Source organism: Anarhichas minor, unplaced genomic scaffold (assembly GCF_050575085.1).
Source record: "Anarhichas minor isolate MPS153535 unplaced genomic scaffold, ASM5057508v1 ptg000013l, whole genome shotgun sequence".
NCBI classification, from domain to species: domain Eukaryota; kingdom Metazoa; phylum Chordata; class Actinopteri; order Perciformes; family Anarhichadidae; genus Anarhichas; species Anarhichas minor.
Genome location: NW_027466459.1, coordinates 1121847 through 1266025, shown reverse-complemented (window position 1 = coordinate 1266025; position 144179 = coordinate 1121847). Strand labels below are relative to the sequence as shown.

General features: G+C 42.8%; 5 protein-coding genes across 14 annotated transcripts; 1 reads left to right on the top strand and 4 right to left on the bottom strand.

Annotated features, from left to right (window-relative positions):
- The first annotated feature begins 25721 nt into the window (after positions 1-25721).
- vps35 (VPS35 retromer complex component) lies at positions 25722-44119 on the top strand. The gene is made up of 17 exons (XM_076090873.1): positions 25722-25821; positions 26876-26974; positions 27914-28010; positions 29223-29346; positions 30140-30322; positions 33009-33228; positions 34494-34577; positions 34999-35108; positions 35347-35443; positions 36383-36531; positions 37216-37423; positions 38721-38876; positions 39248-39370; positions 39462-39641; positions 41461-41700; positions 41829-41972; positions 42731-44119. Exons 1-17 carry the CDS (start codon positions 25819-25821, stop codon positions 42908-42910), a joined length of 2397 nt encoding a protein of 798 aa, XP_075946988.1. The 5' UTR covers positions 25722-25818; the 3' UTR covers positions 42911-44119.
- Positions 44120-46324: 2205 nt separating this feature from the next.
- cunh16orf87 (chromosome unknown C16orf87 homolog) lies at positions 46325-52848 on the bottom strand. Of its 2 annotated transcripts, XM_076090882.1 has the most exons (5): positions 52588-52848; positions 51783-51891; positions 51446-51545; positions 48997-49176; positions 46325-47247 (listed from the first exon to the last, which is right to left on the bottom strand). In XM_076090882.1, the coding sequence occupies exons 2-5, from the start codon at positions 51783-51785 to the stop codon at positions 47129-47131; spliced, it is 402 nt and encodes a 133-aa protein (XP_075946997.1). In that variant the 5' UTR covers positions 51786-51891; positions 52588-52848; the 3' UTR covers positions 46325-47128. The 2 variants fall into 2 exon arrangements, with proteins under 2 accessions (XP_075946997.1, XP_075946995.1); XM_076090880.1 differs by lacking the exon at positions 51783-51891.
- On the bottom strand, positions 49038-98005 carry celf1 (cugbp, Elav-like family member 1). 6 transcript variants are annotated; one of them, XM_076090878.1, is made up of 15 exons: positions 97822-98005; positions 93338-93460; positions 76517-76704; positions 76011-76093; positions 72904-72952; positions 71448-71582; positions 66122-66201; positions 65733-65894; positions 65529-65598; positions 65177-65290; positions 64772-64885; positions 64221-64406; positions 61414-61557; positions 59903-60075; positions 49038-49176 (listed from the first exon to the last, which is right to left on the bottom strand). In XM_076090878.1, exons 2-14 carry the CDS (start codon positions 93439-93441, stop codon positions 59948-59950), a joined length of 1557 nt encoding a protein of 518 aa, XP_075946993.1. In that variant the 5' UTR covers positions 93442-93460; positions 97822-98005; the 3' UTR covers positions 49038-49176; positions 59903-59947. The 6 variants fall into 6 exon arrangements, with proteins under 6 accessions (XP_075946993.1, XP_075946991.1, XP_075946992.1 ...); XM_076090876.1 differs by lacking the exon at positions 49038-49176 and adding an exon at positions 54202-57299; XM_076090877.1 differs by lacking the exon at positions 49038-49176 and adding an exon at positions 54202-59843 and having other exon boundaries at positions 59946-60075.
- A 4431-nt stretch (positions 98006-102436) lies between these two features.
- mtfmt (mitochondrial methionyl-tRNA formyltransferase) lies at positions 102437-111189 on the bottom strand. 4 transcript variants are annotated; one of them, XM_076090869.1, is made up of 9 exons: positions 110755-111138; positions 109463-109660; positions 108086-108211; positions 107658-107760; positions 107487-107562; positions 107309-107400; positions 107157-107235; positions 105783-105856; positions 102437-103278 (listed from the first exon to the last, which is right to left on the bottom strand). In XM_076090869.1, the coding sequence occupies exons 1-9, from the start codon at positions 110931-110933 to the stop codon at positions 103096-103098; spliced, it is 1110 nt and encodes a 369-aa protein (XP_075946984.1). In that variant the 5' UTR covers positions 110934-111138; the 3' UTR covers positions 102437-103095. The 4 variants fall into 4 exon arrangements, with proteins under 4 accessions (XP_075946984.1, XP_075946985.1, XP_075946987.1 ...); XM_076090870.1 differs by having other exon boundaries at positions 108086-108208; positions 110755-111120; XM_076090871.1 differs by having other exon boundaries at positions 103139-103278; positions 105788-105856; positions 110755-111186.
- Positions 111190-115271: 4082 nt separating this feature from the next.
- Positions 115272-131593, bottom strand: gpt2 (glutamic pyruvate transaminase (alanine aminotransferase) 2). Its single transcript, XM_076090868.1, is given in 12 exon segments — positions 115272-115829; positions 115831-115926; positions 116663-116775; positions 117223-117378; positions 118019-118193; positions 118854-118990; positions 122013-122092; positions 127688-127931; positions 128238-128371; positions 128725-128833; positions 129310-129399; positions 131195-131593. Coding segments are annotated over 12 exon segments (1698 nt in total). The 5' UTR covers positions 131489-131593; the 3' UTR covers positions 115272-115759.
- Positions 131594-144179: the final 12586 nt, after the last annotated feature.

Here is a 144179-nt window from a genome sequence, read left to right as displayed (position 1 = left end):
CAGCCCTAACTATAAACCTGAACCAGCCCTAACTATAAACCTGAGCCAGTCCTAACTATAAACCTGAGCCAGTCCTAACTATAGACCTGATCCAGCCCTAACTATAGACCTGAGCCAGCCCTAACTATAAACCTGAACCAGCCCTAACTATAAACCTGAGTCAGCCCTAACTATAAACCTGATCCAGCCCTAACTATAAACCTGATCCAGCCCTAACTATAAACCTGAACCAGCCCTAACTATAAACCTGAGCCAGCCCTAACTATAGACCTGAGCCAGCTCTAACTATAAACCTGAGTCAGTCCTAACTATAGACCTGATCCAGCCCTAACTATAGACCTGAGTCAGCCCTAACTATGAACCTGATCCAGCCCTAACTATAAACCTGAGCCAGTCCTAACTATAAACCTGATCCAGTCCTAACTATAAACCTGAGCCAGCTCTAACTATAAACCTGAGCCAGCCCTGACTATAAACCTGATCCAGTCCTAACTATTAACCTGAGCCAGTCCTAACTATAAACCTGATCCAGCCCTAACTATAGACCTGAGCCAGCCCTAACTATAAACCTGAACCAGCCCAAACTATAAACCTGAGCCAGTCCTAACTATAAACCTGAGCCAGTCCTAACTATAGACCTGATCCAGCCCTAACTATAGACCTGAGCCAGCCCTAACTATAAACCTGAACCAGCCCTAACTATAAACCTAAGTCAGCCCTAACTATAAACCTGATCCAGCCCTAACTATAAACCTGATCCAGCCCTAACTATAAACCTGAACCAGCCCTAACTATAAACCTGAGCCAGCCCTAACTATAGACCTGAGCCAGCTCTAACTATAAACCTGAGCCAGCCCTAACTATAGACCTGAGCCAGCTCTAACTATAAACCTGATCCAGTCCTAACTATTAACCTGAGCCAGTCCTAACTATAGACCTGATCCAGCCCTAACTATAGACCTGAGCCAGCCCTAACTATAAACCTGAACCAGCCCTAACTATAAACCTGAGCCAGTCCTAACTATAAACCTGAGCCAGTCCTAACTATAGACCTGATCCAGCCCTAACTATAGACCTGAGCCAGCCCTAACTATAAACCTGAACCAGCCCTAACTATAAACCTGAGTCAGCCCTAACTATAAACCTGATCCAGCCCTAACTATAAACCTGATCCAGCCCTAACTATAAACCTGAACCAGCCCTAACTATAAACCTGAGCCAGCCCTAACTATAGACCTGAGCCAGCTCTAACTATAAACCTGAGTCAGCCCTAACTATAAACCTGAGCCAGTCCTAACTATAAACCTGATCCAGCCCTAACTATAAACCTGATCCAGCCCTAACTATAAACCTGAACCAGCCCTAACTATAAACCTGAGCCAGCCCTAACTATAAACCTGATCCAGCCCTAACTATAAACCTGAGCCAGTCCTAACTATAAACCTGATCCAGTCCTAACTATAAACCTGAGCCAGCTCTAACTATAAACCTGAGCCAGCCCTGACTATAAACCTGATCCAGTCCTAACTATAAACCTGATCCAGCCCTAACTATAAACCTGAGCCAGTCCTAACTATAGACCTGATCCAGCCCTAACTATAGACCTGAGCCAGCCCTAACTATAAACCTGAACCAGCCCTAACTATAAACCTGAGCCAGTCCTAACTATAAACCTGATCCAGTCCTAACTATAAACCTGAGCCAGCTCTAACTATAAACCTGAGCCAGCCCTGACTATAAACCTGATCCAGTCCTAACTATTAACCTGAGCCAGTCCTAACTATAGACCTGATCCAGCCCTAACTATAGACCTGAGCCAGCCCTAACTATAAACCTGAGCCAGTCCTAACTATAGACCTGATCCAGCCCTAACTATAGACCTGAGCCAGCCCTAACTATAAACCTGAACCAGCCCTAACTATAAACCTAAGTCAGCCCTAACTATAAACCTGATCCAGCCCTAACTATAAACCTGATCCAGCCCTAACTATAAACCTGAACCAGCCCTAACTATAAACCTGAGCCAGCCCTAACTATAGACCTGAGCCAGCTCTAACTACAAACCTGAGCCAGCCCTAACTATAGACCTGAGCCAGCTCTAACTATAAACCTGATCCAGTCCTAACTATTAACCTGAGCCAGTCCTAACTATAGACCTGATCCAGCCCTAACTATAGACCTGAGCCAGCCCTAACTATAAACCTGAACCAGCCCTAACTATAAACCTGAGCCAGTCCTAACTATAAACCTGAGCCAGTCCTAACTATAGACCTGATCCAGCCCTAACTATAGACCTGAGCCAGCCCTAACTATAAACCTGAACCAGCCCTAACTATAAACCTGAGTCAGCCCTAACTATAAACCTGATCCAGCCCTAACTATAAACCTGATCCAGCCCTAACTATAAACCTGAACCAGCCCTAACTATAAACCTGAGCCAGCCCTAACTATAGACCTGAGCCAGCTCTAACTATAAACCTGAGTCAGTCCTAACTATAGACCTGATCCAGCCCTAACTATAGACCTGAGTCAGCCCTAACTATAAACCTGATCCAGCCCTAACTATAAACCTGAGCCAGTCCTAACTATAAACCTGATCCAGTCCTAACTATAAACCTGAGCCAGCTCTAACTATAAACCTGAGCCAGCCCTGACTATAAACCTGATCCAGTCCTAACTATAAACCTGATCCAGCCCTAACTATAAACCTGAGCCAGTCCTAACTATAGACCTGATCCAGCCCTAACTATAGACCTGAGCCAGCCCTAACTATAAACCTGAACCAGCCCTAACTATAAACCTGAGCCAGTCCTAACTATAAACCTGATCCAGTCCTAACTATAAACCTGAGCCAGCTCTAACTATAAACCTGAGCCAGCCCTGACTATAAACCTGATCCAGTCCTAACTATTAACCTGAGCCAGTCCTAACTATAAACCTGATCCAGCCCTAACTATAGACCTGAGCCAGCCCTAACTATAAACCTGAACCAGCCCAAACTATAAACCTGAGCCAGTCCTAACTATAAACCTGAGCCAGTCCTAACTATAGACCTGATCCAGTCCTAACTATAGACCTGATCCAGCCCTAACTATAGACCTGAGCCAGCCCTAACTATAAACCTGAGCCAGTCCTAACTATAGACCTGATCCAGCCCTAACTATAGACCTGAGCCAGCCCTAACTATAAACCTGAACCAGCCCTAACTATAAACCTAAGTCAGCCCTAACTATAAACCTGATCCAGCCCTAACTATAAACCTGATCCAGCCCTAACTATAAACCTGAACCAGCCCTAACTATAAACCTGAGCCAGCCCTAACTATAGACCTGAGCCAGCTCTAACTACAAACCTGAGCCAGCCCTAACTATAGACCTGAGCCAGCTCTAACTATAAACCTGATCCAGTCCTAACTATTAACCTGAGCCAGTCCTAACTATAGACCTGATCCAGCCCTAACTATAGACCTGAGCCAGCCCTAACTATAAACCTGAACCAGCCCTAACTATAAACCTGAGCCAGTCCTAACTATAAACCTGAGCCAGTCCTAACTATAGACCTGATCCAGCCCTAACTATAGACCTGAGCCAGCCCTAACTATAAACCTGAACCAGCCCTAACTATAAACCTGAGTCAGCCCTAACTATAAACCTGATCCAGCCCTAACTATAAACCTGATCCAGCCCTAACTATAAACCTGAACCAGCCCTAACTATAAACCTGAGCCAGCCCTAACTATAGACCTGAGCCAGCTCTAACTATAAACCTGAGTCAGTCCTAACTATAGACCTGATCCAGCCCTAACTATAGACCTGAGTCAGCCCTAACTATAAACCTGATCCAGCCCTAACTATAAACCTGAGCCAGTCCTAACTATAAACCTGATCCAGTCCTAACTATAAACCTGAGCCAGCTCTAACTATAAACCTGAGCCAGCCCTGACTATAAACCTGATCCAGTCCTAACTATAAACCTGATCCAGCCCTAACTATAAACCTGAGCCAGTCCTAACTATAGACCTGATCCAGCCCTAACTATAGACCTGAGCCAGCCCTAACTATAAACCTGAACCAGCCCTAACTATAAACCTGAGCCAGTCCTAACTATAAACCTGATCCAGTCCTAACTATAAACCTGAGCCAGCTCTAACTATAAACCTGAGCCAGCCCTGACTATAAACCTGATCCAGTCCTAACTATTAACCTGAGCCAGTCCTAACTATAAACCTGATCCAGCCCTAACTATAGACCTGAGCCAGCCCTAACTATAAACCTGAACCAGCCCAAACTATAAACCTGAGCCAGTCCTAACTATAAACCTGAGCCAGTCCTAACTATAGACCTGATCCAGCCCTAACTATAGACCTGAGCCAGCCCTAACTATAAACCTGAACCAGCCCTAACTATAAACCTAAGTCAGCCCTAACTATAAACCTGATCCAGCCCTAACTATAAACCTGATCCAGCCCTAACTATAAACCTGAACCAGCCCTAACTATAAACCTGAGCCAGCCCTAACTATAGACCTGAGCCAGCTCTAACTATAAACCTGAGCCAGCCCTAACTATAGACCTGAGCCAGCTCTAACTATAAACCTGATCCAGTCCTAACTATTAACCTGAGCCAGTCCTAACTATAGACCTGATCCAGCCCTAACTATAGACCTGAGCCAGCCCTAACTATAAACCTGAACCAGCCCTAACTATAAACCTGAGCCAGTCCTAACTATAAACCTGAGCCAGTCCTAACTATAGACCTGATCCAGCCCTAACTATAGACCTGAGCCAGCCCTAACTATAAACCTGAACCAGCCCTAACTATAAACCTGAGTCAGCCCTAACTATAAACCTGATCCAGCCCTAACTATAAACCTGATCCAGCCCTAACTATAAACCTGAACCAGCCCTAACTATAAACCTGAGCCAGCCCTAACTATAGACCTGAGCCAGCTCTAACTATAAACCTGAGTCAGCCCTAACTATAAACCTGAGCCAGTCCTAACTATAAACCTGATCCAGCCCTAACTATAAACCTGAGCCAGTCCTAACTATAGACCTGATCCAGCCCTAACTATAGACCTGAGTCAGCCCTAACTATAAACCTGATCCAGCCCTAACTATAAACCTGAGCCAGTCCTAACTATAGACCTGATCCAGCCCTAACTATAAACCTGAGCCAGCCCTAACTATAAACTTGAGCCAGCCCAAACTATAGACCTGAGCCAGCTCTAACTATAAACCTGAGTCAGCCCTAACTATAAACCTGAGCCAGTCCTAACTATAAACCTGATCCAGCCCTAACTATAAACCTGAGCCAGTCCTAACTATAGACCTGATCCAGCCCTAACTATAGACCTGAGCCAGCCCTAACTATAAACCTGAACCAGCCCTAACTATAAACCTGAGCCAGTCCTATCTATAAACCTGATCCAGTCCTAACTATAAACCTGAGCCAGCTCTAACTATAAACCTGAGCCAGCCCTGACTATAAACCTGATCCAGTCCTAACTATAAACCTGATCCAGCCCTAACTATAAACCTGAGCCAGTCCTAACTATAGACCTGATCCAGCCCTAACTATAGACCTGAGTCAGCCCTAACTATAAACCTGATCCAGCCCTAACTATAAACCTGAGTCAGCCCTAACTATAAACCTGATCCAGCCCTAACTATAAACCTGATCCAGCCCTAACTATAAACCTGAACCAGCCCTAACTATAAACCTGAGCCAGCCCTAACTATAGACCTGAGCCAGCTCTAACTATAAACCTGATCCAGCCCTAACTATAAACCTGAACCAGCCCTAACTATAAACCTGAGCCAGCCCTAACTATAGACCTGAGCCAGCTCTAACTATAAACCTGAGTCAGCCCTAACTATAAACCTGAGCCAGTCCTAACTATAAACCTGATCCAGCCCAAACTATAAACCTGAGCCAGTCCTAACTATAGACCTGATCCAGCCCTAACTATAGACCTGAGTCAGCCCTAACTATAAACCTGATCCAGCCCTAACTATAAACCTGAGCCACTCCTAACTATAGACCTGATCCAGCCCTAACTATAAACCTGAGCCAGCCCTAACTATAAACTTGAGCCAGCCCAAACTATAGACCTGAGCCAGCTCTAACTATAAACCTGAGTCAGCCCTAACTATAAACCTGAGCCAGTCCTAACTATAAACCCGATCCAGCCCTAACTATAAACCTGAGCCAGTCCTAACTATAGACCTGATCCAGCCCTAACTATAGACCTGAGCCAGCCCTAACTATAAACCTGAACCAGCCCTAACTATAAACCTGAGCCAGTCCTAACTATAAACCTGATCCAGTCCTAACTATAAACCTGAGCCAGCTCTAACTATAAACCTGAGCCAGCCCTGACTATACACCTGATCCAGTCCTAACTATAAACCTGATCCAGCCCTAACTATAAACCTGAGCCAGTCCTAACTATAGACCTGATCCAGCCCTAACTATAGACCTGATCCAGCCCTAACTATAGACCTGAGTCAGCCCTAACTATAAACCTGATCCAGCCCTAACTATAAACCTGAGCCAGTCCTAACTATAGACCTGATCCAGCCCTAACTATAAACCTGAGCCAGCCCTAACTATAAACTTGAGCCAGCCCAAACTATAGACCTGAGCCAGCTCTAACTATAAACCTGAGTCAGCCCTAACTATAAACCTGAGCCAGTCCTAACTATAAACCTGATCCAGCCCTAACTATAAACCTGAGCCAGTCCTAACTATAGACCTGATCCAGCCCTAACTATAGACCTGAGCCAGCCCTAACTATAAACCTGAACCAGCCCTAACTATAAACCTGAGCCAGTCCTAACTATAAACCTGATCCAGTCCTAACTATAAACCTGAGCCAGCTCTAACTATAAACCTGAGCCAGCCCTGACTATAAACCTGATCCAGTCCTAACTATAAACCTGATCCAGTCCTAACTATAAACCTGAGCCAGCTCTAACTATAAACCTGAGCCAGCCCTGACTATAAACCGGATCCAGTCCTAACTATAAACCTGATCCAGCCCTAACTATAAACCTGAGCCAGTCCTAACTATAGACCTGATCCAGCCCTAACTATAGACCTGAGTCAGCCCTAACTATAAACCTGATCCAGCCCTAACTATAAACCTGAGTCAGCCCTAACTATAAACCTGATCCAGCCCTAACTATAAACCTGATCCAGCCCTAACTATAAACCTGAACCAGCCCTAACTATAAACCTGAGCCAGCCCTAACTATAGACCTGAGCCAGCTCTAACTATAAACCTGAGTCAGCCCTAACTATAAACCTGAGCCAGTCCTAACTATAAACCTGATCCAGCCCTAACTATAAACCTGAGCCAGTCCTAACTATAGACCTGATCCAGCCCTAACTATAGACCTGAGTCAGCCCTAACTATAAACCTGATCCAGCCCTAACTATAAACCTGAGCCAGTCCTAACTATAGACCTGATCCAGCCCTAACTATAAACCTGAGCCAGCCCTAACTATAAACTTGAGCCAGCCCAAACTATAGACCTGAGCCAGCTCTAACTATAAACCTGAGTCAGCCCTAACTATAAACCTGAGCCAGTCCTAACTATAAACCTGATCCAGCCCTAACTATAAACCTGAGCCAGTCCTAACTATAGACCTGATCCAGCCCTAACTATAGACCTGAGCCAGCCCTAACTATGAACCTGAACCAGCCCTAACTATAAACCTGAGCCAGTCCTAACTATAAACCTGATCCAGTCCTAACTATAAACCTGAGCCAGCTCTAACTATAAACCTGAGCCAGCCCTGACTATAAACCTGATCCAGTCCTAACTATAAACCTGATCCAGCCCTAACTATAAACCTGAGCCAGTCCTAACTATAGACCTGATCCAGCCCTAACTATAGACCTGAGTCAGCCCTAACTATAAACCTGATCCAGCCCTAACTATAAACCTGAGCCAGTCCTAACTATAGACCTGATCCAGCCCTAACTATAGACCTGAGCCAGTCCTAACTATAGACCTGATCCAGCCCTAACTATAGACCTGAGCCAGCCCTAACTATAAACCTGAACCAGCCCTAACTATAAACCTGAGCCAGTCCTAACTATAAACCTGATCCAGTCCTAACTATAAACCTGAGCCAGCTCTAACTATAAACCTGAGCCAGCCCTGACTATAAACCTGATCCAGTCCTAACTATAAACCTGAACCAGCCCTAACTATAAACCTGAGCCAGTCCTAACTATAAACCTGATCCAGTCCTAACTATAAACCTGAGCCAGCTCTAACTATAAACCTGAGCCAGCCCTGACTATAAACCTGATCCAGTCCTAACTATAAACCTGATCCAGTCCTAACTATAAACCGGATCCAGTCCTAACTATAAACCTGATCCAGCCCTAACTATAAACCTGAGCCAGTCCTAACTATAGACCTGATCCAGCCCTAACTATAGACCTGAGTCAGCCCTAACTATAAACCTGATCCAGCCCTAACTATAAACCTGAGTCAGCCCTAACTATAAACCTGATCCAGCCCTAACTATAAACCTGATCCAGCCCTAACTATAAACCTGAACCAGCCCTAACTATAAACCTGAGCCAGCCCTAACTATAGACCTGAGCCAGCTCTAACTATAAACCTGAGTCAGCCCTAACTATAAACCTGAGCCAGTCCTAACTATAAACCTGATCCAGCCCTAACTATAAACCTGAGCCAGTCCTAACTATAGACCTGATCCAGCCCTAACTATAGACCTGAGTCAGCCCTAACTATAAACCTGAGCCAGTCCTAACTATAGACCTGATCCAGCCCTAACTATAGACCTGAGTCAGCCCTAACTATAAACCTGATCCAGCCCTAACTATAAACCTGAGCCAGTCCTAACTATAGACCTGATCCAGCCCTAACTATAAACCTGAGCCAGCCCTAACTATAAACTTGAGCCAGCCCAAACTATAGACCTGAGCCAGCTCTAACTATAAACCTGAGTCAGCCCTAACTATAAACCTGAGCCAGTCCTAACTATAAACCTGATCCAGCCCTAACTATAAACCTGAGCCAGTCCTAACTATAGACCTGATCCAGCCCTAACTATAGACCTGAGCCAGCCCTAACTATAAACCTGAACCAGCCCTAACTATAAACCTGAGCCAGTCCTAACTATAAACCTGATCCAGTCCTAACTATAAACCTGAGCCAGCTCTAACTATAAACCTGAGCCAGCCCTGACTATAAACCTGATCCAGTCCTAACTATAAACCTGATCCAGCCCTAACTATAAACCTGAGCCAGTCCTAACTATAGACCTGATCCAGCCCTAACTATAGACCTGAGTCAGCCCTAACTATAAACCTGATCCAGCCCTAACTATAAACCTGAGCCAGTCCTAACTATAGACCTGATCCAGCCCTAACTATAGACCTGAGCCAGTCCTAACTATAGACCTGATCCAGCCTAACTATAGACCTGAGCCAGCCCTAACTATAAACCTGAACCAGCCCTAACTATAAACCTGAGCCAGTCCTAACTATAAACCTGATCCAGTCCTAACTATAAACCTGAGCCAGCTCTAACTATAAACCTGAGCCAGCCCTGACTATAAACCTGATCCAGTCCTAACTATAAACCTGAACCAGCCCTAACTATAAACCTGAGCCAGTCCTAACTATAAACCTGATCCAGTCCTAACTATAAACCTGAGCCAGCTCTAACTATAAACCTGAGCCAGCCCTGACTATAAACCTGATCCAGTCCTAACTATAAACCTGATCCAGTCCTAACTATAAACCGGATCCAGTCCTAACTATAAACCTGAGCCAGTCCTAACTATAAACCTGATCCAGTCCTAACTATAAACCTGAGCCAGCTCTAACTATAAACCTGAGCCAGCCCTGACTATAAACCTGATCCAGTCCTAACTATAAACCTGAACCAGCCCTAACTATAAACCTGAGCCAGTCCTAACTATAAACCTGATCCAGTCCTAACTATAAACCTGAGCCAGCTCTAACTATAAACCTGAGCCAGCCCTGACTATAAACCTGATCCAGTCCTAACTATAAACCTGATCCAGTCCTAACTATAAACCGGATCCAGTCCTAACTATAAACCTGATCCAGCCCTAACTATAAACCTGAGCCAGCCCTAACTATAAACCTGATCCAGCCCTAACTATAAACCTGATCCAGCCCTAACTATAAACCTGAACCAGCCCTAACTATAGACCTGAGTCAGCCCTAACTATAAACCTGATCCAGCCCTAACTATAAACCTGAGTCAGCCCTAACTATAAACCTGATCCAGCCCTAACTATAAACCTGATCCAGCCCTAACTATAAACCTGAACCAGCCCTAACTATAAACCTGAGCCAGCCCTAACTATAGACCTGAGCCAGCTCTAACTATAAACCTGAGTCAGCCCTAACTATAAACCTGAGCCAGTCCTAACTATAAACCTGATCCAGCCCTAACTATAAACCTGAGCCAGTCCTAACTATAGACCTGATCCAGCCCTAACTATAGACCTGAGTCAGCCCTAACTATAAACCTGAGCCAGTCCTAACTATAGACCTGATCCAGCCCTAACTATAGACCTGAGTCAGCCCTAACTATAAACCTGATCCAGCCCTAACTATAAACCTGAGCCAGTCCTAACTATAGACCTGATCCAGCCCTAACTATAAACCTGAGCCAGCCCTAACTATAAACTTGAGCCAGCCCAAACTATAGACCTGAGCCAGCTCTAACTATAAACCTGAGTCAGCCCTAACTATAAACTTGAGCCAGCCCAAACTATAGACCTGAGCCAGCTCTAACTATAGACCTGAGCCAGCTCTAACTATAAACCTGAGTCAGCCCTAACTATAGACCTGAGTCAGCCCTAACTATAAACCTGATCCAGCCCTAACTATAAACCTGAGTCAGCCCTAACTATAAACCTGATCCAGCCCTAACTATAAACCTGATCCAGCCCTAACTATAAACCTGAACCAGCCCTAACTATAAACCTGAGCCAGCCCTAACTATAGACCTGAGCCAGCTCTAACTATAAACCTGAGTCAGCCCTAACTATAAACCTGAGCCAGTCCTAACTATAAACCTGATCCAGCCCTAACTATAAACCTGAGCCAGTCCTAACTATAGACCTGATCCAGCCCTAACTATAGACCTGAGTCAGCCCTAACTATAAACCTGAGCCAGTCCTAACTATAGACCTGATCCAGCCCTAACTATAGACCTGAGTCAGCCCTAACTATAAACCTGATCCAGCCCTAACTATAAACCTGAGCCAGTCCTAACTATAGACCTGATCCAGCCCTAACTATAAACCTGAGCCAGCCCTAACTATAAACTTGAGCCAGCCCAAACTATAGACCTGAGCCAGCTCTAACTATAAACCTGAGTCAGCCCTAACTATAAACCTGAGCCAGTCCTAACTATAAACCTGATCCAGCCCTAACTATAAACCTGAGCCAGTCCTAACTATAGACCTGATCCAGCCCTAACTATAGACCTGAGCCAGCCCTAACTATAAACCTGAACCAGCCCTAACTATAAACCTGAGCCAGTCCTAACTATAAACCTGATCCAGTCCTAACTATAAACCTGAGCCAGCTCTAACTATAAACCTGAGCCAGCCCTGACTATAAACCTGATCCAGTCCTAACTATAAACCTGATCCAGCCCTAACTATAAACCTGAGCCAGTCCTAACTATAGACCTGATCCAGCCCTAACTATAGACCTGAGTCAGCCCTAACTATAAACCTGATCCAGCCCTAACTATAAACCTGAGCCAGTCCTAACTATAGACCTGATCCAGCCCTAACTATAGACCTGAGCCAGTCCTAACTATAGACCTGATCCAGCCCTAACTATAGACCTGAGCCAGCCCTAACTATAAACCTGAACCAGCCCTAACTATAAACCTGAGCCAGTCCTAACTATAAACCTGATCCAGTCCTAACTATAAACCTGAGCCAGCTCTAACTATAAACCTGAGCCAGCCCTGACTATAAACCTGATCCAGTCCTAACTATAAACCTGAACCAGCCCTAACTATAAACCTGAGCCAGTCCTAACTATAAACCTGATCCAGTCCTAACTATAAACCTGAGCCAGCTCTAACTATAAACCTGAGCCAGCCCTGACTATAAACCTGATCCAGTCCTAACTATAAACCTGATCCAGTCCTAACTATAAACCGGATCCAGTCCTAACTATAAACCTGATCCAGCCCTAACTATAAACCTGAGCCAGTCCTAACTATAGACCTGATCCAGCCCTAACTATAGACCTGAGTCAGCCCTAACTATAAACCTGATCCAGCCCTAACTATAAACCTGAGTCAGCCCTAACTATAAACCTGATCCAGCCCTAACTATAAACCTGATCCAGCCCTAACTATAAACCTGAACCAGCCCTAACTATAAACCTGAGCCAGCCCTAACTATAGACCTGAGCCAGCTCTAACTATAAACCTGAGTCAGCCCTAACTATAAACCTGAGCCAGTCCTAACTATAAACCTGATCCAGCCCTAACTATAAACCTGAGCCAGTCCTAACTATAGACCTGATCCAGCCCTAACTATAGACCTGAGTCAGCCCTAACTATAAACCTGATCCAGCCCTAACTATAAACCTGAGCCAGTCCTAACTATAGACCTGATCCAGCCCTAACTATAAACCTGAGCCAGCCCTAACTATAAACTTGAGCCAGCCCAAACTATAGACCTGAGCCAGCTCTAACTATAAACCTGAGTCAGCCCTAACTATAAACCTGAGCCAGTCCTAACTATAAACCTGATCCAGCCCTAACTATAAACCTGAGCCAGTCCTAACTATAAACCTGATCCAGTCCTAACTATAAACCTGAGCCAGCTCTAACTATAAACCTGAGTCAGCCCTAACTATAAACCTGAGTCAGCCCTAACTATAAACCTGATCCAGCCCTAACTATAAACCTGAGCCAGTCCTGACTATAAACCTGATCCAGTCCTAACTATAAACCTGATCCAGCCCTAACTATAAACCTGAGCCAGTCCTAACTATAGACCTGATCCAGCCCTAACTATAGACCTGAGTCAGCCCTAACTATAAACCTGATCCAGCCCTAACTATAAACCTGAGCCAGTCCTAACTATAGACCTGATCCAGCCCTAACTATAAACCTGAGCCAGCCCTAACTATAAACTTGAGCCAGCCCAAACTATAGACCTGAGCCAGCTCTAACTATAAACCTGAGTCAGCCCTAACTATAAACCTGAGCCAGTCCTAACTATAAACCTGATCCAGCCCTAACTATAAACCTGAGCCAGTCCTAACTATAGACCTGATCCAGCCCTAACTATAGACCTGAGCCAGCCCTAACTATAAACCTGAACCAGCCCTAACTATAAACCTGAGCCAGTCCTAACTATAAACCTGATCCAGTCCTAACTATAAACCTGAGCCAGCTCTAACTATAAACCTGAGCCAGCCCTGACTATAAACCTGATCCAGTCCTAACTATAAACCTGATCCAGCCCTAACTATAAACCTGAGCCAGTCCTAACTATAGACCTGATCCAGCCCTAACTATAGACCTGAGCCAGCCCTAACTATAAACCTGAACCAGCCCTAACTATAAACCTGAGCCAGTCCTAACTATAAACCTGATCCAGTCCTAACTATAAACCTGAGCCAGCTCTAACTATAAACCTGAGCCAGCCCTGACTATAAAGCTGATCCAGTCCTAACTATTAACCTGAGCCAGTCCTAACTATAGACCTGATCCAGCCCTAACTATAGACCTGAGCCAGCCCTAACTATAAACCTGAACCAGCCCTAACTATAAACCTGAGCCAGTCCTAACTATAAACCTGATCCAGTCCTAACTATAAACCTGATCCAGCCCTAACTATAAACCTGAGCCAGTCCTAACTATAAACCTGATCCAGTCCTAACTATAAACCTGAGCCAGCTCTAACTATAAACCTGAGTCAGCCCTAACTATAAACCTGAGTCAGCCCTAACTATAAACCTGATCCAGCCCTAACTATAAACCTGAGCCAGTCCTGACTATAAACCTGATCCAGTCCTAACTATAAACCTGATCCAGCCCTAACTATAAACCTGAGCCAGTCCTAACTATAGACCTGATCCAGCCCTAACTATAGACCTGAGTCAGCCCTAACTATAAACCTGATCCAGCCCTAACTATAAACCTGAGCCAGTCCTAACTATAGACCTGATCCAGCCCTAACTATAAACCTGAGCCAGCCCTAACTATAAACTTGAGCCAGCCCAAACTATAGACCTGAGCCAGCTCTAACTATAAACCTGAGTCAGCCCTAACTATAAACCTGAGCCAGTCCTAACTATAAACCTGATCCAGCCCTAACTATAAACCTGAGCCAGTCCTAACTATAGACCTGATCCAGCCCTAACTATAGACCTGAGCCAGCCCTAACTATAAACCTGAACCAGCCCTAACTATAAACCTGAGCCAGTCCTAACTATAAACCTGATCCAGTCCTAACTATAAACCTGAGCCAGCTCTAACTATAAACCTGAGCCAGCCCTGACTATAAACCTGATCCAGTCCTAACTATAAACCTGATCCAGCCCTAACTATAAACCTGAGCCAGTCCTAACTATAGACCTGATCCAGCCCTAACTATAGACCTGAGCCAGCCCTAACTATAAACCTGAACCAGCCCTAACTATAAACCTGAGCCAGTCCTAACTATAAACCTGATCCAGTCCTAACTATAAACCTGAGCCAGCTCTAACTATAAACCTGAGCCAGCCCTGACTATAAAGCTGATCCAGTCCTAACTATTAACCTGAGCCAGTCCTAACTATAGACCTGATCCAGCCCTAACTATAGACCTGAGCCAGCCCTAACTATAAACCTGAGCCAGCCCTAACTATAAACTTGAGCCAGCCCAAACTATAGACCTGAGCCAGCTCTAACTATAAACCTGAGTCAGCCCTAACTATAAACCTGAGCCAGTCCTAACTATAAACCTGATCCAGCCCTAACTATAAACCTGAGCCAGTCCTAACTATAGACCTGATCCAGCCCTAACTATAGACCTGAGCCAGCCCTAACTATGAACCTGAACCAGCCCTAACTATAAACCTGAGCCAGTCCTAACTATAAACCTGATCCAGTCCTAACTATAAACCTGAGCCAGCTCTAACTATAAACCTGAGCCAGCCCTGACTATAAACCTGATCCAGTCCTAACTATAAACCTGATCCAGCCCTAACTATAAACCTGAGCCAGTCCTAACTATAGACCTGATCCAGCCCTAACTATAGACCTGAGTCAGCCCTAACTATAAACCTGATCCAGCCCTAACTATAAACCTGAGCCAGTCCTAACTATAGACCTGATCCAGCCCTAACTATAGACCTGAGCCAGTCCTAACTATAGACCTGATCCAGCCCTAACTATAGACCTGAGCCAGCCCTAACTATAAACCTGAACCAGCCCTAACTATAAACCTGAGCCAGTCCTAACTATAAACCTGATCCAGTCCTAACTATAAACCTGAGCCAGCTCTAACTATAAACCTGAGCCAGCCCTGACTATAAACCTGATCCAGTCCTAACTATAAACCTGAACCAGCCCTAACTATAAACCTGAGCCAGTCCTAACTATAAACCTGATCCAGTCCTAACTATAAACCTGAGCCAGCTCTAACTATAAACCTGAGCCAGCCCTGACTATAAACCTGATCCAGTCCTAACTATAAACCTGATCCAGTCCTAACTATAAACCGGATCCAGTCCTAACTATAAACCTGATCCAGCCCTAACTATAAACCTGAGCCAGTCCTAACTATAGACCTGATCCAGCCCTAACTATAGACCTGAGTCAGCCCTAACTATAAACCTGATCCAGCCCTAACTATAAACCTGAGTCAGCCCTAACTATAAACCTGATCCAGCCCTAACTATAAACCTGATCCAGCCCTAACTATAAACCTGAACCAGCCCTAACTATAAACCTGAGCCAGCCCTAACTATAGACCTGAGCCAGCTCTAACTATAAACCTGAGTCAGCCCTAACTATAAACCTGAGCCAGTCCTAACTATAAACCTGATCCAGCCCTAACTATAAACCTGAGCCAGTCCTAACTATAGACCTGATCCAGCCCTAACTATAGACCTGAGTCAGCCCTAACTATAAACCTGAGCCAGTCCTAACTATAGACCTGATCCAGCCCTAACTATAGACCTGAGTCAGCCCTAACTATAAACCTGATCCAGCCCTAACTATAAACCTGAGCCAGTCCTAACTATAGACCTGATCCAGCCCTAACTATAAACCTGAGCCAGCCCTAACTATAAACTTGAGCCAGCCCAAACTATAGACCTGAGCCAGCTCTAACTATAAACCTGAGTCAGCCCTAACTATAAACCTGAGCCAGTCCTAACTATAAACCTGATCCAGCCCTAACTATAAACCTGAGCCAGTCCTAACTATAGACCTGATCCAGCCCTAACTATAGACCTGAGCCAGCCCTAACTATAAACCTGAACCAGCCCTAACTATAAACCTGAGCCAGTCCTAACTATAAACCTGATCCAGTCCTAACTATAAACCTGAGCCAGCTCTAACTATAAACCTGAGCCAGCCCTGACTATAAACCTGATCCAGTCCTAACTATAAACCTGATCCAGCCCTAACTATAAACCTGAGCCAGTCCTAACTATAGACCTGATCCAGCCCTAACTATAGACCTGAGTCAGCCCTAACTATAAACCTGATCCAGCCCTAACTATAAACCTGAGCCAGTCCTAACTATAGACCTGATCCAGCCCTAACTATAGACCTGAGCCAGTCCTAACTATAGACCTGATCCAGCCTAACTATAGACCTGAGCCAGCCCTAACTATAAACCTGAACCAGCCCTAACTATAAACCTGAGCCAGTCCTAACTATAAACCTGATCCAGTCCTAACTATAAACCTGAGCCAGCTCTAACTATAAACCTGAGCCAGCCCTGACTATAAACCTGATCCAGTCCTAACTATAAACCTGAACCAGCCCTAACTATAAACCTGAGCCAGTCCTAACTATAAACCTGATCCAGTCCTAACTATAAACCTGAGCCAGCTCTAACTATAAACCTGAGCCAGCCCTGACTATAAACCTGATCCAGTCCTAACTATAAACCTGATCCAGTCCTAACTATAAACCGGATCCAGTCCTAACTATAAACCTGAGCCAGTCCTAACTATAAACCTGATCCAGTCCTAACTATAAACCTGAGCCAGCTCTAACTATAAACCTGAGCCAGCCCTGACTATAAACCTGATCCAGTCCTAACTATAAACCTGAACCAGCCCTAACTATAAACCTGAGCCAGTCCTAACTATAAACCTGATCCAGTCCTAACTATAAACCTGAGCCAGCTCTAACTATAAACCTGAGCCAGCCCTGACTATAAACCTGATCCAGTCCTAACTATAAACCTGATCCAGTCCTAACTATAAACCGGATCCAGTCCTAACTATAAACCTGATCCAGCCCTAACTATAAACCTGAGCCAGCCCTAACTATAAACCTGATCCAGCCCTAACTATAAACCTGATCCAGCCCTAACTATAAACCTGAACCAGCCCTAACTATAGACCTGAGTCAGCCCTAACTATAAACCTGATCCAGCCCTAACTATAAACCTGAGTCAGCCCTAACTATAAACCTGATCCAGCCCTAACTATAAACCTGATCCAGCCCTAACTATAAACCTGAACCAGCCCTAACTATAAACCTGAGCCAGCCCTAACTATAGACCTGAGCCAGCTCTAACTATAAACCTGAGTCAGCCCTAACTATAAACCTGAGCCAGTCCTAACTATAAACCTGATCCAGCCCTAACTATAAACCTGAGCCAGTCCTAACTATAGACCTGATCCAGCCCTAACTATAGACCTGAGTCAGCCCTAACTATAAACCTGAGCCAGTCCTAACTATAGACCTGATCCAGCCCTAACTATAGACCTGAGTCAGCCCTAACTATAAACCTGATCCAGCCCTAACTATAAACCTGAGCCAGTCCTAACTATAGACCTGATCCAGCCCTAACTATAAACCTGAGCCAGCCCTAACTATAAACTTGAGCCAGCCCAAACTATAGACCTGAGCCAGCTCTAACTATAAACCTGAGTCAGCCCTAACTATAAACTTGAGCCAGCCCAAACTATAGACCTGAGCCAGCTCTAACTATAGACCTGAGCCAGCTCTAACTATAAACCTGAGTCAGCCCTAACTATAGACCTGAGTCAGCCCTAACTATAAACCTGATCCAGCCCTAACTATAAACCTGAGTCAGCCCTAACTATAAACCTGATCCAGCCCTAACTATAAACCTGATCCAGCCCTAACTATAAACCTGAACCAGCCCTAACTATAAACCTGAGCCAGCCCTAACTATAGACCTGAGCCAGCTCTAACTATAAACCTGAGTCAGCCCTAACTATAAACCTGAGCCAGTCCTAACTATAAACCTGATCCAGCCCTAACTATAAACCTGAGCCAGTCCTAACTATAGACCTGATCCAGCCCTAACTATAGACCTGAGTCAGCCCTAACTATAAACCTGAGCCAGTCCTAACTATAGACCTGATCCAGCCCTAACTATAGACCTGAGTCAGCCCTAACTATAAACCTGATCCAGCCCTAACTATAAACCTGAGCCAGTCCTAACTATAGACCTGATCCAGCCCTAACTATAAACCTGAGCCAGCCCTAACTATAAACTTGAGCCAGCCCAAACTATAGACCTGAGCCAGCTCTAACTATAAACCTGAGTCAGCCCTAACTATAAACCTGAGCCAGTCCTAACTATAAACCTGATCCAGCCCTAACTATAAACCTGAGCCAGTCCTAACTATAGACCTGATCCAGCCCTAACTATAGACCTGAGCCAGCCCTAACTATAAACCTGAACCAGCCCTAACTATAAACCTGAGCCAGTCCTAACTATAAACCTGATCCAGTCCTAACTATAAACCTGAGCCAGCTCTAACTATAAACCTGAGCCAGCCCTGACTATAAACCTGATCCAGTCCTAACTATAAACCTGATCCAGCCCTAACTATAAACCTGAGCCAGTCCTAACTATAGACCTGATCCAGCCCTAACTATAGACCTGAGTCAGCCCTAACTATAAACCTGATCCAGCCCTAACTATAAACCTGAGCCAGTCCTAACTATAGACCTGATCCAGCCCTAACTATAGACCTGAGCCAGTCCTAACTATAGACCTGATCCAGCCCTAACTATAGACCTGAGCCAGCCCTAACTATAAACCTGAACCAGCCCTAACTATAAACCTGAGCCAGTCCTAACTATAAACCTGATCCAGTCCTAACTATAAACCTGAGCCAGCTCTAACTATAAACCTGAGCCAGCCCTGACTATAAACCTGATCCAGTCCTAACTATAAACCTGAACCAGCCCTAACTATAAACCTGAGCCAGTCCTAACTATAAACCTGATCCAGTCCTAACTATAAACCTGAGCCAGCTCTAACTATAAACCTGAGCCAGCCCTGACTATAAACCTGATCCAGTCCTAACTATAAACCTGATCCAGTCCTAACTATAAACCGGATCCAGTCCTAACTATAAACCTGATCCAGCCCTAACTATAAACCTGAGCCAGTCCTAACTATAGACCTGATCCAGCCCTAACTATAGACCTGAGTCAGCCCTAACTATAAACCTGATCCAGCCCTAACTATAAACCTGAGTCAGCCCTAACTATAAACCTGATCCAGCCCTAACTATAAACCTGATCCAGCCCTAACTATAAACCTGAACCAGCCCTAACTATAAACCTGAGCCAGCCCTAACTATAGACCTGAGCCAGCTCTAACTATAAACCTGAGTCAGCCCTAACTATAAACCTGAGCCAGTCCTAACTATAAACCTGATCCAGCCCTAACTATAAACCTGAGCCAGTCCTAACTATAGACCTGATCCAGCCCTAACTATAGACCTGAGTCAGCCCTAACTATAAACCTGATCCAGCCCTAACTATAAACCTGAGCCAGTCCTAACTATAGACCTGATCCAGCCCTAACTATAAACCTGAGCCAGCCCTAACTATAAACTTGAGCCAGCCCAAACTATAGACCTGAGCCAGCTCTAACTATAAACCTGAGTCAGCCCTAACTATAAACCTGAGCCAGTCCTAACTATAAACCTGATCCAGCCCTAACTATAAACCTGAGCCAGTCCTAACTATAAACCTGATCCAGTCCTAACTATAAACCTGAGCCAGCTCTAACTATAAACCTGAGTCAGCCCTAACTATAAACCTGAGTCAGCCCTAACTATAAACCTGATCCAGCCCTAACTATAAACCTGAGCCAGTCCTGACTATAAACCTGATCCAGTCCTAACTATAAACCTGATCCAGCCCTAACTATAAACCTGAGCCAGTCCTAACTATAGACCTGATCCAGCCCTAACTATAGACCTGAGTCAGCCCTAACTATAAACCTGATCCAGCCCTAACTATAAACCTGAGCCAGTCCTAACTATAGACCTGATCCAGCCCTAACTATAAACCTGAGCCAGCCCTAACTATAAACTTGAGCCAGCCCAAACTATAGACCTGAGCCAGCTCTAACTATAAACCTGAGTCAGCCCTAACTATAAACCTGAGCCAGTCCTAACTATAAACCTGATCCAGCCCTAACTATAAACCTGAGCCAGTCCTAACTATAGACCTGATCCAGCCCTAACTATAGACCTGAGCCAGCCCTAACTATAAACCTGAACCAGCCCTAACTATAAACCTGAGCCAGTCCTAACTATAAACCTGATCCAGTCCTAACTATAAACCTGAGCCAGCTCTAACTATAAACCTGAGCCAGCCCTGACTATAAACCTGATCCAGTCCTAACTATAAACCTGATCCAGCCCTAACTATAAACCTGAGCCAGTCCTAACTATAGACCTGATCCAGCCCTAACTATAGACCTGAGCCAGCCCTAACTATAAACCTGAACCAGCCCTAACTATAAACCTGAGCCAGTCCTAACTATAAACCTGATCCAGTCCTAACTATAAACCTGAGCCAGCTCTAACTATAAACCTGAGCCAGCCCTGACTATAAAGCTGATCCAGTCCTAACTATTAACCTGAGCCAGTCCTAACTATAGACCTGATCCAGCCCTAACTATAGACCTGAGCCAGCCCTAACTATAAACCTGAACCAGCCCTAACTATAAACCTGAGCCAGTCCTAACTATAAACCTGATCCAGTCCTAACTATAAACCTGATCCAGCCCTAACTATAAACCTGAGCCAGTCCTAACTATAAACCTGATCCAGTCCTAACTATAAACCTGAGCCAGCTCTAACTATAAACCTGAGTCAGCCCTAACTATAAACCTGAGTCAGCCCTAACTATAAACCTGATCCAGCCCTAACTATAAACCTGAGCCAGTCCTGACTATAAACCTGATCCAGTCCTAACTATAAACCTGATCCAGCCCTAACTATAAACCTGAGCCAGTCCTAACTATAGACCTGATCCAGCCCTAACTATAGACCTGAGTCAGCCCTAACTATAAACCTGATCCAGCCCTAACTATAAACCTGAGCCAGTCCTAACTATAGACCTGATCCAGCCCTAACTATAAACCTGAGCCAGCCCTAACTATAAACTTGAGCCAGCCCAAACTATAGACCTGAGCCAGCTCTAACTATAAACCTGAGTCAGCCCTAACTATAAACCTGAGCCAGTCCTAACTATAAACCTGATCCAGCCCTAACTATAAACCTGAGCCAGTCCTAACTATAGACCTGATCCAGCCCTAACTATAGACCTGAGCCAGCCCTAACTATAAACCTGAACCAGCCCTAACTATAAACCTGAGCCAGTCCTAACTATAAACCTGATCCAGTCCTAACTATAAACCTGAGCCAGCTCTAACTATAAACCTGAGCCAGCCCTGACTATAAACCTGATCCAGTCCTAACTATAAACCTGATCCAGCCCTAACTATAAACCTGAGCCAGTCCTAACTATAGACCTGATCCAGCCCTAACTATAGACCTGAGCCAGCCCTAACTATAAACCTGAACCAGCCCTAACTATAAACCTGAGCCAGTCCTAACTATAAACCTGATCCAGTCCTAACTATAAACCTGAGCCAGCTCTAACTATAAACCTGAGCCAGCCCTGACTATAAAGCTGATCCAGTCCTAACTATTAACCTGAGCCAGTCCTAACTATAGACCTGATCCAGCCCTAACTATAGACCTGAGCCAGCCCTAACTATAAACCTGAACCAGCCCTAACTATAAACCTGAGCCAGTCCTAACTATAAACCTGATCCAGTCCTAACTATAAACCTGAGCCAGCTCTAACTATAAACCTGAGTCAGCCCTAACTATAAACCTGAGTCAGCCCTAACTATAAACCTGATCCAGCCCTAACTATAAACCTGAGCCAGTCCTAACTATAGACCTGATCCAGCCCTAACTATAGACCTGATCCAGCCCTAACTATAGACCTGAGCCAGCCCTAACTATAAACCTGAACCAGCCCTAACTATAAACCTGAGCCAGTCCTAACTATAAACCTGATCCAGTCCTAACTATAAACCTGAGCCAGCTCTAACTATAAACCTGAGTCAGCCCTAACTATAAACCTGAGTCAGCCCTAACTATAAACCTGATCCAGCCCTAACTATAAACCTGAGCCAGTCCTAACTATAGACCTGATCCAGCCCTAACTATAGACCTGAGCCAGCCCTAACTATAGACCTGATCCAGCCCTAACTATAAACTTAAGCCAGCCCAAACTATAGACCTGAGCCAGCCCTAACTATAAACCTGAGCCAGTCCTAACTATAGACCTGATCCAGCCCTAACTATAGACCTGAGCCAGCCCTAACTATAAACCTGAACCAGCCCTAACTATAAACCTGAGCCAGTCCTAACTATAAACCTGAGTCAGCCCTAACTATAAACCTGAGTCAGCCCTAACTATAAACCTGATCCAGCCCTAACTATAGACCTGAGCCAGCCCTAACTATAGACCTGAGCCAGCCCTAACTATAAACCTGAACCAGCCCTAACTATAAACCTGAGCCAGTCCTAACTATAAACCTGATCCAGTCCTAACTATAAACCTGAGCCAGCTCTAACTATAAACCTGAGTCAGCCCTAACTATAAACCTGAGTCAGCCCTAACTATAAACCTGATCCAGCCCTAACTATAAACCTGAGCCAGTCCTAACTATAGACCTGATCCAGCCCTAACTATAGACCTGAGCCAGCCCTAACTATAGACCTGATCCAGCCCTAACTATAAACTTAAGCCAGCCCAAACTATAGACCTGAGCCAGCCCTAACTATAAACCTGAGCCAGTCCTAACTATAGACCTGATCCAGCCCTAACTATAGACCTGAGCCAGCCCTAACTATAAACCTGAACCAGCCCTAACTATAAACCTGAGCCAGTCCTAACTATAAACCTGAGTCAGCCCTAACTATAAACCTGAGTCAGCCCTAACTATAAACCTGATCCAGCCCTAACTATAGACCTGAGCCAGCCCTAACTATAGACCTGATCCAGCCCTAACTATAAACTTAAGCCAGCCCAAACTATAGACCTGAGCCAGCCCTAACTATAAACCTGAGCCAGTCCTAACTATAGACCTGATCCAGCCCTAACTATAGACCTGAGCCAGCCCTAACTATAGACCTGATCCAGCCCTAACTATAAACTTAAGCCAGCCCAAACTATAGACCTGAGCCAGCCCTAACTATAAACCTGAACAAAAGGTAAACGAAGAGGACGGATCAGCCTGGAGTATTAAATGTACTCAGAAACATTAAGGGTTGAAGATGGAACAAAAAATAAACTTGAAATCAGAAGATATTTATTTATTTATTCATCAAATATTTGATTTTGTCATCGAAGCCGTTTTGACAAAAACGAGTAAATAGATTATATGAGTTACCTCTCATCCTGTGCGGAAAGAGCCTGAAGACGTTCAAATCAGGGAGTACAGAGTATGAAATAAATACACACAATTATACATCATATTTTTTGTTGTTTTCATGGTAACGTGATATGTTGCAGCAAAGGGCTGTCCCATTCATATTTACACCATCTCAAGCCCTCACAGTCTCTCACACTCATCCACTTACCAGGTGACGTCAGTAAGTCCCTGAGGGTTCAGGGCTTAGGGTTTAGGGGGGACATTGGGAGGATCTTTAAAGCATCCACCCATCCACCCATCCTTCCATTATCTGTAACCGCTTATCCTATTCAGAGTCTAGGGTTTGTCTTTGGAATGTGGAAGAAAGCGGGAGAACCCAGAGAAAACCCACTCTGACAACGGGAGTACATGTAAACTCCACACAGAAGGGCCAGCCACCTCGGGATCAAACCAATTCTGCCAAGTCCTTTCCACTAGACGCAGCTAAATTCTACACTCCAAACTTTTGAATTTGCTGGTGTCATTTTGAAGACATTTGCAAAAGTATGCATCTCATGTGTAAGTATGATCTTAATTATTGATAAAAAAAACAAACTAATGCTCATTGTAGTTGGTGCTAGCTAGAGTAGATATATCATTGCCTTTCTTGTGTTTGCACACCAACTGAGTCAAGAAATCTGAACTAAAACAGTAACATTCAAGAAATCACGCGACATCGAAGTTCATGTTATCAAAATGCTAAACATCCATTTTATTTATACAGCCCAATATTACAAATCCCAAATTTGGCTTCGAGGGCTTTACAATCTTTACAGCATACATAGGACATACAGACATCCTCTGTTCTTGCATGTGAAAAAAGGACTGCATGGAAAGTGTCCTCACCAATGCTGTGGAGAAGGTGAAGGCACTGCTGAAACACTGGAAGAACAGATTGTATGCAAACTGTACGACCTAAAATCCACCAGCAACTCAATCCCCGGATTTGAACCAAGGTACCTGTACATGCCTGATGGTTGCAGCTGACAATCTGTGGATGGAAGGAAAGTGATAATCTTTGTATTGCAGTAGGGCATGTGGATGTGCCCATGCAGCTCGGTGCAAGAACTCATTTGATGATAAAGAAATTGACAATGAAGAAAATAGACGTTGATCAGGATTTCTTAGTGATTACATATGTTTCAATTATAATACTCAAGTAGCTACAGTTAGCCGTATTTAGTGTTGTCATGTTGTATCCATTTAGCATGACAATGTGTATGAATGGTCTTCAGTATGTTGTCTCTTTTGGTGTGATGCATGGCTTGCATTGTGTAAGATAATGCATGCTCAAAACAAAACACAGAAAACTATATTTATGTCAAAAACGCACCCAAATGAGTTGTTTCAAATGCATCTTTAACCAAAATGTTTACAAAATGTTTGCAATAACATTGTATCTTTACAAATATAACCATCGAGCAACCTTCAGGCAACGTTCCCTGGAGGTTACTAAACATAACATCTGACAACAGTGTAGTGGTTATCGTGTGTTGGTAGTTTATTCAGTTGAGAGCAATAAATAACATTGCAGTTCTCGTATCAACTGTGATTAAGTTTTTAAATGTTTTAACGTTTTCAAGCACTCGTATTTTGCTGTTATAATGTGTTGTGCTGCTCGTGGTGGTATTTGATTCTCTGAGCAGATGAATGATGACTTTGTCCAACTCACTCATATCTTGTAAGATGTGGATCACTGGCCACGCCTGTTCTCTCATGTGGTAGCTGAGTGCAGACATTGAAGGCAGCATTAATGTGAGTCACATGACAGGCCAACCTCTCCGACTGATCTGACACACATCTAATAATCATGGTAAGCAGTTTTCCAAATACAGAACTATTCTATGCCTTTGCATGTTTGTTCTGGCTACTCGCCTGTGTTCACTTTCGGTCAATGGAACAGCTCGTTTCAAGTGTGTACCTTAACCTATCTTAAATAAGACGTGTTAGTGAGCGGCACTATGGCCTAACGCTTCTGAGGCAACGTCAGACAGCGGCTAGCTAGGCTAACAACCTGCAGCTGACTGCAAGCTAGAAGCTAACGTCAGTTTTACTGAAACGTATTTTATTCACGTTATCTATAATACAGTCATCATATCCTTAAAGTCCGTGTTATGTGTTGGATCAAACGAGCCAGTAAGTGTAACGTTAGCCTCTGGTTTTCGGGACAACACAAGTGACAGTGTGACAACTAGCGCTAGCTGTTGTTAGCGCAGCGCTACTCTTCCGCTTGGTGTGTCATGTTTCACTGAAGCTAGCTACATGTTATGGCCTGAGCTCGTTTCAGCGTAAAATAAACAGAAGTTGTGTCAGCTGGTTAGCAGCAGTGCGATGCCGTGCTATGCCCAAACTGCAAAAGGGCCTGAGCATGCATGCTATACTTCATACATTATTCCGTACATGTACTACTGTAGGAATATTTGTCTTGCGGACATGCCTGCGCCACTCGCGAGCATTTAGGTAACGTAAACTAATGTTACATTAGATACATTAGATTACATTGATTGCGCATTAATGCGAATTGGGATTAAGAAGAGAAATGAATTTATTTTGGGTAGCCAGGGTTTTACATACTGCACAGCGACTGTCGGTACGAACACCTGAATGCTTTGAATTGGATGACAGGAACACAACGTGATGAGGTGATGTTGAGGTCCTCCATTTTTCTATGTTTTGTAATTCAGTCCAGTTCTATGGAGCAAAGTCAACTGCTCAGTACCCTAAGCTAGCTAGATGCTGTAATGTCTAATACAAAGGTGGCATAGCATGACAGCATTCTTGATTATTCAGCACTGTGTAAAGAAAAAAAAGTTGTTTGTAAATGAAGCTAATATTGAAATAAGTGTTTCTGTTCTTCGGTATTACAGCCAACCACACAGCAGTCTCCCCAGGATGAACAGGAGAAGCTTCTTGATGAAGCTGTGCAGGCTGTCAAGGTCCAGTCGTTCCAGATGAAGCGATGCCTGGTAGGCTGCTTTCAGTGTGTTATAGATATCATTATGGTTGTGATAATTGTTTAAACCATTGATTCACAGCCCTGTGCGTAGCCCACATACCAATTTTCTTGCAAATCAATATTCAAGTCATTCAGCTCGCTAATGCATTTTAGACAGCAGCATTTGTTCATACTGTCAGTGTAGTAATAACTCTCGGTGCTCACCACCTGCTCCCTTTTTTTAAACAACCAAAAATTTTAGGGGTCTGGATTTATAAAGTTTACCACTCTAAATTTCTCCTTCAAAACAATGTGTAATATTGGGTTCAGATTTCTTTTAGAAGACTAAACCTGCCTTACAAATACATGCTGAAAAGATTGGAGAGCAATAATCTGCTATTTAGTTTGAATGGGGCCTGACGTTACAGCCCGACACCACTCGCAGACGTGCAGAGATTGAAAGGGTGCTCAGCGGCACTACAGAGGACAATAAAGGAGGCCTCAACATTATGCAAATATGCTTTGACACACTGCAAGCAACAACCATATGCGAGCCAATGTAGCTGGTTTGGGTTCCTTCAGAAACGGAAGCACGAATTCCTTCACCACAGGAGGAGTGGCGAACACTTCCAGCACAGATCCAGAGCTCAGTCATGCGCGCTCAGCCCTGTGTCTGTGCTGGAAGTGTTTGTGTCATTGAATTCTGTTCTTAGGGAAACAAATTGCGCAATTGTGCAGCAAACAATGTAGAATGAGGACTTCCTTGTCTAGTCAGAGCAGAGTATGTAAATCACATGTTCAACGCAACACGCCCACAAAGCTATAGATTATGAAAGGCCAGCTACCGCCTACTACTCTGTATGAGTGAATGCTGCATTTTGGGATTCAGCTGAATGTCCAACATTGGAGGTCATATCTCGTTGTGATTATTTTGCATATTCATAGCTTAATTCTGTTGTGCGGTCTGCAGGACAAGAACAAGCTGATGGATGCTCTGAAGCACGCCTCTAACATGCTGGGTGAGCTGAGGACCTCCATGCTTTCTCCAAAGAGCTACTATGAGCTATGTATCCTTTACAGTTCTACAGTTCTTTTAGTGCATGTTGACGCATGTGAGCGTGCCCACTGGTTAGCTCGCTTCTGCCGCTCTGCACTGCGCTCATACGGCGGTTACAGCTGATAACTCCGTCTCGACAGACGGCATCGTCGTGGAAGTGTAACCCCCCCACTACCGGTTACCCCCTGTTAGCACTGCCAGGACGTTTGCCGTAGTTTGCACTGTTAGCACCGTTAGCTACAAGCTGCCGTCTCAGGCGTCGCCATGCTGAGAACCATTTAGAGGTAATTGAAATGCTCCCAATCTCGTATTATGCACCTTTTGAGATATCATTTTGGCGTATTATTTGTTTAAGAAGGCAGACTAGAACACTAATTTAATATGTCTCCACTTCTAATTAACCTCTCAGCTATGTAGAAGAGTTCAAGAAATGTTCATTGATCAGGTCTTTTATGATATCTGTCCTGACAGTTTTGGAGTGGTGAATTGAGAGCTCATTCAAATGTAAAGCCAATATGTCAAATCAGTTTTCTAGTGTAACTTCAGTTAGTTGTGTTGTGTATTGGGTGACCTATGCAGTACTGTGCCTGAAAACATCCTTGATGGAGGACTGAAGCGGAAGTTGCTGCAAGAAATTCTTATCTCCCCCAGCTGTAGAGAGGCTATGTGTTGGGTCGTGTTTGTGCGTCCGGCGTTCTTGACTGAGTGAGTGTGCCCCTCTGTTTTTCTCCGCGGCTAGTTTTGCATTCTGCTGCAGAAAACTGCACAACAGTTTGGGTGCCCAGTTATGGCTGCATGCTCAAGGACCTCTCTTGGTTGAGGGGACTCTTACTTTCTCAAAGCCCTTTTAGAGCCTAAATCCTCACTCACCAGCCCTTAACCGGCCCCCGACTCTGATATTGTTTTAGAAGCTATGTTTGGCTTACAGCTAACAGGACTACCAGTGCTCAGTTTGCCTTTATGTTTTGGTACAATTGTATGAAATGTATTATACAACGACTTCGAGCCCATTGTTTGTATAATGTTACATCGTCGCTTCTTTTTGAGATTGAATGAAGTCTGTTTGACACTGCTTATGTTATATTCATTCCATCACACAAAACAGCAGCGGTTGTTGCAGACGCACCTGACGGAGCGCTGCACTCTACTGAGAGCACCTTTCTAGTGTTTGTGTGTGGGTGAGTCATGGTGGGTTTGCACTGGTCCCTAACAGTCTTTTCAGATATGGCCATCTCTGATGAACTCCACTACCTAGAAGTTTATCTGACTGATGAGTTTGCCAAAGGACGCAAGGTGGCAGATCTCTATGAGCTGGTCCAGTATGCAGGCAACATCATCCCCAGACTGTGAGTATCACATTAAAAGAGAAATTTGTCCAATCAGTGTTGGTGGTAAATGTTGTCGATTGAATCAATAAATTCCTCAGTTCGGCTATATTGAGTGTAAAAGGTGAGTTCCCCTCTCCACTACTTCAGCTTATCTCTCTGGGTAGCCAGCATGCTCAAGATTACGCTCTAAAATGGAACTCCCTGAACCTGTTGTAAGTTCCATTGTGTAAATAAAGTCACCAAATAACAACAGCTTCCTTCTCCGTTTTTTCTTATTTTTTTTACCTGCCAAAGTATCGGCGCACCTCTGCATGACAATGATGACACACTGTACACAGGATAAGGGGGGGAAGGACTAATGTAAATCAATGTGTGTGAGAGAGAGAGACAACAGCATGAAACAGACTTAATACAGAACAGACAAAAAATCTATTCAAACAACTTAAGAGATTTCAGATAAAAGAAACGAGCACATTACATCAACCTATGAAACAGCAGTGTTGTGTTCATCCAGTGGTCAAATAGTCCTTCTTGCTTTTGACAAAATTTCAAAACACATTTGTACACTTTGTCATTATGGGATATCGACTGTAGACTGACAGGTAAAAATGGCAATTTTATCTGTTTGCTGCAACTACAACACAAAATAGTGTCAAAAAGTGAAGGGGTCTGCATCCATTGTGAAGCCACTGTAGTAGTCGTGCTTCATACACACTTTCTCTTGTGTTTTGTTGGAGTTTATACTTTAAAGTATTGGCAATGATGAACTTCTTACCATCAACCCTCCTTGCTTGCCCCCCTCTCTCCCCAGCTATCTGCTGATCACAGTGGGTGTGGTGTACGTCCGCTCCTTCCCCCAGTCTCGTAAGGACATTCTGAAGGACCTGGTCGAGATGTGTCGCGGAGTCCAGCACCCACTCAGGGGCCTCTTCCTCAGAAACTACCTGTTGCAGTGCACCCGCAACATACTGCCAGATGATGGGGAGCAGCCAGAGTAAGACAGCCTTTTGTCCTCGTGTCTCTAATCCACATAGCATGCTCTTCTGAGACGCCACCATCACAATTCACTCTGTAATTAAGTAGCTTCAGGTTTGAATACGGACTGGGAGTGAGATCACAGGAAGTCGAGGAGATGGGGAACGACTAGAATAAGCTTTTCACTGAAAAGCCAAAACATCCAAAGTATATAAAAATGTATGTCGTGAAAAATATTTCCCAAAATTTCAAATTTATAGATGGAAATCTGGAGAGAAAAAATTGTGATTTTGATAAACACCGAAATAATATCCAATATCTTTATCAAACATTTATTTAAAGATTTTTAAAATAAGAAAAAACTCTGTACATCACAGCGACGATTAACTGAAAAATAAACAATAAAGAAATCATAGGACTATAATATTATTCTACTAGTAAAGTCAAATACATATACCCAGCTATAGAGGGTATTCAATGATACCGTCAGCCCACTACCCTTAAGGTACTCGAGTACAGTTCCTTGTTCTTATTAGTGAACCTAACCTAACTCTTAAGTTTACCACATCCACCAACTCTCTGATCCACACATCATGTTGGTGCACAGCCACATGATGTGTGCCTGAAGGCCCTCTGGTACTGCTACAGCAGCGCCAGTGTGCGTCTGATTACACCGGGGAAATGTAAGGAAATACAGTATTCTTTTCTATTTATTGCTTCTATTTAATCAGCTTTTGTCCAACCTTATGGAATACTGAAGTACATCTAGAACATAATAAGAGCTACGTTACAAGACATCTGAGAACATGATTGCCACAGAAAGGCCTACTAAAGCATATAGTTACTATAAGCTAATAATATCAATTTGGAAGTATTCTAATCAAAATAATTCATATAAAGGATAGGCTACCTAAGGGTGTCTTGTAAAGGTGTGTAAGAGATAATTACTTTAAATACAATTCTTTCTTTTTTAAATTCTTCATAAACAGGAGATCTACCTTTTTGTGTAAAAAAATATTTTGGCAACAGAATCAAATTCATATTTAGTGTGTCAGTATTTATCATAATTGTCTGTCTCAAACATAGTTTAACCATGTCACATGATGTGCTACTTCAGTACACCTTTAGAACCAGTATTACTGGGAGCGCCACAGAAGATGATCATTCAATATCCAGGGATCCAAGTCATGGAAACTACCAGCGTCTGTCAATGTAACAATTTGGCCACATTTATCACACTGACGATACACGGTCCAGGATGGTATGTGCACATTATCGGTAAGGTACAACCTTCCCCGGAATGAACAGTCGTCAGTCGCAAATAAGTTCAGACTTTGGCCTCTGTGGCCGCTAGATCCAGATGAATGAGCTACCCTGGAGAAAGCTGTGTGACACACACCTCATGGAGCCACTTCTGCTACTTTAGAACAGAAACGTTGGACTCCTTCTTGGATTGATAGCTCCAGTGTGAACACAGACACTGTACACATACTTCTGGATTCAATAGTCAACACTTTCTGAGCGTTATCTCCAATGTTTATCATCCATAAACTCCACAACTTGCCTGAAAATCATGACGTGTTTACGTTTTCTTTAGTATCGAAGTAAGATGGTGATAGTTGCAAACTGAACTGCTGGTACCTTATTCAGCATGCAAAATATAAATGAATATATTCTAAAAAGCAAACAAGTCTCAAGCTGTAGCCAACAGCTCACTCACTGCATCATAGGGTGAAGTGCTGATTCCAGCTCTCTAAACGGGCCAAAGACTCACAACTCATCATTCAATCTGAGTTTAAGGTCACGCTTCCATTCAAGTTTCCGTTTAGTTTTTTACCACTGACAGCTATGTCATCTTTAGACAGTTGGCCAATTTAAATATAATGATATACTGTATTTCACCAGTCAAGTGGGAACAAACTGGGTCCACTGGATGGCAGCAGGGTACCTTACAGCAGCAGCTCTGGTTTGTCAGAGTTTGGGTGTTTAGGGCTAGTGCAGGTGTTGAGGTGGGGCTGTCTAGGCTCTATCCATAGTCATCGTCTTTAGTCGGGGTATTACGTACAGTAGATGGTGATCAGAAACCGATAGGGGTACCGACACGGGAACAAAGCAATGTACCACTGTGGACCGGGGCAGCAACAAAACGTATATTAGCCACCTAAAATAATGTTTATCAGTAAATCATACTTTCACCAATTTATCTTGCTGTCAGATACGATTTGTGACAGGGACGTGAACTGAAAGTGAGATGTACCTATGCTCCCTTCAAAGCCACACAACTCCTTTAAAAACCCAGTATAAATAAGTTTCAGTTTCCCGTTGGAATATATCTTTTTGTGTTTTAGGTGGGCCTTTCTTTGCGGTGGCTGAAATCTGTTTTGCTTCTGCCCCCTGTCCAGAGTAATACATAACTTTGTTTCTGTGTCCGACCTGTCTGCCTCTTCAGGGTGCCGACTGCTGTCTACTGTAGCTGAGTAGTACCTCATTCAACCCAACTGCAAAACACTAGTTGGGTTCATATCTAGCTTCTCATTTCACTTTGTGGTGAAAACATCACATGATGTAATCATTGTGTCACAGTTTGTCAACGATATCTACAGTTTAGATGCCCTGTCTGGCCCACGTACGTGCCACAATGTATCCCAGGCTTTGAATATTTAGACGTGCGTCCCGGTTCTAAACTTGTTGCGTTTACTCCACAGGGGAACAGAGGAGATGACCGGTGATATCAATGACTCAATCGACTTCATCCTCCTGAACTTTGCAGAAATGAACAAGTTATGGGTCCGAATGCAGCATCAGGGTCACAGCCGAGACCGGGAGAAGAGAGAAAAGGAACGACAGGAACTCAGGATTCTGGTGGGAACCAACCTAGTTCGCCTCAGCCAGCTGGAGGGTGTCAACGTGGAAAAGTACAAACAGGTGTGTTTGTGTATGTCTGTTGTTTCCAATAAGATTAGTAAAGTAAGGTCATAATTTCAGTTTATAGTGATTTTATTTGGGTCTATAGCTAATTCTAATAAATATATGAATCAATGTCAGGAGAAGGCCTGAAGTTAGCTGAGTATGAAGTTTAGTTGGAGGCACTATACATCACCTAAAGATATCTACAGATGCGCCTTCTAGGCCACCGTCCACTGGATGCTGTTCTACCTGCATATCATCAGTACATTGGCTGTTCTGCAAGAGGTACTGGACACATGTAATGGATGTGTTCCCCCTGTCCATCCTTGATACCACAGCTCTGTTGTGCTTGCTGTTGCATCCCAACCAGTTATTCAGAGAGAGAAAGGTGTAGTGAGTAGTGAGACAGGCAGGATTAGGCTAGAGGAATCAAACTGCAGATAACTTGAATGATGGTGTCATGCGTTCAGCCTGGAGAGGAATCAAAACAATGTCGGGGACACCAATACAAGCTCTAAATCATCCATAAAGAGATGAGGCAGAACCACCACAGGAGGATGTTTGCTTCTATTCCACACATGTAGACCGCCACAGTACAAGTAGTGGTCAGTATACGTTGTGTGTAGAATAATAAGTACACTTTCACTTTTCAGCTTTGTGATCGATAGATGTTACTTATTCCTGTGTATGCATGTTTAACACATTTGTCAGATATGTATTTTAAGATTTGATTAATGTTTTGTTGACCTTGAATTGTCCTTTGTGGGACAAATAAAGTATTTTAAGTATAATTGAATTCTTTAAGACAAACTGTCCACTAGGAAGGGTGTCTGCCCGAAACCTAGAACACAGTTTAAGTTGAGTGCTGTCCTCCTCCTGACCGTCTGTACATGCTGGGCTCAGTGCATTGACTCATCAGAAGGTAAACCATCTGCAGCTTATAACAGTCTGCTGGTGACCCTTTTCCTTTCACTTACTTTGTTACTGTATATAACTTAAACACCTCCCAGGCTTCGTGTGCTTTGTAGAACAACATTCCTCTGAATCTACTCAAATAGCTGCTTGTAAAAATAGTGATGTCGTCGAGAGTCTGTCAGAATTCTTTGTTTCAGCTTTCAAGTCAAAGAATTTAGTTTCAATTGATTCTGGGTTGTCTCTGCTTTTCCCTCTTAAGTCTTTTATTTGCTGCATTTGACATGTACACTGAAATACTGTACAATAATTTAGCTATTTGGCATCTGGCTGGTAAAACTGGTTTCCTCTTTGTTTCTCTCTCTCCACAGATTGTTCTTGCTGGAGTGCTGGAACAGGTTGTGAACTGCAGAGACTCGTTGGCTCAGGAGTATCTAATGGAGTGCATCATTCAGGTAGACATCGAGGACTCCAGCTTTCATTACTGTCATTGTGCAACACAGGTTTGCACAATGCAAACGGATATTCAAAATATTAGAATGGATGAGACATAATATAAACTATGAAATAGGCATCGGCATTGTGTGTGTGTGTGTGTGTGTGTGTGTGTGTGTGTGTGTGTGTGTGTGTGTGTGTGTGTGTGTGTGTGTGTGTGTGTGTGTGTGTGTGTGTGTGTGTGTGTGTGTGGGACTGGGTGGAAAAGAAAATCAGATTTTTATTAGATGTCATTCAATGCAGTCCTCTGGTCACCAATGAAGTTTGTCGTACTACAATAAATGGGCTGGATATTGATCCTTGTGATGAGGCTGATGGCTAAAGAGTATACTAGATTAATAAGTAAAGCTGCTGAACTGAAATAGTCTCGTCTCTTGGAAGGTTTTCCCAGACGAGTTCCACCTTCAGACCCTGAACCCTTTCCTGCGTTCCTGTGCTGACCTGCATCAACACGTCAATGTGAAGAACATCATCATTGCCCTCATTGACAGGTATGCTGTGATTCACTGTAAATGACCAGAGCTAGTGGAAATAGAAACTCACTCCTTTTGTTCCCAGGTGTAGCATACCTGGATCTTCTGTGATGATCCAGGTCAAATGTGATGAGGATCAGCAGTATAATAAAGTGACTGTACATTTAATGAACTAACTCAAACAGTGGATTTGAACAAGACTACTTATGTGTGTGAATGTATTCAGATTTTCTCTAATTTCAGTTTTGTTTTTCAGACTTGCTCTCTTTGCTCATCGAGAAGACGGCCCTGGCATTCCAGCTGAGATTAAACTGTTTGACATCTTCTCTCAGCAAGTGGCCACTGTCATTCAAGTAGGTTAATGAAGTGTACCCAGTCAGCAGGATCATGTCATCAGTCTGTACGCACTACAAATGTTCTATTTCTCAAGTTCTCTTCATATGACATCAGCCATTTGAATCAGGAGTGTATATCTGTATTTAGATTTGCTCACTCACTTTTTTGTAAAAGTCACAGCAGCAATCTGACTAGACCTCACATCATTGCCATACCACTTCTTACATGGCTTCTCTGTGGATCCAATGCAGTTGCTTTATTTAGAATCAGCTTTATTGGTCAAGTATGTTTGACCACACAAGGAATGTGACTGTTTCTCGTGGCTCTGGTGTACTCTCACAGGGGGGCTCAGTGGAGCAGTATGAAGTGGAGTGGGGCAGTGGGGAAAAAATGAGCAACCTGAGTGATGTTGCTGTGTGGCCAGACTTTGGCCTGTGATAGCCTCCACCATTGAGCACCACTTCAGTTGTGTGATAGAGGGTCACACAGCTCCAGGGATGGCTTGATGTTCTGTGTAAAGACAGGAACACAATGAAATATCCAGATGGATTTCAAATGAACATCTTGCTCTGTCTTTTTAGGACTGAACACTGTAGCTATTTCTCTTTTAATTAGTATTAGTATTTTTCTGCACAAAAAATGTAAATTAATGAAAAACCATTCAATATTTTTAGTGAGCCGATTTTAAGGTGTAGAGGAGAGTTCAAGAGATTCATGTCAGATGAACCTAAAACGTTTTATTTCTGCCCCTACAGGAATAAAAGAGAAAAACAAAATCCTCCATAAATTAGACAAAAACATCCAATTCTAGGTCTACTTAAACTTTCAATTCTCATTCATGTCAACTGACAGACTGATAATCCAGTAGAACAGTCTTCTCCCTCCCAAGCTATGTGGACTCTACGTTTACGTTAGAAACAAACTGACGCTTTCTTTTTCTGTGATTCCTCCTTCAGTCTCGCCAGGACATGCCATCAGAGGACGTGGTCTCTCTTCAGGTCTCTCTCATTAACTTAGCCATGAAATGCTACCCAGACCGTGTTGACTATGTAGATAAAGTCCTGGAGAGCACTGTGGAGATATTCAACAAGCTCAACTTGGAACAGTAAGTCCTCAAAGTCCTGAAATGGAATGAATGTCTCTGTAACAGTGACAGTGACTGCTACGTGTAGGAAAGATTCACTGTTCGCTATGCACCACGGCAGGGGAAAATAAGCCTAATATCTTCATTTATTTAAGAAAATGTAAATATTAAATAGTTGCTCGATGGCCATAATTCTTACTTTGACAGTCAAGTCACTCAAATGCTGGCATATTATCAATAAGAATAAAGTAAGCTCCTTCCCTGTGGACAGTAAAGCCAAGGCTTAACTCGCGCTCTAGAATTTCTGTTCAGCGTGTGCGAGTTAAAGACAAAGGGTGCTTTCACATCAGGGACACGGGCCCAGATCTGAGTACACTTGACCCCCTTGACGAACACACAAACCGATCCACCCCAAGGTAACGGTAGGTGAGACCCAGAAAAAAGACTTGTGCGTGTTCACACCAGAGAGAATTTAAAAAACGGAAATGAGAAAAACCGAGTGGAAGCCATTTGAGTTGGAGAGATATCTGACAGTGATCAGAAACCTGGATACCGTCATACTCCAAATACACTGTTTAGTCACAAGCATGGTCACACGAAGGATAGCATGCGTATAGTGATTGACAATTGAAATACTCTTTGCCTCGCTTGCTGTCACACTTGTGTGTCTCACTCTTGCCCTCTCCGTTCCTCTCCCTCCCCCAGCATAGCCACCAGCAGTGCAGTGTCAAAGGAACTGACCCGACTGCTGAAGATCCCGGTGGATACCTACAACAACATCCTGACTGTGCTGCAGCTCAAGCACTTCCCGCCACTCTTCGAGTACTTTGACTACGAGTCGCGCAAGAGCATGAGCTGCTATGTGCTGAGCAACACGCTGGACTACAACACCACCATTCTGGCACAGGAACAGGTCTGATTCTTAACTACTACTAAGGACATTAATTGTTGGTTTGTGACTGGATGGGCAGTCATGAAACCTGACCCCTACACTGGCACAGAATGTTGCTTGTGGACGTAAATTACTGCTGTACAATTGTCCAATCTTAACTCAATTCCAGAGAGAATGGATTGGCTTGCAACTTGAAGATCGTTCGGAAAGACCTTAAGCCAAAATAATAGTTGACGCAATAGTTATTGGGAAACCAAGCTCAGATAATTATGGTGTAGGTTTAGACTAGTGTCTAAACACTAGTTCTCCCTTTGACAACACACTAGATGGGGTATCATCAATGATCAGGCTGATCAGATGTCCTGCTTTTTCCCTTCACTTTGTGATTTAGAGGGACGGTAGGCTAGGCACACAATGATGGAACTGGAGCTACATTGTGGCAACATTTTAGTCCAGTAGATGCTGAGGACTCTCGTTGGCACAAATTATAATACAAGTAAAGGAAGAAACCAATTTATCAAAACCTTTGGCGAACAAGCAGAACATCAATCTGCAGAAATACACAATTTTCAACCGATCTAGCAGCCGTCCCTAACGTTAGTGATGCCATACGGACTTTGCTAATAAGAATAGTTTAATATATGAAAGCTAATTGTTTAGCTGTGAATGTGTTTTAAAGATTTTGGAACTTTTTGTATTGTTCCTCAAGAAAGACTATTTGTTTACACAAGAATAAGACACCAAAAGTCTTTTCTTTTTTTTTCTCACAAAATAATCCAAAAGAAGCGATAAGGAAGTGAAGAGATGAGCAGTATGGATAAGCGTTGTAGTAAAACGATGCCCATCCCTAGCAGCCGATGCAGTGGAGACGGTTCATTATTAGCAAGATGTATGTCCCTGAAAAGGAGAGGACTGTTGAATCTCTCTTCAACTCCCTTATACTATCTTCACTATCCACAACCTCTACAGGCATAAGAAACAAGTGACCAATCACAGTTTCCCTTGATCCAAATGGGTAGTTTCAGTTTTGAAGAGGTGCATGTCTTTATCGGAGTAGGGGCCCTAGTTATGCTGTAACCCCTTAACATAAAGCTATGAATCAAGTATCAGCAATGTATTCTAGATTAATGTATACAAGGAAACATGTGTAGCGCTGCCCAATCAAAAGCTGTCGATGTAAACAGTAAGTCACTGGAGCCTCACAAGTTGTTGTACCACCAGTCTCTGACGCATTACCTCAGCAGAGTGCTTGATCAGCCAAAGGCTGTAGAAAAGTATATCAAATGTAAACTCCTCTCTCCCTCCCTGGTTTCTCTAGGTGGACTCCATCTTGAACTTGGTATCCACACTGATACAGGACCAGCCAGACCAACCAGCTGACGATCCTGACCCTGAGGACTTTGCTGAGGAGCAGAGCCTTGTGGGTCGTTTCATCCATCTGCTCCACTCTGATGATCCTGATCAACAATATCTTGTGGGTTCTTTCCTCAACATCAAATGAGCATGCCGTTGAATAAACTAGATGTATACACTCCTAACTGTTACTGCTGTACCATATCTCTGCAGACAATTTTGAAATCATGCTGTAGTGTTTGTCTTTTGATCAATTCAGACTTGATGTGGACTGTAATTTAGGGCTGGGTATCAATACTCTATACCTTTTTAAGGTATCGTACCAAGTAGTATCCAAACGTGTCCAGTCAAACGATCCTTTTTGTGTCCAGATAGAGAAAAGACTTCGCCAGAGCATTTCAAACTCATGTTTCTATAACTTTCTCATCCCAAACTGTGACTTTTTGATTGACCTGTTTGCTGTTGTTAAAGTTAACTCTGATTTGTGGTCAGATTCTGAACACAGCCCGGAAACACTTTGGGGCGGGTGGAAACCTAAGGATTCGCTACACACTCCCTCCCCTGGTGTTCGCTGCCTACCAACTGGCCTTCAGATACAAAGAGAACTCTTCATCGGTGTGCAAATGTCCTTTTTTACTACATCACACCTGCTGTATTTCTAGTTTTGTCCATCCTTTTCAATTGGCCCAAATTTGTCTCCCATCAGGATGACAAGTGGGAGAAGAAGTGTCAGAAGATCTTCTCCTTCGCCCATCAGACCATCAGTGCTCTCATCAAAGCTGAGCTTGCTGAGCTGCCTCTTCGACTCTTCCTGCAGGGGGCGCTGGCTGCAGGCGAGGTTGGCTTTGAGAACCACGAGACTGTAGCTTACGAGTTCATGTCACAGGTACAATGTTTAATACAACATTCAGGCTTACACCATGTCTACACAGGCTACATCGTGAAAGCAGCACGTCTTTGGTCCTGACAAAGTTAACCGAAGTACAGGTCTGAAAGAGAGACGAGTTAAGATGGTAAACCCTCTCGGCCTCTGCCTAGACCAGGGGTGTCAAAATCATTTTCACTCCGGGCCACATCAGCATCATGGTTTCCCTCAAAGGGCCGGTTGTAACTGTAAGACTGTATAACTGTAACTACTCCTAACATATTGTTAAATAACTCTCTCTGCATTTGATTATTGTTTATTCAAGTGTAAAAATATTGTACATGCAGTTATATAAATGTAAAATGATATTTAAGCACATTTCTGTTATTATAACATAAATCATTTTAATTTAGGGTTAAGAAACCCACATTACTCTATCAAAGATCAAACTATTAAAGAAAATAACAAAGACAAATATCATCAAACACAAGTTATTACATTAACTTTGTTCAAAGCTATTTTTGTCACCTCTCTGCATCACTAATGTCCCGCCCTGCCGTCGTCCCGTGCATGGCAGCTACATCCAAGAGCTCCTCACTGAGAGTCAGGTCTGCCTTGAGCCTCTTACAAACACTGATAGATGATGTATCTCGTCTCTTAGCTAGCTGTGTTGTTAGATTGCTGCTAGTTCCTGAACTCGGTCTGCGATGGTGTTTCTTCACAAACTGACATTTTGTAAAAGTCTGTATCTGGTCGGAGCTCACCTGCTCACATACCTTTAGCATGCACTGGGCTGTAGCTTCTGTAAATATATTCTGCTGTGATTGCAGTCTGCCTTTTAATTCTTGGACAATTTGATGTTTTTCTTGGAGGCTAAATTTAGCTCCGTGTTTGGTGTCAAAATGCCGACGTGAATAGTATCCTTCATCACCGACACGCATCATAACACAGAAGACAGACCCGTTTTTCTCCTTGAAACACAGACATGTATTCGCTTTCCCATCTTAAATGACATTTTCTTCCCTCTGCATCAATTTTTCTCTTCGTGGCCATTTTGGGATTATTTGTCGATCTTTTTCAACTCAATCACTTGTTGGAAAACCTCTTTACGGGCTGTTCCCTCTCCTGTCCACCTGTTGAGATAGTTTTAATGTCGGTACACAGACAACATGCTATCTCAGAATTTCAACTTTCTATCTCATAATTTCGACCATGGGGATACTTTTATTAAGTCCAACTTAAAAAAAAAAATCCAAAATTTTTTTGCTGGTGGATTCGCAGGCCACATAAAATGACACGTGTGGCCTAAAGAATGTGATTCTTCGGCTCTATGGTTATACATTTGTTCCAGCTGGCCTCATAGATTCATGTGCAAGTCAAGAGTTAAAAGTGATTGGTTGGAAAGCTACAGCTGGTGTCAACCCCACAACCACATGATAAACCAAACACTGAAGGTTTCACACAGTTTTTATTTATTTACTCTACAAATCTAAAAGATTGTGACAAAAGTCGGGAAACAGGGAAATATCTTTGAACCAATAATTAGTTGGCTTCAGCCAATACTGTGTTTTGTGTTCAAGTAGATTTGCTAAAGCTCAAACTTGGGCTTTTTAAATTCAAACACTTGGAGTTTTTTATTTTTTTTTAGAGCAAAAATGTTTGTTCCTAAAAAGGAAGCACTGACCAATTACAGTGCAGTAATATTACAAACTAGGCAACTAACCAAGACCAAAAAGCAATTCAAGAAATTCCAGAGACAATGGTGGTGAAAGTTGTAAACATTAAACCTCGAGCTCACTTTTGTCTCATTGGCATTCTTCTCTCCCTCCTTGCCCCCCAGGCCTTCTCTCTGTATGAGGATGAGATCAGTGACTCTAAAGCCCAGCTGGCAGCCATCACACTGATCATCGGTACCTTTGAGCGAATGCGATGTTTCAGCGAGGAAAACCACGAGCCGCTGAGGACTCAGTGTGCGCTGGCGGCCTCCAAGCTGCTGAAGAAGCCTGACCAGTGCCGAGCTGTCAGTATCTGTGCCCATCTCTTCTGGTCAGGTCACAGCACTGACAAAAGTGGGGAAGAGGTGTGTTCCAACAATCTTCTGTCATTAATATATATAATACTTGCCCAGTAAGTTCATTGTTCCGACACATTTGAACTCCAATCTGTTTCCTCAGCTGTCGTTGTTAAATACTCGTGTTGCATTGTTAGATTCGTGATGGCAAGCGGGTGATGGAGTGTTTAAAGAAAGCCCTGAAGATTGCCAACCAGTGTATGGACTCATCGCTGCAAGTCCAGCTCTTCATTGAAATCCTCAACAGATACGTGTGCTTCTATGAGAGGGAGAACGATGCGGTAGGACACCTCAAATGTCTCCATGGTTAAGACCCCTGGTCCTACCTCTTTGTGTGCTCTTAGGGAACCTGGTTACTGTCGTCACTGCAGTAACCTGACTTCTGAGATGTGAATGAGAAACCTGCTTCCTGTATTGGTGGTTTCTCCTGGCCAGAGCTGATATCTTGCCAAGTGTACATGACTGGGTTTCACATGTTTTGCAGGTGATCATGTGCAGGACAAAGATATCAGACAGGGAAAGTATTGCTGTGACCATTACACGTAGACATACATCCTCGTCTTCACAATGATTACATTTAAAGTTAGATTAAAACTACAATTGACATTAAAAGTGCCAAATGGAGTTTTCTAAGCCAAGTCCATGCTGCTGCAGGTCTATATATCAGTCATTCATCGTGGTGGGTGACAGGCGGATGCTTTATGCGTACACACAGATTGGGACAACGTCGGAGCCCAACACTATTACCATTGTGCAGTGTTTACACCCGTGTGCTAGCTTGCATTCTTCTTCACTGTCTAACCAACTATCAGGGAAAGTCCACTGCCTCCAACAGTCTAAATCTGTTGATTTTGACTGTTGACTAATTGTAACATTGAGTTTTGTTATTCCGATGACTTCAGATCAGTATGGGCACATAAGTCTTCCAGCAGCAACATTTAGAATCTTCACAACACGTAGACGTGATGTGAATGCAGTCAGTTAATGTCTCACTACAAACAGGAACTCTTACACTGTCCCTCACCCTCCACCCCTCCAGGTGACTGTCCAGGTATTAAACCAACTTATCCAGAAGATCAGGGAAGATCTTCCTAACCTGGAGGCCAGTGAGGAAACGGAGCAGATCAACAAACACTTCCGCAACACACTGGAGCATCTTCGCCTGCAGAGAGAATCCCCCGAGTCGGAGGGGCCCGCCTATGAGGGCCTGGTCCTTTAAAACGATTGGAGGTTGGAAGGGAGTCCATCCATAGATGTTTCACTAGATGATAAATATACAACAGCACACACAACATCCCATCCTGTAGGCCAGAGATAAAAAATAAATGTCAAGAAGAGCTCAAAGAACTCGCTCCTTCCTTTTATTATTATAATTATTGTTAATGTTAATGCATCATTTCTTCTTCACGGTCCCTCACTAGCAGAACTGTATTCTGCAGCAGGTTGGAGATGTTCCATTTTAAGAATCGTGTGCCAGCAACACTGCACCAGGTTTCAGTGTGCACTTGTGGCAAGTCATGGGCATTCATATTCCTTTGAGTTCCTACTCGACTACTTTCTCTTTAACCTATATCATTTTATTGTCACATTAGGCTTATTAGCTGACAGAGGTGTGTCACCTCACTTGTTCACATCTGTCCATATGGAGAAGTGAGTGTATCACGGCTACAGAAGCTAGTAGTGGTGTTCCAGCTGTGCGAGCTAGCTTAATAATCTGTAGCTCTGCTGTTCTTTAGGACGGCTTTGTTGCACCTTTTGAAGAGCAGACAAATCGAAGCATAAGCAAACTTTGGCCCAACAGAAAAAGTGCAAACTATGTTCTGTCATCTGATCTGTCAATGCAGTTTATAATGTGTAGAATTTAGCATGGTCCTTAACTCCTCTGCCATTCCAACTGGACTGCAGAGAAATTACAAATTATTACCAAAACAAACTCACAAATTGTCATATTGTTCCTCATACTTCAGCAGATAATAAAAATAAAATCAGATTTGTCTCTCCATCCCACTATGGACTCCATAGTTCATGCATTTGTTTTTTTTTCTAGACTTCTCTCCAATGGATTGACACCTTAAGAAGTGCAGCATGTGTTTGCATGCGTTGGTGTGCTTCTACTAACAGGCCTGGTTTTCAGTTTACTCTGTGGACCACCAACTACAATGTCTGACTTTTCATCATTTTGTTGATCAATGAAATCCCGTTGCTTGGTGACACTGTCGTTTCGGATTGCTCTGTGGTTGGGGGGGGGGGGGGGGTGCAGTGATTCCTCAGGATTGTATGCGAGTTGCCATACCGAGTACCTTATGATGTACATGTCTGCTGATTTCTCTTACTTCGCTATTATTGTTGATCTGTTATTGAACAATTTCTTTCCCCTTTTTAAATCTGTGTAAACCTACTTGTAAATCAAATAAAGATTAAATAGCAATTATCATTGTCATTTGCTGAAACAAAATTGATATTAACAATAGATTTTTGCATTTTGCTAATGTCACACACAGATGCACACTCGTGCATGCATCCACGCTCACAAACACTTGACCGCCGTGGAAAAATGAAACGGGAACTCTTGCTTAGTGCAATGATACCTCAAACGGTTCATAGTCAGAATATCTGTTAAGTGATGCTTCTTGTTATTATAGGCCACTCTCACTGCCAAACCCCCTTTTTGCCATTTGGCATGAACACAAAAACACCTTCGCACCCGCACAGTTGACCTCATTGCCAAATATCGGACTCATTGAGCGAAACGTGGCCTAAGAGTGCAGACAGACAGACTGACTGAGCTTTAGAGCTGCTGATCACAGTTGAAACATAAATTCCTGTCTCTGAACTTTTTGTCCACCGACTTGTGACAGCATCAATGTAAGCTTTAAATGAGCTTTACCAGTCCATAAATAAGAGCCAGTCACGTAGGAACTAGGTGGCCCATCATGCAAATGGTTGAGTAATGTTTTATCCAGTGTTAGAGGCATGATGACCAAAAACAAAAAGAAACACCTGAAAAGATATAGGTCACTAAGTGTTAAAATACCTTTTTTTGTCCAACTGCGGAAAGTAGCATCAGGTTTTTACCTGAATTTGACCCAAATCTTGATTGTGTTGTTGACCACTGGGTTCTTTGAACCGTTCTGAGCCGCTGCGGGAAGCTGAGAGTAGATCTCGATATCTCGTTAGTTCTTGACATCGTAAATAGTAAACTAGATTAAGAGTCGATATGCTAGCTGAGCTAAATGCTAACATGTTGATCATCTTCTTATAGTTTAGATAATAAATTAAACACTATATGTAAAGTGTTTGAAATGTTATACATAAATAGTGAAACACGTCTACACCCTTAGAATATATACGACAGAACAGCTGAAAGTAAAGATGGAGACTTTTCTAGAGTTGGCCTCTGAGAGACTGATAAAAGATGATATAAATATCATATATATTACCAATAAGGCCATTACATCTACAATGACACTGATCTTTAGCTCCTTGTATTCAAAATACATGATGTAATCTTTAACAGCCATCAATCCATTATCCACATGGCGTCTGCTCAGTGTAGTGTATCCCAGTCCACATAGGTGAGAGGTGGCGAACACCTGGACAGGCTGTCACAAGGCTGTCTCACACAGTCCAGTCACTCACTTATGGAGTTCACATCTCACTCACATCCACACCAGTCATTATTTTAACAACCCGCATGTCTGTGCCACCCATGGATGGACTGCATGAAACAGTCACAGGGAGAGCATGCAAATCCACTCAGACAGGCCAGAGCCAGACAGTGCTAACCACGAGCTTTTACAGACACAAACTATGAAAGAAGAGTGAAGAGAGTAATGCCGAGTCATTGTTACGAAAAACATCAGAGGTCAGTGACAATGACACCGACACACTGACAGAAAAAACCAGCAGAATGCATGTGGCCAACTGGTCTAACTTTACTGATATCTGAGTTTATTATTTAATTTATTGGGTAGATAATATATATGGTAAGGATACATTTCTTACATGGAGGTTGTCTTTAGTGAGAATTTGAAACAATCCATTTTGTCTCAAAACACATCAGTTTTCTATATCATCTGCTTAAAATGAGAGGACTAAAGGCATTTAAAAAAAAAAAATGATACAGTCCAGAAAAGAGTAGAATAGCATAAGATTTCTGACCCATGTGATACATTCAGGGACTACATTAAACAATTTTATTTTGGATTATTAAAATCCAAAAATCATCCACAACTTGCTTTCAGTGAAGGGTTTGTTTTAGCATCATAGTTCCTCATGTCCCGAACGGATTCAATCCACAGAAGTGGACTGTGGTATTTATCTTGTATCTGTAACTAAACCTAAAACACTAAAAAGTGTTTTTCATTGTTTTTAATATTCTGAAGTAATAGAACTGAATTTCATGACTCTTGGGACATGACAATTAAGAAATAAAAAATCTGCAAAGAAGGATGTTTTTGTGCCTTGACAGTCTATTTTGGGTGTATGGTGTCTTTTCATTTATGTGGAAAATATAATTATTGATATAATATATATATATATACACACACACACACACACACACATGCATGGCCCATCAAACAGAACATGAATTAATTAACCAACAAAAATTGCTGATTGAATCAAAGTTGGATAGATTGATGAAATTCATTTATTTTAAAAGAAGGTATTCACTGCATCAGCACGACCTCACAATCGGAGAAAGATTTTTCTGACTTCCTTTATGAATCTAGGAAAGCTGGACACCGTCTTTAGTCGATTGCAATTTTTGTTATCTAGTTTAATTCAAAGCAAGGTGAAATTCATCTTCAATAAGAACATTTGACATAGTCTATAAAAGTAACTAATAAATATATGGTGTGTACTGTGCATAGGATGCACTACGTTACTTATATACTCAACATTACTTATAGGTCACTTAACAATGGAAATTTAAAAAAATATTTATTGCATCTTCAGTTTATAAGAAAGCACGCAGCTACCACAATATCTTGGTCCCTCCCATTAACGTGAGCTGCTGTCAATTGAGGATGTTCACTTGATAACAGTCTTTATTTCAGATGAATGTAGTATTTCTTTAGCAAAATGTCATATTTGTATCTGCAGAAAAGTTTGGAAATATCATCTATGCCTCTTTTCCTGGTTCTACATATGTCGTTACAACACAATCCATACTCTAGAAACATATATTTGCATGTCTGTGGTGGGTGTATAATACAAGGTGCTGAAGAGCTGTGATCCCCCAACGACAACACCCTCTACTTCAGTCTGAAGCTTCCGCAGGTTTCTCAATCTCATCCCATCATCCAAGTGAAAGACATCCAGATCAAAGTTCAGCTCCAGACAGTTCTGCCCTCTTTGGTTATCCCCTTGCTGTTTGATAGTTTTTATATGGTAGGTTCTCTGTGCCAGGATTCTCATGTAGTCAGGCCTTAATCTATAAGATGAGTCTTTGACCCAATATCTTGCGGTTGATCTCAGCCAAGGCCACAGAAAACACAAAGGCCTTCTCATCTGAAAGACTGGCATACATATCCACCTCCTTCTCTTGTTTCTCTGTGAACACAATAGAACACAGTCAATCACAGAAAACTCATTTTGGCAATACAATATTCATCTATGGTCATGCTAAATGAGAGTACAAATTGCAAGATAAATAATAAATAATGTCAAATTCAATCTGAGGCAGAGGTTTCACACTGTGATGCCTGCCTCCCCATGCGCAAGCGGGAGAGTTGAAGAGAGGTGAGGAGCGAGATACATGAGGCAATGACAGTGTGGCAAAGCTGGCTCCACATACTCCACCTGGCTCCAGATCAACCAATACCAAAATGAAGTTGCAATACCCTGGTTACACCAGAGGGCAGTCACTATTATAATGATACATTAGACTATACTATTGTAAAACATATTTGTAGAATTTAAATACTTTGCACTAAAATGTCAAGATTTGGACCAGAAACCATCAACAACACCACTAAATACCCATTTACATTAGCTTTCAGCTGAAAGGGTGGTTTGGGTTTTGGAGCACCAAACTTCAGGAATGACACAACCAAACACTTCACGAGATCATGTTGAAAGAGAAGACGGTTGCGACTGGACCAATACACCGAATTGAAATCTTATGGCAAAGCAAACCATGCAAAATGTCAGCACGGTTGAGTGGAGTTAGTCACACATGGAGGAACCTGCATAAGGGCCTCGATCACAACTCGTTAGTAAGACGTCTTGACCAACCAGGTGGGAAATCAGTGTTTATAGTTCTGAACGGCCACACTAAAGGCAGAGTAAAAAGTCATAGAGATATTCATAGAGAGGGGGGAGATGCATTGTCGTTTATATCTGGTGATAACGGTGCACATTTTCAGACATTCTATTCTGGAAAGCAGTCATAGTGTAGCACATGACAAGTGACAGAATCAGCTGTGTAATAATGAAAAAAGAGCTTTAGAGAGAAGTTCAGAAAGTTATGAATGGAAATGACCGTGATAATTTTTACGTAACAGACTTATCGTCAAGATGTAGACATTACCTTGACATGTCGATTTTTCTTACGATAAATGGACACGACCTCGACCAGTTTTACTTTATCGACTCATCGTACGATAAATGGACACGACCTCGACCAGTTTTACGTTATCAACTCATCGTACGATAAATGGACACGACCTCGACCAGTTTTACGTTATCGACTCATCGTATGTTAAATGGACATGACCTCGACCAGTTTTACTTTATCGACTCATCTCACGATAAATGGACACGACCCCGACCAGTTTTACGTTATCGACTCATCGTACGATAAATGGACACGACCTCAACCAGTTTTACGTTATCGATTCATCGTACGATAAATGGACACGACCTCGACCAGTTTTACGTTATCGACTCATCGTAAGATAAATGGACACGACCTCGACCAGTTTTACGTTATCGACTCATCGTACGATAAATGGACACGACCTCGACCAGTTTTCCGTTATCGATTCATCGTACGATAAATGGACATGACCTCGACCAGTTTTATTTTATCGACTTATCTTATGATATATGGACTTTATTTGTCTTTTTTTCATACTGTCTGAATATTCTCAAGAATTCAAAGTTCATTGCTCTTTGAAATGGTGAACTTACATTATTATGCTATAATACTATCATCCGTGGCATAAAATAATCTTGAATTATAATACGTTTATCACAATTATTTCTGTGACAATGCATCTCCCAAGTATTGTAGTTATCATGACAGACCTAATCACAAGAGACTTGTAATAAGAAACTGTGACTAATCACTCCTTTTACCTTTCTCCTCTTCCTGTTTCTTCAGACCCACTGTCTTTGGTCTGCCCCGTCCCCTCCGAATGGGATCCGATTGGCTGTTGGCTCGGGATCTTCTCCTGTTCTCCATGTCACTGGTTAAAGAAGAGTCTATCCTTTCTCTGCGAATGCGTTCTGTCCTCCTCCGCTTAAAGTCCAGCTTGTCTGAAGCAGAACGTTGATAGTAAAAAAAGGTAACAACATAAGTGTGGGTTAGACTGGTTCCAGGCAGACATCTCTGATTTGTTTATTGAAAAAAAATGGTGATTACAGTGAGTATATGGCCAAATACGGTAATTATAATAGTTATGAGGAAGAAAATGAAATACATATTAATAGCATATAGCCGCAATCGGCCATTTTGGGTTGAGGCCCTTTTTGGCTGAACAAAAGGAAGCAGCCATTTGCCTAAATCAAAGCTGCAGGCAGCAGCGACTGGGTTTCGGGCATCTAAAAGCTGAGCAGAGTCACTTGAGAAGGTTCAATTCTGTCTAAAGAAGTGAGAGCAATACAAACACTTGTATCATCTTCATAATGTATGCAACCTTTAAGTGATTACTGAGTCAAAGTCCTGCCAGACATATTTTATGGCATTTGGGGACATGTTTCAACAGTTCAAGTTAAGAATATCCAACACGTTTGGTGATGTTTCATCATTATCATTAATCATTTCATGCTTTGCTAATTTCAGCTTGTTCCGAGGTGATCTCTTCATTATCCATTCAGATTTTCATAATACGATTGCCTTTCACACCCATCAACTGATTGTCCAGCAACTTGCCTGACTTATCCCCATATTCATAAAACATATACTCTTATTTGTCATGATTAATGATTTCTATGTGATGGGTTGACGTGCCATACTTGCCATCCCGTTGTTAAGTGGAATATGTTAGTCTAGTAGAGTCATAAGTCCTTTATCTGACCGAGGTTTGTGCAAGTTAGTAGCGTCCACCGGGCACAGCTGTGCCGTGTTGTGAGGACGCAGTCGGAGCTAATGGTGGCCACTAGACAATGCTTGTGATCATGGCCACAGCCAGCTATGAGGTCACAGAGGGCCCCACCTCAGTAACCCTTTTCTTTCAAAAAAACACTGCCAGAAGCTGATGGTTATCGATAACACGGCTATCTGTGGTGTAAGATGTCCAGGGTGGGGAGACTGGAGAAGGCAGTCCAGTGCTCTGCACACATGACAACAACTTAACACACAAAAACTAAAGTCACACTTGGTGATATATGCACAGTAGATAATATCTGCTTGTCTAAACATTGTCTCATCCAGAGAGAATCCCAAGTCTCAAGGGGATGGCACTATATCAGCAGAGCAATAACATAAGGGCAGATTATAGGGCAGGTCGACTCTCAAAATATTAATATTAATATTAACAACATAGGTTTGTTCCCCAAACAGAAGAGGAAGAGTAAATCATGCCTACATGTTTGTTGACTCAGCAGAGATAACATTAAATGAAAAAAGTCGATCCACCGGAAATATTTAAAAGCAATACAGAGTGCCTCTCATCAGGATTTTGTTTTTCTTCACATAAATAAAGACATTTCCACCATGAAAAGTCACCAGAATGCAGAAAATCCAAGGATCATTTATTGTAATTATGCAACACAGGGATGCACAACGAAATTCAGTTGTAGCACATTTACAGCACAACAAACAAAACAGGAGTACCTTCCTGTAGTGCATTTTTTGAATTTGCATGATAAGGAACGTAAACAGCAGCAACAAAAACATTTATCTGGTCAGAAAACATGGCCGACATCTTCGCATTAAAAACTCAACATGAAGAAAACAAGCATCATGATGTGAACACAGAGTCCACCAGAGTCCTGCTCTCTGTCCTGCTGTCCACCCCTCAAGTGCTGCTTGATCCTGGACCACGATAGATCCAGGTCTCTGTGAAGATGTGGGCTCAACAGTCACCGACCTCCCGCTGGGTAGTGGAGTAGCCTCAGGTCCTAGCTGGGTTAGCTTAGCTTCCATCTCGGCTCTCCTCTCTTCCTTGGGGCAGTTTGGTGGCGTTTGGTCCAGCGGGTGTGGCTGGTCGGTCGGCGGTGATCGTCTCAAAGTCTGCTGCACTAAATCTAATCCCCACTCTTCCTTTTCAGATGTTGATGGGTTTTCAGTGCTTGATGCTGCAATTGTCCTGGGGGAGGCCCCTCAGAGCCCCTTCTCAATAGTATCCATTTAAAGATCACAGTTGTGATTTTAAAACCCTGGCTACGGCCCTGTCTGTGCTGTCACCAGAGGTCTCTATGCTCAGTCTTCATGAATCCATGGCAGACGGAGAGACTTCACGAAATAAAGAGCAGTACTGAACAATGTCATAGAATTAACATGACTTTGCTCAACACACACGGAGAAGAATCAAACTAACATTTTGAACATTTTCAGGCATAATTTATGCAGGTAGAACCTTACCTGCTATAGCTGGAGAAGAGCGCTCATTTAATTTGGCATTTAGAAGTTTTCTGCTTATAAACACGTAACCACACGGACAGGACTTGCACGCAACTGGAATCTAGAGAGAATCAACCGGGAAACACAGAAGATTAAATTACTGTTACGGTTTTTGGGGGGGGGGGGGTTAAAAGGTTAGCTTTAACCTAAGGATGGCATCAATGTGTTTATCAGGACTATCAGCCAGTTAAATAATGCAATATATTACACACATGTGGAACTGTGTTTTAATCTATAATCATTTGCATTGTGTTTTATGCAAACCAAGACTAGAAAGACCCGATGTAAATACATTTACCATAAAAGCAATATTAAGCGGAGTGATCCCATCGCCTTTATGGCAAACTGTTTAAGAGGTGTTCAGAGGGGACAGCAGGAGAGACTGCACACACGATTGGTCGTTGAAGCTGGCAAGACGTAAGGAAGAGAATCTTTTTTGAGACATTGAAGATATTTCCAGATTCCTGAAATCACCAGGAAGACTTTCCGAGAAGGTCCAGAGGACGTTCTGAATTAAGAGTGTTCCTGAAGCAAGGTTCAAAAACAACGTCCTGAAAACAGCCCTGATTATAAGTTCTTAGCAATGAGTCAATATTAGGATTTACAATTAAATAATATCTGTAACTGTTTTTCAAATGTTAGTCACAGTCACATTGTTCTGTGAACTCTTCTTCTTGTCAGAAAGAAGAGATCTCACGTTGCTTCATTTCACAGCAAACAAAAAGGACGTGGTTGAATTATTTGATTTAGAAGTTGCAAGTGGCTTTATATGGACGTTTACTCTATATTCTTGGGAGAACAACTAATGATACAATATTAACACATAACATTAAAAAACACGCTAACAGACGAAATGAGTGAAAAGGTGTGTAACCAGATGAGCAGATGAGAGAACACGGAGGCTTCCTCTGGTGAACACAAGCACAGCATGTAGCCCGTGAGGCTGTCCTCTCGTTCCCACAACGTGTGCAGCGGGCTGCCGTCTGAAGACACCGCCGACACAGCGCTACGAACACAGCGGGACTGTAGTACACAACGTTACCGACAGTACATACGGTTCACTGTCGACAACGTTCAAAACTGAAAATATTTATTTTCCTCACCTGTTGGTCGCATTCAGGACAAGATTTAGTAGCCATCTTGACTTTCTTTGTTTTATTTGCAGACATAGTCCGTTTGCTCGGCTGTGCGGTAGCTACAGCTTCTCTTTGCGATACATGGACGGACACTGACTCGCTCCAAGGACACTAACATATGCGTGCAACAAAAACACACCGATGTGGCTAAATGACAACACCTTTTAGAAGCACAAACAGACATTAGAGTATACTAGTAATGCTAATACTGGGCGCATGCGCAGGGAGAGTTCCTCTGCTGGTGTGTTGCATTCATGTACCATGGGAAAATGGTACATATCAGACTCCTCACACTGGTTCTCATCAGCCTTAAATTGATAATCGCAAAAGGAAGACAGAAGACTCGACCAAATGGAATGGAATCATTTTGCATAGAGTTTTTTTTGATATGTCTAAAACCCAACGGTGTTGAATGAAACGTATTGTGTTTGTTCTGGGCCCAAGCACCAGCGTTGTTATTATTACTGTTAAAATGGTCGTGTCAACGATGCAAAGGCGAAAATTTAACAGACAGTAACCTTAGCAGCACTTGCAAATATTTTTTAGAAAAAAAACACAACCATCCTCACCATAAGGGGGCTCTATTGTAAAAATAAACGCCTTTTGGTTCATAACTCGCACAATATAACATTTCCACACGTGTTCCTGCGTCTCCTGGTATAGGCCATCTCTATTTTGCTTTTTTGCATATGTTGGAACTCATGGTCCATCAAAAACGAGCAATGGAAGTGGCCAGTGAAAGGATTGACATCTTAAAGCAATTTGTTACTGCTTTATGTTAGTAAGTCAGTAAGAAATTAGCATAGGATATGAGCTTAGTTAGGAAACTAGCTTTGTTAGCTAAGCGGGAATCATATAAACAATTCACCATTAACTTTTGCAATACACTGTTTTCCTCATCAATACATCACTAATTAACAAATCCACTGACAGACAATGCATCTAACAAGTTTTGTTACGATCGATGGCAAATGATTATTGAGGCACCATGGCTACCACGGCTACCACATTGCAATACTGACACTAAAAGCTGCACTACGGCCTCTCTCCTTACATAGAGACATAGGGGCTGAATCTGATTGGATAAAAGCTCTACTTAAAACAAGCTGTGCTGGAAGCAGAGCAACAGAGGAAGACAGGAGCTGTGCAATGAGAAAATAAGATAATGGGAAAAATAATTACAATACATGTAGTGAATTTGTGAAAAATTATTACATTATAAAATAGCTATAACTTTGTGATTCTGTTTAGGCCAGCAGAGAAGGCTTAGCTGGCCCCGACGGCCCACCACTGCGTTAGTTAGTTTCGGGAAATTAATTATTTCATAAATTTTGGGTGTTCATTGGTAGGATAGATTTGTGTCAATCTCATTGCCAGTTTAAGGCCAGTTTAATGCCAGGAAGGAGGAGACACTGGCCAATGCCAACAGTGCTCTCCTGGACACAATCCAAGCACAAATCCCAGTATCTTCTTATGGATTGTGTAGATTGTTGTAGATGGCTAACTTTGGCAGTAGCCTACCTATCTCCCGGAAATACACTGGAATCACACTGTTGTAGTTCTGACAGAAAACACAGGAAATACAAGGGTTTCTCAAACATTTTATTTGTACAGAAAACCAAACAACCAAGCAATAGGATCACACAGTCGTCTCACAGATATTGTAGCTGGATTGCACTGCAGCTTAACGTGGTGCAGAAACATTCAAAGCTTAAAAACAATCCAAGCACGGGACAAACAGATCCCTCTCTAAAAAAACATGCATGTACTCCAATGCAATGGAGCAAAAGGCAACTTCACAGAAATACTTCAAAAGGCTCAGTTTGTGTTTTTACCTTTAAATAGTTTCAGTGTTAATGTGCAGTGATACTGTAATTGTTCACTCAAACTGCACCAGGTAGAAATACTTTACCCAATTCATCCCAAGACAGGAAGATTCCCTTAAATGAACCAGATGTAGAGCATCTGATTGAAACAGATCTACTCCTGTTTGTCATGTCATCACAAAAAAAGAAGGCAACCGTGGATACATTTGCAGTGATGGTTTTTTGTGATGGGACGTCTTGCTGCTGGAGGAACACTGGCCCAATACGTCTGAAGAAAACACCAACGTTCACCAGAGCACACAAATGGTTTTTCAGACTCGGATAACAAAGTGCCTCCATGCTCATTTCCATAGTGTATGGACACAGAGTGAAAAGATCTTCAATAAACTCTTTCCATGCACTGTTGAAAAATATGTAGGATTGAAAGTTGTATCAAATGTCTGCTCAGAATTCATAATTTTGTAATTTTATTTATTTATTAATTATTTATTTTTAAACAGACAGTTCTTGATTTAACATATACTTTTGCCATTTTTAGATATTTCACTTAGTTCTTGTGCTTGTGTTTAGAAAACAGAACTTTGGTTATTTTGCTCTATGAAAGACTGGATTATAGGTGAACATGAATATATTATAAGTAAGGTATGCTAAAAATAATAATTGTGTTAATTGCAACTGAAACACCGTTATGGTCCTTTAATTAAATACGTGTTCCAAGAATATTCTGGTGACGCTGAATTTAAAAAGGGTCTTTCATTTACTCAAATTTAGAATAAAACTTCCTGAAAAGTTTACTAAAGAGATTAAGTTATTTGAATTTGAGTTTGTTGGTAGAGTCATTCATTATCAATAACCTTGGAATGAGAATATTCTATCTGCTAAGGCTCTACAGAAGGCCACCATCTTTAGGAAAGAAGCTGACAGTTTAGTCTTTCTTAGTTGTAGAGATCAAAGGATCAGCAATTAGCTAACTAGACATTAATCTGAGATACCTACATTTAAAATAATAAAAATAACATTAATCCTTGCTAACAAATAGTAGCATGATCTGTGTAATTAACATAGGTGAGCTATCTAGCAGGGTGGCTTAAGCTTGTAGCTAGGTAAAGAAATATTTTATATCATGTCATTTATAAGGTTTTCCATAAAATCCTCAATGTAGAGGTTTCAAAACATGAGATCAAACTATATTTCTTGATTTCTGCAGCTTTTTTAAACCTTCGTCATGGAGTAGTGAGGCGACATGGTAAAGAGGCAGAACCCCATTGCTCCTCCTGTCTACATGTGGGGCACTGATTGGAGCTTTGCAGAAAGACCCTTACATAAGTTAGAGATATGACTAAAACACCTACACAAGCTGATGCTGACACGTCGAGGAATCATTTCAGAAGTAGATAGAACCTTGTAATGGAACAAACAAATGTCCCCGCTGGAGATCAATAAAGGTTTATCTGATCTTAATTGCAAGGTCATCATTTATTATTGGGAATTTTATTCTCAACATGTTCATTTGTATTGTTCACCCAGCTGACCCAGTTTGCTCTAACCAAATTATTTTTTTGAATTACACAAGCAATGAATGGGAATTAATGAATTGACCACGGCAGAGTATCACAGGCCTGACACACAGAGACCCCACTGGTATCAAGTTACAACCCTAACCCAGTCACACTTCAGTCTTTGAATGGGCTGAACTACGGGACTCATAAAATTAAGTATGACCGTATATTCACTCAGGGTGAGATCATGGGTAAATTATTACTCTCAGTATCAGTCCCAGTGTTGGTCCACTGGTCAGGGAGACAGACAGACTGCCCCCTGAATGAGAGTGGGTCTCTGGCTTATATTCAATGAAAACACACAAACAGTATACACACCGCTGTGTATGAGTCGGCCACTTGTGTTTGATATTGGTCTGTCAGCACTCTAGGTCTGCATAGTTCCACAATAGACTGATGTAATGCTGCAGCTAGTCGGTTCGTTAGGAAAGCCTTCTGCACACGATGCCACAGCAACCGACCTCTGCTGCTGCAACCAGTCAGACCAGTAAAGTAAGTCCAATGAAATACTGATTGTGCAAAACATTTGGCACCAGTTTATTCATCATTTAACTTAACATAAATAAGATCACATTTTGCCAAGAATTTCAGTGCAGTTATGTAAAAAAAACAAAAAAACATGCATACCAAATAACCTATGACAAAGGTCTCTCCTCTGTGGATTGTGTCCGACTCTCCACACAAGAAAAGAGCACAACAGCACCATGTGCTTGCAGTGGTCAGTCAATAGGCGAAAAGTCAAACTGATTTTTACACTGACAAATGTGACCTCTTTATAGCATCACTCAAATGATGAACCCGTAGCTAGCCTTGCATTGAATGAATATCTCACAACACATGATCACTAACTTGCTTGATGGGTGTTTCTAATTTAGGATACACACACCAGCACTCACACACAACACCACAAAAACCCAACAGAACCAGAGGACGGGGGCCCCGGGAGGACTGCTCCACAACACAGGAGGTCAAACAAAACAACGCTAAAGCTCAGACTTGTGTCAAACTGATTTTGCAAAAATCTATTAGTTATGCGAGTCTGTTCTAGAAAAATAGATTCTCTTTGCTCGTGATCATTTGAATGTAACGTTCAAACGTGTTCCAGGGCAGTCCTTCTAGTGCCCTGCTGAAGCACAGAGGACATATGGGAAACAACAGAACTAAAACCTCCTGGTGAGTAATGCCAAACACAAGGTCAATGGTGAAATTGGGAGCGTCAGAGAAGCGCAGAAGACAAGGACTGGACGATGAACTGTGACGCCACATCAACATGCTAGGGCAAACAGGAAGAGATCTGGAAAAAACAAAAAGACAAACACAACAGGGAGACAAACCTCGGTTAAACCGCAAAGGAACACAGACAGGAAAGAGAAAAGAAACCAAGAATGAGCAGCTGTGTGTGGTGTAGCTACAGTCTGAACACGGTGAGGACCAACCACATGCTACCAGGAACACAACACACACAAGACAGCCAAAATTAAATGCCTGCACAGAATCAGTGACCACATGCAGGTCACAGGAGGCCTCCAGAGTTCTGGACCAGCAGCTACAGTCCAGCATGCAATCTAAACACAGTTAGTCACACATGGAGGATGGAGAGCTACTGGAATATTGACTTATACTGATCTGTTCTTCTTACACAGTGTTAACTGGCAATTCAATTATAAAAATTAAAAAAAATTGTATAAAAAGTATAGTATATAGTAAAATGCTCCATACTACTGCTGCTTCAAATGAAGCACCATACCAGTACTTATGTATTTTCATCACATCAGAACATCACAGCTAACCATTGTGCAAATATTGCTGAGTTTTAGATTTCTGGAGGTCAGTACTTTTAAACCGCCAACTCCCCACGAGAGAGAGCGCCAATCAAACAGTGGTCTTAAGAGACAGCAGCTGGATCAGCTGCGACTCAGAGTCCCTGATACATATTCATGCTCTGGTACACAATATACCAAGAAAGCTCCAGTGCTAACATCAAAGTGAGTAAATGGGACAACATTACACAAGACATGGTGACGTTTAAAACACGTTCTAGTACTGCTAGATTCTAGCTAATGTGCACAGGACTTACAGGACTTTGCCTGGTGAAACGTTGTTGACGACACACAAGATCACTATTTTTGCACATAGAAAGACAGGAGCAACAGAAACATGTTAGACTTCACTTTTAGAATAAATTATGCTTCCTGTGTTTTTGGAAAACGAGTATTTTATTTGGATGAAGGCATGTATGACAGAGAGGGGGTTCTATGAAGTGTGTAGCAGCACTGATGGATCCTACACACAGTCCATGCCACAACGACACAAAGTACACATCACCAAAAGGAAAACACACACAACAGGTAAGGAGAGCACACACACCAGGAGATCGAATGGAATTGTTGGACTTTACATTTGTCTTTCAAAAGAATTTCAATTCAGATAAATAATTAAGGCAATAAATAGTTCCCCAACACACAGGGGAAGTATAAAACCTATATAAAAATAGAAAAGGCATAATAGTTTAAATATACATCTCAACAATTGTCTCGGTTCCTACTTAAAAAAAAAAACATGTCTTGCAAGTCTAGGCAACTAACAGGTTGCCTAGAGCAGTTTGACATTCATATGAATGATCCAATCACAGGAGATCTTCAGGGAGAGACACAGTGGTGTAGCCCTCCACAGATGAGCTGCTCGCTAGTAGCACAGTAACCGAGGGATGTTGATGAATCTTTACAAAACACAGGCCCGACCTCTGACCTGTCACTAAGAGTGCAACAGCACAGGAGGAGCACCACTAAAACATGCCGTGTTCAGTCCTCCAGAAAACTAGATTTACATGCAGCTGCACCTGCATCGCTTTCACCTCCTGATAAAGAAAAATACAATAAATGCCATGAGCCTTGACAGAGATATTACATCCATGTCATTCAGAGATGAATTCCAGCTAATGTCTGAATTCAACACAACCCACATGTAAATGTGTCTCCTTCCACCAGAGGCCACATGAAACTCTGCATTTGGAGCAGATCCTCATGCGCAGGGTGCCACCATCAGTGTATTAATGTGTGTCGATGTAAATTCCATTTACCATAACCGTGCATTAATGTGTCATCTTCAGATGTAGCTCACAATCAGGTGGCAGTCCTGTCAGACCACAGCGCTAACAGAGCAACCATTGTGGGTCGGAGGTTTCACCTGACTTCAGGGACTTTAGCTCAGAGGATACAGCACACGACAGGAACACGATGTTCACAGCATCCACAGGTTTACTCGCCACTGATCTAGACTCTGCCTGCACAACACAAATGTAGAACTGGCATGTGCATGTTGAAGTGGGGCTCCTCCTCATGGACAACGTCAGCTTCTGTGCCTTACCTTACCACTCATTTCTGTGTACGTCACATACAATACCTGTTTCAAAGGATAATACAGATATCTAGAACACATGTAGGGAAAACCAGCCATTCTGGTTTGTGACAACGTAAAAGAAAACCGATTCATATTTCTGTTTCCAAACTCAATGTGTCTCTCTGCTTAAGCTGCTGGAGGAGGGGAAGGTGAACAAGAAGTAAAAACAGATGGATTTGGCACCTATCTGACCTGACTGTGCAACATATACTAACAATCAACTCATATGTGTATTATGTACACAGCACACAGTACACAGCAAACTGATAACATTTCAACTTAAATAAAAATGCACCTGTTCCTCTTGCATAAACCACAACATAACAGGGAGAACCCGGTCCAGCCTGAACACTCTTGCATGTAGCTGCATGTAGCTTCATGTGACTCGTTGCCTGGACATGGTATAGTGACCAGAAGAAGCAGCACAGCAGACATCACCCTGTAAGGCATAGATAGGTTTCTGAGCGGACCAGTCTGGGTTATTCATACTCAACTTACCATAACACCACCCTGCCTAACCAAGTCTGCAGCGCCTCAGCACCTTCAGTAAGGCTTGCTGTCGTTCTTTGAGCGCTTCAGCTGCACCTTCAGCCTCTTCATGCCGATCTGGAAACCGTTCATCGACTGGATGGCTGCCTGTGATGACACAGGGTTGTCATAGCTCACGAAGCCTGAAGGAGAAAACAGAAGACAACTTGAAACTCATCCCCACATTATTCACAAAAAAACCGTCTAATCCTCTCCAGTCCTCCCAACAATTACTGAGAAAGTTGTCGAATTGCAAGAATGCTTAAAGTACAGACAGGCTTGGTTGGGAAGGTCACACCAACGTGCTGATGGATTCTGTGTTTTATCGGAGTTAGACCAGAGAGATTGGTTAAAACAATCTGTTTCTGTGAGGTTTGCTGGAGGTGATGTTATGTAGCCCTGGTGTGTTTAATGTGGAGTGACCATTGTACTGGACTTTAAAAGATGGCTTTTTAATTGCTATATTGCTTGACAGAAGCTGGTGATATTTGGCCTTGTGTGCACTGATTCATTTGGAGGACAAAATCCTCCATCCTTGTGTGCAAAAATGATCCTAACTTTAGTTGCTCCCAGGGGCGTCGTTAGGCCTATTTTAGGGGGGCTGAAGCATGCTACATATGTGCGTGCGTTCTGGTTTATATAATAGCCTCTCATCATACTTAACGATATAAAGTTGACACTGTCAGGTCCATTCTCCATCCATTGTGTACGGTCCCTTTAAGAATTAGGATCTGGGAGTGACGCGGATATGAAAGCTAGTTTATCCGTCTTTCCTTTACAAGCAGGAAAATTATTTCTCTTTATTTGAGAAAAGTTCATATTTGTGTTGTCAAATTTCACTATGACCCTGAAATTCTGTCTCTTGTGTTATCATATACTGAATGCAAGCAAAACTACAGAGCAAAATCACATTCTTTCTGATTGAACCGATCTATGAACTGTCTGAAACAATGGATATCCGCGGCCCCAGATGGGCCCCAAAAAAATTGCCTCACACTACGCGCGCAAACATGCCCCCCCTTTCTTTGAATCCTAGAAACGCCCCTGGTTGCTCCTAATACAGTATCAGCCATCTGAGTTACTAAAATGAAGTGGGTGTTTTCTAAAGTACAAAAGTCCAAAGTTCAGCCCTCTCAGTACGATCTCAACACAGGAACATTGTCGGGGGAAACAAAAAGAAAGGAATCTGGTAGTAGAAAGACTTGGGATGATGCTCACTTGAATCGTCTAGTTTAGTTAGCTGTGATATTGATGGCCACTATCAACGGAACATTTTCTTGATTTGAATATATTTGAACAACCCAAAATCACAAATAACAGATGTGTCCCAGAGGGCTTTACAATCTGTAGGACATCCTCTGTCCCAGGACCCTGTGATACTGGAACACTCCGAGTACAACTTGAAACTTTATACAATAAGATTACTGAAATATTTCATTGATCATAAAACGGCTTATATATAGTGGCTTGCATGAACTCACCAAAACACTTGCTGAGGTTTGTCTGTTTGTCAATGAAGACCTTAGCAGAGATGACATTTCCAAAGGGCATAAACATCTGGAGCAGGTCCTGGTCTCCAAACTCCTGGGGCAGGTGGTAAATGAACAAGTTGGCACCTTCTGGACCTGCCAATCAATTCATCTGCTTTACCAATCAAACATCAAACAGTAACATTTGCACAAATGACTCTATAAATCCATGTCATTCTTTCCCCCAGGGCTCCAGAAGTTAACGAAAACAGATTCATAAACTGAGTGATAAAATGGTTTGATCCATGCATGCAGATTGGTAAACCACCCACAACCATAACATTGCTACTGCATGGTGTGTCTGGAGAAGGTTGAAGGTACATGTGAAGAACAAATGACCAAACTCTAAGGAGTTTGCTTGACAATGTTGTATAACTCAGACAAAAACAGCATCTAGTTGCCAACATGCCCAAAAGCTGTAGTGGACAGCTGGACAGTGTGTGTAAAGTTACGAGCATTATGATTATCACATACCTTAATGATGATAACGTGATATAATGTAATGATTGACAGACAGTGTCTGAAGAATTAAAGGGGAAATATCTGTGTCTTACTCTGTAGAACATGGACACAGTACAGTCCCAATGGTGGCTGCTGATGTTTGAGTTACTGAGCAGGTCAGTTATGTTGACATGTTACAGGATCAAGTTGCTGCTTCATTACATTAAGGGTCAGTTGTCTGATGTAACCAATGTGTAGTCCGGATAACACATGGAGTCAGTTGCTACAGTAATCCCTTTACTTTTACTTTGATTACTTTCGGTGTCTTTCTATCAGAAATAATTACCTGGTACTGTTTCACGCCTTTTATTGTTTCATATGGTACGTTCCACCCCACATCCTGTTTACATTACAGACACACTATCTCTGTATCTCAGCAACTAATGCTTTGTTCGGGTATTTTTAGCCAATTTATGTACATTATTTTTTCACAAGGTTTGCAAATGTCTGTCAATAACATTACAGACATTTTTCTATGTTTGATTAAAGGTAAAGTTAGGCTTTGCTGTTGGCTGGAGCGAGCTGAGGAGAGAAAAAGAGTGACTTTCTGATTGTTTAACCGTGATTATGTTCTAAAGCACAAACAAACAATCATCAAACCGATGATTTGCTGTGGACAAAGACGCTCTTAGTTTAATTTTCCTCCTCTGCATGTCATCCAACATGCATCAGTAAATACTATGCGTTGTCTCAGTGAGACAGAAGCTAGTGTGTCCAGCAGCAGCCCTGGTCCAATGCCACCATGTTGTGTCATACGCTGTATCTGATCTTCACAGGTCTTTAGACCACTATGGAAACAAAAAACAACAATGGGCTGAAAGAACCTTTTTGTACCTTGATAAAAGTAGTCCCGGGGTTAAACTACCAGTAACAGCAAATAACTTTGATGTCGAGGTTTGTTAGTTTCACTCAACACTCGACCAACCAATGGTGTAACTTCATCACTCACTCAGTCAGGGACAGACCTTTGTGTTCATAGGGCTGTCCTTTATTGTGTAAAATGATCCTAATTAGCATTTGAATGTTTTGGCCACAAACGTGTTTTGTGAGGTCACAGTGACCTTTGACCATCACATTCTAATCAGATCAACTTTGAGTGGAAGTGGGCGTGTGCCAAAGTTGAAGAAATTCCCTTCAGATGTTTCTGAGATATTGCGTTCACATAACCGGGCAGACAGACCTATGGGCTGGCCCCGGCTGTTGCAGTGGAGGCCTAATAATCTTGAGTGATTGGCAGTAACTAGAAAAAGTGAATTTCACGATACAGAATATATATCTATTTTCACAACCGGTGAGAATGAGGTTACAAAGTTGAAGCTGTGCGCGCGGTCTGCCAATTGGAATTTCCACATTCAGATTTTGTCCACCCAATGACCCCTGGGGGGCTCTGTAGTACCATATAAGTATAAAGTATGCATAGCATAGCATATAGGAGGGCTAACACTCAAACAAGGACAAGTCTTCAGCTGTTTATCTGATGTCAAAGAGAAGGTGGTGACGTCTTACCGGTGCTGCGACTGTGGCTGGCTGACGCAGCAGATTTGAAACAGGACAGAATTCTTAGCAGAAGGTGAGGTCAACACACAGCACACAAACATCTCTACCACTGATCGCTTTCTTCTCCCATTAACTTTTATTATGGATCAAATGAAAGTGAGAAAGAGCGGGAGAGACTGCCTGTCTGTCAGTAAGAACTCCTTTGTACATCATTTACCCTCATTTCCATGCAGTCGTGTGAGGCTGATCATTCCTGAGCGTTGGCTTTGATATGAATTAATCATTTTTTTCATGTTTTGATGTACATATTTCCTCGTTTCCTCTCTCCTCACGTGGTTTCCTTGCGTCTCTCTATGCATCCCTGGGGGGGGGGGGGACTAAGCTGGATAACTAAGTTATGACTTAACTGTAGCCTGTTACCTGTTTAACAAACACCTGCACTTGAAAACCCACCTGCATTCTGTATTTACACTGTGTCCTGCTTAGAGGCACAGGAACCATTTCTGCTGGAAGAATGCGTTTATATTATTTATTTGCATCTGTAATTAAGAGACTTGGGATGCACCCTTAGTTTCACCCTTAGAGTGTTTGGTCAATTTGATTCCAAAATGTGAGTGAAGAAAGGAGCACTTAGCAGCATGCTCTACACAGTACACACCCCCCAGCTCCTCGTGCTCTCTCTGCAGCCCTTTAACCTGTCATTTCATCCCAACTGTCCCCATGCCATCTCCTTTTTTCTAACCTCAGCCCACTGAACCCACCTTCCTTTTGGCTGCCTGCGGCTGAGACGCTCTGCTGAGACAGCAGGCTCTGGTTGTACAGGCTGGGAAGGGCAGCAGCAGCGTACTGCTGGATGCCCGAGTAGGCCTGGCTCAGAGCCTCCATGGTGTTTCCTGATCCATTAGACAGGCCTCCAGAGCCGAGGCCGCCGTTCAGCGCTGCCATGCCTGCATCAGAGATACATGGGTGGAAAGGTCAAATATTATCACTCATACTGATGTCACTGCAACTTAGCAGCAGACACTGATGTTCACCCTATACTACTATATTGTGTTGACCAAATGAACATATCTTACCACTGTTATTCTACTAATACACAATCATAAACACCTGGCACTGGCCTCACACCACTGCAGTTTGAGTGAGGCATTACTTTAGTCTCCATAATGGTCGGCTCAACACACATTCACACTACATTAGATTCACAACCTTGTCTGCTGGGTGAATCTTTACGACAAAGGTTTACATCAATTATGCTGACTAGCAGTAATCTCATCAGTGGAAAGGCACGGGTCCAGCCGAGGGTTCGTACCTGCCAGGGAGCTCATGTTGAGGCCAGCTCCAGCACTAGCAGCCAGAGACTGTAGGGCCCCCAAAGAAGCCATCGGGTTCACTGATGAGTTGCTGCTGGAGGTGGGGGAGGAGCCTACTCGGGGAACATTTAGTGTTAATGCTGTGATAAAGTCAACTGGAAAATATTAGACAAAGCGTTTATCAAAAGAAATCATAAAATAGGAAATCTGAGAAAATTTAAATTTGAAGAATGAATGCTTGATAAACAATTGTTGTGGATACCTGGCAGCTCTCTCACTAGTTAATTGATATATTATATAGTTATGTATAAATGTACAGGTGTTTATGTGGACATGGATGTCACCATACCACTCAGCCCTCCTGCATGTAGCTGGACTATGTAACAGTACTGGAGTTTCTTTACCTGAGCTTGTTAGTGCACTGAGAGGGCTACTAGATGTTGTCATGGCGCTGGAGCCTGTGGGCGTGGCAGTTGCTGCTGCTGCTAAAGCAGCCAGGTTCTGCATGGCATTAAGACCTGACAGACATACACACGGTTAAGTTGAAGACTCCACCCATCCCTTCATCTGACCACTATCGTATAGAAAAACAGTATGTAAGGACGTGTTGGAGGCTGGACATCCAGAGGGATGACATGAACCTTTTGATTATCATTCAGCATTCAACAATACAGACACAAAAAAAGGAAATCTTAATCATACATGACTGCATGATATTTCATGGTGGAATGTCTGTTAAAGTGTGTGTGTTCGTACCTGAAACAGGGTGCAGGTTGCTGAGTGCGTTCCCCGTTGAGGCTGACTGCTGCAGCAGCTGTAAGTAGAGCTAAAGCCAGCAATATGAGAAACAGCGTGCTGAAGTGGAAGTGATAGTGAAGTTTAAACTGGGGAAATTGCTTTGTGAACAGGCTAACCATTCCATTTAGCATCAACACACACAGGCCCTCTGAACACACTCACTGCTAGGTACTGTGGCCCCAGGCTGTTCAGCCCAGTGAGATTCCCCCACATTGAAGCAGCACTGAGCTGCTGCATCTGCTGCTGCAGCTGTTGGGCCATACGCTTCTGCTCCTTGTCCTTCTGAGTGTCTGCAAACTTCACGACAATAGGCGATGAACAGCCCTAAACACAGACAGTAAACCTTTACACTGACAGCATGGTGTACTGACATAATGTCATTCACTTTAAACTGAAGAGCAAATGAAATAATAAAGACCATTTAAAAAAGCTCTGCTACTCAAAACTATTTTTCTTTGTAACAGCAGAGACACTATAATCCACCAATTTTGAAATCAGGGTCACAATTTTACAACACCACATAATGTTTGTAGTGTATATTTGAAGTTCACCTCCATGGTTTGGGACTGGTGCATGGATTTGATGGCTGACTGGGCCATTTGTCTCGCTGTAAATGTCACAAATGCACAACCTAAAAGAGAAAAACACAATGTTTAGAACCACAACTCATGACGATTTCTCTGAAGAAACATCTCAGAGCTTCTATTTTACAAACCTCATGTTGCATGGCATTACTTTACTTTACTGCGTGGTTCCAAAACAAACTTAAAAGGTAAAAACAACTATAGGCGAAATATGTGCGCGAATGCACTTTGGAGAGAGAAAGGAGGACAGACAGGTGTACAAACAGCAGCAGATGGAGAGGTAAACCGTGCACACGCTGTACAGCATGAACTGTATCTGAAAGTTGTGTGTGTAAAAGGCAACCCTTTTATTATTTCTGTAATGGAACTGTATATTATTTGAAGCAATTACTACCACCTAGTGTTAAGTGTAGATGGTGCAGTATTCAACTAATACGTGGGTGGCACATGTGACAGAAAGTAGAGTTCTTCTTTTTCCAGTTTTTGTGACAAGATAGCTGTGTTCTTCAAGAGTTGTATCCTTCTTCATCCTGCTGTTTCTGGTCCTCTGAGTGGCAATGCCAGTGAGTATATTGAGAATGCAGATTTCATATGTTGGTTGTAAGTAGAAAGACTTTGATGACATGCGCAACATGTTACTGATTGAATATGTAGGTAGATAGCCCTTGAATGTATGGTTACTAGTGCTGGGCAACGATTACACTTTTGAATCACGATTAATTGCATTGTTATGCACAAAGTTCAATAATGAATTCAGAAGTAGTGTATTGTGCACTTTTATCTTGAAAGTACTGCTATATGAACAAAAGGTCAATAACATTTGGTTTGTAAACACTTTAAACACATCAGGTTCTTGTTAGCAGCAGTATTCCCTTTACACAGTAGCAGTTATAACACAGTTATAATGATTCTGATCATAGATATTCAGCCGGTGTTCACAACTTTATCTTCATGTGTGTAAGAGATGCAATCTAAATATACACCTTGAAAACTGCAAACCTATCTACGTCATGTTTTTATGTTTGTTAAATTCTCAGTAGTGATAACTAAATGATGCTTATTATACATATTAAAAACAAAACACTTTAAAAACTCTAAAAAAAATAATTTAAATGAATCATTTCTTTTTTGCTTTTTTTGGTATTTTGGTCAGACACATATGCAACGCTGATTACCGTAATATGTGTGGTATTTGTTATAAATGTACGTTGGTACATAGAGCAGTGATTTTCAACCGCTGTGCCGCGGCACACCAGTGTGCTGCGAGAGATCATCAGGTGTGCCTTGGGAAAATGTCCAATTTCACTTAATGAGTCCAAAAAAATATGATTTAGTTGTTGCAAATACTTTGCCATTGTTGAGCGTCTGAGCTGCAACATAGTGTCTGGCTAAGTAATAAATACTCTTCCATGCCAGTGGGTGGCAGTAGGTAGCGCAGTAATGACATGTTCATTTAGGACAGTAGAATGAAATGACGCGTGGGAGAAGTTGGGGTGACAAGACGAACAGCGATGGTGAAATATTTGAAAAGGAAAAATGCAGACTCTGAACTGGGCCCTGGACAAGATAACCCAGATGAAAAGCCTATAAGGATCAACACATTTAGAGACTTATCATTAAATTGTCAGCATGTATCCGGCCCTCGGTACAACAGCCCGCCAGAAAATATCATGTTTATCATAACCGGCCCGCCACAGAGCTCCAGGACGAGAAGTGGCGATGTGAGCTGGCTTCATGTGCAACATAACGAAGCATCTCACTGCGCTAAACCTGCAGCTTCAGGGACGGGGACGTGTGATCACAGACATGTGTGATGCAGTAAAGGTCTCCACCGCTGTGTTCCCGACTGCGCATGTTGCTGATAAACTGGATGCACTTGGCACAGAGTTCACTCTGCGATTTGCCGACTTTGCAGCTCAGAAATTTAAATCTGAACTGCTCAGCAATCCGTTTGCAGTTGAGGTGGAAAGAGCACCTGTGGAGCTGATAGAGCTCCAGTGTAATGACACTCAAGGCAAAGTGTGACTCTGAGGGCGCTGCGCAGTTTACAAGCTTCACCCCCGAAACGATGCCTTAACCGCCTCCATGCTGCTCAAATGCTCTGCATGTTTGGAAGCACATACCTGTGTGAGCAGCTGTTCTCTGTGATGAAGATGAACACAAACCCACACAGGAGTCTCACTGATGCACCTTCACTCCATCTTGAGGGTTTCCACAGAACCTAACCCCAGATATTAATGAACTGGCAGCCAAGAAAAGATGCCAAACATCTGGCTCTGGTACGTATGCATAAAATAATGTAGCCTACCTCAACATGTATTCTTTTTGCACTTTGTCCAATATCCCTTCTGTCCTGTTTATTAAATGGTGACTCTATTTGGCCCTCAACGTAGTCTCAATTTCTTATTGTGTCCCTCCCTGTGGTGAGTTTGACACCCCTGACATATCTGCTGTAGGCTATTATGCTAAAAGGTGTCATTTTGTAACGTTTTTGGTTGTTGGTCTGCCGCGGGATCTTTTTAATGTAAAAAATGTGCCGCGGCTCAGAAAAGGTTGAAAAACACTGACATAGAGGGTGATAAGAAGCTGTACATGGAGGGACTTAGGACCCAGGGGAATGTAGGCGAAGCAGACCTGGAGTCTGTACAGTGGCAGTAATCTGCAGCATGAGAAAGTTATGCTAATAAAGAGTTGAGTTAAGATCAGTTTGTTCTCTCGTGCTTATATGTTTATTTAAAAACACGACAACATGTATTCTGATATTGTCACGATCCTGTAACGAGACGATCGCCGTTACGGGATCGCGCGCGCGAGACAGGAGGGGACGATGGTGACGGAGTGAAGGGGGGGGGGAGCCGCAGCAGCAGCAGGAAGAGAAGGCAGAGACGCCACAGAAACACACACACACAAACACAGCTGTTCACCGCTTGCTGCCAGGCTCTTGTGTTAAAAATGTCCACTTAATAATATTTTTTAAAAACTGCGTTAACGCGCGATAAAATAATTGTCGTTGCCGTTCATTAATGAATGCATTAACGCGATAATAACGCGTTACCTTGCCCAGCACTAATGGTTACATTATTTTGTATCAGAGTTTTGCACTCTGGTCCGGAGCATTGATGAGCTCCGATGTTACTGGCTCTTTTTATGTGTACTTTAATGTTCTGGTGTAATATATTATCATGCTGCAGCTTGCATCTGCTCTCAGTCTATGGGAGGAGCTCCTCCAACTACACAGGTGCAAAAACACACACACACACACACACACACACACACACACACACACACACACACACACACACACACACACACACACACACACACACACACACACACACACACACACACACACACACACACACACACACACAGCTGGCAGAGAGGCGTGGGGGAGACACCGAACCAGGTGAAGTGAAGATTACTGGAGTTGATGACAACTACGCTCATTACTGTAAGTGTAACAAAATATTTGTGAGTAAAAGAACAATACTTTATCATTGTACCTGTTCAACAAGCATGAACATGTAAACAGAAGTGAAACCTAATTTACTCTGATCTGTCACAGTCTCTCATCCACAGCTTCTATTTTTACACAAGCACAGCACGCCAGCTCGGCTTAGAGCAATTTTTGAACAAACAAGCTAAAACAAAAGCTTTATGTCTGTAGTTCAGTGTGCTTTGGCAGCACCCTGACTGTAATCCTGCGGGTTTATTGTTGGAATGCTGTTAAGCGTTAGCTCCCATCATTTCCAAAGGCTTCTCAAACAAAGATGTACATGTCCAGTACAGAAATGACGGGAGCCATTTGTGGACTGTCCATCACGAATACAAGATTCAATCCAGAGTATGAATCTAAAATGCAGAAAAGAGAGAAGTGCTATCTCAATCGAACCTGAAAGATACTACCGGTAACATCAGCGTGTGTAGCTATATATTGCGACGTCTTCGGGCAGTAGAAGCCACACTGTCAAAATTTCTTGCGAAATTTTCTAGTTTAATCACTAGTTTAGTTTGTTCTTGTAAACTTCTCTGCTGGCTGAAACAAAGCAGCTCCTCCTCCCTCTACCAGAGTTACCTGCAACCAGTCAATCAGCAGAGGACAGAGGAATGACTGACACTGATTGATGTCTGTGTTCTTCATTCTTTATAAACTTCACTCAGGAATGTTGTCATTTTAGTGACAGATTTGTTTACACTTAGATATTAATGACTTTATGTAGCGACTTTGCTGTTGTAAACATTACCGTTCTGCTCTAGAAACAATATTTAGAATATGAACAAATTATCATCCTGTTTTTACAATTATATACACGTTTTTAAAAGCAATTATTTAGACATGAGGAATAACAGATTATTGATAAGAGTAGCTCCTAGTAGTAATAACATACTAAATATAGTAGCTATCCCTACTTGAAGGCCACCGTAGTTCTCTGAAACACTTGGAAGGGAGGAGTGAGCGGAGGTTGCAATCTGTAACCTCACCACTAGATAATGAATCTTACACACCGGGCCTTTAATTAAGTAAAGTATCAATACTACAGTCTGTTACTAGACCTGCATTCAAAACACTCAAGTAAAGAACTAAAATATTAGCACCAACATATACTTATAGGACGCCACCAAAAGTAGATTATTCCACTTCAGAATAATATATATTACATTATAATTTTGATTATAGTCATTTTAATTACTTTATATACAGCTAGGTAGTTTAAGCTATAATAATACATGATCATGTCCTTGTTGATTATATTTTATAGAAGTGGTAGCCCTGGACACATGCTGAGTTATTGCAGCATTCTGTCTAGCTGATGGATGTCCTATATTCACTCTTTGTTGGCTCCGTTGTGCTGTCTGCCAGCTCCTGAGGGAAACGTGTGATAGATGTTCACCAGCTAACTAACTGTGTCTGCTGCTGAGCAGCTATCGTCAGAGGATTCTCACAGTCTGTAGATTCAGCTGATAATTCTCTGGAGGTTCATCACTATGAAAAAACACTTTTACATTGTCTGTTGTCATTACTGTCAAGTGACACATTATTAATTCAAAAAAAGACCAAGTACAGTGTCTCTAATCTGGTTTACAGTGTTAACAGAGACTTGCTGACCGTGCAGCTGTTACCACTATCACACAACGGTCTCTTTAACCAGACCGTTGTACCTTATAATAGTGGTCTCCAAATACTCTTGTATTGGTTTTCTTTTATTCTTATTTTAGTTTAATAGATCATATTATTTATTTCCGTGTGTGTGTGTGTGTGTGTGTGTGTGTGTATAAATACAGAATATATTACCACGACTGAGTCCATCAGGGCCTCGAAGGATCCGGCACTCCTCTATCTGTCCGTATGGTGAGAACATCATTCGGATGTCGTTCTCGTTACACTTCTTGGAGATCATTCCAATGAACAGCTTCCTGTCCTCCACTGCTGTATTCAACACAACACACCACTACATCAAAACACACCTGCTCTGTGTCAAGGTCAATGGTGTAATAGAACATTCAACATGCACATATGTGTCATTTTGGCTCTTTTGCAACTTATGTCATCAAAGTCACTTGAGTTAAGTTTAGGACAACATCGTCTAACAGCTGAGCTCTGTGGCACTTAAAGGATGGGTTCAACATTGTTCAAGTCTGGCTTAAAACAACAGTCAGGAGCCCATACAAACCTGAAGCAGGCGTGGCTCGCTGTAATCATTCCTCTTGTTCAAGATGGCCGTAAAAACATCCTTTCCAACAGTAATGTGAATCAAACGTAAGTGATGGAGGACTAAATACCCACTTCTCCTTCTGCGCTGATGCCCCATATTAGCTTCAACTAGACTTTTGAATACAATTTTGCACAAAGCAAGGACTTTGCCCCATCACTGACGTTGAAAGCCCTTTTATTGGCCAGTATGAACAAGAGAAATAATTACAGCAAGCAAAAACATGTCCATGTGCATATAGGCACTTCAGTATTGATTTGACTTATATTTTAAAAAATTGAGAAGACTTCATTTTCTCAACAGAATAAACATGTTTAAAGTCATGTCCACACTATCGTAGTAGATTTGGATAATGCAAGTCTTACACTGTAGAGTGGGTGAGAAAACTACATTTAAAAGAAAAAGATGTAATGAACGTAACCATTTATCTGTTGGGTTTGTCTTTTAGCATGTGGAAGGAACTCCACTTGACAGACACACTTCAGATTAACAAAAGGAGAACAAATGAAAAACATCCAATCACTAACAGACATTTTAAAAATAGAGAATATTCCTTGTAAAGTTCAGCAACGTGTTACCACACATCGCTGGGGAATGGACCTCCCAGCACAAATGTCATATGAGATGTACGTCATTGCCTCCGTATGCCTGCTGTAGATGACCCTATCATTGGTTAAACCAGGAAATGATGGAGACTACGTAATGATGCAGAGAACCTGTGGTGGGTCCCAAACACCAGTGTGTAACTTAAGTAGAACAGCGTGTTAATCTAGCTACAACTAGTCACAACTGTTCTATCTATAGTCATTCAGTCACAGGTTGGCACCAGCACGGCGCACAATTGGTATTTCAACAGTTGTAGTCGCACTTAATGTCATTCAACAGTCTCACCAGTCTAATTACTTTGACAAATGATATATTTATAATTATTAAAAGCAATAGGCTTTTTTAGGGACATTATTAGAAAGGGAATGAACAGAGTTGTTTGCTAGTATCAAAGGACAGACAACACAGATGAAAATGCTAGAAAGTCCTTACCATTGTTTTTCTCACTGTCGGCTGGCTTCATCTGGATTGGGTGGTGCATCTGAACAACAAACAACACATTAGTACTCAGAATGCTGAGATTTGGATTTCACAGGTCCCCTGTCCTTTTTATGAACGTTTATTTGGCCGTTAATGGACGTTGATGTTAATATGGGGGCTGTGGCTCAGTGGTAGAATGGGTCGTTTATTAATCGTACAAATCTGTGGTTCGATCCCCGGCTCCTCCAGTCCGCATGTGAAAGTGTCAATGGGCAGTCTTTGCCATTGGTGTGTGAATGTGCGTGAAAGAGCATTAAGATTTACAGAGGCACCTTTCATGGCCGTCTCTGCCATTCACTGGGTGAATGTTGCCGTATAGTGTAAAGACTGGGGTCAGTTCAGTCTTGATATTAATGAATGCACACAGAGGGATTCACAAATATTTTGTGATTTGTATATAAATGGCTCTCTCCACAAAAATACTTTTTAGTGCACACAAAAAGTATTATTATTATATATAAATGTAAACATAAAAGAAGATAGGATTAGTCAGGACCAGATTGTTTTACCCTTCTGCATGCATGAAATCATATCACCTGTTTAAATAGAGTAATTACATCCAACCTTTGTTAAAGAACATTTTATATCCCACAAGATCATTAATTGTAAATTTAAAAATGACAAAAACAGTGCTTGAAAATAAAGCTCTTTATTCATAGACTGACATTGAAATATAAATTGGGTACACATAATGCAAAAAGTAGCAGAGCCATAACTTGTATGTAAACTGTCCAGATCATGCAAAGAGATGCTGGTGGAGCTCTCAGGTCAGAGGTCATCTTCGCATACTGTGAGGAGAGTCTGCTGGGTTCAGGAACCCCTCATCAGACTGGAACTTCAGGACCGAGTGCCTGTAAAACATGTCAGATTCACCGTTACATTATACGGTCATGTAATAACATCAAGGTGTACGACAGTAAGTGTGACAGGAGGAAAGTTATAGTCTACTGCAACAATATCTGGCAACATCTACAAACAGTGTAAAAATGACAGTTTTATCGAGTATGGAGGAAGAAATTAATTACACAGCATCTGACTAGCAGTGTAACTGGTGTTGTTGTAAACCGCTTGTAAACTCATCATTCATAATCATAGTAACGTTACACTCTGCCCAGTGTTATTACAGGTTAGCGTATTATTTAGCCTGAGATAACATGAAACTGAAGAAAGTATTCACGTAGCAAAGTTTTCTAGTCGTCCCTCTGTGGTCGGAAAGCAGCGATAAGATGTTTACAGACTTTACTCAGAATGTCTCCTCTCAGTTCACCCACTGCTCTCTCTCTCTCCTCTCACTCACTAGGGGAAGTGTTTTATAGCCAAGAAATGTTCGCATATACAAGGAAATTGTCTTGGTGAATAACAATAAATACAGCGCAAAAGTCTAAAGACATAATTTAAAGTTGGTTATTTTAGCTGGTGTCTCTTTCGAGGGAGCCGAGCACCACTGGCCTGAGCAAGTTAGTGACTGGTGCTAACAAATCAAAGCTAACGCTGCAAAACCAAGCAAAAGAATAACTTGTTTTTTTTAATTCCATACAGTTTGACTCTGTTTTTCACATCTGTGCCTTCAAGGCAGTCTGTCAAGTAAATCTACAGCCTCAACAGAAGCAACACACACAAACAGACCGATGTGGGCCTTTGTGCTAGCAAAGCCAGCTTAGCTTCACTGCAGTGCAGTTTCACAAAAAAACAAACATCTGGCTTCATATGAGACTTAATGTCCACAGTATCTCTCTGTATTACCTGACATTACTACATTACCTCCAGCCTGTGGACCTTTAAATCAAAGCTAGCCACATTAGCAGCTAGGCATGCTAACAGTAACAGGCTAAACTACACAGTAAGTCACATAACATAAAAATGGCTAAACTTACAGTTTCCAAGTTTGAAGATGGGTCACAGACAGCCGTTCCAGATCCATCCAGAACTTCAGTTTTATAGATGTTACTGGCCCTCATTGAGACAAGAGTTTTCCTGTTGTTGTGAGGACATTTCAGTAAAAACGATCCTAAAATACCTAAAAATTAAGTAAGTCTACTGGGTGTTCACGTCCTCAGGTGATGGAACTAAATTAAATGACGTCTTTTCTGTTGGTTCATGCAACTAACAACAGAACAAGTAGCATTGATTGAGCTGTGTATGCAGGTCCATGATAGCCAGAAAATCAACATGGTGGACAGCAGCGGATTGTGAGGAGCTCCTTGGGTGGGGTCACCAAGTTACAGAACCACCAGGAAAGACATACATAAATGGCTGGGTACTTCTAATGACATACAAACAAGTCCCTATTTTGATCATCTCTTTTTTTACACAGGTTTTCAGATAGATGGAGCAGAAGAAAAAGAGAGAGGGTGTAGACACACTGGGGACACATATTTCTGTTTATAAGCCATGAAAAAGTGCATTGTGCATAATAGGTGACCTTTAAAGTTATCATAAAGAAGCAATGCCTTGGCTTGCAGTGTCATTGTTTAATTATTTTGTCAGAGAAGACATGACTAGCCTGTATTAGTTTGACATATTAGTAATATGACAGCTGCTCACTTTTGGTACTTCGGTACTAATCAACAGTGAGTATTTGAAGTTTCAGCCTGGTGCGTGTGTGTGTGTGTGGTGGGACTCAACCTGCAGCATGCTCCCAAATCTCCTCTGGTAACTGGACAGCTGTGACCAGAGAGATCTCCACCGCTCTGTCTGTGCTCAGCATCTCATCTTCTCATCCCTCTGTGTATGCTAGTGTAGATGTACTTAAAATTCACGTTTGCGGGCCCTCTCCCCCTAAAAGGCGGCGAATTGAGGCTGATGTGTCCGTGCATTGTGACCACATTGAACACAAGTGTAAATGTAATTGCGTTTTCAATTCACATCTACGCGAGCTTAAGCAAGTTAAGACGACCCACTCCACCTCTGAGCCACAGGCGCTCCATCAAAGAAATATGTGGATATACACTAAAGTACTCGAATGTGTACTTGAACGTTTATTACAGCCCCAAGAAGTCCAAGGCTTCCATATAAACCAGCATGCATTGAAAGGGCAGATTAAGGAGGCTGTCACCTACCCCTGGCAGAATCTTCATGTTGTGCAGCGCGTTCTGTGCTTCCAATGCTGATTTGCGAGAGTAGTACGTTATAAAACAGCAGCCTGCCGAGGATTGAAAGAGACAACTGTGTCACACACCTGACTTACTAAATATGGTGTGTAAAACTCATACATCTGTTATGTTGTTTGTCAGCACCACCACTAGGCTATTACAAGGCCCTCATCAATCCAAACAACTGTAAGGAAAGAAAAAATGAAAATGAAAATTTAATAAAAAATGTGTTTTTCCTTGTCTTCAAAGAAGACATAAACACATAAAAACACTATTAAATGGAGGAGTTCTTTGAAAAAATGTTTTGGAAAGTTCAATAAAGTAATTGTAAGAGTCCACATAATGGCTGTCGCCGGGCTGGAGGCAAAAAAAACAACCTGCAACCCAGTTACATTTTATACTACACTGCTAAATATTACAGATTCAAATGAAATACCTTTGACAACACATTATTATCTCACTAGTAGGCTGACCTTTGCTCTGTGGTGGATTCTGACTGCGGTCCCGGAGAACGTTTATCTCATAGACTGCTCCATAAGGCTCAAACAGCTCCCGAAGTTGCTCCTCGGACCAGGACCGTGGAATCTGTCCCACGAACATCTTAATGGCATCAACGTCTGGTTGGTCAGGGTGGTCCAGAGACCCATTCATCTTCTTCCCACTACAAAGACAAATACGAGTAATACCAATAAGCACAGCCTTCTACTTGTTCTGTTCATTGTGTCATGCTACTTCTAGCCTAACAGGGACCACTTCCCAGCAGCACGTATTCTGAAACCCTTTTACACCAAAATGAGTGCGTATATGCACACAGGACAACCAGCTTGTTGAAAAAGACAATGATCATTCTTTTTTTTTTACGAGTGCAACAGAATCATCCAGTGAGGGACAACATGTGAATCATGAACCTGTTAGAAGAAGCACAAGGTGAACTTGTATAAACGAGACGTCTTCAGTCGCTCGGCCCGCTGTCGGCTCTCGGTCATTCACAGCCGGTATGTTTTACACAGCCATACAGAGCTTGTTATGCTAATAGTGGTGCAATGGATTATAAAACTCACGGTTCGGATCGGATCACAATCAGAGTCACGGATCAGATCAGCACAGAGGAAAAAAGGGAGCAAATATCCCTTTTACAGATCCCTGATCACATTTTTTGCCGCCGATACTAATTGCAGATCATTGATGATCCATACTGGCAGATACAGATCCCTCTGTTGTTTGATTATACTGTACTTCTGCTCTGGTTTTTGCTCTTAGATGGTTGTTTAAAAAGGAGATGCACTTATGACTTCTGGTGACTAGTAGTTCTCTTGACTACCTACGTTGAATACACTTATTGTAAGTCGCTTTGGATAACAGCGTCTGCTAAATGACTGTAATGTAATGTGATGTCTACGAGGCTCCAGACTATTTTTCATTGCACCGTCCCAAAAATCATTTCAACCACTCTGAAGTGTGTAAACCATCAAAAATTCTAAATGTTATTCTTTTACTTTGTCATAGTCATTTAGTGGTTTTTCTTCATAAAAACACACAATTCAAATGATGAATCTGTTTAGAGCTAATAAACAGGTCATAGTTCATCTCTAATATCTATTTATGTTTTGAAAACTATTGGTGGATAACGATCGTCAGTTAAGCGTTATTTCACACGCTGATGGTTCACGATCCACGGTTCACAATGGTCTGTTTTAGTTTAGTTTAGTTTTTATTTGTTCGAGAGGGACAATGTACATTGATGAACACTTTAAATTAAAATGTAAATGCACCCAATTACAGCCGCAAGGCTGATTTCCATTGTCTGTCCCCCTGCTAGAATGTACAGGCTGAGTGTCCTAAAGGAAAAGGTCATGCCAAAATGCAATAGTAATAAACTAAAATCAATTACAGTCTGTAGCTGACAATACACAATAGTTCGATAATAAAAAGTTAATGGATAAAAAAGGAATCGCATATATATATAAAAGAAACTAGAAAAAAATATCACAGTGTAAGGAAGACATTTCAAATTCATCGTATTGCACCCAGATATATTGCACATAAGGGCATTAATTAATTTGCACATTTAAGGTTTCATTCATTCATATAACATTAGTACATCACATATCCATGACACTAATACTGCTAACCCAGGTTAAACTATCTATGTGCACAAGTTTGGGTGGACAACAGCCATCCCTTCATGTGCTTTTTAAAAGTGCTGAAGTTTGGGCACTCCCTAACGGAGGATGGTAAAGTGTTCCAGAGGGTGCCGCCTTTGACAGACAGAACCGTCTGACCAAAGGTGGTGCGCCTGTGTGGGATGACACAGTCGCCTCTGTCGGAGGCTCTGGTGACTCTAGTCGCAGGGCCGCAGACAGGTCTCTGTTTGGTGTACTCGTTCAGCGGAGGAGGTGCCAGACCATTTAGGACTTTGTAAATGATGCTGGCTTCTTTAAGGCTGATAAGGTTGTTGAAACTTAAAAACGTATGTTTGTTCAGGATGTGGCAGTGATGATAGGTTCGCGGTTTCTTGTCAAAGACTTTGAGTGCTCTCTTATACAGAGATTCTATGGGTTTGAGTGTTGCTGTGCACGTGAGTGACCAGCTGGTCAGACAGTACACTAAATGTGCGACGATCATGGAATGTCCTGGCTGCGTTTTCTGTCAAGCTGTTTCTGATGTGCCTGAAATTTAGGAGGTTGAATTTGATGCGAGTCGCTACCTTAAGTTACACCACTACTTTTGAATGAGGTTGGTCGTTTTCCGTCTACATATTAAAGAAAAGTAAATAAAACAAGTCTACAATAATGATGCATTACTTGTGTTATGGATGGAGAAGGCTCTCTAAACATTGATGTTGTATTGGAAACTTGTCGGTCTACAAATATTGCCTTTGTCATTTTGATATTTTTGTATTCCAGCTACAAACTCATTCAAATGTCACTGCGTGTTGTAGTTCAGCATTTTCATATTTACATTTTCTGTTAGATATTCAGTGTTTTCTGCTTTTTGAAAATAATGGAAGTCAATAGAATGAATGATGCGTCTGAGTGATAACCTACTGTAAACATTTTAATAGTTTTACATATGAAACTTAATTTCAGCTTCTTGATTTCTTTAATAGTTGTTGTTCTTCTTTAAATTACTTTACTTACTTTAATGTTTACTGCTTGCACTTCAACTGACAGCTACACTGACACCTTGTATCGGCCGATATGGATCATCTGTGATCGTCAGTTGGTGTCAGTGTCAAACGAATGGGATCGGGGCATCATTTGCTCCCTTTTTTCTTTAGTGCTGATCCGATCTGTGACTCAAAACCGTGATACGATCGTGCGCCCCAAGTTAAAAAGATACATCAGATCACACAGAAACAATGCTACACCTAAGCAATCCCATAGCAGTTATTTAGAAAAACACAATCCTCTTCTTAAAGAAATGCACAACAGGGCTGCTTCAGTTTGTGTTCACTATTTATCGGACTAAGAACCAGACGCTACATCGGAGAAATCTTTAAGCACGATGTTCAGATCTGCGTTATTGAACCGCAAAACAAGCAACACTGATGTGGCACTAGTCTGACTCACCGGATGCAGACTGGCCTAATATCTCACGTGAAATGAACTTTGACCCTTATCACCTTATATAGTAGATATGAAAAGCTGCTTACTTTAACATCCAGCAGACACGGAGAAACATCGTTCTATTTCATCCTTACTGACTGCCAGAGGCAGTGCTTCACACTGGATATCTTCCGTCTCGCGCATGCGCAGGTCGAATATTTATACCAACAAAGTCACCTGTGACCTCGGATGACCCCCGTCGTCTATAACTTCCGGTGTCATCCTGAGTTCAGTCCTTTTTCATCTTCTCGCTATGCAGGTTAGCTACCATGGTAGCATAAACAAAGATGTGTCTACGATCAAGACATATTAGAGCTTGTCGCTGTAGCCTTGTGACCACCGGTCGGAGTTGCGGATTTTCTCGCCCTCCAAAGGCTGCGACAAGCTGTCCCTCTTCGGAGGGAGCGGTGTGTTCACCGTTCGGACATCGAGCCCCGGACTGGTGGACGCACCTATCATCGGTCGTCACCAGTCTGATAAGGGCCACCTAAGTCGTGAAGACAGCAATCGGTGAGATCGATTAACATTGTTTTCTATAACCGTTGTTCGTTTTCCACGGTTGGCAGAGCGCTTCCGCTCTAGCTAATCGAGTGGCGCGCTAACGAGAGCGTAGAATATACGCTGTCGGCCCGCCCTTCACAGTGAGCAGAGTGTCCTGCTCAGGCTAACTTGATGAGATGCAAGTTCGACTAGATCGACATTAGCATTATGTCCACTGGTTTCGTAACATTACGGCTATCACAGTTAGCAGAGTGTTTCCGCTCAGGCAAACTTGATGAGATGCTAGTTCGACATTAGCATTAAGTCCACTGATGTTGTAACATTACGGCTATCACAGTGAGTGTTCCTGCTCAGGCAAACTTGGTGAGAGACTAGCTCGACTAGATCGACATTGTGTCCATTGAGATTTAGGTTTTACATCTGACATAATTCACAGTTAGCAGTGTCTTCACTCAGGCTAACTTGGTGAGATGCTAGCTAGACAAAGCTGATACTGGGACTGTGTCCATCAACTTTGTAACCTTACGGCTGTCACAGTTAACAGAGCGTCTCCGCTCAGGCTAACTCAGTGGGAAGCTAGCTAAACAAAGCTGATACTGGGACTGTGTCCATCAACTTTGTAACCTTACGGCTGTCAGTTAACAGAGCGTCCCCGCTCAGGCTAACTCAGGGGGAAGCTAGCTAAACAAAGCTGATACTGGAACTGTGTCCATCAACTTTGTAACCTTACGGCTGTCACAGTTAACAGAGCGTCTCCACTCAGGCTAACTCAGTGGGACGCTAGCTAAACAAAGCTGATACTGGGACTGTGTCCATCAACTTTGTAACCTTACGGCTGTCACAGTTAACAGAGCGTCTCCGCTCAGGCTAACTCAGTGGGAAGCTAGCTAAACAAAGCTGATACTGGGACTGTGTCCATCAACTTTGTAACCTTACGGCTGTCAGTTAACAGAGCGTCCCCGCTCAGGCTAACTCAGGGGGAAGCTAGCTAAACAAAGCTGATACTGGGGCTGTGGCCATCAACTTTGTAGCATTACAACTATCACAGTTAGAAGAGTGTTCTCGCTCAGGCTAACTCAGTGAATGCTAGTTATATTAAATCAACATTGATGTTGTGCCCATTGATGCTTCTTACGCATTACGGCTGTCGCAGCTGGCAGTGTCCTCACTCAGGCTAACCTGGTGGGACACTAACTAGACTAAGTTAATACTGGGATTGTGTCCATTGATTTTGTAACATTACGGCTATCACAGTTAGCCGAGTGTCCTCGCTCAGGCTAACTGGTGGGACACCACTATTTACAAGCGACGGTCCTAGTGAAGAGTGTCCTCGCTCCCCTCTCACTGTAAAGACTGTTTTGTTGGTCTGTTTCCACAGTGGCAGAGTGCTCTCGCTCAGGCTAACTGGTGGGTCACCAATATCTGCAGCAAATATCGTAGTGAAGAGTGTCCTCGCTCCCCTCTCACTGTAAGGACTGTTTTTTGGGTCTGTTTCCACAGTAGCAGAGTGCTCTCGCTCAGGCTAACTGGTGGGTCACCAATATCCACAGCGACTGTCCAATTGAAGAGAGTGTCCGAAAAGATCACTCTCCTCTGACTGCCCCCTGCCTGTTCTCTCAATATTCAGCAGAGCGCTCCCGCTCAGACTGATTTGGAATTCCGCATCAACTAGTGGGACAAGGGTTCCACCAGAATCGCGGCCATGTTAAACTCTCCCAGCTGTAGGACCTGTATAGCTCCTCTTCAGCCTGAGGACGGCCCTGATCTCTTGCCTTAGCCTCGAGCATCTGAGGGAGGGCCTCTCGGAGAACCCAGGCAGGACCTGCGGTATCACGCCTTGAGCAGTAAGGTCTGCTAGGCTGGCCGAAGTGGAACACCTGATGCGTGAGGTCTACCTCCCCCTGTCAGGGCAGCTGAATCCAGCCCAACCTACCCTGATCATTTGTATGGCGCTGGCACGCCTACAGTGGGATACACAGCAGCTGGAACTTCCACCTGTGAGTGCCTTCTTCAGGCGCCTTCCCGCCCTCACCACCTTTTCTGTTCCTCCCTCCGAGGAATATCTGAGGGAGTTGCATGCATGCTGGAGAGACACCAGGGCTCTCTCCCGCCTTACATCAGATGGCAAACCCTGACGGCCATGCAGGAGGTGGCAAAATTTGGCCTTGCACATATGCCAGCCATTTAGCCGACTATTGCGTCCCTCATAGTTTCCCCTGAGGAGACTCTGAGGCCCGATGCCAGGTGCCCTCAACCCAACGTCAGGTCAAAGATGACCTGCTATCCAGGGCTTATGACACAGCAGCGCTGTGCACCGTATCGACAACTCCCTCTCCGACCTCATACTTGCCCTCGCAGCTTCTCTGCAGCAGGCTACTTCGACGCTTCCGCCTCCAGCCTCAGTGATGCTTCATTGCAGGCGTTTGCGCTCATGTCAAGGGAACTTGGACATATGATGTCCACCCTGGTCCAGACTCGCCGCCAGGTTTGGCTGGTGCAGTCACCCCTATCTGAGACATGTAGGAGGACCCTCTGTACTGTCCCAGTGGAACCTGGTGAGCTGTTCGAGTCAGCTGCTATACAGGCGCTTCAGCGAACTGTTGAAGCTAGCCAGACCAGGCAGCAGTTCTCTGGTCTTCGCAGGGACATGCCTGCATCCCGCAGACCTAGGGGTCCCACTTTTCAGCCTCCAGCTTACCCTAGTAGCCGACACAGGCCTCACCGTCCTGCTGAGAGGCCGGGCCGCTACCCATACAACCCTACCTACGTCCCCCCCTCCAGACAACCTCCGAACTTGGGGACGAACAGTCGCCCCCCGCCCCCCCCCCCCCCAAAAGCCTCCAGAGGCAGGGGGGCCAGGAGATGTCTCCGGGCCGGCTGTCGGGGTTTTCCTCCCAGCAGCAGATTTCCAAGGGAGAGTGGTTCACGTCTATCGACGCCTATTCCCATGTTCCCATGGTGCATCACCACAGGCAGTTTCTACGTTTCGACCTTTTAAGGCCGCCACTTTCAGTCCAGGGTGCTTCCATTCAGACTCTCCCATCTCCCCATGGGTGTTCACAAGGTGTGTTACTGCTGTCCTTTCCCCCTGCAATCACAGGGCGTGAACATACTGCCGTACTTAGACAACTGGCTGACCTGGGCGCCATCCCGGCTTCAGGCGCCACAGGACACTGCTCGCCTTCTCTCACGTGGCCCGGTGGACCTCAAGGTGAACATGGAGAGGAGCTACCTGAGCCCCTCTCAGAGCATAACCTTCATTGGTGTGGCCCTATGAGGGCCCGTCTGTCACCCCAGCATGTGTACAACAACCCCCACAACCTCTCCCCCTTCCGAGGGGGCAGACGGTTGCCCTACATCCTTTTCTCCGACTATTGGGTAAACTGACAGCTGCCTCAACTGTCGTTCTCTTGGGTTTGCAGATGGCTGAACAGCCTTCACTTGGATGCCAAGTGGCACAGATACAGGGCAATAATATTATCAAAACAGTGCCTACTCACTCTATCCCCATGGAGGGAGAGTGCATATCTGGCAAACAGTGTCCCCATGGGCTCGGTTCCATTCCACCGGGAGATTGTCACAACAGATACCTGCCTCTCAAGGCAGGGGTGCAGTGTGACAGAACAAGACAGCTTGGGGGCAGTTGTCTGCTCAAAGACCGCAGGGGCAGGTCAAGGTTCTAGAGCTAGCGCTCAAGCACTTCCTTCCATATTTGAAGGGAAAGCATGTGCTTGTCCGGTTGGACAACACCTCTGCTGTGATTTCACATAAACTATCAATGGGGCACCAGATCTGCAGACGTTGCTACGGGGATCACCGTGCCCTTCTGACTTGGGAGGCCCCTCGCCTGACCAGCCTGTGGGCAATGTACCCACCAGGAGAACAGAACCAGGTTGTGGTTTTCCTGTTCCGTCACAAGCCTTCACCGTGAGAGTGGCGGCTGCATCCAGACGTGTCGACCCACTGCCCCCACTGGGTCTCCCTGACGGAGAGGACCAGTCCTCTGGGTCAAGATGCCCTGGCTCACACGTGGCCAGAGGATCTTCTTTATGCCTTTCCACCATTTCCTCTGATTTTGCTAAACGCTTGTCAGAGTTCTTCCCCGACAGGAGGGATCTCCTGTCGCAACTAGAAGGTCGGATTTGGCAATCCAATCCCTGCCGCCTTCAACTATGGGTCACGGGAGGGCCCGACCGGATGCTGAGTGGCTGCATAGAACCAGTCAGACTGACTATTCTGAATGCCAGCGCGATCTACCTGCCTGCAGTACAAAAATAGGTGGAAGCTGTTCTCTGACTGGTGTGCGGCTCAGAACAGGGTCCCAGTACAGCGCCCCGTGCCTGCTGTACTGAGTTTCTACAGTCCCTCCTAGATAAGGGCCGGTCTCCCCTGCATGGGACCTACCCTTGGTACTGGACACCTTATGCTTGTCTCCTTTTGAACCCCTGGCACAGGCGGAGCCGAGATGGCTATCAGCCAAAACATTTTTTCTCCTTGCCGTCAATTCAGCTCAATGTGGGGGCGGGCTGCATGCCCTGTCGGTGAAAGAATCATGTCTGAGGTGGAACTCAGATGGCTTGGGTGTCACTTTGTGGCCTAATGCAGTGTTTCTCCCAAGGGTGTTGATACATTCACATATCAACCAGCCTATCCAGCTGGCAAAGTTGACCTCCCCCATCGGGAGAGGAGAGGTCAAGGCTGCTGTGCCCAGTGTGGGCCCTCAGAGCTTATGTGGAAGCCACCGCCTGCATACGGCAGTCGGAGCAGCTCTTTGTCAGTTATGGTGAGCCTAAGAAGGGCTGTGCTCCTTCTAAAAAAAAAAAAAAAAACAGCACCTATCCCACTGGATAGTGGAGGCCATTGCCTATACATACAAGGCGAGCGACTGCGCTCGGCCATCCGGGGTGAAGGGTCACTCTACCAAGAGTGTCTCCACGCCAAGGGCAGCCCTGAGAGGTGTGCCTGTGGAGGATATACAGGTGCTGGTCATATAATTAGAATATCATCAAAAAGTTGATTTATTTCACTAATTCCATTCAAAAAGTGAAACTTGTCTATTATATTCATTCATTACACACAGACTGATATATTTCAAATGTTTATTTCTTTTAATTTTGATGATTATAACTGACAACTAAGGAAAATCCCAAATTCAGTATCTCAGAAAATTAGAATATTGTGAAAAGGTTCAATATTGAAGACACACTCTAATCAGCTAATTAACTCAAAACACCTGCAAAGGCCTTTAAATGGTCTCTCAGTCTAGTTCTGTAGGCTACTCAATCATGGGGAAGACTGCTGACTTGACAGTTGTCCAAAAGATGACCATTGACACCTTGCACAAGGAGGGCAAGACACAAAAGGTCATTGCAAAAGAGGCTGGCTGTTCACAGAGCTCTGTGTCCAAGCACATTAATAGAGAGGCGAAGGGAAGGAAAAGATGTGGTAGAAAAAAGTGTACAAGCAATAGGGATAACCGCACCCTGGAGAGGATTGTGAAACAAAACCGATTCAAAAATGTGGGGGAGATTCAGAAAGAGACGTATGCAAGACATGGGTTTCAGCTGTCGCATTCCTTGTGTCAAGCCACTCTTGAACAACAGACAGCGTCAGAAGCGTCTCGCCTGGGCTAAAGACAAAAAGGACTGGACTGCTGCTGAGTGGTCCAAAGTTATGTTCTCTGATGAAAGTAAATTTTGCATTTCCTTTGGAAATCAGGGTCCCAGAGTCTGGAGGAAGAGAGGAGAGACACACAATCCACGTTGCTTGAAGTCCAGTGTAAAGTTTCCACAGTGAGTGATGGTTTGGGGTGCCATGTCATCTGCTGGTGTTGGTCCACTGTGTTTTCTGAGGTCCAAGGTCAACGCAGCCGTATACCAGGAAGTTTTAGAGCACTTCATGCTTCCTGCTGCTGACCAACTTTATGGAGATGCAGATTTCATTTTCCAACAGGACTTGGCACCTGCACACAGTGCCAAAGCAACCAGTACCTGGTTTAAGGACCATGGTATCCCTGTTCTTAATTGGCCAGCAAACCTGCCTGACCGTAACCCCATAGAAAATCTATGGGGTATTGTGAAGAGGATGATGCGAAATGCCAGACCCAACAATGCAGAAGAGCTGAAGGCCACTATCAGAGCAACCTGGGCTCTCATAACACCTGAGCAGTGCCACAGACTGATCGACTCCATGCCACGCCGCATTGCTGCAGTAATTCAGGCAAAAGGAGCCCCAACTAAGTATTGAGTGCTGTACATGCTCATACTTTTCATGTTCATACTTTTCAGTTGGCCAAGATTTCTAAAAATCCTTTCTTTGTATTGGTCTTAAGTAATATTCTAATTTTCTGAGATACTGAATTTGGGATTTTCCTTAGTTGTCAGTTATAATCATCAAAATTAAAAGGAATAAACATTTGAAATATATCAGTCTGTGTGTAATGAATGAATATAATAGACAAGTTTCACTTTTTGAATGGAATTAGTGAAATAAATCAACTTTTTGATGATATTCTAATTATATGACCAGCACCTGTATGTGCTACGGCCTCATGGGCATCACCGAGCGCATTCACCAAACACTACAGAGTTAACGTTGCCACCCCTCACCCACTGGGGAGGGTTCTTTGGCCAATTTTCTCTGCCGGAGCTATACGAGGTAGTTACTGTGCTTCCTCGTGACTCTTTTGGTATAAGTCATCCAGTGTTAAGCACTGCCTCTGGCGGTCAGTAAGGATGAAATAGAACGAAAGTTACGAATGTAACTACGGTTCTATGAATGCTGGATGACCGCCAGAGTTCTTGGTCACTCGGAATCCTGTGAACTCGCGAGAAGATTCCATAGGACTGAACTCAGGATGACACCGGAACTTATAGACTACGGGGGTCATCCGAGGTCACAGGTGACTTTGTTGGTATAAATATTCGACCTGCGCATGCGCGAGACGGAAGATATCCAGTGTGAAGCACTGCCTCTGGCGGTCATCCAGGATTCATAGAACCATAGTTACATTTGTAACTTTCGTTACACCACATCAACATTATATATTCATGTGGAGTGGTGTCTTTGTCCCCCTGATGAAAATCCAATATGCACTCCTCTTTAAGCTCCGTTTAGGCCTCCACCACCACTTCCTGAGAAAAATATCAATCAATAGCGCTGGTCCACCTTCAGGGAGGATCGAAGCAAAATGTGTACCTGACAAGGATTTTATCAATTTTCAGAATTTTATCACGGGGTTATTTAGGTTATCCGTAACTGACTTTAAATATAAAATATGGAATTTCTCATCATTAAGGGTTCTAAAGGTGGTCCAATTACCAGAGGGGTTCTTATTTCTTAAATGAGTACCATGGATTGTCTGATCCTAAACTTCTTGATGGAAAATGTTTATTAGAGATAGACAGAACAATGGAGTTCATTCTATGCCAACTCAACATCCAGTATCAAAGTAACTGCTAAAATTACTGTAGTACAAAAATATACAAAATATTTTTGAAAAATGAAACAAGGTTTTGCCTCGGACATTTTTGTATTCTTGGTTCAAGAAATTGCCCAATGATCACTGACACCATTGCAAAATATGCCAGTGTTATTGGTGAGATGTATTATCAATTATCAATCAAGGTAGATATTTCTGTACTTGATGATTTGGCCTTGTTGGTGCATTAATGGAGGATTGGATTACCAAATCTGAATCCAAATCATCAGGATAAAACAATCATTATATCTGCTTTAAAATGTTTTGATCAAATCAGAACTGAATCCAATCCAACCACTACGACCCGGTGAGATCAGTTTGAATCCTGGCCCAGGGCTCAGAGCGGGGCACAGATGTTAACAGTACGTTTAACTGTTAACGTGTTCCATAAATGAATCACTATCACTGATCATTTCAATAATGAAGTGCAGAGAGGGACAGACTGAGCTAGATCATTGAGTGGTGGAAGAAGTTACTGAAGTCAAGTACTAATACCATGATTTAAAAAACCTTATTGAAATAAAATGATGTAAATATATAATCAAGAAAATGTACTTAAAGTATAAAAGTAAAAGTACTCACTATGCAACCAAATGGGCTCATTAGTTGTTCCTGAATCCTGATTACATATTTTAATATTAGGTTAATAATATTGATGAAGTAACATATAAAATGCATTTCAATGTTATGCAATAGAGCAAATACTATTCATTTTTTCATACTGTTGGGTGTTTTAATTTACTGTATAACAATGCATTAATACCACGCTGTATCAAAAAAAGGATGCAAGCAAATCATGTGCTGCTGCGACCAACAGAGAGAGTCAGTCTGGTGCCCTGGTCTGCCTTGCTGAAAGACTTTGTTGCACTTGTGGATTTGCAAACATGGTCTTCATCAACGCAGGTGAAGGTTACCTGAAGTCTACTGTGGCCCTGGCACAGAGAGCAGAGCATAGAGCGGGAAGGCAGACGGCCAACGCTCTGCATTATCAGATGTGCTGTACAATGACAATCACTGAATCTTATTATTTAATGGCCACAGATATATCCTGCACCTCGAGATTCAGCAACAGCTTTTGCTTCGATGTGTACTTTTTTCCTGTTGAATCTGCTATGAACCATTTGCTACATTTTTCCTTTCTGTATTTCTCAAAGTGGAATGGTCAATTCTGCTTCCATCATCTCTTCCGCACTGCTAAGTGGCCTGAGGAGGGCATTAACTGCAATGCGTTTTGATCAAACTACCATATTTACTCAAACAAAGGCCAGGTCTCTAATCATGGCTGGAGGCTTCCACCAACAAATATAAGCCAGTGCCAAATGCAGGCCAGTCAGAAAGGAAAGAAAAGAAAAAGATGGATGGATACACTCCTGGAGCCTGTCATATAATGTACATGCTAACTAAGCGTAATGTACATTTACAGACTCACACGGGACAGGTGACCTGCAGACTCTCAGGTGAGCTCTGGAGACATAGTACGAGGTCTGGCTGTAACTTCATAATCTGATCCATCTATCTTTAAAATATCTACTCAATGTCTGCAGAGTCAAGCTATTCCTGAGTGTAAAGTCTGTGCACGTTTGCATGTGGAAGAGAAAGAGTTACAAAGAAAGTGCACATACACGACTGTGTACATGGTCTGGATCAGTTTACTGCATCATCCATGGCAACCTTAAATTACATTGTCAGAAGTATTCATCATAGTTTCCCATCAGTAATACTTATTATCAATAATACTTATTTATCCAGGTTTAAAAAAACTAATTATACTCTCCATTTTTTGTGTATATTTGTTTTGTGTGTTGTTGTTGCTTACATTTAATTCAAGAATGTAATCTGATACAATGACATGTTATAAAATGTAATCAGTAACCTAATCCACGTTTCACAGAATAAAGGTAATGTCATCTAATTCCTTCCTACTTCAATACCAGATTTTGCCATGATTTTACATATTTTCTATGCTATTTAAGAAGAAAGGGGAACAACAGTGCAAGCAATAATACAGCCTTTAAGACGTGAATATGATGTCATCATCCAAGGTCTCAAATCATTGAGCACATTTGTGTTGCAGGATTGTGCCCTGGAGCAGCAGCACCCATAGAAGTGGAACTGAATGAACCCATATGGACATCTCTAGGGCTGTAGCCAATGTTATTTCATTACATTCAAAACTTCTATTGAGGTCTTGGAATGAAGCTTTGAATGTCGTCATATCTTATGATGACATCAACCTAAAGAAATGGGGGGAAATATGTTATGATTTTATAATTGATTGATATAAATGTAATTTATTGTGTATTAAAAGTGCTGCTCATCTGCCCTGTTGATACAGCGCTCGCCTCCCTTTCTGTTTTTTGACTGCAGTGAAAATATTTTACTGAAAGGTTTAATGCCAACAAATATGGCAGAATATTTCATAAGACAAAAACGTATTGTAAATTTTGGGAATGATTACATCCATCTGACTTTTGGACTGAGATAATTACAGAGAACACTCGCTGTCTGAGGAGGGGAAGAGAAGGTAGAAGATGGTCTTAGCATGCAATGTTCCTGTCAGATATTAATAATAATGATTCAAATTTCAACATCATCAATAAAGCTTCGAAGCTTCGCACTTTTAGGCACAGCCCTACAAAGATTTCTCCTGTGTTCCGTTTGTTGGAGCAGAAATTTGAAGCTCATTTCCTACAAACAGACAGAATAATCTTGATGAAGTGAAACCATCCTGCTTTGTAATACCTTGCACTGCACTATAATGCTGTTTCTGTTTCACATATAAAACACTACACCGTCCACCTCCAACTGACAGCTTCCGCTTCGGTGTGAGCTGACTTGTGTCATGAAGCTGCATAGTATATCATTCCTTATTTTAAACGCATTTTAAAATTGTAATCCTGTTATCCATATTTGTACTAAATGACTGTGTAGTCTGATTACGTCTTCTTCTTCTGTAACTGCAATGTCACACAGTTATCCTTTACTTGTAATCCGTTAATCCCCGATCCTGTCGACAGTGTCCTGCTCAGCAGGAGATACTTTCTGTTCAGAAATGTATATCAGCTGATGTATATCACTATCAGATTTGATGTTAAACCCTCAAACATCCATATCAGTATCTGCCTTAAAAACCCATTAGGATCTAGTGTAAATGTGATGGGACATTTCATGCATTTAAGATGTAGCTCATCTTCTGAATGTACTTATGATATATCAGCACAAACTTCAGCAACAGGGACAGATATTCAAAACTAATGAAATTACAACAAACACTCAAACACAGGCCTAACAGTGAGTTGTACCAGGGGACCAGTCAAAACCACACATCACAACAACTGAGATCAAAGTCCTTGAATGCACCGTGACATTACGCCAGGGATGACAATTTGAGCTTTCAGGGCAAATGTTATCAAAAGTCTGTTTAATGAAAGAAAAATAGTGATAATGCAGTTATTGTGACTAAAGGGGGAGAGGCATTGATTGTTAGTTTGAGTTTGTTAGAGCAGCCTATTAAGCACAGAACTCTGTGTCTTCTTTGTTTCTTTACCTACTACCTGAATTTGAATCAGAATCAGTCTCAAACAATACCTTAAAGAAAGGCAGATAGGAAGGTACCGTAACTCCTCTTAGTACACTAGAGTGCTGTGTGGATGAACTACAGGAGGCCCATTATCACCCTGACTCACCACAACACAGCTGCTCATGGTTATTACAATTCATATACATAAAGACCTTAACACAGACCGGTCCATTCCAGAGACACAGAACAACCGTAGGAAACAGATCGCACTTACAAAGCTGGTCAAAGCGAGTTACTTACACAGGACTAGAATTCAGAGAGCAATGGTCCACCATCATCTCGGGGAGAAAATCCAACTTAAAAGAAGCCATGATGAATCAGTTTCTTTTTTCTTTCTTCTTCTTCGAACACACACGACAGTGAAGCTTAATAGACACAGTGATCAAAGCGTGGTGGTAATCTCCAGATCACACACTCGGTGGTAAGTTCCTGGTGAAGGGTATAAGGCAGCCGACACAGAGAAAAACAGTTTGTCGCAACAAACCAAAGCACATGGAGACGCCGTCCACTGGAACACAAATACAACACACAAAATCTGGCTGAGGAACCGCCTTCGTTTGAGATAGAAGAAGAGCACAAATGACAGACAGACAGGCCTTCAGGTTGGCTTTCCAGGTTCTGGGACTAACCACTGCATGGGGGCTGCTGGGATCACTGGGGCCAGAGAAAGTAATGGCCATTCGGGGTCCCACAATCAAAGTGCTGATGATCCACGGCCTTTGTGAACATTTCTCCTAGGCCAGCAGATCTGGCTGCAGCGTCAGATAAACATGGTGTCAGATTGATGGTGATAAGGCCCAGTGGGCAGAGGGAATGACAGAGGGAGTGAATAGTACTCACCAGCCAGTAGCTAATCCCCGGACTAGCCACTCCAGGGGCTAACAATTAGGTTCCGGCCCGAGGGGGGCTGTGTTTACCCTGTTGTCCTAAAGGCTGCACTGGTTTGTGTGTGATTTGTGTGTGTAAAAACAGAAGTGAGCCGGGCTTTGGTCTTTGTGCACCCCACAGTGCACACACAAACACACCCACACCTATGAAATGTGATAAACTCCAGTGATGTGTGGAGCATAAAGCTGCCAACCTGCCTTCAGGTAGTCGTTAACTGGACTCAACATCTCCATTTACTGCCGCACATGGTTTTTAAATCTATTCGACTATTCATTTTTGCATTATGACAGCACTTAATCATCTGAGCGAAGCATATCTCTAATGCCAGACACAAGTCTGTGAAATAACACAAACATCTTTCGAGAGGTGTAGAACCAAATCTCTTCACAGAAATGAGGTTTTCTAGAAAGCAGTTTACTACATTTCACCCAAATCCAACATCCATGGGTGGACCTCCTGTGTTATTGACAGCTATGTCACCATTACAGCACACGCTATGTGATGAACTTGGAGATGGCGAGCTAAAACTGTGTTTATCGCATACCAGAGATAGTGTTACAGAATTCCTAAAACTGGCAGTAGAGGAATGGTAGTGGGAGACGTCATATGACGACACTGCTGTGATAATATGAGAAATACCAACAGTGCACTTGGTGAACGCGTGCCTGCCCTCCATAAAATCTAGCTAGCCAGCAGCTGTCACAGTCACTGGAGTCAATAGTCTATTAAGGCAGAGACACACCAAAGGCCGACTGGAGCGTCTTCACGTTGCCTGCGCAAAAGATTCATGGGACAAAATAGCATGTTGTGTAATAGCGGTGCTTACTGTGACGCTGACTAAGAGCCTGTGATAAAACACATCACAAACTATGGTGCGGGCTGGCCAGGCTTCAGGGATGTTCAGGTATTGTGGTTTCCACTATAACAATCACTACAACTAATTCTTAATGGAGCAGATGAGTTGATGACAGAGTCTTGGACCTCATGATGGGTTTTAAAAACATGGAGCAAGTTCTTGGACCATGCTACCAACAGGAAGTGACTTTGCCTCATTATGTATAAATACCATTAAAGTCACATACATGTTGACTCATGTTGTAGGTATGCATGCTTTTGTTCCTAGTTTTCTATGTGTGAGAGAGATACGTGGCTGCATGGTGTGAGCCGTGGGCGCTAGGTGTTGACAGATTCTCTAGAACCCCCTGCTGTCCCCCAAACTGCTATCAGAACTTCTTACCCCACTAATGCCAAGTTGGAGACCTCCGAGGCAGAGAGCGGTAGCGTGGGCGGTCCAGTCTGCTCTGGAGAGACATACAGGGTTTCAGGGTCCAGGCTATCCATCCAGGGCCTTGCACTACTACTAGTGAGACACACAGACACAGGAAACAACACACCACAACGACACACACAAAACAATTACTAATGAATACACAACAAATATTTACACATGTAACACTCAACACATGCAGCTAAAGTGGAACCCAGACGGGTGGTTACGTGTCATAACTCCACCCTCCATCTATGATACAGGTGTGTTTGGTTTTCTCTCCTATGTAGCAAATTGGGACTACAATGTAAATGTTGTACCCTGTCGTACAGTGACACATAAAAACCTTGTAACCTTGTCCGTCAAAAACGAGAACTAGCAGTGGCATCCAAGACTGATAAAGAATAACCACAAAGACCAGGGTCTGGCTAAACCAACGAGGCTTACACCTGGTCTAAAGCTAAGTAGGTCCTGCCTCTACGCCTTCTTCCTGCTGAGACGGGTGTACATCTTTCAACTAGTCAGGAGCAGCTGTAATGTCACTTTTATGTTACTCTGTAATTATTTCCTCAAAGAAACGTGTTGTCTCTCTGCATCTGACTGACGTGAAACCTCTTGAAGCTGACGGTTATTAATAAGACGCGGCTGGTGAAGAGGTGCCGGGTGAGTTGGCTGGAGAAGGCAGAGTGTTTGTGGCCACTATGGAGAGCCGTTAACTGCAGACATGTTATACATAAAAGCTAAAGGCCATGTCAACTTAATATTAAAATAGTGTCAATATTTTTCAGTAATGGAATTATTGAAAAATATTAACAGCGATGATCAAATATTAAGCACAATTTGATTTGATATTTGAGTGGGCTTGTATCTTTTACAATCCAAAGGTGCTCGTGGACTAGCATGGCTCACTAGCACCTATCAGACTGCTGCTCTGAATGGTCATGATGAAGCAGATCTAGCCTGCACTTTACTGGAGGCGGTAGAGTTTGAGTGGACAATAGGACAGTGAGATATTCAGCCTGATCAGAAGAGCCACTACATGGTGTCCTTGTGGCTGGTTGAACTGTTACAGCTCTATTCATTTCTTTTTCTCTGATCCTCCAGAATAACGTCACCACAAATGATAACTGATTAGCTACCGATTCGATTGTTAACGATGTATCCTAGCAACACACGCTGCTAGGCCATAGCCATAGTTGCGTGGCTATTCAGCATAGCTAAGATCGGCGTAGTTAAGACTAGGCTTCATTTTGGTTGGTGCAACTAACTTACAGTCTATTCTTAAGACTGGTCCTAACAGGGACCTATATCACAATGGAAGTTCAACTTAAAAGGTCTTTCCATGCCAAGCAAAGCCATGATGACATGCGGTTTCACTACTGGGAGTAGGCTGTGGTATTCTTGCTTAGAAGCAGGGCTAACCAGGGCTAACCAGGGCTAACCAGGGCTAACCCATGATGGTCTCGCTTCCATAGGCTGTCTTTGGAGAGAAAGCTCAGCTTTAAGTCGATAGATGTTCAATACTAAATTATTTTGTAGCTTCAAAGTCTCTGCGGTTTGGAGATTAGTTTCACTGTTACATTCTTATTCACACTTCCAGATGAGCTTTATCTTAATGTTAACGGAGCGCTTTCAGATGTATCAGAACTGTCTTAAGTTACTGCTGATACAAACGTTTCAGGCACAGGAAATCCAATGCATCTTCATAGAGTTAGTAATACTTTGTTAGCGGTGCTATTTCTCAGTATAAAACATGAAAATATATGGATATAATCCGGTGTTTCCCACACATAGACTTTACTGGGACGGGCTGGTATACAACCAAAACAAATGTATTTGGTAACCACTTTTAACATTTTGATTTCTCTATATGTCTGAACAATGCCATCTGAGATGGGTGAACTAGTGGACAATCACCTCTGGCTCTACCCACCTGTTCATTCTGCTATCTTCATCAATACACCTATTCAACAAGAATAAACGTAGAAATATAGAAAAGCCATTGTTCAATCTGCTCTGTCCTCCTCTACTGCAGCAATGTTTTACACAGGCACAGCCCGCTAGCAAAGTGTTACAAACACGTTCAAACAGAAGCTGTCTGTATGTAGTCTTACTGTTTCGCTTAGTTTGCATTAGTATTAGAAAATCGGTCAAATTCTTGTAAACTTAGCTGCTTGCTGAGACAAAGCAGGGAGGACGACATGCTGAAGGACTGATACGCAGCGATGTCTGTGTTCTTCATTCTTTATTTACCTCACTCAGGGATGTATTTTAATGACATTTTAGATTTCTGACAAAGATGTCTAAATTTATGATAGGAACCTCTGTTATTAAGGGTGTAGCTTCAGGCTTTGTGCCAGGACAAGTCAACTCTCCCCAAAATACAGCTGCAGTCTGTGGTGTTCAACAGGCCTAAATAATGCACTTACTCCGATTCAAACAATAGGTTCAACAACAAAACGTTCTCCTCTAACTAAAACACTTTGTCCTGCATGACTGATACCCTTTTATTGGTCCATTAGTTCTGTTTGATCACCTTAAAGAATCTAACAGTAAATAAACATGAATTACATGTAAATTCTTAGACATGTTATAAAGTTTGAAACTGGTGGAGAGATTGATAACAGCATATCAAGCCACCACCACGTGTGTTTACACTGCAGGCTCACAGCAGGAGGTAGCCACACTGACCCACCATGTTTGAGAGCAGCGGGGCCAAAACCACAATGGTTTCACTCCTACACTCCTGTTCAGGCTTTAGCACAATGTACTACAGCACAGGTAGCCCTACATAATGAGCCCCTCCACTGTCACAAATAACACACCCTTTTAAAATTGGTTGGGACATTTGGAATTGGCAATATTTTATAGTCAAATGTCGTTATGATCATCAGCTGGCACAAGCCTATTGATTATATCATCCAGTCATCTGTTGTACCACAGAGACTATGAAGAGCAGGAGGGGCTTCACAAAGTGATAGCAGACATACACTGTATGTGTAGTGAGACGATAATAAGAGAATCACAGCTGACCATGACAGACGCTGCTAAAAGGAGAGTCTGCTCAATAGAGTCAATGTTGAAGTGACTCTACTAACTCTACTCAGTACTCTTATACCCAGTCCACCAAGAGTCTCTGCGTGAGAGACTACTACCGGTCCATGCAGGATAAAAAAAGCTCAAGGGAAACAAAGCTGATAGTTGTTCTGTGTTTCTCAGATGAGATTAAGTTCTGCTGTTGTAAATGTTCTCTCTGTTTCAGCCTTGTGTCCGGATCAACTAGTTCGGGCTTGGTGGTTCAGTGTGTACTGGGTAGTGAATTCAAATGTCAATGCAGCTGAATACACAACAGAGCCGTTGTTAAACTGAACTAATACTGATTTTGACAGACGATGTCTAAATGATGGAATCATGATTGCATCACCATAACACAGCCGCCTGGGACTGACTGCTGGTTAACAGGTAGCAGTTATGTGTCGGGATGAATAAACTTCAGGACTCGTTCAGTTGTCTCCCGATAGAAAGCTACTGTGAGTGTTTGCAGTATTAAACTCAACATATAAGTGAGCACATAGAGCCAGAGGAGACCGAACAGAGGTGTGACAGCTGCACTCTGAGGCACAGCTGCTGTCATTCATCGGTCTGTGCTGATGTTGTCAGACAACGTGGTGACAATAAAATAGCGCTTCGGTCAGTGAGGCCAGATGTTGGCAGTGATGCATCGTTTACCATTTGAAATGAAGGCCGTGTCCATGTTGTTCAGGTGTTCGCTGTGGACAAACTATCCAGAGACACTAGTGGGGATGCTAAACATTTTCACACTAAAGCAGCATTTAAAAATGAAGACAACTTAATGTAGACATAGTTCTACTTTTGAGTCCTCACTGTTGCTGTGCTGTCAGACACGAGACATATGATCCTAATGGAATTTGACCATCTCATAGAAATCAAAGACTTCATGCGTTGTGGTTGTCAGATAATCCCACCGACATGTTTAATGGAGATTATTGAGTGCTCGGTTAACATTAGATACACATACACTTCGCTATACTTCTCTCTAAACTTTAGTGTGGAACTGTGGAAGGAGTGACAGCGGGGACTGCCGCGTTCGGTGACATTTCTCTTTTCGTATGTATATATAGCGTTGACTACAAACCTTTCGCACGCGTAGCAATGCCCCGCACCAGAAACATGAGGTTACGTCACAGCTGAACGCTTCTTGTGCAAGCCATATCAACTCTACCATGATGTCATTTCATAAACACATTCACGCTATAAAAGTGCCGTTCAGCCCAAAAAGTAGTCGGTACATCAAAGCCCGGTCAGACACCGCTGCTAGCTAACCGAGCAGGCCGGCGAGGAGCGCTCGTGAGAGCAGCCACAGCACCGTGGGTGTGTTACGGTAACGTTAGCTAGCTACAACAGCGTTGGAGAACTTCAAATGACCAACTTACCCGTTTGTTTACGCCACTGTTAATTTGACTTGTGCTTAAGACAAAGTGTCTTTGTGGATGTTTGCTCACGATACAGCGTGAATCATGCCGTACTGTTGGAAACAAGCTGGCTGCTACACAGGTAAATAACTTGTGGTGTGTCACTGGAGGTCCAGCTAGCAGTCACTGTGTAAAATGGCAGTCTCTCCTGAACCGTTACCAATCAGAAGCTGCACGGGTCGGGGGGGGGGGGGGGCTGGTCAGAGCAACATTAATGTGACATTAGTTACCACGTGGATCCAAATGGCTGTGTGCACACTTTTATTCTCAGTAGAAGAACGCTTTGCCTCGAGAGCGATCTTTGGTGTTTAGTGTGCTAGTGAAAGTGCACGTGACAGTTTCCTGGGTTAAAGTATGATGTGGTACAGTCCACATCACAAACATCACCTCCATAGAGCTCTTGATGTGCTTTATGTTTCATTCTCAGAAGATCAGCCGCTGTTGTTCTCCAGAGGGGGAACTGGGGTGTTGCAGTAGAACAAGGACAGGAATAAGTACATGTACACAGAGAAAGTTGAAAATGTATTAAAGTAAATAAGAATAGAAAACTATAAAAGAGCAGTGAGACTCAAAATGACAATGTCAGCAATATACAAACAGTAGTGCAATAGTGCAAGTCACCTTAAATGCATGAGGAAAAAAGACGCACCAGCTGAATTTGAAATTGAATACCTTCAGAGCAACAAGATAACTTAAATGTAGTGTTTGACTAAAATACAATCAACATAAAGTACATTTGAAATAATAAACTACACTGGAAATGGAAAATAATCGACCATAACATTACAAATACAAACAAAAATAGATCTGTTGAACTTAAGAGAAGAGAAATATGAGTCAAATATATAAAAAAGCAATAAATAGGTAGTGTGCTATGACCAAACCTGTATTATGAACATTAAATACATTTTTTGTGAACCTTTCAGAGAAACTGATGCTCTTTATTGAAACATAGCCTGTACATTTTTGCGAAAATAATGACTTTGGTACAAATCAGCTGTGAACAGAGATGTTCTCTCTGCTGGCCGTTCAGACGTCATCACTGAAGCATGTGTGGTATCAGACTCCCATAATGTTCCCCAGCCGCCATCATTCTCCATCAGATGAACCTGGATACCAATAGATCGTTTTTGGTCAAAATTAAAAAAGTAATATTCAGAGAAAACATAAAACAGACAGATGTAAAGTGCAATAAAGTACTAATAACTGAGATAAGAATAAGAAGCAAGTTTATGCAATTAAAAGAACAAGTGCAGTTAAGCACAATACACAAAATATTTAAGAAAATGTAACTCTGAAATAATGTGTTTTCAGGAAAGATTGAAATGAGGATAAAGAGCACGCTTGCTTGTTATCCCGGCAGGTAGTTCCAGTTGCTCTGCTTTTCAGCCTGGAGGACCTGTTCAGACCAGTATTAACATACGTCTCATCTGTCTTAACTGAATACGTTGTGGTTAGCTCAGCTTAAAATACAAACACAACGCTCCACATGTTTTATCACATCTTCTATGTAATGGTGTGCTGGGGATAAACTCATAAAGGCTGTGTCTGTCCATGGATCCCAGCTGGTCCCCCAGACCAGGTGGCAGAGGACACAACGGATCATGGATACCACGACAGATAGTACAAGTTGTAACATACAATGGCACTGAAAGGAGTAAGATGTGAGCCAAATACTGCAGCACATGTAAACACACCAGACCTTATACATGACACCCTGCGTACAGTACGGCATCAGTGGAGGGACAACACCACCACGGATCAGCGAGAGGGGAGGGCAAGCATTTCTATCTTTGTAGGTGGATCACTAATGACTGCAGAGTAACAAAGAGTCAAACAAAGTCAATTACACATAGGGGAGTGATAAAAAACAGAAAAGACAGCCGTTGATCCAGGGAGGGGAGGGCAGGCTCCGATGGTGCTCAGCCTGGCATAACAAATGCCAGAGCACAGAAACACAGCTTCCCAGGCATCGGGAGAGGGGAGAGACGCAGACAGTAGACCAGAGGACCCTCAGCAGCGGAGCTGCGTTAAGCCAAGGCTCTAAGCTGAACATCATTACTCCGGGTGCACAACAGGAAACAAGCCAAACACACTTAAAACTGCCAGGAGACCCACGGCCTCTAAACCAGCCACGCCAAACTGTGAACTACTCCCCCACACAGAAAGCAGTGAGCAGGTCAGCTACCACTTTATCCAACGTCTTGGCCAAAAACGGAGGTTTGCAGATTGGACAGTTACTTGAAAGGGAGGAGGATAGAGATGACTTTTTAAGAAGTGGTAGAACGACGAATCGGAGACCCTCAAGCAGCTGACCAGAGAGAAGTATGCATGAAGGCTAGTATGAATGGACAGAAGAATGTTCTAGGAACATGTGGATCGAGTCATTTCTGCCATGGTGATGGTTAGCTGTCTCAGTGCGTTGAGCACGTGGTCCTTTAATCACAAGGCTTGGTGGATCAATCCCTCACAGGCCTGTCACCATAACTAGTGTCCCAGAAATAATTGCAATAAATAATATTATAATATTAATATTATTTAATATATTATCAAGACCGTTGTATGCCACTGATTTATTTTTAATAGCATAATAATGCAAGTTCACCATTTTAAAGAGCATTGAACTTTTAAAATCTTAAGAATATTCAGACATTGGAATTGGAACATAAATAAATCAAACATAACTAAAACAAACCCACACAACCATGATGGACTCTGAGGCTCTGTTAACAGACATTTGGCACAGGGGTATGGAGAGTCATTCATTCCTTAGCCCTAACAGGCAATATACTGCCAATACAGTTCCTCAATTGTAGGACTTTTGCTAACAAAAAGGGCAAAGCAACAACATATAAGACAGAGACCTGTCAATCACAAAGTATTCTGCCCTGCTTTATGGTCTGTTTGACTCTAAATGGACCATAATGTACTAAATGAACATCATGCTGTATTGAAGAAGACTTGAAACTAGCGACTGAGACCATAAACTCATGTCTACAATGTTTACTGAGAGGAGAAGTAGAGTCATTGTCTCATAGACTTCTATACAATCAGACTTCTTTTTGCAACCAGAGTAGTGGCCCCCTGATGGCCAGTAGAGGGAATGCAGGTTTAAGGCCCTTCTTCATTGGCTTCCCTCTTCAGAACCAGAGGTTACTGCCCCAGTAGTCCTCAGCTACCCCGTCATAAATAAAGAGCTGTAAAGGGGATATTGCTTCTATCATTCCTGCCTGCAGAGCTACAGATGCTGTAGACGAGGCTATGCAATGATGATCATCACGGTCATATATTGTAAAATAAGTCAATAACGTAACAATGCCTGAGGCTGTTTCAATTTATTTGACTACAAGTCAATAATGTAATCATCGTAACAGGCCTATGTGTGGGCAGTAGGGTGGAGATCCATACTGAACAGTGTGTTCAGGTGAGGGCATCAGGGTAAACACAAGTCAATGATGAGACAGATCTGGACAAGCACCTGGCTCCAGCAGTCTGATCCGTGCCACTGAAGAAGTCCATTGATCACATCTTCAGTTAAGCTGTGATTTAATAATAGACGCATGGATCTGGTGCTATGCATTCAAAGCAGCTAAAGTTAGCTACGAGGCTAATTACTGAAGCCCAGGAGAGATCAGTGTTACTGGAGCTCCACAGGGAACTGTTCTGTCTCCCTTCTTGTTCACCACTGACTTCCAGTACAACTCGGGGTCATGCCATCTGCAGAAGTTCTCTGATGACTCTGCAGTGGTCGGGTGTATAAGGAACAGACGGGAGGAGGAGTACAGGGCAGTAGTGGATGACTTTGTGGAGTGGGCCGGTAGAAATCACCTGCGTCTGAACGTGGCCAAGACCAGAGAGATGGTGGTCGACTTCAGGAGGAAGACGACGGCTCCACAACCGGTGAAAGTTATGGGAGAGGACGTGGACATGGTGGAGGAGTACAAGTTCCTGGGTGTCTCCATCGACAGCAGACTGAACTGGCAGACCAACATCAACGCTGTGTACAAGAAGGGGAGGAGTCGACTCTTTTTCTTGAGGAAACTTCGATCCTTCAACGTGTGCAGCAAGATGTTGGAGATGTTCTACCAGTCTGTTGTGGCCAGTGCACTGTACTTCTGTAGTCTGCTGGGGGAGCAGCATTGGAGCCGGAGACACCAACAGACTTAACAAACTAGTTAAGAAGGCCGGTTCCATCATTGGCTGCAATAACCATGTCACAAGGACAGATACAGGAGATCATTCCTGCCCACTGCAATAAGACTCTATAATAAATCACCTCCGGCCAGATCAGTCACAAGACTATAACACAGTTACACTGTTGTTTGGTCTTTGCACTACTGTTTAGTTTAGTTAGTTAATTCTATGCTATTTTATTGTGTATATTGTGCATTTTTATACTTATTTTTTACTCCGTTAATTTAATTGCTTATGTATATTTGTTGCTGCTGTGACGAACAAATTTCCCCTTGCGGGATGAATAAAGTATCCATCTCTCTACAGCAAGATACAAACGGGATCCAAGCACCATGAAGGTATTGATGTATGCTGGGTAAAGTATTAAACAAATGAAATCATAAACTATGACTTGCTCTTAGCCTTTATATCCGATACTTTTGTATCTATTCCTTTGTGTACGGGACTGTTTACAGATCAGTCACGTCATTGCAGTTTATTCAGAGCATGTATCCATTCATGTTACTCTCAACATACAAGAGATCAGCATTTAAAATAAACCAAATCATATTTATAATATTGTAATATATATATTAACTCAACTGATTGCAATATTAGACCAATTAAAACTCACTTGCATTATTTGCATAAGATTTTCGATGTCATAGGTCGAGAACCTGCGTTTGTCATTATTAAAGGAGCCAAAGATAAGAACAATGAACAGATGATCTCCCATTATTTGCAAAATAATCCAGACAGTCCATAAATAAATTGAATGTCCTGAATGTCAATCATTTACATTCCAAATATGTTTTTGTGTTGGTTACTAAGCTAGACACTCTGGAGGTAATACATGATCTCAGAGTCAATAACGCCATTTCTCTTTAGCAGTTGTATAAATGGAAATAATGAGTTGATGGTCGTCCCTTGTATCTGTCAGACAACAGCACATGTATTTATGAACTGTACATGCAGATGTCTTAAAACAGACAAGAGTAACAAATGAACTACAATAAAGGACATTCGGTGATGTCATGTCTGTAGAAAAGGATTCCCGCTGCATCACAACGTTGAGTTCTCTCTCATCGGATGTGCTTCAGGTGCTCGTCTCCGGCTGACAAACAGTCCTTCAGCCGTCTGATGAGGGGTTCTCTTCTGCAGCGCCTGATGCAGGTAGCCATTGTAGAAGTCAGCCGCTGTCAGCCTTTTCTTCAGGAGCACTGCCTTGAATCCCACCCAGCCATCCTGAAACATGGAACACAGATCAACACCAAGGGTTCTCATTGGCTCCCTTCAGAAGTTGCTGCTCATTTGCCTTGATGAATTCAGAATAATGTACATTTCCATAGCACTCATTCCACCACGAGCAGAGTCATTTCATACTCACTAGTCTGTTCTTTCTCTTCTTAATTCTGAACCCAGAAAAATATAACAGCGGTTTAAAAACAAAAGTGCAAAGTAGAGGTTCTCTGGATTTGCTGATGAATGGGGACAGAATTTGTTTTAAATGTAGTTTTATAATAGAGTATAAAAAAAACGAGTCTGATTAAGTGAAATGAATAAGAGGAAACCAAAGAATGCAGGCTGACAATGGAAATGTTACAGCTGTGGTTTGGGAGCATGTCACAATATCACACACACACACACACACACACTAATGGAAGTGTTTACAGTTTATTTTCATCAATTAACAAAATGCAGTGAATGAACAGAAGAGAAATATAAATCAAATCAAGATTTGGCATCAATTCTTCTAGGTACACTTCCTGTACTTCTCAGCATTGAGGACCATAAATCTCCAACTCCATTTGCAGAAATGCAGGCCCGAACTTGCAAGGAACCTCCACCGTGCTTCACTGTTGCCTGCAGACACTCATTATTGTACTGCTCTCCAGCCCTTCGGCAAACAAACTGCCACCTTCTTCTATAGCCAAATATTCTCTGACTCATCAGTCCAGAGTACCTGCTGCCATTTTTCTGCACCCCAGTTCCTGTTTCCGTGCATAGTTGAGTCACTTGGCCTTGTTTCCATGTCGGAGGTTTGGCTTTTTGGCTGCAACTCTTCCATGAAGACCACTTCTGGCCAGACTTCTCCGGACAGTAGATGGGTGTACCTGGGTCCCACTGGTTCTGAGCTGATGGCACTGCTGGACATCTTCCAGTTTCAAAGGGAAATAAGCTTGATGTGTTTTTCATCTGCTGCACTAAGTTTCCTTAGCCGGCCACTAAGATCCTCAACGTTGCCCGTTTCTTTGTAATCTGTGTGAGGGACCTTGCTGATGCAGTAGAACTACCTTGTGTCTTGTTGCTGTGCTCAGTCTTGCCATGGTGTCTGACCTGCGACATGAAACCGTCTTCCACAACCCCACCTTGGTAGCAGAGTTTGGCTGTTTCAGCCTCCTACACAGCTGCTTCTGGTTCAGTTACTGACTGTTTCAACCTCCATGTGGAATTGATGCTCATTAGTACCTGTTTGGTATAATTGGTTGATCATACACCGACTATAATCCTACAACATACCTGACTTTGTGCAAGTGTACCTATAAGAATTGATGCTGGTTTGAAGGCTAAGTAACACCAAATATTGATTTGATTTAGATTTTTATTTTGTTCGCTCACTTCGCATTTTGTAAATTGATAAAAATAAACAATTATTATTTATATTTTTCAAAGCATTCTTAGTTCACAGCATTTTTTCACAGTACTGTATATATGTAAAAACACACAGAGATGCTTTCTATAATGTCAGACACCTACAGACCTGATGATATCAAAAAGATGCATGTGCATGTTGGCATGTAAGCATTAGACCTTTAAATTATCTTTGAGCGCCCCCTTATGGACAAGTAAAACAGCCCGTTTCAGTAGGTTTTGTAGCCTTATGTACCAATTAAGGCCTGGCCAATCAGGGATAACCACTGTATGCAGTTTTCTTGCCTAATATTCAACAACAATCAGTGTGCTGCTGGTCATTCCCCACATCAAAGTGGTTTTAATGCGATTTAATGTGTTGACTACCACTGAACTGAGCACACTTAATGCTTGTAGCGTCCATTTTAAAACTCAGTCTTTGTCATGGTAGCTGACCTTCTGTACATCACCACAGATAACGCAGCTGGAAGCATCTAGTAATCTAAATATGCAGAAACCGTACCAGGCGGGACGGGAATGTGTCCGAAAGGATCTGCTTTACGCGTGTAGAGTTGAATGCAGGTCAGCAGGCTGTGTGGAGCCCAAAGGAGACGGAATGCAATCTCAGAAGCCACCGGCTATCGCCTGAAGAGGATCTAGCTCGTTATCTAGTAGACCGGCTACTTGTGAAACGAGCCGGTCGTGCACGTAGTCAGTCAACTCCAACCTCAGTCTCACTACTCAAGTTACTAATCGTACTGTAAACAGTGAGCAGTACAAATTGTTTCGCTTAAAGAAAATGTATGCACGCACAATAACGGATTTGTTGTGGAGCAACAAATAAGGGACGACAACGCTGCACACTTCTTTAAAATGGCTTTTTGGCATGACAACCTGAGACACCCTGCTTCAGTACATCTTCAAGGTGTTTGTCAAAAAGCCTTTACTGTCATTTTATCCGAGTAGACCTTCACAGGTTATCACGTCTGGATTCTGCTGCTCACAACATTTACGCATCATGTAAAAACACAAACTCAAATGAACCGATATAGTGTCATGCATCACGCGGCGCTGTGGCACAGACACGTGTGGAGGTGTTTAAACGGAGTTGAACAGACCTTACAGCAGACAGCCAGAGTGTTGGACTCCTTCTGATAGCTCAGTGAACCAGGCACCGGTTTCCTCTCGGGATCTGCAAACGTGAGTGATGTGTGACAGCTCAGCGTCTTAGCTCATTACTAGCACACAGCACACACATACAGGCGCATGTCAATGCCACCTGGCCTCATGCTCAGAGGCTTTCAGCCATGAACTCCACAGACACATCGTCTCCAGAGGGCTGTGCTGTGGTTTGTTGAGCCTAAAGAGGGTTCATTGTCATGAAGGTGGATTTAACCGGACTCTCATATGGATCGGCTATGTTGTCATTTTATTATGTTGTTCTTTCTGTTCAGATGACCTCTAACACCATCTTGCACCTGAGCCAGTCCCGGGGGAGGGATCTCTCCTCAGTTTCTTCCTTTCCTCCTGTTAAAGGTGTTTTGGGGTCCAAAGACAGACGGACGGTGTTGTATGTTGAACAGATTGTAAAGCCTTCAGGGGCAAATCTCTAATATTGGGCTGTACAAATAAAATTGGATTGAATGGAATTGAATAGGTCGTAGTGGAACCTTATGCTGCACATCCAACGTGGTGTGAAGTTTGGGATTGAAATCAGCTAGAAAAGGCTCCGTACACTAGTCGACTCCTCTGGAGACAGCGGCCCCATTCTTGCTAAATCTGGTGGACCTCGGTGACGGAGCGGTAAGAGGCTCTCTTCAGTGGGGGGGGGGGGGGTTGGTTTTAATGTCGATATTCTGTATGAGCAGCGGAACAGATTCTCAGCTGAGGGAATACGTTGTATGCAAACTTGAGCTGTATGTTCCATTAGAAAACAAAACAGAGTGAACTATGTGCATCACCATATTAGATTTATTTATGTATATATACTTATTTGCAAAGTTGTTCTTGCTTTCACTAAATATGTTCTTAGTGTTCTCTGGCCATCTGCCCATACTAGCTCCAGAAGAAGCTCACTACTATCGTACACTATTAGTTCACTGCTGTTAATCACAACAACGCTTACTTGCTCATGAAATTAGATACAATTTGGCCCTTTTTGTGCAGTAGAAGAGTCAAATGACGCATTAATTGATGTTAACGCCCTCTTATATGGGAACACAGAGCTTGAAGAAGAAACCCAGAGTCAGACTTTGTCAAGCCAGCTAAAGCAAAGTGCAAAAGTGCTGACTCACTACAATGTGGTTTGATTAACAGGAACACGCATGCAGGCAGTGGTCCGAAGTCGAGCATATTGAAGATGTACAGAGACACGATTGAGGCTTATTACACATTCTGAAAGCAGAATGACTTTTACATTCACAGACACATGAACTAGATATTTGGTGTAGGTTTACTGTAGAGACATTCATGGTACAATAAATCAAACTTACCTAACAGTGAAATGTGACATTTTCCTACAAAGTCCAGAAGTTTTATTGTCCTGCCCATCCATGTGGTCCTCAATGGTATCTGTTGGCAGAGAGGAGGATCATCACAGTGATATCCAACAGGGTCTCCATGGCTCAACCTGAGCAGTCCTTACCCGGGATCCGATGGCACGATACAGACGATCAATCTGCTCACAGCTCTGTTCCTCCCACACCACCCAGCTCATGGATGTGGTGATTTTGGGGGCTATTGAATGAAATGAAGGTGTAAGATAGAAGAACTCTTCTTTCATGATAAGCCTGACTGTATCTGTGTACTTCAGACTTACTTACCAAATGTTGCACCCATCTGTCTTTGCTCCCTTTTATGTGCCAATCTCTCAGACAGTGTCATGAGCGTATCAATGAGCTGCAAACAAGAAGACAAATGAAACAAACAAAGAAACTACGTTAGCATCCTGTCAGTCATAGGATTAGTTAACCAGGCGTGTTCCACCAACTCACCAGATGTGCTCCCTTAGTGGCGAGGGCCGCTCCCAGCTCATCAGCAGTACAGTTCTCAGGGACCTGATGGAGCTCTTGGTTCAGAATGGGGCCCACATCAAACCTGGGGGGTGAAGACATTAGCGCCTTTAACACTGAGACTACACAATACTGTCACGTAAAAAGATCTGCCGTTAAGCGGTTTGCCTTTTCACACCAAACCCAAGAGCTGTGGCACAATGGCTTCCCAGTGAGTGATTTCAGCACGACACGCAACACAACCCTGCTCGGCTCTGTGACTAAACAGTCATCCTATTTGTTCACAAGGAACGAGTCAGAATTACGGTCCTGCCCTAAACATGCCGTGTGAAAAGGGCTACTCTTAATCTGATCACTTTGTTTGTAGTAAGGCCAAAAAGCTGGAGGGACACAGGGGTTCCTTTCTTTACCTGTGAGGGCGGATCTGGATGATGGTGACCCCTGTCACGCCGTCACCGTGCAGGATGGTGTGGAAGATGGGTGCTGGACCTCTCCACCTCGGCAGCAGGCTGGGGTGAACATTCAAAATCCCACTGCAATGAAAGAGTGTGTACACAGACACACACAGTTATTATACAGCTCACCCTGTTGTTAATGCATATACATTGAATATTGTTACTCCGTCTGTTTGACGACGCTTCACAGCTCCGGTCGTATTCATCCATCACACGATGCAGAAGAGATCTGCACTCTATTGAGGTCACCTCTCCAGTTTTGAGATGCCTTTGGATAATAATGCTATTAAATCTATATATTTATACAGCTTAGGTTTATCTTCAACAAGGGTGCAGAGCAGCTCTCTATGTGACCGGTGTCAGACGTGGTGATCGCTGACATTGACTAACATGGTCCTCTCGGCCGTCTTCCTCCCTCTCTCAGCCGATGTACAGCGTCTAGGAAAACAAGCGGCGGATTGGTCCATCGCTCTGAAGGGCGGGACTGTTAGCTATCGAGCTGGTCAGCTAGCTAGCATTACTCACCACAGTGAAGCAGCCCCATCCTAAAGCGTAAGCACTGTTGAAGTGTTATCAATCTCACTGAATGGGAAATAAAGTAGTTGACGAGGAAATATACTAATGTTAGATCTACACGTAGAAAGTAGACTTTTCACATAATATTGCAGATGAGAACCAATCATCCTACGGTCATTGAGGAAGAACGCTGGAGCTGAACTGCTAGTCAGTGCTCGATGATGAGCACCGATGGATCAATGTTCATCCTACTGAGAGCCAAATAGAAGTAACGAGATAAGAACAAGAAGACTGTTATGAATGTTCATCTTCTACCCACTGTGACTCCATCACACCCCGCTCAGCGTCATCGGTTTATTGGCCCGATCGGTGGGAGATAAATGTAATATCTAATACCCAATACCTAATACCTACTCATTGTGTGATGGACTCACGAGCCTTAACTGTTGGATCAGGAGCTCAGGGTCGATGCTGTTATCGTCAGTAACAAGCTCCTTTTTGTACAATAAGTAGTGACATTATTTTTTGGAAAAGAAAAATAATTGTTAAAGTGTTTAGATAAATCTGTAAATAATAGAATGATTTAAATAATAATGCTCCTAAATGAGATGAAATCCCGTGGTGTTCAGCCAGCTGTCTGACCTGTTCTCAGAGATGTATCCACACACAGACCTCTCCGTTACTTTGGGGAGTGAGAGAGAAACCAAGATGGAAACATTGCTGCACTTCTTAGTTTAAAGCTTGGTCCTCCAGTGGCAGCTATGAGATTCAGGTGTCATCACATTTAGGGGACAACATGAATGAAGAAATGCTCACTATGGAAACTTGTTGATCAGTCTCTCATGGAGTAAACAGCCAAAAGAGACCACCACCCCAACGTCAAAGCGTCCATCCACATTGTGGGGGGGCCAGCTGTGGACTGCTAGTTGGTTCTGTTGAGCAAACGTCTTCACTGGGACGTCCCCAGACAAAGTGACAACTTCAAGGGACTCCACTATCCCTTCAACGGAGCTCCTAGAAAACAGAACATGGAGGTCAGCTATCATACACTCACTTCCCTTATTCCAAGATGATGAAGCCCAATAAGATGCCCAACAAGTTATATTCCAGCCTTCTGGGACCGGACTGAACTAGACTTGAAATGAAGACTGGAGCATTCTAACCCCTTTAGTCTATGGTCCTCCAGCATCCACCTTCTCTCCCATCTCTCCCAGTCCTTTGTCCAAATGTCAACACTTATTGAAAAGAGGTTGATTAACTCATTCCCGAAAAAAAAAAAAATGGATTGTAAAAGATTCAATCCATATTATTTGGGGTTTAGCGTTTCAAGAACTACAGTTTCACCACAGTCAACCAAACTACTTAATGTTGAGTAAACATGCAATTCATGGTGCCGTTAGATTTCTATAGCGCTCCTCTGGTACAGGTACTGACAGAAATGACATTACATTCCACAAATATCAACTCCATTCTTCTAGGGTAAAACATGACAGCATGAGGATGAGGCTCAAATGAGTATTAGGCCTAAGGTTAATTCTAATGCTATCATGATGGGTTTAAATGTAGTCTTTTAATATGTAGTCTTTGAGGAGAATGTTTCCACAGCACTAGAAAACACCCTGGACATAGAGCTTGCTCTCCCGCTGTGACTGCCTCTCCAGCCCCAGTAGAACCTGCAGATGTCTACAGAACATGCCAGTTTATTTTAGACCTATTAGATCAGGTTGAAAGAAACTGTTCAGCAGTGGTCATTGCAGACACACCTGTTGAACATCTGCATCCCAAGACCAGTACCAGATCAACTTTTTACTTTTAAAATCATTACTTTATCAGCTATACTTTAAACACTTTCAACAATTACTGTCAAAGTAACTAAACAGAGAAAGTAGTGTAGTGAACTGATGGTATGGAAGCTACAGTGACCTCTTCCTTTTTAATCAACAATGTTCGTTGTCGAATGATGATGCAGCTCAATGTGTCGCTTTGTCTTACGTCTAACTATGTTTAAATATACAATACATTCATACATAATATACATGCAACGTGATTGTTGTATCACATCGGCATCACTGGCGGTGTGTAGTAAACTTCTCGTGGAGAGTACGCACCTGCTGGATGTGAGGAGTTTTAGAGATTCAGCGGCAAACTGATCGGAGCCGAAGAACAGGAGCCTCCACGGGGGTCTGGATGACGACCCCAGCCTGCAGGGCGCCGCCTGCGGACAGCAGCGCTGCAGGGGGCGGAGGACTCGGAGAGAAGCTCCTGCGGTCCTGCCGGTCGTCCACATCGTAACACAGCTGTGGCTTCAGCTCACAACACCAGGTCCGTGTCAGTGGAGACATTGGGAAGGTTTCTGTGACTGTAATCGATTTGCCCTAAATGTATCGACATAGGACGCCGCCATGTTTGTCATTCCACATCCGTCCTCGTCTTCTTCTTCTACTTCTACTTCCGCTTCTACTTCTCTCGGTTTAAATGGCGGATCGCGAACAGCTTGAAGGTTCATACCGCCCACTACTGTGCAGGAGTGTGTGACGTTCCATCAGTTCACCCAATTACTTATATCCTATACCACCAAATACGGGAAAGCTTTGGTCATGTTTGAAATTAGATATCCAAATAGAAAATTAAAAGATAAAACATGAAGAGAAGAGAAGAGAAGTTAAAACATGTATATTATCTTATTACATTGCTAGGAATAATCAGGCTATAATTAAATGATCATTTGAAAGTGACAATGAAAAACAGATCATTCTTAAATGCAAAAGCTTAAATGAAAATGCTCAAACTAAAAGATGAACTTGTAAAGCTGAAATTGAAAACAAAAATGGATATAAGAGAAGGGAAACATCGAATTCAATTAAGTGTATTTGTATAGCCCAACATGACAAATCACAAATTTGCGTCAGAGGGCTTTAAAATCAGTGCAGCATTCAACATCATCTGTCCTTGGACCCTCACATCGGAAAAGGAAAAAGTCCTGCCCCGAATAAAAAAAAACTTTTACAAGGATGTTACGCCCCAAATCAACAACAAATCCATGGGATTTATTAACATAAAGCAAACACACAAGACAAAACTAAGAGGCAGCAAGATCAGCAGTCCCCACACTAGGCTAACAAAAACACGATTCAAAGTTTCAGGTCATTATACACTAATGAAAACATAGTTATGAATATTATATTCTATCTCTGTCAATTCATGTTACACATTGTTCCCTTGAGCCAACTCTTAAAAGTGGTGAGGGCATCTATATATATCAGTGGCGGTCAGTGCATTTTATACCTAGGCCTTCACTGTTGTCCTGCAGCTGAAATACCTCCTTATAACCACATGATGGCGCCACAGTTATTAGTTTCTAAGGCTGTAACTATGTACGTAGTAAATGTACGTACCGTACCGTACGAGACTTACAATACATTTGAAAAGTACTAGAGCATCTGGAAAATGCAGAAGCTCATATTCAGGAAAACATAATGTTTTCTGCACTCATGGAGGACAGTGGTTCTCAGCTGGTCTTGCTGTGGGACCCACCATCACTCCTTAATGACAAGTCCAAAGAGATTGTCTTAGGATTTTACTTTCACAACTCGAACATTGAACGTACTGCTCTGCAGTGTCTTTCCTCGTCTCGGTCCCCTGTGTCATGGTGTGTGTACATATCACTTAGTCAGAATGCCCATATTTGATTGGTTGAGCTGCATCACGTGATGTGATTCACTACCCGACAGCCTCTGCTGTCAAGTTTCGTTTCACGATAGTCACGTGATCGCCCACTGACCAATCACAGCGCACTCTGCACCTCGCGGGAGAGCTGGATGGACACTGAGCTGCACATAATGCTGACGTCATTATAGGCCGGCTCGCAGGCTCTGACACGTCAAAGAATACACCCAACATGTCAAACTAAAGATCTGATTGGTTGAAGACAAGGATAAGGATGTTTATTGTCATCGTACGAACATACAACGAAATTGAGTTGGCGACTCATCAGTACAGCAGCAACAGTTAAAAAGTGTATAAAAACATTAAGACAAGACGATTTAAAAAAACAAGACATTAAATAAATATATACAAGATAAAACAAGATAAAGCACAGGCATCAATGGCTTCAAAGTGAAAAATGTGCTTGGTTACAGTGTCGTGTTATTGACTATGTTTGTTTCAGCACTGTCCGGTGTGAGCTGGGTGGGGTGGTGGGTGGCGGTGGGGGGGTGATGGAGGAAACCGCTCTGGGGAAGAAGCTGTTCCTCAGCCTGTTAGTCCGGGTTTTGATGGTCCTGTATCTCCATCCTGATGGTAGTGGAACAAACAGAGAGTGACCGGGGTGTGTGGTGTCTGTGCAGATGTTTCTGGCCTTCTTCTGGAGGCGGCCAGCATACACAGTGTCCAGGTCAGGCAGGGTAACTCCCACAATCCTCTGTGCTGTTCTAACCACACGGGCCAGGTCCCTCTTTGTGTACCACACAGTAAAGCACTGACACAGGATGCTTTCAATCACGCTTCTGTAGAAGTTAACCAGAAGTGCAGGGGGCAGGCCAGCTTGTTTGAGCTTCCTCAGAAAGAAGAGCCTCTGCTGGGCTTTCTTCACCAGGTGGGATGTGTTCAGGGACCAAGTGAGGTCTTTAGTGATGTGGAGCCCCAGGAATTTGATGCTGTCCACCCTCTCCACCTCCTCCCCACTTATGTAGAGTGGAGAGGGTGTGGTCTTCCTGGATCTCCTGAAGTCCACTATGACTTCTTTGGTCTTGGTGGTGTTCAGGACCAGGTTGTTGTCCGAGCACCACTCAGCCAGATGTTGGACCTCCTGTCTGTAGTGTGTCTCGTTGTTGTTGGAGATGAGTCCCACCACAGTGGTGTCGTCAGCAAACTTCACTATTGTGTTGAAGGAATATGTGGCGGAGCAGTCCTGGGTGAAGAGGGCCGGGCTGAGCACACAGCCCTGCGGTGCACCAGTGTTCAGGATGGTGGTTGTTGATGTCAGGTTCCCTATCCTGACATTCTGTGGTCTGTTTGAGAGAAAGTCCAGAATCCATGAACAGAGTGATGTAGAAAGTCCAAGGTTTTTGAGTTTATGCACCAGTTTATGGGGGATGTGTTGAAGGCAGAGCTGAAGTCAATGAAGAGCATCCTGGCGTATGTGCTAGGGTGCTCCAGGTGAGACAGGGCCATATGAAGAGTGATGGAGACCGCGTCCTCCGTAGACCTGTTTGCTCGGTACGCAAACTGGTGGCTGTCCAGGTCTGCTGGGAGGACGTCCTTGAAGTGTGATAGTATCATCCTCTCGAAGCACTTCGTGATGACTGGGGTCAGGGCAACTGGGCGGTAGTCGTTGAGGCAGGTGACTGCGGTCTTTTTTGGGACAGGGACAATGGTGGTGGCTTTGAGGCAGGTGGGGACTGCAGCTTGTTGCAGGGAGAGGTTGAAGATGTTAGTGAAAACCTCTGCTAGCTGGTCGGCACAGGTCTTCAGTGTGTGGCCCGACACTTTGTCCGGTCCCGCTGCCTTGGTGATGTCGATCCTCCTCTACTATGACAGACTATGACAATCAACAATATCGTCCCCATTCACTTAATACTGCACTGGATGCACATGTGAGTCTGCAGGCCTCGGGCCTCTCTCCTTACCTAGAGACACAGAGGTGAGATCTGATTGGATAAAAGCTCTACTTAAAACAAGCTGCACTGGAAGCAGAGCAACTGAGGAAGACAGTAGCTGTGCAATGACAACATAAGATAATGGGGAAAATATTTTTATAAATTATAATACATGTAGTGTATTTAAGAACAATTATTAAATTATAAAATAGCTATAACTTTGTGATTCTGTTTAGGCCAGCAGAGAAGGCCTTGCAGGCCCTGACGGCCCACCACTGATATATATATCTATAGATATATATCAAAGTTGAGTCCTGCAAGCTGACTCCCAGATTTGTGGACCCCCCCCCCCCCCCCCCCCGTTCATCAATGGGGGTCCAGTGTATTTGGTCAAGCGCCTCCTGGCGGTTCGACGCAGTGGCCGTGGACAGCAGCACCTGGTTAACTGGGAGGGTTACGGTCCTGAAGAGAGGTCTTGGGTGTCGTCCAGGAACACCGTGGACCCCAACCTCATCCGTGACTTCCACAGACGTCATCCTGCCCGCCTGGGGTACTGTCACATCCCGGTCCCCTGTATAAGTTATGTTTCCTTATTTTTTTTTCAGTATTTGTCTCATGTCCAGTTCCATTCTGGCACGTACCTGTTGTCTCTCTTTACCTGCTCCTTTGTCTTTACTCCTCCTGGTTAGCATTCCAGTATTTATGTTCTCTGTCCCAGTGTTAATCTGTAGTGTTTGACCTGTTTTCGGAGTATTCCTCAGCCTCGTGATTTTGTACTTTTGCCTATCCAGACTGATCACATGTACAGAACCTTGTTTGAGTGAAGTGTATTTTACTAACCACTGACCTGCCTCCTCAGTCTGCTTTTGAGTCCTTTGCCTGTTGGTTCAGCACTGATAGGTTGGAGGACTTGTTTTGCTGTTGAGTCATTTATGTAATCACCATAAACTAAATTCCATTCAGATTCATTGTATAGGGGAGACAGATAGCTGAAAAGCAGTTAGAACAAAACTATCTACATGGGTAGATACCAGCGACACACTATATAATATATATAGTGACCATTTAATGTTATATAAGGCAATATCAAATCAAAGAAAACATTTGAAAACCATTGTAGCTGCACTTCTACAGAGGCATTTACAGAGGCATACAACTCCTCATACACCGAATAGGTGTGGAGCAACCTGATGTTTGAAGTCTTCAGCAGCCATCAAATGGATATGTGTTGATGGACAGGAGCAGATGTTTGAATGTGGAAGTTCACTGTATGCCACAGAGCACAGATCGATGAGAGCACGACGGACGGACACTTAGAGGAGAATAAGGTCATAAGTGTGCTTCCTAAGTCACTATACTGTGTCTTCCTTTCGTCGGGGCTTTGAGGAGAGGGCCACTTTCCTAGACGGGTTCAAAACAATCTGAGCAGAAGGCACAATATTTCTGTAACACAAGTTCTAAAAAACAAGTAAACTCAATTTTAACAATAACAATTTTAGCAATATGAAACAAGCTATCAATAGAAGCGTCTGTCTGGTTGGTCTGATGGTTCCCTGTGGTGGTCTTGGGTGGTTCTGGGGATCTGATTCCTGTTGTGAATACTCTTCAAGGAATCTGAGGTGGAATTCCTTCAGCTGCCCTAAGAGGAGTTCTAGCTTTTCTGGGCTCGGCAGGATGGTCATTCTAAGAAACAGAAACACATACACACTGTAAGAACAAATACACAGTGTGTCTAAATCTGCCATGGTTTGATTTAAGACTTTGCTCTCCTAACTAATGCCTAGTGGACACTACACTATTTCAGCCCTGCTTTTCTGCTCGTTGACAGTTTTTGGAGCCCTGACCAGTCAAATCCGCGTTGGCGCGGTGCTAGCAACAGTGAAAACCAAATACCTACCTAAAGAACAAAAAGCCCAACTACCAAAGCATTCATTATTCAGAAGGGGAAATGGTTGTAACCCTGCTAGCTTAGCAGACCAGACACCGTTCAATGTAACCTAACCTTGCAAGTACTCATTACATCACCAGGCTTATGGCACCACCCAATTAAAATGCTGAGTCATTGTATCCCCAGGGTAGCGCGAGAGTAAAGGCCATTCAAATTAAATGGGTTTATTCCTCTGGTAGCCTGATAGTGCTAAAAACAATTCATGACAACCTGCATATTGAATGTGGGACTGAGCATCACACTTCACATCCAGCTAAGCAGAAGGTACCTGAAGCAGAATAAAAAAGAAACCCACTGATAGAAAAGTCTAATGAATGAAAGAAATGATAACTCATTTATCAGATCACAGCCAGGTTTCAAGACAAATTGGTTGTTTGACTCTAAATATTATCATCTCAAATCTCAATATTTTTAAAAATATCAAGTTAACATTATGTTGATGAATAAAATTCAAAAGTGTTCACGTCTAACCTGAAGTGAAAGGTTCCCTCCCTCTGGCCAAATCCACTTCCTGGAACCACACAGATGCCAGTTTCCTCCAGCAGTTTGAGACAGTACAGCATGTCAGGAGCCACAGACAGGGACTGCAAAGAAAAGAAACAGAAAGCCATCCACCGTCACTTCCCTCCCTGAATGTTGCCTTGGTTCTATTCAGCTGCTTTCCATCTGTCCACAGACTGGAGACGTATTCAGGGACATTCAGTGCATGCTGGGATAGACTCTCAGCATTTAATAAGTGTTTGTATGACATAAAGAGATTGGATTTTTGACACAAGCTGGCAAAGACATGGACAACATGTCATCTCTCACCTGTGTAAACAGGCCACACAGGGTCTTTTCAACACATACCTGAAGTAATAAAACTGAATATTCTATTCTATCCAGCTGACATACAGTGGTGTGGATAGTTTTCTATTTTTCTGGCACATTCTTACATTTCTGGTACATTGTATTTCTGCTCATAAGCGTGTGACCTGACCACCTGTCTGTACAGGACAATCCCTCATTAGAGAATGCATGAAGCAACAGACCTGGGCTTCCTGAATTGCTCGTGGTGGGATGAAGATCTGAGGGAAGGCATACATGGCTCCTTGGACTGGGTTGCATTTGATCCCAGGCACTGAGTTTAGGATTCGCTCCGTAAGCATGGCCTTGTGAGCCAGGACATTGAGGACTGAGCTCTTCTCCTGGACACCAACAGAACACATAATACACAAGGTAAAGAAATGGAGTTAAGAGACCAAACTTATTTAGTCCCCGTCAGAGGGAGACCTGACCACATTTAAGGCAAAATGATTGGAAAGGATACGCCAATACCCACGTCTTGTTTTGTAGCAGTGTTTCTGTTCCCCAAACAGTTGCTAATGTCAGAGATAAGTAAATTGCATTTCCCATGGCTACGGTACTTGATGAAAAAACAAAGACCTGGTGTTTTGCCATTGGAATGGAATAACACAAGCCTCATTTATGATACTTGTACTGGTCTCAGCCTGGAACGAGTTCTTCATTTACGTACACAGAGAACTCAAAGTAGTCAGGGAGTAATGCACGGAGCAAAACATGCAATCCAATTTCAGTTGGACTCAAATCTTTTTAGGCCCGAGCAAGTAAAACTATACAGACTGAAAAATAAACTTAATCTTGAATAACAGAATTCTGTTCTTTACCATTTTAATATTATACTTTATATTTGATGCCAGCCGTGACATCCCTCATCTCTTCTACAATGGTGCAAAAGTGAGTCGCAGTGCTAGTTACTCAGAAATGGCAATGCTGTGAAGGCAACGTCACACTTAATGGATTTAGGAAAACCAAACACACACACACCTTAATAAACTGAGCATACGAGGGCTCGTGCACTTTGGGGGGATTAACAATGACGTCCATTGCTGCCTGTCCAGGGATGGGGGGGCACAGGCGAAGAGAAAGTAGTTTGACCAGCTGGGCCTCCACCTGTGGATCCATGTTCAACACCTCCATATAGCCCCCACGGAAACCACACCTGAGTGGGAGCGTGTGGAGAAAGAAAAAAGGTAGAGCGCAGATAGTATGAAAAGTCCAGAAAAAGGCACTCCACACCAGGGGGGTAAAGACACATGTATTAATTCAGAAGCAATTAGGTCCTTCAGTTTGGTACGCCCTATGAACCAAACCCTTCACCCTGAGGTACAGCTACCTGCTGGACTGGACTGTCCACTGATTGCCTGGCAACCTCATGGTAATGACAAGACTCATGGAAGTCATTGCGCACGACTCCGTGCTAAGCTAACTGGCTGCTGATTGTAACTTCATATCTCCATAGAGTGGTGTCAATCTGAGCATCTCACACAACAAGAAGGACAATGAAGATGTTTTTATTTAGTTACTCTGCATTTGAGAACATGGAGTCTTTTTGGATGATGATGGAGCTGCGTCGGCTATATTAGCACATCAGATCCCCTCTTGCTGCTCAGCATTACCAAGAAATATCTATAAACTGTTAATATATAATTCTCTGTTCAGTTGATATAAATGAAGACCTCATACAATATTTTAAGAACTTACTGTAAAGAAGCAAATAGTAAAAGCACATTTAACACATTTAAATGCTCATGCTCTTCCTGTGCAAGCACCCAGTAATGAGATAAGAGCTCAGTGTGTGTTCAGTGCAATGGACACTCACTCTCCAGTGTAGCCCTTGGAGGTGGAGTGGAAGGAGGCCAGTTCCACATTGTTAAAGTACTCAGGGCCCATCTCATAGAGGACCTTCTTAAAGGAGTGGAACTGACAGTCTGGCGAGTACACGTTGTCCTGGTAAACCTGTAAAAACACAGCCAGACTGACAACTATGGTGCCACAAGAAACAAACCTGTCACCGACACATTGGGAGTAGGCCCTTTCCATGGCAGCCATTCTGACATGTCATAGTACGGTAAACACAGATGTAATCGATCAAATTACTTTAGTGAGTCACAGTCATTCCAGTGAGCCAGCCGGCACAATACCTGGGCCCTGGTGCACCTAAATGGAACAGGGCCGTAATTAACGTCTTTAATTACACCGGTGTTCACCTGTAATGACATGTGATAGACAGAATATGCTAATGAGAATACAATTAACTACATCTCTGCTTCCAATCTGGATATATAACGTTTTTCTCAATATTAACTGTACTCTCAACATTATCAGGTTTTCTCTTAAAGTATTTAATTTATTCCCAACACCTCAGAATTTGATATGTTGCGATGACCACACTACAGTCTACATAGTGCATGAGGGTGGAATGTAAACAGGCACGAGAGCAGGTTGAACGCACTCTGGGGGAGATGCTTCTATTCTGATCTAGTGCCCCTCTAAACAAGAAGATAATAAAACAAAGGAGGTTAGCTTCATGGTATAACCCACAAACCCGAGTCTTAGAACTTATAGGAAGGCCCTCCGTAACGCCAGAGCTGCCTATTACTCATCATTAATAGGGGGAATTAAAAACAACCCCAGGTTGTAGCCAGGCTGACAGAGAGTCACAGCTCTGTGAGCCGTGTGTTCCATAGACCTCAGTAGTAGTGACTTTATGAGCTTCTTCAATGATAAAAATCCTAATTATTAGAGACCAAACTAGCCACCTTCTGCCCTCAACCAGCACCCATTTATCTTCAAACACAGGAACCTTAGAAACAGCTGTGAACCGGATTTATATTTACACTACTGACCTTCACCAACCATCTTCAAGGACTTTCATAATGCAGTAGGTCAGGTGTAAGAAGTAAGAAGTCATCATCATTTCCCTTTATGCCTCTTGGCATGTAGGGCAGCAACAAATGTCTTCCACTCCTGTCTGTCCTGGGCGAGTCGCTGGATAGTGGCCCATGAGTGGTTTAGGCTCTGCATCTCCTTCTCCACAGTTCTTCTCCATGTGTTTCTTGGTCGGCCTCTTTTTCTTTTCCCTTCTGGTGTCCAATGTAAGGCTGTTCTTGTAATATCAGCAAGATCTTTTCTCAACACATGTCCTATCCATCCCCATCTTCTTCTCATTAGGATGGTCTCCATGCATTTTTGTTGGCATTTGTCATACAGTTCTTTATTTGAAATGGTGTTTGGCCAGAAAATGTGCAGTATTCGTCTTAAACTCTGGTGTGGAAGGTTGATAGTCTGTTGAGGTCTTCTTGTGTCATTCTCCAACATTCAGAACCGTACAATAGGGTATATAAAACACAGCTCTGATACATTTGAGTTTGGTCTTGATGGTGTACTGCTGTGACCTCCATGTTATTTAGTACTTTGAAAGCGTTCCTTGCCTTATTAAGACGATTCTTGATGTCTTTATCTGTGCCCCCATCGTGTCTGACAGTGCTACCCAAATATGTGAACTCGTCAGTTTTAGGGAGATCTTCTCCGTTAACCTGAATTCGTGAGGGATTGGGAATGTTCAGAGTCATCACTTCTGTTTTCTTTTTGCTGATCTTCAGGCCAATCTTCTGACCAAAATCACTGAGGCGGGATGTTTCCTCCTGCATGTGTTGATGAGTATGTGAAAGAAGAGAGAGATCATCTGCATAGTCTAGATCTTCAAGTGATGAAGAGTGTCCATCGAATGCCTCTATTTTGGTCTTCAGTTGTTTGTCTCATTACCCAGTCAATAGTAATATTGAAGAGCAAAGCTGACATCACACATCCTTGTCTCACACCTGTTTTTACTTGGAATGTTTGGAGACTGTTTCCAACCCTACATGTGAAGTTGGTATAAAAACTTTGGATCACATGAACCATATCTTCAGGGATCCCATAATGCCGCAATATACGCCAAAGGCTTTCACGATGAATGGAGTCAAATGCTTTTTCAAAGTCAACAAAGTATATACAGTTCCCTCTGCCACTCTGTGCACTGCTCTATGATGTTACACAACGTGAATATGTGATCGTTGCAACTTCTACCCTTTCTGAAACCTGCCTGTTCTTTTCGGAGATGTTGGTCTACAGCATCTGTTATTCGATTAATAATAATAAAGAAGTAAGAAGTAACATCCATCAAATACGCCGTTGACACAGACATCATGGACAACACCAACTCTGAGGAGCTGCTCCAAGCTGGATGGACCCATTCTCAGAGTGGTGTAGGAGGAACTGCTTTCAGCTCAACGCCTCCAAGACCAGGGAGCTGGTCACTGCTATCCGCCATGGCCGGTTCACCATCCCGTGAATGTGCTAGCTCCCTGCAGGCGCTTCATTGAATCCTCTATCACTATGAAGGCAAATCCCTGTCAAAACCCTAGAGCGCAAATGAGATGCGTGCGTGCGTGCGTGTGCCTGCGTGCAGAGCCCATGCAAATTAAACAGCTGCACGCATATTTTACTTTGGTGAGCACCTCTACACACACGCGCGGCTCTCATTTGCGCTCTCGGATTTTGACAGTGATTTGCCTTCATATATCACCTTCAACACAACAGATCAGGCCACAGATGCAGGTCCCTCCTCCTCCAGCTCTACGCCTGCTTCCATCAGACTCATTGCTGCCCGAGAGACCTTGGTGCTTGATCCTATTTATCATTTAATTATGGACATTTTTAAGCACACTTAATCCCACTGGTGGACATCTTAAACTAATTCAAGCTGCACGTCGTCTACTCTGTTTTCATTTTGATGATGAAGTTACTAATGAATAAATAAAAGTTCTTTTGATTTGATTGACGACATCTCTCTTTCTCTGCTGATTTGACTTTGAGAAGAAAAAAGAAAGAAAACAGAAATCTGCCCCTGAAAGTGCAAAGTCTGAATGGTTTAACGTGAAAATGAAGGAAAAATAACTCTGGATGTAAAACGGTATTTGCAGGCATTGGAAGTTACCTCATCAGCCATGACTAACAGATTCTCCACATAGGCGAAGTGGAGCACCTCCTCTATACACTTCTTACTCTGCACTTGACCTGGAGAACAGAGGTTGGGAGACAAAGAACTATTAACACTGGAAGTAAATACCAATCTGGTGTCAGGGCTAAAGCAGCACATATGGGTCCATATGCAAGGTAGTCAAAAATATCTAAACAGACAATGTAAATGTCTTCCCTGTAAATAGACACAAAAATAAATGCATATACATTCCAGCCCTCAACATAGTCTGAAAGAGAACCTAATGCAGTGAAATAAGAAACCACTGGTAGTGGGACAGCTAGCTGCTAGCTGTCCCACTACCAGCTGCAGGGAAAGTGATGCGTGTGCATGTGTGGAAGTGCCGGTGAGTACTGTGAAAGAAATGAGTAGAGATTGAAAAAAAGGTTTGCAAACTCCTGTCATGCCTTAAATATGTATACATTCAGAAACATCACAAAAACTTTAAATATTCTATAATGAGCAGGGAAATTAAAAATAAGCCAGAAGAAGTTACAGTGGTGAAGTAGCAACTGGAATCTTGTCAAAAACTGTCAGCAGGTCAGCAGGTCCAGTCAGGGACGGCCTGGGACTGAAATGCAGCCTGGGACTTTGAGATGGAGAGGCCTGTTATGCAGCAGATGAAATGTTGTCATTTTAACACTAATACAGCTTTTGTGGTATAAAGAGAATCTGATGAAGACCTTCAAGACACTTGAAGATGTCTTGCTGACACCTGCCTCAAACCTCAGTGTGTATAAGCACATCACCACTGAGTCAGAAACAAGGGTTGCTTCGTCTCCAGCGGTGGACGGTCAGACAGTCAACACTTTGGGTTGAAAAAGTCTGATTTGTTTTTTAAAGTAAATTATTTTGGCTTACGATGGTTCCAGTAGTTTTTATTTCGCCACTAGAGATGTGTGACGCCTTTTGATACGGTAAAAAAACATTGCAGCGACAGGACACATTGTTAATCCCACCCTTAAAAGAACATGATACAAGGCACAACGAGAGAAATGTTCAAAAGAAGAAATCCTACAACATGGAGCACGACAAGAAAAGCTTAAAGACACTACAGAAATGTTGCTCAGGATGTACAGTGGGCAGCCGCCTCTGTTTTGGGGGATAAACGGCGGATGGAAAAGCGGAGTACATGGGTCAACAGCAGAGCAACTACTGAGGCTCCCCGTCCACACCGCCCGCTGCTGCCGCTGACAGGTGCCCACTGAGTCCATGATGTCTGCTGCTGTCATGTACACGTGAACAGAGGCTTCAAGAGGGACAGACAGAGGAGAACACAGCTAACATTGGTTTACTTTGCGGCGGTGGTTTTGGTATGCTAATGTTGAGCCGGCAGCTAGCTATGTTTAGAAGCTCTGGCTCTTAGTACTTTGATACGACCACCAGATGGCGACACAGCAATGAGCCTGATACCATTCTATTCCCCTATTCAGATGGATCTAATGATACTGTTCCAGCCCTCTGAGCCTCTACAACCTCCATTTATTATATGGGAATATTTATCAATATTATATGGAAATAAATCGTGGTTTGACATAAAACTCCAAGTAAACAGACAACATGGAAACAGTAAACATGGCCAAAACACAGACCACCAGAGTATGTCTTTAGGAAATGCCAATGTTGTGGCTAAAGAGTAGGAGAAAACATTCAGTTGCATCATTACCCATCCACCTGTCTAGTCTTCTGACCACTCAAAGAGCTTCAACACTACATGTCATCATTCACCCATTCATACACTGATGACAGGGGTTACATGCATTCATACACTGATGACAGGGGTTACATGCATTCATACACTGATGACAGGGGTTACCATGCATTCATACACTGATGACAGGGGTTACATGCATTCATACACTGATGACAGGGGTTACACCCATTCATACACTGATGACAGGGGTTACACGCATTCATACACTGATGACAGGGGTTACCATGCATTCATACACTGATGACAGGGGTTACCATGCATTCATACACTGATGACAGGGGTTACCATGCATTCATACACTGATGACAGGGGTTACCATTCATTCATACACTGATGACAGGGGTTACCATTCATTCATACACTGATGACAGGGGTTACCATGCATTCATACACTGATGACAGGGGTTACCATGCATTCATACACATTCACGCACCGCAGGCACAGCCTACGGGAGCAATTTGGGGTTAAGTGTCTTGCTCAAGGACACATTGGACTAGAGGAGCCGGGGATCAAATCGCCGATCTGATTGAGGGCCGACCCGCTCTACCTTCTGAGCCACAGTCGCCCCTCTCACACACACCCTAACCACGCCCCTAGCAGCCAGTAGCTCCTTACAGGACCCTGATTGGTCCGTGCCCCGGGTTACCGGACACAAATGCATTAACTGAAGCCTGAGAAGATGAATTTTGGTGTGATATGTGATCCCGCTTTTTTCTTGTGATCTTGTGACATCACAAGTGTCCAGCTGCTGTGCAAAGTAAAAGGCTCCTCCTCGGACACATAATGGACCAGTAGAAAAGAAGCAGTTAGTACCTGTTGAAGATGGAGGTACGATACCAAATACTTTATTATACCCAGGGGGTCATTTGTCTTGGACTCAAATGCTGCACACGTGATATGACACATGGCATTGTCTTATCATTATAGCTGCCTCTATAGTAGTAATAAAACAAGAAACAGACAAACAAAGCATCATGTACTAAAGCAACCACAACTTCTACATATTGTACACATTACACAGCCGGTGATAAGAACAAGCAACATATTGCACAACCATCTGAGTCTCAGATGGGATGGATCTGAGCTTGCCGAGGACAGACAGCTCATATAAGGACTGGAGAGACTGCCGTTCTTCCCTCATGGCAGTCAGTACCAGAAGAGCAGGCTTTCTTATTTAACTGTACAGAGAGAGGCCCTTGCCATGCTGACATCCCACTCCTCACTATGCTCTCTAATACAGCCTGGTAGAATAAGAACATAATCCTCTGATCCACCCTATACACCGTGAGATTTAAACATGGACCTTTTGGCTATTGGTGTTGTCCAAGTGTACGCCTAGTTACATAAAGGAGCAGACCTGACTGTTGGTTCATCATTTATGACCACTGGACTATGATCCCCACACTGACCAAGGATCCAGTACCATTTGTTGTGTCGTCATCACACCACTGCACTGTACCTCAGTGAAATGGGCTGAAGGACGAGCAGATGATAGCAGCGTCGTCTCATAAAACAACATCTCTTTTTAGAAACACACTCATCTCTCCTGTCTTATCCTTCATAAAAAGTTGAAATAGATAAAGTGGGGCTAAGGCTACATCCATACTACTCCGTTTTTAAACAAAAACAATTTCCGTCCACACGGCGTTTCAGCATCGTTTTCGAATCTCCGTCCAGACTAACACGCCTGAAAACGAATATCACGTGACTCTTTACGTACACTGGGCATGCGGGTGGGTGCCGGTGTAAACAGGAAGTAGATTGGTTGCTTAGTTAAAAAATATACGACAGAGTAATAAAGTAGTCTTTAATAATGAAAGGTCGTGTTTGATACTTAAGATCTTCTCTAAAATATTCCTCTATGAACTCAAACACAGTTCGTGGAAAGTTTTAGAAGTTTTATTTTTCAGACTCAACGTTAGTTACAACGCTGCAGGTCTTGCTCTATATCTCTCTCACATATCACATTTACTTTAAAATCAACACTTACACATAAAGGTTTACTAGATTATGGGTCCATAAATGTGGTCTCACTCGTTCCCTCTCGGTTTCGTTGTTGTCCGTTCTCACTCGTAGCTCTGCTGGTGGCTGAACTATCTGTCCTACTGGAGAGCAATAACTGTTTTGTTCCTTTACATTTTATCTGCGGACTTCACAATAGATGTGGAGAACAAGATAAGCATTAATAAGGAAGGAAAGTCCTCCGTTTAGTGTCTATCAGTGGTGGGCCGTCAGGGCCTGCAAGGCCTTCTCTGCTGGCCTAAACAGAATCACAAAGTTATATCTATTTTATAATTTAATCATTTTTCATAAATACACTACATGTATTATAATTTATAAAAATATTTTCCCCATTATCTTATGTTCTCATTGCACAGCTACTGTCTTCCTCAGTTGCTCTGCTTCCAGTGCAGCTTGTTTTAAGTAGAGCTTTTATCCAATCAGATTTCACCTCTGTGTCTCTAGGTAAGAAGAGAGGCCCGAGGCCTGCAGACTCACAAGTGCATCCATGTGCAGTTTAAGTGAATGGGGACGATATTGTTGATTGTCATAGTGTTCAACCAATCAGATCTTTAGTTTGACATGTTGGGCGTATTCTTTGAAATGTCAGAGCCTGCTAGCTGGCCTACAAGAACGTCAGCATTAACGGGCAGCTCAGTTTTCAGGTGCAGCTCTGCAGTGAGGTGCAGCGTGCGCTGTGATTGGTCAGTGGGCGAGCCCGTGACTATCGTGAAACGAAACTTAACAGCAGAGCTTAGTTGGAGGAGTAAGAGTTCAAATTGAAAGATATGGAAGAAATTATAACATTTTTAGGGTTTTGCTTGGTGTAGATTATTTATTTTTTTACCTAGCTTTGTTTTTTTAACACTCAATGACTGAAGGAGGAGGAGAAACGGAGTTACTGACAACGCCTTTCTCAAGAAAGGAGGACATTTCAGGAAAAGCTGGACATCATAAGAAATGGTCAGTCAACCACAGCTGGCAGCCTGACTCAGCCAGGAAAAGGATTTGTATGAACGGTATTTCTTGCTGACAGCGTTGGAGAAGCGTTGCACATTTTATGGCTGGGAATGTGTTTCATTTTAACTGAGCTCTTGGTGTTTGGAGCTACGCTACGCTAACCTGAGGACACCATAGCATTTGAAAACTTTTGGAGAGACTCGAGTGGATCTACAACTCAACAAACACGTTCACAGGTAAACAGCTCGTGCTCTTGTGGGGTGGAATGGGTGGATCCGCTGCAGGTTTGCTGGATTGATGTTTCATAATGAGGTTATTAGGAGGTAATTCAACTGTAGTAGGACAGCACAGAAGGCCCAGGTATAAAATCCACGGCCCGCCACTGGTGTCCATCACCCTCCTCAAAGCCGCTAACCGTGACTTCAGACGTCCGCTCCGTAGGTCTGATAACCCCGCTGGTCACGCCGCTCGCTAATCGCTCCAATAACAGCTGCTTCCTCCGTAATAATGCAGACTGATCAACAGCTGCTAGTAAAGACAACAAGGTCATCAATGCCTGTAATCAGTTGTCCATGTTGAATTAACCTGGTAGTCGATCGGTAATCAATGTTGTTGTTTGTGAGCTTCCGGGAAAGGGTCACGTGATATGGGTGAGACGAATCAGGGAAGGACACGTCGTGACTGCTAAGAACCAATCAAGTAGCGAACGTGGGTGTGGGCGTCATCGTTTCTAAATGTATGCGTTTACGAGCGTCCACAAGAAAACAATCCGGAGTTTTCAAACTTATCCGACCTCGGGAGCGTTTTCAAACTCCTCCGTTTTCGGTGCTCGAAAATGCCGGCGTAGTGTGGACGCTCAGTGTAAACGTAGCAAAACATATGAGTTTTCAAATGGAAACGAAGTAGTGTGGACATGGCCTCAGTTGCTCACTGTCTGAACAAATCCTAATGTCCTACCAGTGGGGTTTCCAGGGTTGATGATACAGAGGACTCTGGGCTGGCACTGCTGTTTAGCCGTCAGGTAAGCTCGCTGCAGTTCCTCAATATTCAATGCCCAGCAATCGTCCTCATCCAGGTAGTAGTTGATGTGCACCGCCTCGAACTCCGATATGGCTGCAGAATACAGCGGGTACTGAGGGATGGGGATCATCACGCCCGTCCTGGAGGTGCCCCGACCCGATACTATCAACTTCAGGATGCTCTAGAGGAAACAGATTTATGTCATTCATTTGTTTGCAGAAGCTGCTCACCACTATCAGACTTACACACTGCTCAGAAGTACCCGTGTACACCCCATGCACACCTTGCCAGTAGCATTGATGTTTGATTTCGTAAAGTTACAAAATGTGAGAAATATCCGAGAAGACCTTTTCACGATTTCACTGTGTGTCACCGCCTTAAAGAAGCATGTAAGAGCTGAAAGTCTCCTGAAGGCAACAGGTCACTATGAAGTCAGAATGCTTTCCCTGCCTCCTCCCTCCCATCAACCCTAAAGTGATGTTCGTACCATGATGCCATCGCTGGCCCCTGTGGTAAGGTAGATGCTGTTCCAATCAGAAGGTACACCCTGGTCTCTATGTGTGATGTAGTCAGCAATATCTCGACGGATACACTCCACCCCCTGGCTGGCACTGTACGAGCCTGAATAGGAAATACACATCATACAGTGTACACCTAATGGTTTTAACATGCAATGATAGTACAAATATACATCTTTTTATACCAATCTAGATATAATAACACTGCAGTACTACAGTTCTGACTCTATATATATATAAAATACATAATACATATATGTAATACATGCATACATATATAATTTGTGAGGGAGGAAACTCTTCTGTGACGTCTACAATCCTGAGTGTTTTGCAGTCCAATTCCTCATATCTGTTTGAGTAGTAAAATAATCTATCTGATCACAGCATGTTGAATATGCCTGTGCCTCTTATTATTATGTCAACTGCCACTCCTCACACACACACACACACACACACCTAGGCTCTGTCCACCACAGTCCTGGAGAATGCGCTGGGCTCGTTGCTTGGCATCATCGGGGAAAGCCGGACTCTCCAGCAGTTCTGGGAAACAACACAGAGCCACCACCTGCAGAGGCACAATGAACACGATGACATTCAAACACACCAACGACCAGAAGAGACGAGAGAGGCAAATATCAAAATGTGTGCTTGTAGTGGACTCAATAAATTGGATCAACCAGTCAATATTTAAAGAAGAGTGCCACAACAATTCTCATAGAGAAAATTTAATATGAATTTGATTTGAATGCAGACAATGAGCTTCATCCCTTCCTTCTGAAGCGTATTATGTCTCTGTAGTAGGTGAACAGAGAAATGAGCTAAGCTTGAGGTGCAGCTTATATATATATATATATATATATATATATATATATATATATATATATATATATATACACACACACACACACACAGCCCACTTTATTAGGTACACTTTGCTGGTAGCGGTTGAACATAATGAGGTGCTGTAAACAGTCCTCACAGATTGTGCTCCATATTGACATAATAACATCAACAGCTGCTGCAGATTAGTTGGCTGCACACCTGACGGAGGAAGGTGATTGGCTGCTGGCCCATAGCATGGGCGTCACCAATGTTGGCTTTGATGACTTCAGTGAAAGACTGTTTCTCTCCCTGGAGAGAGAAGACAAAAAAGATCATCACAACACACCAACAGGCAATTTGAGGCTGAATACAAAAGTTAAAAAACACCACTGTCATCATGAATCATGGCCTGAGCTTTGTCCGGACAGTGCATCTTAAAATCGGATGGGTTTATTTCTGAACTTGGTGACCCGGTAACAGAAGTCGGTAGTCTGGTACCCAGCGAGCCATACCGTAAGAGGATAACGCAACCTCTCTCCTTTAGCTCCGCTGTCATTTAGAGAAGCTGCGTGATCGTACACATACACACAAGGGCGTAGGTTTGCATATGGTCCATAGGGACTAGTCACGACCAAAGTTTGGGAAAGACACAATTGTCCCCACCAATATTTTGTTCATTTTAATTGCCTGTTAGAAAAAATAACTTTGCACAATATATTTGCAAACTCATTCGTATTATTATCTATACTATGTTTGTCGCCCAGAAGAGTGAAAAATACATTTCCAAGTTTTCCAATGCGCCCTCGAGCCTGCGAGACAAGACGCTGTCATTTAATTGGCTGAAGTGGCAGAGTCAGAAACGCTCTGTGAATCGTGACTTGCAGAAAGAGAGCTGGCAGTAGTCTGACACGGTAAGCTACTAAATACGCCAGGAAATAATAAAGCCTCATATTAGTATTTCGTTTGGTCTCAGCATTGATATTGTTGACCCGTTTGTGCTTTGTAGATCGGAAAATGACACCAAAAAAGAAAAGAGATATAGCCGAAGTTTTTCCACTACCCAGAGGGTAAGTAGCTATCAAGAAGCCCAGGTCGTTGTTAGTTAGCTAGTAGTAGGCTAACTACCCACACAGTGCAAACCTGCTAGCCTTACATTGCCACCCATTCTACAATGGAAACATATTTTGAAAGTTGTTAGTGTAGAGTAGAGTATGGATCACGCCAAATGTTTCTGTCCGAGCCCGGCGCGCGTCCGACAGAGCCAATGTCTCAACTGTTCATACTAATGACACATTTATGTACGTTTTTTATGAATAGCCTGCCTTTATTAAACTTGGGCATCAACAGATAAATGCACTCTCTCATACAAAGAAGCGCTGTTAAACGCACATGCGCGCACAAGCTGCTCTGGACAAGATTGAGTTTAAAGATGTAGGCCAACAGTTCATCTCTGTGAATGATAGACGGAGGTATCTTTTTGGTGTATTTAAATAAGACATCAAAAGAAAAGAAAAGTAGCTAATAATTGCATAAAGGAGGAAAGCACTTTATTTATAGCCTATTAAGTTCTGCAGAATAGATTATTTAATTATTTTAAATGTTTTTGGCTGCACAACTGGGAAACGTTTTTTTATATATATTGCAGATATACTGTTACTGTATATTGGCATTTTAGAAGAACTTTTTTAATTAATTAATTTAATTATTTATTATTATTTATTTGGTGCAGAATACTGTTTTGTATTTAAACTAAGGTTTTATTACTGTTGTGTTTAAATCAGTTCCAAGTTACACAAATGTTAATATATTTTAATAAAGTTTGCCTGTTTAACATAATATCAACTACGTTTTTTTTTAATATGGCGGGGGGGGGGGGCAGTGTCCCTACCAATGCTGAGACCAAACCTACGCCCTTGCACACACACACACACACACACACACACACACGAAGTTTAAATATTTAAGCCTCTTCGTACTGTTCCCTTCATACGTTTAGTAAAGTAACTACTTTTAATAACGTACGCGTTATTCCCGTTCTCTCCCTCCATCATTGAACACACTGTCTCCCCGGTGCGGAAGCTGCACCGGTCGGTTAGCCGCTCACCTGCTGCAGCCCCCTCTCGATGTCTCCCGCCTTCGTAACGATGGGTCCTCTCACGGCGTACTCCACCGCTTTCACCTGCGGGTTTAAGGTCGCCATGGTCAGGGTTTTCTCTCTCGTCCTGACAGGATCGCCCGTCTTCACAGAAGCCTCCGCCGTGCCGAACCGCTTCGACCCGGACCGCACCGGGGGCCCTCGCGTTTTAAACCGAGCATGCTGCCATAAAGAGGAAGAAAGCGACGTGGTCTGATGGGGAACTGGCGGACACCGATGCACTAAGTGTTTAAGAAGATGCATGTTTCCTCTGGATCGGCTCGATGGTTCTTCAAGTCACCGGTTAATATTTACAGCCCACCGGTGGTGCAGACGTTACAGTGAGTGACGCGCAGACGCGTATGACGCGTTTTCCGCTGACTCACGCTCGCGCCTCTTGAGGCTGTCTCGGGTCAACACCCAACCTTCGCTCTTACTATTTCAACGTTCGACCATAGACTGTGTAGAATTCGACCTACATTTGTTTTTCTTCGATAAAGCTTTAGTGACCAAGACTCACCATATAACAATAGTGTTTAAGAAAACACAAAGAAATACATCAATAACGTTCAGGAAGAAATCACCAACTCCAACATGCGGTCGGAGGAAGTCCCCATCAGTTTGTATTGGGCTGAAGTGATCCGATAGAGCAGGGGTGTCAAACTCAACTTTTCGATTAATCGGTGCATTGTTTGATGCTATACAGTTCGTGATATAGTTTAATCAAAGTCGTTTTTGTGTTCACAGAAATGTTGCTGTTCGCACTGATATTTCTTGTTCCACTGTGTTGTGCTGTTATTTTTAATCAAAAACGCTTGCATGAATGTTGATTTTAAAATGACAATATTTCGTCATGAGAGAATTGGGACCCAGAGGCGCACGGCGGACAGCCAGGAAGAGGCTGCCGTACCGCACTGGGTTTTCAGGTTCCGAATGGTGGGCGCTGCCCGTTGGCGCCGGACACGCGCCGCGAGCGCACCCCGTCGTCAGGTCCGTCAGGATCCTTGGAACAGTCCGCGGGGCAACAACTCAGGGGTGGCGGGGGTAAAGGCGAGGCAACGCAATCCGACCGAAAAGGCCCAGACTAGAGGTTTGAACGCGGGCGCCCGAAGATACTCGGAGGGTTGGATCCCCCGCTCGGCTATAGACGAGACTGTTTACTAGTTTCTTCGCGGAGAAAAATGTACCATTAGAAATGGTGTCGGTGACAACAAAATGTCTACATTACCACTGGATCATTCAGCAACAGGCGCTGTGTGCAAAAGTAACCGGCTTTGATCATGTGATGACTCCTGTCGTGAAGATCATAAATGGCATCCGCTTCAAAGCCAAACAACACAGGACATTCATAACTGATGATTTTGTATAAACATGGGACAGAGTTGATTTGTTGATCATGATTTGTTCACAAATGTTACAAAAGTGGTGGTTAGTACCAACGAGACATGATTTGAAGATATGACAGTTAATGATTTCATAAAAAATGTTAGAAGTGATAATTTTTACAAAAATATAACAGGTGTGATTTTGAACCAAATGCTACAAATGTGCTTATTCATACAAAACTGTCAAGAAAGATATTTACAAAAATATCAGAGATGTGATACTTCTGACTTTCAAATGTTGAAACAGAATAAGAGAAATAAATGTTTAAATATATCTGTTTCCTACCATCATGTTGTGGAAATCATTGTTAATAATTATTGTGAGGAATAATTAACATTGACATGTGATCAAACAGTCTCTTCACACATATTATTAAAAGGTGATCTGTGCAACTTTCTTATTCAGGAAGATTGTATCAAATAAGTAGCCCTTCGTACTACTCGGTACCCTTGAAGTAGCTCTCAGTTTAAAAAAGGTTGGTGACCCCTGCTGTAAGGACACGCAAAGTAAGTGTTCACCTTTCTACTACTAGATGGCAGTATAAGTGTATTTAAACCATATAATTATACATATTTACCTCTGCCTTTGTTAATTATCTAGGTTATTGATACAGATGTATTTAATGCTGATTATTTCATGTTTATGGTTAATTTACATTAGTTGTATACATCATGTATTTACATGTTATCTATGTGTCATTTAAGAACTAAACATACCTACATGGAAGAGTGATCATGTGTTGATCACGAGGCAATAAATAATGACAATTGAAAAATAAAGATGTTTGGTTTATTCTTATTGAAGATTAAGCCTAATTTACCTACCTCATTGATTTATTTGTCACACTTAAATCCTGAATTGAATGGTTAAACAGAAGAGGTCAAAGGGCCGAGATGAGAAGATATAATGCTGTGGTGCATAGTGAAATACAATATTAGTTCCTCTTTCGTTGTAAATTTGATTAATTTGCTCTATCATCACGAAAGGCAAAGGTCACATTTTGCCTGAGTACATTGTGTTGGCCTTTATAGGGGTTTAAATGATCAGATCCCCTTCCAAGGAGCAGGTGCTTGTGATTCTATACAAGCAGTATGACGCGTGCCCTTTAAATAAAGTTTGGAATTTGATGTGGTACGTATTTAGCTTTCAAGTCAAAGTAGTAAAGGAAAAACTAAGTTTGTTAGTGTAATGCAGGCACAGAAAACACATTTTGATAAGTGTAACCACAAATATTAACCATATCTGATGTAATTGATCTTGTTTTGAACAATAAGATTAAACAATAATGAAAAGTTCAAAAACATTTATTAAACTTATCAACATTAAAACAATATACAAAGAACTCAGATTATTTACAATATAAAACAATATCAGCTAAAACTGTCACAGCTCTGTCACTTCTATCTAGCTTTTTCCACCTTTCACTCACCTAATCAGTTCATTCAGTGCACCTGCCAGTCACACTCACCTCATCACCTCATCACTCTCACTCTTCACTATTTAAACACCTGCCTCACACACACTCACTGCCAGATCGTTCTCTGCATTCATGCTAAACTTTCCCGCATTCACCCATGGACTGATTCCCTGTTGCCGACCCTGCCTGTTCCGGACTACCGCGCCTTGCCTCTGCCCTGGTAACTTACTCAGCCTTTCTTGACCACGAGAATCCTGTCGCTGATTCTTCCGGAGAATATTCTGCCTGTCGGGTGTTGAAAATAAAGAACTTAAATCATACCAGTCCTGGTGTTGTCGTACTGCTCCTGGGTCCTAACTACACCGTTACAAAAACAAGAACAAAAAAGAACAATCTTCTGAAACTTCTTGAAAACATCACAACCTGATGTTCTTTAAGATCTGGTGATTGCTGGGTATGAACTAGTTAACCAACATTTGTAAAACCCAGAAGACAAGAGAGCAGAGACAAGCTTGACCACTTAGAAAGTCGTATGGTTTTTACATAACAAACATTCATTGTGTGTGTGTTAGTGATTCTGCATTGTAAAACTCCATCCTGGACTAATATAAAAAGGTTCCGAGTCTAAAATCTGTCACTACAGTATGACTTTTATATATTCAGAAACAGCAGATGGCACATGAATAACGAAGCTTAAAATCCAATTACTCCAAGTACTAGGACAAAAGTGCCTTTAAAAAAAAAAAAAAAAAACTTTCAATAAACCTGCTGCATTAGTGAGCGGTGATCTGACCTTTCAGAGACAAACAAACCGACCGTGGTACTTTGTAGATATCCATTTCTTAAAAACAATTGAGCTTAGTTGAGCCATAGCAGCACATGCATTGCCAACACCCTCACACAATGTCAACCATTCAAACACACACACACTCGTGTGCATCATTTTAACTGGACTTTTGAGAGAATAACAACACTTTTCCAGTTAAGATATTTTTTAAATCTGTCGATACATAAACTGTACGGCCATAGGAGTTCCCTTCTATAAATATATCTGTCTCTGAAAACACTATCATGAACTTGAAACAGTTGAAAACCAAGGTGACTGGAAAATAAAAGTATTTATGAATACAGCTGTTCAATCCCGTCGTAGAATGCAGCAAAAACACTGACCAGTGAAAGTTCTTTCTTTGAAAAAAAAAAATCAGAAAGACAAACATGTCCCTATGAAAGAAAGGTCATATGGGTTCTTTAAACAAAACAGAAAGAAAAGTGCAAACTGTCTGACAAAAGTCTGACACCCTCTGAAAAAGTTGGTCAAATAGGATATGTTTTTCTTTCAAAACATGTCAGAGCTCTGCTTTTTGGATATGTTATAGCCAGGCCCAAATGTGACACATTCATAATGGTTGGCACTCTCTACCACTGATCATGCCTTCGTGGGATGCAGGACAGCTCTCAAACCAGAACATGACCTAACCCTAACCTCAACCACTCCCAACCCACCAAGACAGGTCCAGACACTAAAGCCAAGCCCAAACACACCTCTATCCTAACCTCAACCACTCCCACCAACCAAACACACCCACAAACAGCTCACCACATACAGACACTTGGAAAACATGGATCAGGCTGCGCATTCACGCTTCCCAAGGTCCTACCAGCATCAAACTGTTATCTATATACCCGCAATCACCCACTTAGTGGGGGTAGAGCCAACTTGCAAGGCTCTAGGGCCTACCCAAGTAGGTTTAACTAACCGCAACTAGTCGTACATGTGTCGTAAAGCTCAGGGTGTGTAAATAGCTTATGGTTAGGTCCTAGGCAGCAGCTAGAGAAGCCAAACTTACTACGAAGGTGCTAGGGCATGCTAGGAATACACACACCGACAGGAGGCTAGCACCAAGTAGCCAAGAGCTGTACACCATCTAAGCCTCTTCACCATATATGGTGAAGGGGATTTATTACCCCTTCCCAAGGTCCTAGAACCTCAAACTTGGTACCAATCGAACCACAATGGCCACATTAGGGGGGGGGGGGGGACCTCTCAGGTCCCCAGCCCAAAGCAATGGGAGTCTATGACAGCTATACTAAAGGAACAAGCTAGAGCCACAAAAACTTGACACACACGTAATCTGGCTTAATACCAACACACACAGCAAGTTTACAGGAGGCTAGCACCAAGTGGCCAACAGCTATATACGATCATCACCAAAATAATCCAATGGGGCTCTATGGCAGCCATACCAAAGGAAGCAGCTATATAGATGCCACATTTAATACAAAGGTCCTCTGGTGTGCTAGGAATGCACACACCAGGTTTACAGGGGGCTAGCACCAAGTGGGCAACAGCTATATACGATCATCACGCTAAAAGTCTGGTATCCTTGCTATTACCCAACCCTAACCCTAACCCTAAGCAAGTTTGTCTCCAACACATAGTTCTTTAAAACCTACAACAGTAGGTCAATTTTAAAACGTTAACGAACCTAAACCAGTTCATTAATTAACATTCCAAAAATAAGAAAATATTGATATATTGATTGATTCTCTTTTCCCTTTTTACCGTTACCCACATCTTTGTATGCATCTCTTCTTCAATCTTGCCTTTTTCTCATATTTCTCAAGTGAAAAAGCAGCAGTGTCCTCTGCCTTTTGGAGAGAGAAGTGAAAAAACTTACAGCACCTGGTATTCCCAGGCGGTCTCCCATCCAAGTACTAACCAGGCCCGACTCTGCTTAGCTTCCGAGATCGGGTGCGAATTTTTGTCTTTTTATTATCAAAAATAACATATGTCATTTTTTACAACACTCAAATGACAAACTTTTTTTTTTGAGAAAAAAAGTTAATAGACTTACAACAGAGAATAAAATAACCCCTCAAAACAAACAAATTAAAATAAACTCAACATTTACCCAACCCACAAAACAAATCAACGAACTTAATCCTCCCCATAAATCAAGCGACATAAACTACAAATACTGATAAATCAGACAAAACCAAATCAAAATAAACACCCAGAAGTACATAATCACACTCATAATCCATATTAATTCAACCCCACTACTATACTACCTCCAAAAAAAATAAAGCAACCCCAAATCAACCCCAGCTATACTACACCCTTAAAAATTAAACTCCAACCCCCCTCCCTCTCCATATTTACACAGTTTTGTTTTATTTACAAATAATAGCTCACACCACTCCTCTCTGCAGGCATGCAGTAGTCTCAAGTGCGCCTTCAGCATGTTTTTAAATAACTCTTCGATGTTTACCTCTTTGCCCTCGAAGAGGGCAAAGTTGCGCCTTAAGACTACTGCATGCCTGGCAAAAGAGAGGAGTGTGTTCGCCTGCACCACCCTCCCTCCCCCGTCCTTCTTGGGCAGGCCGAATAGCCATACCCACTTCCAGTCCTTCAGCTTTTCTTTCTCTATGAGACACAGAGCAGACAACAAGTTTAAAACAAGCATTTTTAGTTTCGTCAGGGCCGGACAGAGGAGGACCAGATGCTCAAAATCCTCGTCGGCCACAGACTGCACAGGTCCGCAAGAACAGGAGCTTGTGAATCTGATGCAGGACGATGCTAGTATACATCCTCCTGTGCCTAAACTTAAAGTCATTATTGAAGACAGAATGAGGGATGGCGGGAATACTAAGGTTCCCCCAGATTGTGCTTACGTCATTGTCTGGAAAAACAGCCGACCACCTCATTTCTGCCACGGGTTTTTTTATGAGCTTCACCATCAGAATATCGTATATTGTTTTTGTTTTTATGTTGACCAGATTTGTTGTTTTATCACCTAGACACAGGAGGACGTTTACAGCATCGCCCTGCATCACATTCCTCTTGGTTTTGAGTGCCCTCCAGTCCCTGCGGACGCACTCTGACAGGCTGCAGCCCAGCCCCTCTATTACACGGACCTTAAAAGGTCCCCCCCGCCCTCCTCAGTCTCATTACAGTTTTTATTTTTTCAAATACAACACAACCCTCCCCGCTCCCCCCTCCTCCACAGACATCCCCAAGTGTCGTCAGGCCCGCCTCGCGGAGGGCCTTAGACACCATGGGTCTGCCGTTGTGAAGGAAGAAAGGGGAGTTTAAAAAAGGTAACCGCATCAAATGTCCTTTATGTTGTACGTCATATGTTGTGGTAAAGCGCTTTACCGCCTCCGTCACACGTTGGTGTCTAAGACTCTTGATCTCTGGGTCTAAACTTGCTCTTCCGGAGTGGGTTTGGGACTTAAGATTTAGTTTGAACCTAATTCTCTTTTTAGGGTGAAATGTCTTCTGATGCCATGACTCATGATTTTCTGGATCAAAGCGTTCTATGTCGTTCGCAAGAGACTCAAGCTGACGGATACGCAAACTCTGCGCGCGGAGAGGGCCTGGATCATCAAAGTGGTCTGGATTAACATAGTCGTTTAAGACGACATAGCGGTGAGGACGACTAACCTCTCGACGTATGGGGGAGGGGCTCCATTTCAGGTGCATGCATGGACTACACGGGATGTTTTGTTCACCTGTGGATGTGGGTTTGGAACCACTAATGCCACTCGGGGCCTGGGAGTAGTCCCCCCTCCTGTCAAAATGCAAAGTGGGGAGTGGGACACCTGGATCAAGCACGCGAGCAGACTGGGGTGCTCGGTCGCTGTCCCTGGTGGTGTGATGAAGAACTACACCACTAGACGCTGCTAAGCTCCTAGCAGTGGTCTTCAAGGTGACTGTAGTGGCTTGTCCACTCAGTCGAGCCTCATCAAGCCTTTGGGGCAGGGCTTGTCTGACTATGTCAGGGAGGAGGCCTATCATGGGGTCGGGGATTGCGACAGCAATACTTACCTGACCCCCCTGTGGTTCTTCATGCCAGGTCTTAGTGCTTCTCTGAGCAGCCTGGAGTTGTGCACTCAGGGTGTTACTCTCTAAAACTTCAGAGGCTTTCGCTACCATGATGAGCTTAATAGCTCTTCGGCAGCTGGTCCAGCTCTGTTCGAGAGACCCGGGCTTCTTGTGGCAGGGCAGTTGTGTCCTGCTGCACAACATGGTAGCAACTGAGGGGGCCAGCAACTGCATCTTGTAATGCAGGGTTGTCCGACTTCTGTTGAGCTTCATGCTCCTAACCTGGGTTTCTGGTTGCACGTTTTACTTTTAGTAAGTGGCGACACCCAGTGGTGTTATTTACTTAATGTGAGCAAGGGACTGTTACGGTTATTAACGGGTGCACAGTGAACTGCCTAGTCTGTGACTTACAAGTTCGACTGCTATATGCTAATTGCTGTTTTGAGGTAGACAGTGAAATGCTTAGTTCTGTGACTTACAATTTCTACCGCTCTACTGCTTTGCAATTGGAATGCAAGTGGTCTTAGCACTTCTGGCTGGTGACAGCTGTGTGTTGGATTTATGAGGACTCAAAAAAAACAAAATGAGTTTGTGTTACAATTAAACGATCAAATTTACCACAACAGCTGAGTGTTTGTTTAGGAAATTAAACGAGTAATTTAACTTACAAAATCAAAAGAGGAATGGAAAAAAGGAAAAAATTAATTTTAGAAAAATAAAATTATTCAAAAATGATCAAAGTCAATTCTGGACTAATGTACATAAACACTGTGATAAAGCTGGTATAACGTGGCCTCACACGGGGCACCATTATGTTGGGAACGTAAAGGAGCGTGTTTGGGTTATCAGCATCTAAGAAACTAAATTCTTGACATCAATAGAATTATTAATGTCAGTAACAATTATTAATGATTATTAATAATAACGGGGCACCACCCTGCGAACAGGGACCAATAACCAAACGATAAAACTAAGTCTCATAATTAGTGTTCACTCACAATGTCAATAGTCTGAGTACTATTACACATTCAGAGTGAAAGTGAAGGTTTAAGTTCGAGCACAGACCACATATACAGCTATTATCACAACACATGCACAAAGTAATCACAGACAGCTGCTCTTTAAAATATAACAGAGATTGTTACGTTCTAATACTAATGATCTAGTCAACTAATATCTAAACTAACAACAACTATACATTTATGAGCATGCTATCTAAAATCAACAGACTATTGAAAAGAGGGGGGGAGTGTGTGTGTGTGTGTGTGTGTGTATGTGTGCGTAGGGGGAGGAGCGAGGGAACAGCTCAGCGACGTATGACGTAGTTGGGACGTGGTGACGTCTCTCATGCGCGAGACTCAAAATGGGGCGGATAGCCAACAGAAGACCAGACGTCTATACGTGCCGGTAGCCATTTAGCACGTAGCTACATTAGCTCAAAGCTATATGTGTGTGTGGATTAGTAAAAGAGAAGGTAAAGGAACAAAACAAAATGAAATAAAACAAAAGATTAAGATCCTCCGCGCCGCACTGGAGTTCGGTAAACTGTTCTCCCAGCCAGAGGAGCAAGAACCGGGCTCTTTGTCACAGACGCGGTTCCGACCTCTGACCTGAGACGCAGTCCCCGACCTCACTGCGGCTGTCTCGACACGAATCACAGTAGCATGGAATACACGCTACTTCTACACAACCCCAACGATCTCAGCGATCGCCAGTGTCGGTGATCATAAAGCATATACCACGTTATAAAAATGAACAGTACTTTAAGCACACGAACAAGATAAAATAAACACAAATTAACTCTCTCTAACTCTGCCCAGACTCTATTTCGCCTTATGGTACGATGCACTCGTGGTGATTGAGGGGGGGGGGTTCTTCTGAGGGGTTCTTCTGAGCTTCGTTGGGCCCAGGCAGCGCGACTGTGGGCCGCAGGAGGTGTTCTCTCGGTAGGAGAGATTCGCTGTCGTCTGGATAAGGGATTTTCACGTCCTTATGTCCGGAGCAAACGAGGCGCTTGGTGGAGAGTGGAGAGTGGAAGTTCTCTCTCTCTCTTTCTGAAGAAGTCTTGCTTCTTCACTTCTGCAGGAATACAAGGGTTCGCTTCGTGGATACGAACAAAGATAAAATAGACAGTTTGGTGAAGGGTTAGGGTTAGGGTTAGTGTATGTAACAGGAAAGTGCTGAAAGCTGCAGATATTCATGAACATGACATCAGACTGTGAAATCAACTGTCTTGAGGAAGTTTTTTGAAGAAAATCTTTGAAACTATGCTTACTTTCACAAAATCAACTTTTGGCCTCTTCCAAGCCTGAAACGTATTTTAAGAGCATAAAAGGCTGAGAATGTACCCTAAACCAGTAAAGGTGGGTAAGCAGGTTGGAATGAAAACATCATGAAACAGTGAAATCAACTGACCTGAGCCAGTTTTTTGAAACTATGTTGACTTTCACAAAATCCACTTTTGGCCTCTTCCAAGCCTGAAATGTATTTTAAGAACATAAAAGGCTACATTAAACCAGTAAAGGTACGCATCAGGTTCTAATGAAAACATCATGAAACAATGAAATCAACTGCCCTGAGCCAGTGTTTTGAAGAACATCCTTGAAACTATGTTTACTTTCACAAAATCCACTTTTGGCCTTTTCCAAGCCTGAAACGTATTTTAAGAGCAGAAAAGGCTGAGAATGTACCGTAAACCAGTAAAGGTGGGTGAGCAGGTTGTAATGAAAACATCATGAAACAGTGAAATCAACTGCCCTAAGCCAGTTTTTTAAAACTATGTTTACTTTCACAAAATCCACTTTTGGCCTCTTTCAAGCCTGAAACGTATTTTAACAACATAAAAGGCTACATTAAACCAGTAAAGGTAGGTACGCATCAGGTTCTAATGAAAACATCATGAAACAATGAAATCAACTGCCCTGAGCCAGTGTTTTGAAGAACATCCTTGAAACTATGTTTACTTTCACAAAATCCACTTTTGGCCTTTTCCAAGCCTGAAACGTATTTTAAGAGCATAAAAGGCTGAGAATGTACCGTAAACCAGTAAAGGTGGGTGAGCAGGTTGTAATGAAAACATCATGAAACAGTGAAATCAACTGCCCTGAGCCAGTTTTCTGAAACTATGTTTACTTTCACGAAATCCACTTTTGGCCTTTTCCAAGCCTGAAACGTATTTTAAGAGCAGAAAAGGCTGAGAATGTACCGTAAACCAGTAAAGGTGGGTGAGCAGGTTGTAATGAAAACATCATGAAACAGTGAAATCAACTGACCTGAGCCAGTTTTTTGAAACGATGTTGACTTTCACAAAATCCAATTTTGGCCTCTTCCAAGCTTGAAACGTATTTTAAGAGCATAAAAGGCTGAGAATATACCCTAAACCAGTAAAGGTGGGTAAGCAGGTTGTAATGAAAACATCATGAAAGAGTGACATCAACTGCCCTGAGCCAGTTTTCTGAAACTATGTTTACCTTCACAAAATACACTTTTGGCCTCTTTCAAGTCTGAAACGTATTTTAAGAACATAAAAGGCTACATTAATCCAGTAAAGGTGGGTACGCATCAGGTTCTAATGAAAACATCATGAAACAGTGAAATCAACTGCCCTGAGCCAGTTTTCTGAAACTATGTTGACTTTCACAAAATCCACTTTTGGCCTCTTCCAAGACTCAAACGTATTTTAAGAGCATAAAAGGCTGATAATGTACCGTAAACCAGTAACGGTGGGTAATCATCAGGTTCTAATGAAAACATCATGAAACTGAACTGCCCTGAGCCAGTTTTTTGAAGAAAACCTTTGAAAGTATTTTGATTGTCACTAAATCCACTTTTTTTTTTTCTTCCAAGCCTGAAACATATTTTAAGAGCATAAAAGGCTAAGAATGTACCGTGAACCAATAAAGGTGTGTAAGAATCAGTTTCTATCGAAAACATCATGAAACAGTGAAATCAACTGCCCTAAGCCAGTTTTTTGAAACAATGTTTACTTTCACAAAATCCACTTTTGGCCTCTTTCAAGCCTGAAACATATTTTAAGAGTATAAAAGGCTACATTAAACCAGTAAAGGTGCCTGAAACGTATTTTAAGAGCATAAAAGGCTGAGAATGTACCGTAAACCAGTAGAGGTGGGTAATCATCAGGTTCTAATGAAAACATCATGAAACTGAACTGCCCTGAGCCAGTTTTTTGAAGAAAACCTTTGAAAGTATTTTGACTTTCACAAAATCCACTTTTGTTTTCCTTCCAAGGCTGAAACGTATTTTCAGAGCATAAAAGGCTAAGAATGTACAGTAAACCAATAAAGGTGTGTAAGAATCAGTTTCTATCGAAAACATCATGAAACAGTGAAATCATCTGCCCTAAGCCAGTTTTTTGAAACTATGTTTACTTTCACAAAATCCACTTTTGGCCTCTTCCAAGCTTGAAACGTATTTTAAGAGCATAAAAGGCTGAGAATGTACCGTAAACCAGTAAAGGTGGGTAAGCAGGTTGGAATGAAAACATCATGAAAAAGTGACATCAACTGCCCTGAGCCAGTTTTTGGAAGCTGTCTACTTTCACAAAATCCACTTTTGGCCTCTTCCAAGTCTGAAACATATTTTAAGAGCATAAAAGGCTGAGAATATACCGTAAACCAGTAAAGGTGGGTAAGCAGGTTGTAATGAAAATATCATGAAACAGTGACATCAACTGCCCTGAGCCAGTTTTTGGAAGCTGTTTACTTTCACAAAATCCACTTTTGGCCTCTTCCAAGTCTGAAACATATTTTAAGAGCATAAAAGACTGAGAATGTACCGTAAACCAGTAAGGGTGGGTAAGCAGGTTTTAATGAAAACATCATGAAAGAGTAAAATCAACTGACCTGAGCCAGTTTTTTGAAACGATGTTGACTTTCACAAAATCCACTTTTGGCCTCTTCCAAGCTTGAAACGTATTTTAAGAGCATAAAAGGCTGAGAATGTACCGTAAACCAGTAACGGTGGGTAATCATCAGGTTCTAATGAAAACATCATGAAACTGAACTGCCCTGAGCCAGTTTTTTGAAGAAAACCTTTGAAAGTATTTTGATTGTCACTAAATCCACTTTTTTTTTTTCTTCCAAGCCTGAAACATATTTTAAGAGCATAAAAGGCTAAGAATGTACCGTGAACCAATAAAGGTGTGTAAGAATCAGTTTCTATCGAAAACATCATGAAACAGTGAAATCAACTGCCCTAAGCCAGTTTTTTGAAACAATGTTTACTTTCACAAAATCCACTTTTGGCCTCTTTCAAGCCTGAAACATATTTTAAGAGTATAAAAGGCTACATTAAACCAGTAAAGG

Bases quoted from the DNA above. Each gene is read 5' to 3' on its own strand.
- vps35 (XM_076090873.1), top strand. The intron at 29,347-30,139 runs GTGAGTATCACA...CTCTCTCCCCAG, and splicing joins GGCAACATCATCCCCAGACT to CTATCTGCTGATCACAGTGG. The intron at 41,973-42,730 runs GTAGGACACCTC...CCACCCCTCCAG, and splicing joins ATGAGAGGGAGAACGATGCG to GTGACTGTCCAGGTATTAAA.
- cunh16orf87 (XM_076090880.1), bottom strand. From the start codon at position 52,653: ATGTCTGCAAATAAAACAAAGAAAGTCAAGATGGCTACTAAATCTTGT. The intron at 51,546-52,587 runs GTGAGGAAAATA...GATTCTCTCTAG, and splicing joins GTCCTGAATGCGACCAACAG to ATTCCAGTTGCGTGCAAGTC. The intron at 47,248-48,996 runs GTAAAAGGAGTG...TTGTGTTCACAG, and splicing joins GAAACAGGAAGAGGAGAAAG to AGAAACAAGAGAAGGAGGTG.
- celf1 (XM_076090878.1), bottom strand. From the start codon at position 93,441: ATGGATAGCCTGGACCCTGAAACCCTGTATGTCTCTCCAGAGCAGACT. The intron at 64,407-64,771 runs GTACGAACCCTC...TCTCTGATGCAG, and splicing joins CAACATGAGCTCCCTGGCAG to GCATGGCAGCGCTGAACGGC. The intron at 60,076-61,413 runs GTGAGTTCATGC...TTTCTCCTTCAG, and splicing joins AAACCTCAGCAAGTGTTTTG to GCTTCGTGAGCTATGACAAC.
- mtfmt (XM_076090869.1), bottom strand. From the start codon at position 110,933: ATGTGGACGACCGGCAGGACCGCAGGAGCTTCTCTCCGAGTCCTCCGC. The intron at 109,661-110,754 runs GTGCGTACTCTC...TCTGTTTTCTAG, and splicing joins AAACTCCTCACATCCAGCAG to GAGCTCCGTTGAAGGGATAG. The intron at 107,563-107,657 runs GTGAGTTGGTGG...TCTTGTTTGCAG, and splicing joins CCACTAAGGGAGCACATCTG to CTCATTGATACGCTCATGAC.